Source organism: Ischnura elegans, chromosome 2 (assembly GCF_921293095.1).
Source record: "Ischnura elegans chromosome 2, ioIscEleg1.1, whole genome shotgun sequence".
Lineage (NCBI taxonomy): Eukaryota > Metazoa > Arthropoda > Insecta > Odonata > Coenagrionidae > Ischnura > Ischnura elegans.
In genome coordinates this window covers 63,513,551-63,635,446 of record NC_060247.1, presented here as the reverse complement: position 1 = coordinate 63,635,446, position 121,896 = coordinate 63,513,551, and the positions used below count along the sequence as shown (strand labels likewise).

General features: G+C 37.5%; 2 protein-coding genes across 4 annotated transcripts; one reads left to right on the top strand and one right to left on the bottom strand.

The window, feature by feature from the left end:
- Positions 1-265: 265 nt before the first annotated feature.
- On the bottom strand, positions 266-108,953 carry LOC124153846 (P protein-like). Of its 3 annotated transcripts, none has more exons than XM_046527225.1 (19): positions 108,717-108,953; positions 11,284-11,415; positions 9,455-9,598; positions 8,934-9,155; positions 7,556-7,715; positions 7,289-7,361; positions 5,385-5,752; positions 4,882-4,988; positions 4,575-4,731; positions 4,418-4,489; positions 4,165-4,296; positions 3,882-3,997; positions 3,502-3,640; positions 3,261-3,399; positions 2,948-3,092; positions 2,432-2,480; positions 2,026-2,259; positions 585-843; positions 266-504 (listed from the first exon to the last, which is right to left on the bottom strand). In XM_046527225.1, exons 2-19 carry the CDS (start codon positions 11,406-11,408, stop codon positions 326-328), a joined length of 2,820 nt encoding a protein of 939 aa, XP_046383181.1. In that variant the 5' UTR covers positions 11,409-11,415; positions 108,717-108,953; the 3' UTR covers positions 266-325. The 3 variants fall into 3 exon arrangements, with proteins under 3 accessions (XP_046383181.1, XP_046383179.1, XP_046383180.1); XM_046527223.1 differs by lacking the exon at positions 108,717-108,953 and adding an exon at positions 13,462-13,747; XM_046527224.1 differs by lacking the exon at positions 108,717-108,953 and adding an exon at positions 13,462-13,747 and having other exon boundaries at positions 8,934-9,149.
- LOC124153845 lies at positions 15,830-96,593 on the top strand. The gene is made up of 10 exons (XM_046527222.1): positions 15,830-17,580; positions 17,775-17,957; positions 78,037-78,555; positions 84,375-84,680; positions 86,822-87,117; positions 88,650-88,827; positions 89,714-90,001; positions 91,386-91,509; positions 95,040-95,147; positions 96,374-96,593. Exons 1-10 carry the CDS (start codon positions 16,105-16,107, stop codon positions 96,406-96,408), a joined length of 3,513 nt encoding a protein of 1,170 aa, XP_046383178.1. The 5' UTR covers positions 15,830-16,104; the 3' UTR covers positions 96,409-96,593.
- Positions 108,954-121,896: the final 12,943 nt, after the last annotated feature.

Below are 121,896 nucleotides of genomic sequence, written 5' to 3'. Positions count from 1 at the left end.
TTCCATAACAGATTAAGAGATCAGGAAAATTAGTTGGCCATATTATAATAAATAGGTATCAAAAATATGCTCATTCAAGCTTACAAGAAATTTCAATAGTAGGTATGGTAGCCTTCAAGGTTAATTCTAAAAATCACATTGAAATATTAAAACACCTTAAAAGCAGCTCTATACTTTTAGGGTATCTTCTTCCCTTGATAAAAGTAAATGACAAAATCTATGCAACAACAACAAAGCAGCATTTGCTAACAATATCTTTCTTAAAACAATTTTCCCTATAGTGCATATAGTTCATGAAATTCTAAGTAATTAGCAAAGAATTACATTAATTCCAATCTAAAGCAACATGACACACTAATAAATACATGGTAACAACAATAACACTTGCAATCGTTATTGGAAAACCTACTTTAAAAAATTGTATGAAAGTAAACCGATATCCATGCTGTTCTGCAACACCAGCACATACAACATTGGCTGATGATCCTATTAGAGTCCCATTACCTGTAAAAGCAAATATTTTGCTCAGTTATACCATGTTTAGTCAAAGTAATTACTCATTAGTCATCAGTTTTAATAATTACCTCCGAGGCATGCACCAAAAGCAAGGGCCCATACCAACGGTGGCAAGGGTAGATTTAGCTCTCTGTTAGCTGATAAAGATGTGATTATCCGCACCATTACAGTTGTTAACGGGATATTATCAACAAATGCTGAAGCAACTGCTGATACCCACAATATGAGCAATATTGCCACTGCCAGCCTATGCTCGGGACCCACACTGTGAATTATAGCTTCAGTTTGAACGCCAACCCACTCTATTAAGCCTAGGCGTGACAAGGCCTGCAAGAGAAGATTTCATAATTATATGTAAAGTGAATTCTGCTGGTTTTTCCGGGTATTCTTCCGCGTTTATCCATTTGTAGGACGATATTTCGCCAACGTTCCAGTTGGCTTCCTCAGGTCCACTGAAGTGTTGATGCAGAAATTTGTTCATCTTATATACACCCCGTTTGCCGCCTTTTTTCTCGAGGTGTGCCCTGATTGGTCAGGATCTTTGAAGACCCTTTTCCACGCGCTGGCGAGATTGTAGCCGTCTTCACGGTTGAAGTTCTTTGTCGTTTTGGCGATTTCAATTGCCTTTCAATTTCAATTCAACCGTGAAGACGGCTACAATCTCGCCAGCGCGTGGAAAAGGGTCTTCAAAGATCCTGACCAATCAGGGCACACCTCGAGAAAAAAAAAAGGCGGCAAACGGGGTGTATATAAGATGAACAAATTTCTGCATCAACACTTCAGTGGACCTGAGGAAGCCAACTGGAATGTTGGCGAAATATCGTCCTACAAATGGATAAACGCGGAAGAATACCCGGAAAAACCAGCAGAATTCATCATAATCTCCGCGGAAGCCTACTTGGAAACTTATATGTAAAGTGTTTGTGTTTTCCAAGCTATATACAATATAGGTGGGGATCTCTTGTGTTTTGCACAGGGTTAAAATCCTCACGCCTTCTTCCAACATTTCGAAGAGCAACATGATCAGGAATCCAAGAGCTGGATTATGTATGGGACTGAGGCACCTCCAATTTGGACGAAAAGAAAAACTAGCAGTAGCAAAGCTCAATATGCACGAGAACAGTATGAAACAATGTGGGGACGTGAAGCTTTATTGCCAATCCCATGGGTTCTGGGATAAAGAACCCATCCAGTCTCGGGTGCTCAACAATATCAAATTAATATGGACTCTGCTATAGTAAGAAAGGATGTAGGATGTCACCCAGAAAATCAGAGGTGACAGCATACTAATCAGGAGTATGATAACATAAGTAAGTGTACAAAAACCAGCAATATGAACAAAACACTTGGGCTCTGACATCCTTGATGATGGAGTCGCTCCTCGAAATGTTGTAAGACGACCTGGAGAATCACATTCTTAACCCTGAGATATCTTCATTTATGTGATAAACAAGCTTGTTATAAAATTCATGAACATTTTATCTTGCTTTTTCTGTAGTTTTTGCTTACCTCCATCAGAATAAACAGGGCTGCAAAAAACAGTAGTGTTCCCCACTCTATCCGAGCCAGAACTCCTTCAAGATCTTCCTGATCTGCTAGGATGAGGAGGAGCATAGCTCCCAAAAATGCTGTCCAGCCCAGAGAGAGTTGTAGCTCAGGAAGTGAATGCACGAAGAATATAGATATAACAAATGTTAGAACTACTGTGCTCTTAATCAATAATGGCCAGTCCCTAATTGGATACTGCAAAGGAAAATCATTTAGTATCACTAAATATTGTGAGAGAAGAATGACTACGCGAAGTAAGCTTATGAGTGAAAATATTGCTGTGGCATAGATTAAGAAAAGGAGTGTCTTTTGACTCCAACATTTCATCATTAATTCAAATACAATTCTAAATTAGAAATATCCATACCTTCTCTTGAAGCTCTTCAAGATTTGCTCGGTAATGTTCCTCTGCAAAGCTAAAAAGATATAATGTAACTTATTAATATTTAATTCATAAAGCTCTTCTACAATGCTTAAAAAACTTCAAACTCACTACTAATAATATTTTCCGGGGCAAGATCCCCGGTTTGGGCCCCCCCAATATTTTTTGCAAGTTGGCACCCCTGACTTACAGCATATTAAAGGTGTATAAGAAAAAAATAAGTGTTTAACATTGAAAATGTCTTTCCATGTACGTAATCACGGCTGCATTAATGGTCTCTAGTTGTCTGTACAATTTGCGGTGGTAGTTAGGCAGTCTCAGGGGTATCTCCTCGGTATGATAAGTGGAGGTTTTACAAGATAAAGAGGTTCACTACAAAGAGGTTTGCCTATAAATTTTCATCTAAAATCAGATGGGACTGTTGGGAGGGTATGAAGTATGGAGGTTTATGATGTTAAGAGGTTCACATCATAGACGTTTTACTGTAATGGAATACATTACCTTCCTGTGCTGTTCTTCAACTTGAGCTCTGAGAGAAGTCTCTTCACCTTTTCAAGTAAACTATCCCTTAGTACTTCTTCATCTTTGGAATAAGATGACAGAGAAGCTGCAGCTCGTTGACATATGGCTATCTCATGGCGTAATTCTATGGATAAAGGAAAATGAGTAAAAAAAGTTAATTTGCATTAGCAAAAAGGGCCCATTAAGAATACTGCAAGTAAAAGTACTTGTCTGTGTATTAACACTAATAGAGTGATGACTAACTATGAGTGATGTATGTATATGTATTTGCAGCTAGATATGAAAACCTTACCTTGAACATCTTGAGGTTCATTGTTATATTTCAGATCCATAATGTTGCGAAACATGAACCTTAGAAGTACATTCACTGTTATCATTACTAAAATTACACCAGTGCCCATATGCAATGAAAACTTTGTGAAGTCAATTCCCTATGGAACAGAAGTTGAAAAAGAAGAAATTTTATTAGTTTCTATAAATCTATGAGTGCTCATGTTTCACACTTATATGAAGAGTCAAATGAAAAAACTCACCGCATCTATCACATTTCTGTTAGAGGCTAAAATCACATTTGGAGGATCACCAACAGCTGTCGCAGTTCCACCAATGTTTGAGTAGATAACCATTGAGAGGAGGATTGGAATTGGATTCATTTTCATTTCTTCACAGAGTCTGCAAAATAGAAAGTTTAAGCTGTGGTTTTACCAATCATAAGGGAAAAGAATCTCATTGCATTCATAGCTTTTCCTGAACAAAGTTTATACTAATTGTGTAATCTTTTCTTGAGCACTTTTTAGGGCTAGTAATTACTATGTAACTCTTTAACTTGCTTTCAGACTCTTCATAAAGATGTTATTCATCAACTGTCTTGTTAAAGATTTAGTAGATACGTATTCATTTAGGCAGCACTTACCGAATAGTAACTGGGGTCATCAGGAGAGTGGTTGTCACATTGTCCAAGAATGCTGATAAAAGTGCAGTGAACAGGCATAGTGTGTTTATCAAAGGCCATATCCTTCCTCCTGTGATCTGTAAAATTTTAGGTGGAGAATTATTCAAAAATGTCAAAATATAAATACTTGCACACAGAGAGCAGAATAATAGGTAATAGCAAAATTCACATAACTCAATGCAGCTTCATAGAGAAATTTTCTTAGGATTCATATTTTTTTTTAATCTTGCATTTTTCTACTCACTTTATATGCATAGACAGCTAAGTAGTCAAAAATGCCTGTTTCTGACAGTACAGCTACAAGAGTCATCATGGAAAAAAGTAGTAATAATGTTTCGATATCTATCCATGAAATAAGCTCTGGCATCGTTGGCCTCTGGAATGTGCAGAATTTATAAAGTTAAAAATGAAGAAAGTCCCTAAAAAACAATTTGTGTTACATAACACCAGCTTCTAAGTTAATCTACCACCCACTCATTTAATCCAGGATCGCTCACCTCATTCAGTGCCGCAAGTATTGCAATTGACATTGTAGATGCTAGCAGAGCAGCTAATGTTCGGTGTACAATCTGAAAAGAATACATTAGTCAGTGTTAATGATATAAATTTTGTATAAAATGAATCCTAGCTATTTTGATATACACTCAAACTTACATCAAATATGATCAACACATACAATCCCATGAGAACAAGTGTAGCATACACAATACCATCTTCCACATTTATTGGTGATGGATCATATCGTATGGATACAGGAAAACTCTCTTGCAGATTAGTTTCTAGTCTAAGCCTTAATAATCCTTTAGGTGGTCTGTAATAGCAAAATATTAAATTTTTATTTGAACCAGAGATTACTTATAACATGCCGAAGGCCAAAAAAATAGTTTTATTTCTACTTATTTTGAACTAAATTGAGGCAATGAATCAATTGGTTGAAATACGTGCTTGGAAATTCACTTACCCAACTTCAAAATCGGTTAAATGAAAGACATTCTGCTGCTCCACCTCTGGCACAAAATCAACCAAAGCCTCTGACACTAATGGAACAGACCAAATATCACTGATGCGCTGAAAAAAAAGAGACTGTTCAAAAAAATGATAAATCAAGTTATTTCATCGTGGTCAACTACAGTTATTCTGTTTTGTTGATCAACAAATTATGCAATATTTTGCCAGTGATCCTATGAACATCTACAGGTTCCCGTTGGCACGTTATATCATCATCATATTTAGTTATGAAGTGTCGCTATGCATCTAAGGAATCCCAAATTACAGCTGGAAGAATATTAATCAGAATACAGAAACACATGCCTGAATCAAAGAAATTTAGTGAACCTTAATTGTAGCTGTGTAGATATCTCATAATACATACTAAAATTATTTCATTTTCTAGATGTGTATTTTCATTTAAAGTTGGAACTAAGATAAAGACCCAAAAAAAATCCTTAGATCATACATATTCACCTCTGAAAATTTAAACTTTGCATTTTCACTGCCATTATCATCTACTTCTTGGTAAGATGACTCATCAGAACTGCCACGGACAATTGAAGCATTTGAATCAATAGTGGTGTGCAAATATGACACTGCTGCCACAGCAACTGCACCATCAGGATCGCTGTCTAGTATGGTTGATGTATTTGAAGGAAATGAAGAGGAGGAAGCCAATGCCAGCAGAACAGCACCTTTTGGAGGTACCCATGGCATATCAGTCTGCTCTATCCAAGCCTTGAGCCAATAGCGGGAAAGGTTGGCATATGCTGGTGGGAGAAGAGAGCCTATCAAAATGATGGACATATCAGGGGTGGCAGGTGGTTCCAACACCCAGAAATCTGAACAGGAATTAAGGAGGTATCTTCAGTAAAAAGGACGTGATGTGGCTATAACATGTTATTGTAAATATGTGCGCAGTAAACAGTACTCAAGTCAGCTCTAGTGTGCAAGAATCCAGCCGGTAATCTTAATCACCACATGTGGATTCAAATTAAGATACTACTGCATGGCATCTCTCTCCTTGGGAAGTTGATGTAATAAAGAAAATGACAGTGACAGTTGTGGGCCAATATGCAGCCCTGTAGGGGGTGACGAGTGCTAGGTGAGGCATCTGGATGCTTGAGAAATCTCAAGTTTTATGTACTAGAGCTATGTCTTGAGTGTTCCATCCATTCACTTGATTCTAATGAAACCATTGAAACTAAACCCCTCACTTGTTCCCTTGCTGCATCTTCCCTTACCAATTTCCATTAGAGTGAGGTTGATGTTATTTCTCACCCTTGTATCATGAAAGGCCCCATAATAGGGTGGTTTCCTATTATTTTTTTATTGCCTTAATCGGAAGATTATTACTCCTGGAGTACGTATTTCACGCTTTTAGATTTTTAAATGACGATATCTATTTTTCGCGATTAAATGAAAAGTGAATACCTATTTTCAAGGGCGCGAAAACGAGACGTAAGTATGAATGCCGGGAAATCTCTCCGTGTGGCATATTTCTGGTTCCCGCTACCGCCCTGTGAGGTGACCTTGAGGCGAGTTGAGCGCTGATACGACGCAGGCTGCTAGCGGGTAGCTAAGTACCCTGCTGGCTGGTAGCGCTTGGTTTAAAAAAGGTTTATTAATACCTTATCAAATGAAGAAAACTTTCCGACCTTAGCCAGTTTTAATAAGTGATTATTAAGGCATGTTTCCCTGAGCTCTGCGCCTCATGCATGCATTGGTAACCTCAGACGATGTATAACTCCTATCTTCTCGTATAGACACTAGGTCCCTGTGACGTCACGTGGAGTGGCATCGCATGGGCGCCAATCTGGCCCTTTTCAAATGAGGATAAAAATGGACCATTGCCATTCGTCTAAACCGGTACTTCTAAAACGAAATAATTTGTATATTATGAATACAGTAATGGCGGTTAACGAATCGCAATCAATGCCTTTCGTTTTATTTGATGAAGGAAACTACCCTATTGTGCTCAACTGACTTATAAAAGCAACACCACTGCATGGAACACACAGCTTCTTCATGCCTTCTGAGAGTTTGGTATGTATTTTACTGTGGAAGTTTCATATCAAAATCTTCTTGTTAAATTATTTTAAACCCTTTTATGACAAGGAGCTAGGCAGAGTTGGCAAGAAAAAAATTCTAATTATTATGTATTATAATGGATATAAAATACTGAAATAGTCAATGATTTCCAGATAAATTTTGAGAAATTCCAAAAGAATTGCAAAATGAAATTAAATAAAAATGTTTGTGAAAAAATTATCGATTGAACAAAATCTTATATTTCCACGGGAACGAAAGTGGTATATAGATCATAAAGAGTCATGTGAATGTTTAGGTCATGATTTACCCCAGGATGAAAAGGATACTTATCACTCTTGCTGGAGGAATTGATGTTTGATGAGTGTACTTCACTTTTTCACTCTTTGTCATTAATATAATCTGAAAAGAAAAAATATTTTCCTCTTATAGCAAACATTGTCAACCAGTATGAAAAAATTGCTAGGGTTATACTTATTCTTTATAATTAGAAAATTTCACCTATTTGATGAAACATTTCAATATGTTTGTCAAAACATGCAAAATTTTTTCAAATTATTTCTTGCATGAATAATAATGGAAACCATATGACTTACTGTGAATAGAAGCCAGAGAGCAAAAAGAGCAGTCATTCTGGCATAGCGAAACACCCTCCTCATAATTCTTCCTTTCATAACACTCTGTGAGACATCATCGTCGTCATCATCATCATCATTGCAAAATGCTGAAGGAGGAGGAATGGGATGGAATTTTCGTCTGCAATGAAATTCAATAATGATGCTGACTTATTTGCGAATGCTATAGCTGCTATTGATGCTATTGATCTATTTATATTCAAGAAATTATGGATGCTCGAAAGGCAATTTGAACTATAGTTAATGTTACCCTTTTATTCTGCATTAGAACAAGAGAGGCAAATGAATCACCTGAATAGTAAACTAGGTATCGCATTTACTCATGCAAGCCGCACCCTTGTGTATCCCATGCACCCCCATTTTTAGGCCAGCTCATGAGGAAAAAAAACTTCCTAATGCTTTTTTGGTGTGGTATAATATTGGAACTCGTGATTTGTTGCTAAATAAATCGATAATCGTTCGCCAGCCTCGGTGGCGGCGGGGTAACGTTCTCGCCTGCCAAACAAGAGGTCGCGGGTTCGAGTCCCGCCTGGGTAGGTTTCCCCGGTCCAGGGCATGGTCATTTGTGTACGTTTACTTGTTACATTTGTTGAACACCCCGGTGTAAAATGGCCTATAAGAGCTGTATCTGGTGGTTTGAGAATAAAATAAAAATAAATAAATTTAATTTTCCATAATTAATAACGTTAAATAGTATTAGAAATGTAATTCCTGCGAAGGTTTCCTAGTTTCAATGCTAAACTCTGGAGAAATAAACGATAAAAATTTGAGGGAATATGGATTGTGGCTTATATTAAAATTTAGAGGATTCGTGTAAGCCACGCCACCCTCATATTTTCACTGACGTTTCCGGAAAAAAGGTGCACAGCTTCTACGGGTAAATACGGTATTAGTTACTGAAAGCCCTTATTTGTCAAAGTAAAATCACTCTTACTAACCAACCTGTATGAAATCTAATAACTTTATTCATGAACTCAAAAGTTGAGCACCTCCAAGGATCCGTCAGTCTCAATTTTATATAAATTTCTATTGATAAGTATGAATACAGATATACAATTTAAGCTCTATGAGTGTATAGGGAATAGCATGTTTTCTAAGAAAAAAATAGGGTAAGGTCTGGAGCAAGAAACAAAACTTCACCCTAGATGCAATACAAGGAGGATACCTCCATTCAAGGAAGCTTAAACTTTTGAGCATAGTCAAATTTTACCCGGCTGCTATACTCAGGTTGCAGTCTTAACTTTGGTTGACTACAGCCAGCCTTATTTGAAACATGATTAGTGTCATCTGACTGCCTGACTTAGTGTCATCTGAAAAGCTGATCAGGGGCTTTTCATACCTCTTTGCTGATGAGCTGCTGCATGATGGCTTCACATGGGTCGGCGAAGGTGAAAGTGTGCATGGTGTTGTATAAGCGGACCTTGGCTTCTTCAGTGATTGAGCAGAGGCAGCAACAGCTTTCACGAGGTCCAGAATGGAGCTTGACCGTGAGGAACTAGATAGTGCAGCACCACTACTTCCTTCTCCATCACTTGAGCTATATCTTCTTTTTTTGCTAAAACTCATTTAAGAAAGTCAATTAAATAGTAGCTAAAGATTTTTCTGTAATTTTAAAAGACATAGCATGCACATTAAGGGAAATAATAAAGTCTCAAACTTCCCCATTTAATAAATTGCCATGGCTGTAAAGAATCCCAATGACTACTTAATTAACATGTATGTGAAAGCAGGGTCTCTGATATTGTGCCACGACAAATTTAAACAATTTTCTCATTTTATACCCTTCTGTTACTTTTTTTGTAAAGAGGTGTTAATAATAACAATGTAAGCGCTCTGTAATAGTTATCCCGGGAAACTAACCTTGTAGGCAGCAGAGATTCACGCTGCTCATATCCTTGCCTAAAAGTTTGCATGCTTGGATCATTCCTAATTCCTTCTGGTAAATCATTCCAAACATCATGAGCATCTCTGGACCCTTCCTGGCTTGGCCCAGGTATTGCCTCCCTGAAGTTGAAGAAAAGCATTCTTTTAATGTCCACTGATCTTGGTGCATATGGCACAATTTTGAGGATGACTGCTGCCTGCTTGGGAATGACTGACTAAATGAGTACACATTCACGGTGGCTCTCACATTTGAGCCATCTTATAACAAGTTAAAGTTCAGTTACTCTTTCTTTTGTACTGAAATGGGTTCATATTTTGGTAGAACAGTCAAATACAAGAGCATTTATCCAATCACAAAACTGGGTATTTAATTGCATGGACATGGGGAGGATTTTGTTTGGCTAGATACTTTCCATTACTTTAATTCTGCCTCCATATGAACCTAATTTCCCGACTAAGTATGTATCCCCTTTTTTTCAGAAATGGATTTGCCTTCCGTTCCTCCCTTCACCAAGCTTGCAATCACCTGTAGTAACTCACTGCCAAAATAACTCCTCAAACAATTAGGAACACCAAATCAACTGATCCTGGGGCGTTGTATATCTAACACCATTCATAATGGGGTTTAGAGAGGCTTGCTATTCATTCCTGCTCCCACTCAATTAACTTGAAATTTAAGGAGTGATTACTCAGCAGCACACCCTGATAAATTCAGGGGTGTGGGGCAGAATACTCCATTGGGCTAGATGTGTAGGTATTTGAAGGAGGTGATCAACATTTAAGGTCACCAGTATCAAAAGGTGAGGAAAAAAGGAAGGGTGGAGAGAAACCCAGCATCAATACAAGACTGCTTAAAATCAAAGGGACCACAGCTTAAGGTTCTGTCCAACAGAGACTGATGTGCTTGCTCTAAGCACTAGATTGAACTAGAAATCAAGCACTTTCCAACATTGGACATTCTTTGGCATTGCTGGGATTTGAACCAGGGTTTGAAGGCAACTCTGGCTACCACACAGACCAGATCCCCGAGGGGCTCTTTCTTGCACCTACATAGAAAATTGAGAAAGATTAAAGAAGCCTCCAAAAATTTTAGGCACAGCAACAATTTCCCTCCCCCAACCATTTGTGTGTAGCCCTGCAGGCTAGATGTAAATTTTGGGAGCAACTTCTATAGCGATCGAATGATCCATTAACTTTTGAGAGACTTCCTAAGCCAGAAATATGAAATAAAATACAGGTTTATAGGGGCTACATCAGTGAATACTTTCACTTACAAAAAGGGCATCTGGAGAACATTGGGCTGTCTGTTTTTATTTGTTGGCCTTTGCTGAAAATTTTAAGGCCATACATTATAGAGCGGAAATCTTAAGTGAATTATTTATCACCTAAGCGAAGGGTGTCAAGTTTGAATCTTGGATGAAACCTGTAAACACCCCTAAAAAATGCTCCGTGTTGGCAAGGTACTCTAGAGAGCATCTGCTCCCTCCCTAAGCCCATCGTGGGTGGTATTCACACAGCTGTGGTGAGCTCTACCATCACCTATCAAGTCCAACCTCTGAAGCTTTGGGTGATGGAAACAAATTTTATTTGTTTACTACTAGGGCGGAGGCAGCTCTTTGGTATGTATGTATTTCCATCGGGGCCCTATTCGTAATCACCTAGGGGTGGTGCGGCTGCCCTTGGAGCTGATTGCCGAAAAGCCAACCTTGCCATGCAGCCCCTGGTCAAAATTTGGTATTTTCTGCCAAAAAAATTAGATAACCAAATTCACAGGGAGGTGCACTATGATAAACAAGTTAGCTCACCCTTCTTGAGTATCTCGGGATCTGCCTGCATCGGTGTTTTCCACTTTTATCGCAGGAATATAGGACACAGCTTCGGGGTCTTTCTTCGGAGGAGAATCGGACGAGAACCATTTTCTGAAGTCCATGCCAACACTAAAATAGAAGATACAAAACAATAATATTAATATAACATATTGTATTGAACAGTGGTGCATTGAGGGGGGGATTTGGGGGATAAAACTGGGCTCAGAGAAATTTTTAAGTTTCATCCATTTTAGTCAATTGGATCAGTATTACTTGTAGAATAGTGTTAGGATTAATGAAATATCCTCCCGAAAGCCGTAAAACTCACCACTTTGAACCATTAATCTTAAAAATTTTCTGGAGGAGGGCCCCCGCACCTCCCGCTCACCCTGGCGGGTATGCAATACCCCACACACCCCGAAGTATTACTTGCGCCTAAAACCCCCCCCCCCTAGCCTTAATTCTTAGCTGCGCACCTGGTATTGAAATACTATATCCCAAAAGTTAAACATTCCTAGGAATAATGCGGGCTCTTAGTTTTCGTGGCTGTCTGGATTCAAGGATCTCTCCATCTTCCGGGTTATCGCCGCGTTGGTTGTCAGGGATTGGTGACAATTTCGCAGGGATTCCACCAGGTTCTTCAGGTTGAAATGCTTCTTCGACGGAAGCAGCACTTCAACAAGACGCCTGGTGCAGGGGCGCAGCTAGGAATTAAGGATAGGGGGGGTTTTAGGCGCAACTAATACTTAGGGTTGTGGGTTATTGTATACCCTCCAGGGTGAGCGGGAGGTGCGGGGGCCCTCCTCCAGAAAATTTTTAGGATTAATGGTTCAAAGTGGTGAGTTTTACGGCTTTCGGGAGGATATTTCATTAATCACAACACTATTCTACAAGTAATACTAATCCAATTAAGTAAAACGGAGTAAACTTAAAATATTTTCTGAAAACTAAAAATTTTCGCTGCGCCACTGGCCTGATGGAACATTGGCGAAACTGTCGACCCCCGACTACAAACGCAACGAAAACCCGGAAGACAGATCCTCGAATTTCATAGAAAATCTTCAGAATTCCTTAAACGCGACCTTCTTTCCGAAGTTTTTGTCAGAAAATATTTCGCAGACGTTATAAAGGGTGTACGTTCTTTTAAGGGGAAAAAAGAGAGGAGGAGGGTCCTCCATATTTAGAGGGAGGGGCGCGAGAGGGTTACGGTTTGAAACTACAGACTACCCCCGGCTCGCTACGGCCTTGACTCTTCCATTTCTATGATACAGAATTGCTCGACCCTCTCAAGGCCAAACCATTGTTGAATTCCAATTGGGGTGATTGGCAAATATAGTTGACAAAATCGCATGGTATGCAACCAGAAAACCCCATTCCTCCTCCACTTCATGTCTCCTTTCTCATTATTATCCCCATACAACTGTGTACGCCCAGCCGGCCTTAAAAACTTCCTCCTCGCCCTAACTCCGCGAACGACCTTCCCTTACGCATGAGTAATGCACCCTTATAACACCACGCTCAAATACTTTGGAGCATTGTAGATGTCTTTAAAACACGCCTGCCAATTTTGAAACGCGATTGACGACTGCAGAGAAAATGTGAACTCACTTATATGAAGGTAATTCTTGGAAGTATGATGAAAATTTTAAAGTAATACCACCTTCGTAGGATCGATCAACTAGCAAGCAGTAAAATATATGACTCGCAACCTGATGACCACATCACAGCTCACATGTCGGGATTATGATACACTTGGGAATAAAAATTTCACCTATTGAATTAAAACTCGCACACCCTGAAAGTGAGACCAATTCTCTTCCGCTGTCGTTAGCGATCCAAAAATACAATAATGCTTGAAATTGAATCAATGTTCTATTACCATTATTATAACCTTTCAGGAATTTGCTATGAATCTTGTGACAAAGATTGACTATCGCCATTATATGTCAAACTAATTTAACTGCACGTGGAGGCGTATGTGCTTCATGCAAGAGGCAATTCCATGATCACAATTATTACAGGTTTCCGTGTCTGCCACCTGCTGTTACGCGATAAGTTTTTGAACGGACTCGCGTTTCTAAATGACGAAATCCCGATCGTACTGATAAAAACCAGGTATTTCAAAATGGATCGATGATATCCTAATCATTACATGTGGTGGGAGTTTTCGCTTACCTTATGGAAGAGTTGGCAAGGGTAATTATTTTTTCACCTCTACGCTGTAAATTATCCTTAGAAGTAATGACGAGCAGATGGAAACACCACAAAGCAAGCCTAAAGGAGCACTTCCGACAACTAGGAACCCCTGCAACTGAAGTACCCCACCGATCCCGTTTCACTGGTTGTACGAGCACACGTCCGCACAGATAGCCTTCGCAAAAGAGACTCCGCGGAATGCAGCTCAAATCTCCAATTAGAAAAAAATCGACTTGTTCGAAAGAATGCATCGACCTCGAGTGCCGATGGGTTGAAATAAATAAATTTCATTCACGAATAAACTACAACTATTTGGGTTACTTTGTGAATATTTTAAATTTAAAATAAAAATTAATCGCGTTCTTTTGGCTGCAAACTAAAAAAAGAACCTGTTTTTATGAAGACGAATAGGGAAAACGATATATATCGATACGATCGAAGAAATACATATTTTTAAGGGTAATAATTATAAAAAGAACATTATTAATTATATTAACCAAACATCATCATGGAATTATTTTCGCCTTAAAGTTATAAAACTGAATACCATGCTCTACGTTTTTTCATTGATAGAGTTATGCCAAGCAGCATATATCGAACTTGGAAAAAATTGAATGACTTTGTAGCCGCAAGAAAAATATTAGTGGGTCGATTCTGCATCTTCAGACCACTAGGTTGCGACAATTCAATGCAGATTCGATTTTTATTACTAGACGCTGGTTTTTCCCGTCTATTGGATTTCAGAACAGAAAAATAATCATGCAAAAACCAATTCTAGATTATAACCAAAGTGGATGCAATCATAACCCAAAATCTTTATGAGCCTTTTTCGCGGCGCAGTGCACCTTCAATTTGAAACTCACTTTCGGCGCTCATAATTGTAATTACAACCAGTATTGATGCGGAATAATCTTTTTCGACATGAGTTTTAGAAGATTTATCAATGCCACTGGAGTGGAGAAAAATTAAAATTGTAGAAATAATTCATCATATTTGAACTATAAGAAAATTACTGCCGTTATAAAGACTTCAGAGCCGATGGTACATTAACTCATCAGTACGGAAACAATTGAAGTTTGGAATAGGGTGGTTTCCTATTATTTTTTTATTGCCTAAATCGAAAGATTATTACTCCTGGGAGTACGCATTTCACGCTCTTAGATTTTGGATGACGATATCTATTTTTCGCGATTAAACGAAAAGTGAAAAATTTCAAGCGCGCGAAAACGCGACGGCTAATGTAAGTAGGAATAATGGGAAAAAGTCCGTGTGACATTTTTATGGTTCCCGCTGCCGCCCTGTGAGGTGACCTTGAGGCGAGGCTTGAGCGCTGATACGACGCAGGCTGCTAGCAGGTAGCGCTTGGCTTAAATATGGATTATTACTACCTTATCAAACGAAGGAAACTTTCCGACCTTAGACAGTTAGGCGATGTAAAACTCCTATCCTCACGTGTAGAAACTATAGGTCCCTGTGACGTCACGTGGAGTGGAATCTCATGGGCGCCAATCTGGCCTTTTTCATATGAGGTTAAAATTGACCATTGCCATTCGTTTAAAATGGTATTTCTAAAACCAAATAATTTGTATATTATGAAAACCCTAATCGTGGGTAACGAATAGCAATCAATCCATTTCATTTTCTTTGATGAAGGAAACTACCCTATAAGTGATATGTAAATCTTTTTCCTTAAATTGAAGTTTTCAATTAAATATTTCAATGCTGAACTATTTTTTATGGAGTCCGGAATATAGGGAAACAAAGAAATATTTACTTAGCTCCCGTCCCCTATGAAAAAATTGTATAAACCTGTTTCAAAATTTTATACAATCTTATACATTGCCATGGCAATTGTATAAATTGTATAAAATTTTGAAACAGGTTTATACAATTTTTTCATAGGGGATCGATCAAGGACCCAAGTTACGAAGGACCCAGCCTACGTCTAGATACTCAGTCCTCGTGCTGAGTTATAAAATAAAAAATTATTGAAGGCATAAGTAATTTTATAAGTTATAATGTTAAAATGTCTACTTAGTAATATTTATTTCATATGAAATAATAATTTTTAAAATGAAAAGCAAAAGGACCGAAAAGTAAACCAATACAGGGATAATTTTATCCTGTAAGTCTGAACAAAATGCGTATCTTATTAAATAAATATGTAAAGTCCGGTCCCAACCGCTATGGTAGTACATACAAATTACATGCGCCAATGTTGCACTCTTATAGGCATTCGTCTATCCCTCCTTTTTAGAGAGATGCATCGTGGGATTAAGCCGGCCGAACGCAAGTGGGACAAGTGAGTATCGTGTTTGGTCGCTAGGTGTGCTACTTTCGTTTCTCCTGGAGTTTTCCTGGCAAGTGGTGGTGGTGGTTGCCTCCGGAAGTTGTTATGAATTGGTTGTTTTCAGTTGTTCTTGAGAGGTGAACTCTCTCACGGTGTTTTAGCGATTGTTTATCTAGTTATTGGCTGTATTTGTGTTCTGCTTCAGTTTGGGAATGTCATTTGAAATCCTTTGGAGAAGATAACCCATGAAAATTCGTCTGAGATTCAAATTCGGCAGTTGCATCCCCGAAAATGTGAATAGAATTGGTTGAAATGCTTCGTAATTCCTTAAGATGATAGTGATGATGCCCCAAGTTCATTGTGCTGAAGGTAGCCGAGTGAAAAATATCAAAAAACAGTTCGAGGTTTTAAGCAATGACCCACCAAAAGAGGCTCATGTTAATGGCGCTTTTGGTTTAACATATTCCAGCGAGTGCGAAGTGTCGGAGAAACCACCGTACAATAATCTCAACAGTTTACTTCCTAGCCATCATGAAGTTGCTAGGATCAGTAAGAGCACTGGCAATTTAAGGACGTCTGGTTTGAAGCATGAAAAGTGTAATATTAAGAGAAGTCCAGCATTTAGGTGTGACAGGATAGTCAAAGGCAAGAATGTAAGTGGCCAAGTGAGAGAAAAACCTGTATCTGTGGAAGACAAGGTGAAGTTATTTGAAGATGGAAAAGCTAACCGTAGTGACAACTTATCTACAAAAGAACCACGAATCTCTGAACGACTGAACAGCACGGGTATGAAGGACGTTTGCCATGAAAACAAAGATCCTGTCCCAATTGGAGGCTCTCTATCTTCAAAGACTGTATCGCAACTCGATAATTTCGGGAATAAAGTTGCCCGGAGTAATGATGTGAGGTATCCTTTAAATGTAAACGCTCAAGCTCTCATTCATAAAACTGAAGTACCTGCCCGGTTTTCGAATAAGCCCCTGAATTCTTTATCGGGTGATAGAATGGTTTCACAAAAAAGCATGCTCAACAATGGATATCATCATGCCCAAGGAGATATGCCATCATCGAACAATCAGTCTGGTGAATTGTGTTCCTTAAATCTAATTTTAAGTAGCCCTTTACCTCGAGGACCCCCGCCAAGAAAACCTCCTAGAACATTTGCTCATCTTTCGAAGCCCGGAGCCAATAATCCAGTACCAAAGCCCCCTCACAGTATTAAATCTGAAGCTGCTGTATGTGTAACCCCTTCGACTACCTCCATTCCTCCCTTAATTAGATCTAAAACCGAATCCCAAATCCAGCTTCGAAGTAAGTTGGAGACTGCTCTCTCTAAGACTCCATCAAGCAGCTTAGCTCCAAATCGAACGTCGATGGTAGAAACAAAACAGCACATCAAAAACCGTCCAATTCCAGTCAAGCCTCCTACTAAACCTGACCTCTCCCCTTCATCACTTTTAGTCGGTTGTCTTAGTCTTGGTTGTGTGAATAGCAATCCATATGAAGAAGTTGGGACTCAGCGTAAATCGAATACTCGAACAGGGGACCGACGGGAAAGTTTGGATCTGAGGCTGTCTTCGTCAGATGTTGTGGAGGCCAAAAATAATCTCGTGTCTTTAGTTCGATCCCATAGTGAAGACCACATTTATGCTGTTCCATTTGGAGACTCGAAGTCTCCTGGAAAAGTTAACATGAGGCCTCAAAGTTTGATTCACAACAATTTGGATTTGAGGAAAAATGGAAACCTTGAAACTTTTAAAGGAGCCACAACCAGTACTCCTCCCGAGCCTAATGGTTTACATTACATGGTGAGCATGCAATGACCACTTTTTTATGCCTAAATAGTTTAGCCTAAATAGTTTTATGCCTAAATGTTAATCTTTGGTATCTTTGTATTTGCATGATAGACTTTAACGAGGGTGGGTGTAATAAAATCTGTTTTAATAATTTAATTGCTTCCTTCGTTTTGTAATTTAATGTTGAACCTTGTGTCATTTTTCAGTGCACCCCTATTCTTAATCAGGGGAAGCTATATAGCATTGATGAAGACATTCCTCGTGCAGACATTGGGATGCGACTTACCTCTCCAGCATTTGTCAACAAAGTACAGAAGTGCAGCCCTCATCTTACCTTGTCCGACTTCATTAAGGTGCCTGAGGAGTCATCATTCATAGATTACAAACAGGTAAGACTTTAATGTATTTCTGAGCTCTTCTTTGATCAATCTACAAGAAACTGTACTTGTGTTGATTGAAATTGTAGTGGAGTATGAAGTGCTTTTGCATCATGAAGTCAGCATTGCTTCCAGTAATTTATGAAAGGAAACATACTATTCCACTTGACAGTATGGTTGTGTACATGCACTATAGCCCGTGGGCTACAACGAGAGACCTTTGAACACTCCTATAGCTCTACATTCTGTCTCTCAGTCATGCATCCATCACTGAATGGAAGTTAGATAGAGCCTGATGGTTGAAGAATCATTTCCCTTCCATTACCATATGACAATCAATATCATAAGTGAACAATCCTAAAATTTGTTTGTCGTTTCTCACCATTCTGTTCTCCTATCCATTCGCCTTTTCATAGCGACACATTTCTTCTCTTTTACATCCTTTGTAATCTATCGAAGGTACCCATTTGGGGCTGTTCCTTGCCCTTCTTCCTTTACATCTGTACTTTATGATTGTTTTTATCAGTCCACCATGACTTGTAATGTGGCCAACTAAGTGGTCCCATCTTTTCCTCAAGGCTTTTTGAGCACTTCTCTTTTCTTCCACTCTTCTTAGCACTTCCTCTTTATGTACTTGGTCAATTCATTTAATCTTCAATCATTTGTCAGTAGCACAACATTTCGAATGTCTCCACTCTTGACTTCTCCCTTCCGGTCAACATCCAAGTCTCGCTCCTGTAGAGAAACATGCTTCGTGTATAGTATTTGGTGGATTGTTCCCGTACTTCTATGCTTGTATTCTTAGCTTTAAGAGGATTCTTCTTTTTGTAGATAGCTCTCCTTGCCTCTGCCATTTCTTTCTTGCTTCATCCATCGTTGGTAATTGGGCTTCCGAATTTTGCAGAACTCTTTCTCCTAATTTAATGTTTGTCCTAGTCTCCTCTCTTATACTAATATCATAGTCTTCTTTTTATTGATTTTAAGCTGATATCTGACCATATATGTCACAGTCTCCTTCAAATCATTTTCTTTCTCATCTGTGACTGTTATGTAGTCAGCTAATTACAGCATACTATTTATTTCTCTATGGGTCTTGAAACCAAAAGCCTTCTTTTTGATTTCATGATTGGCTTTCTCAATTTAAGCATTACTAATTATGGGAAAGTACAAACCCTTGTTTCAGTCCTATTCCTATTCTTGCTTCTGCTCAGTTGCGCCTGAATTTTATCTCAGCTACATACTTGGTTATTATATGAGCTGTGCACAATTGTATGATCATTGCAAAGCACTCCGATTTCTCTCAGAATGCTAAGCATGGAATTCCATACTGTCAAAGGCCTTTTCCAAGTCAACAAATGCTATACAAGTCAGTTATTTCTTCATCATTCTGTTCTATGTGAGAAACATAGAGCCAAAATTAATTCTCTTGTGCTTTTTTCCCTAAACCAAAAGGGTCCTCATCCAGAAATTCATCTGCTTTTAGTTACATTCTCCTGTAGATGATTCTCGTCAGTATCTTTGATGCATGTATCCTCAAGCTTATGGTCCTAAACTCTTCACACTTCTCTGTTTTCATTTTTTTGGAATTTTCTGTAAATTTTCTATGTAATTAATATTAGTCTACCTTGCATAAGCTATTTGCACTAATGAATGCATTTTCCATAGAAATATGTTGCATTATCTCTTGAGTCTTTCTTTGATTTCCTGTTATTCAAGGGATTTTTTTTTGGAAAAAGAAACTCCTAGGTTTGTTGCTAGCTTCGCTGTCCATTTTTTGGTGGTAATTCTACGGTAATATCAAAGAGCAGATTTGCTGTTATTGTAATTTCTCTTTTGCCTTACGGTGACTCCAGCATTTTTAATCCAAAGTGTTTGGTTGTGTGGGGGATTGCAAAGGAGGTAGAATAGTGGATTTTTTCTGTAACCCATCATAACGCAATGTTGCTTCTTAGTAACATCAAAAATGTAGGCATTATCAGCTATATTCAAAAAGATTTAAGCTATGTATTCTTTAATGCTGTAACATTTAATGAAAAAATGTGTAGCTGCCACAATAATAATTATTGAGTAGAAAATTTTCACATTTTTATAGTGTGAAGTCTTGAATTTTAATTTCTCCCTCAAGCAGCTCTGGGTAAAGCCCCTCTCTCCATCCTGTGCCATTTTGGCTTGTCCAAGCTTCTTTGTTGTTTAGGTTGCCTTGTTAAAGAGTGATAATATTGGGTATAAGAGCGGAAGAAGTGTGTTTAGGACTATTTAGGGTAATTTTTGTTTAGGGTAGGGTTTATTAAAGGGAAGTGTGAGGTCTTGGTTTGAGCTGTGGGAAGAGGGTTTGGTTTAGAATCTTTGGTAAGAGTTCTGGGATGAGAAGAGTTTTTTCAATCCCTATATCAGTATTTTCTGCGATGCTGTATGTGAGGTACTTTCACTACCAAATTTATCAGCTCTGTTTAAAGGTATAAATAACCTTGGCCGTCAGTTATCTCTTCCTGAGAATAAACAGCCCAACCAAGTATTCCTTAGAATCGGCACCTATAAAAGCCTAGCTAGTAATGGGTGAAGGGGTTCAAATTTCCACCTTGAAACCTAAGGGACATAGTCATAAGTATACCATCTCTAGATTATTCTTTCTAGAATTGCGCCCAATCTCTGAAAGAACCTCCCCACAAAATACTTTTTCCTGCTTTACAGTTGTTGCCAGCATGATTTCCTTTGTCACTTTTTATACACCTACCTGGAAAAGGAGAGTCAGTAGGGAAAGATTAGTTTAGCGTCCCCTGGTCTATCTATACTATAAATATTTAAAAAAAAACTTGCCTCTTGAGCATGGCAATTATTTGCTGAAAAATGCTGTAGATGACTAATTTGTGGAAAACTATCAACGTTTCTTTGTATGCTTTGGAAAAGTTCCACCCATCAGGCAAGCCCCTCAACGATCAATGTGGAAGAAGTTTGTTCAGGTTTGGTTCATATATGATTTTCCTCTGTAGCAGCTCAATTACTTCTTGTTTTTAAATGAACAAACTATCGTTTTAGTTGTTATGTTTCAAAAAAATGTCATATGCTGTAGATAGTGCTATATGTACTCACAACTTGTTCTGACAGGAAGTCCCTTGTTTGCATCTTAATCATCCTAAATGGCATGCTTCTTTCTTCTCATACAGGAAGTGCATAGGGATAGATTACACAAGGTCAGTCAGATATCAAAGTTTATTATTCATGTGCCCAAACTAATATACTTATTTTACGGGGAATATCATTGATCATATACCGGAAGTTAGCTTCCGATGAAAAATCGGCATTCATGTTTAAAAAATGTATTGGAATAGATAGGTTTCTTCTTTCTCTGCTTGTGGAGTGGAGTTCAAGTTTCAAGTACTTCCGTAGTATACCAACCTTGATTTTCTGGTCTAAAGCATTTTAAATTTTAAATAACGCATGATAAATATCGCAGCTAGATTTGAGGGATTTTTTTCCGAAAGCGTCGGTATCTCTGATACTCTCAGGGCGCGTGCGACCACTGCCTAGCTATCCGTAATTCGAGCATGTAGTGTTCGGTTAATCGCTGAAAGTTTTCTATTTCATAACCGCATTAGTTACGGCTTCGAATTTACTGTTTAGCATTGCACCCGAAACGCATACCAAAATTACTATGCGAAATGTCGGATGGCTGAACTAACGAAATAATCCGTGCCCGTTTTACGTGTTCGGGTGACAGCCGTAGAGTGCACGAACGTTCGTTGTTTTCAAGTGTGCCTCAGTATCGGTTGTCTGATCCGAGTAAATATTTGCTGCGTGTCGAGCTTCTTGAACTTAAAATCCGAACGCTCTAGTAATCTCTGTTCGTTTCGAATAGGCATCATTTTCTTTTGGTAAGTTTTAAATTAAGTTATATCAATGGTGTATGTGCTTGTGGATATTTTATCAGACGGTGCAATCGAGGGCCTTTTTTATTTTGTTTAGGAGGTTAAAAATTCTATCATAATTTCAGTGATACTTATCCAACACCCAGTCATAGCCTCGTTACCGTGAGATTGGGATCGTTTTTTTACACCTTAATGCGTTTGGGCGGGGGATATATCTACATAGGTTAGGTTTAGTAATTTTACTTGGCACCCTATAATATTTCTCATTTGAAATAAACGTGAAATAAAAATGGAATTACGGTGGTACTAGTATATGGACAGGAAAACCTACGTGGGTTCTACGCGGCGGGCGGTAGCAACCCTAAAAATTCTCCTCATTTCGGAGGGATCCTGCCCCCCTCCTTCATTAGCTTGTGACAGTGATAATGAACTGTTCACGAAATTATTGATAGCTGGAGGTCTCTTGACTTGTGATTCGTGATCGGTGTCAGTTGAATTGTGATTACCAATTGCAAATATACTGCAAGTTCGATGATAGGGTACGAATTGATTATCTTTTAGGAAAAATTCCTTTGACTGGGAATACAGCTTCGGATTTTCTAGCCAATGTGCAGGCCACTGTCGAATATTTTTTAGGTTAATACTGCTAACAATAGAAGTAAGTGAATTGCATAAGCCCGACTTACTGCCTCGAGCGCCGGTTTTGAAGAGGTACTTAATTGCTTTACCCATGCTAGGTACTCTATTTTTATAACTATCTTATATGTAATGCGTTGCGTGCATTTATAATCTTTCTTGAGCCATATCGATCGCTTCTGGACTCATCGCTCAGGTTTTGGCTGCCTTAATCATTTGCTTCGCGATCTTTGAAATGGGTCCGCAAGGGAAACATTATTTTTTTTTACTTAATTTGGTTGGGAGTCGCTTGAGACTCGGAGGCTACGGAGGCTGTAGAGTGTAGATTCCTTTCAGACAGAAAATCGCCTCCAAATTAAAGCTGCACTGCAATACCGGATCCGACATAAACGATAAAGGCCGTTTTACACGGGGCATGTAACTGCGCAATCTGACGTTTGTACGAAGGTGTAGTCAAAATTGCTTCGTGTAAAGCGGTGAATTGCTAGAACGCATGCGAGAATGCGTGGATACGAGACAGCTAAATAGCCCGTGCTAATTTGTTTCGTGCATTTGTACAGTTTCACGAAATAGTGAGAAATTAATGCAGTTCTAACCCACACAATTATGTTCCCCGTGTAAAACGGCCTTAAAATAAGAGATATTTTGCCGAACGGATGGATAGGAATAGGGTTCTCCCTCGAATTATATAGGAATTATGTAAATGCTCGGCCGATTTCAAAGCGTCCTATCAGTGCACCCTTATATTTCTTTAGTTTTAGTAGCAGTAGTAGATGGTGTCCTACCTCCTCCCGTCACTCGCCTTGGGATACTATGAAGACAGGCGCGCAGCTATAGGAATTAAGGCTAGGGGGGTTTTTGGGAGCAACTAAAGGCCGTTTTACACGGTACACGGAATTGCGCAGGTTAGAGCTGCATTAATTTCTAAAATGGCGTGGAATTGCGCGAATGCATGAACGAAATTAGAACAGGGGCTATTTTGCCGTCTCGCTTCCCACGCAATTCACCGCTTTACACGACGCAATTTTGATTGCGCCTTCACACGTACGTCAGACTGCGCAATTCCGTGTACCGTGTAAAACGGCCTTAATATTAGGAGGTATGGAATACGGAGGTGCGGGTGCCTTCCCTCAGAAAAGTTTTTAGATAAATGGTTCAAAATGGTGAGTTTTACGGCTTTCTGAGTGATATTTTATCGATCCTTACACTCATTTGTAATTAATATTTATCCAATTAAGTAAAATGGATTAAGTTTTCAAATTTCTCTGAGTTCTTGGAGGGTTTCATCCCCCAAAACCCCCCCTCGCTACGCCACTGTATGAAGGTATAGATATATTTTACGACAACTCTTTGTGGATTGATTATGTGGGGGTAAAATTTTCTGTATCGTTTTCGGTGTCAGCCGAGTCATACTTCAGGAAATATTCGTTCTCATTATGTCCTTAAGTTCCTTTCTTGCAGCCTCTTCCTCCGCTTCGATATCACTCATCCTTCTTCAGATCCCGTGGTATATCGAGTCCTCGAATTGAAATCCCAATTCGTTCTTAGTTATGGCCCATGATTCAAAAAGCTATTATCTGATACCACAGAGTAGATACTCTACTACTCTGTGCAAGTGGCGGGTACAGATGGGGGGCGCAGGGGGCGCCCCCCCCTTGCGGGTCCGCCTGTATTGCCGAACATTGCAAAACCACAATTGTAACTTTTTATATCATAAGATGGCATTGTCTTTTACATGTTTATAATCACTTTAAATAAAATTTTCATATACTTTGCCTGTGACTTGATCATCTTTTATTACGATAAAAGTAAAGACGACTCAAGATATGTTGCGCCCCCCCTTGAGTTTTTTCTGTATCCGCCACTGCTCTGTGCTGATACTATGACTGCAATGTAGCGACGTGTGTTGCTAAGATTGTGCTTTCTTATGTTTATCATTGTTCATTCTCGGAGTCAAGGTTTATATTTTGAAGGTTTAGGTTCTTCCTTATACTTTTTTGTTTGTTCTCTCATTCATCCTCACAATCCATCTTTAATTCCTAATAAGGATCTATCAGTATTTCTTATGTACTCTGTATTTTTTGTAGAAGTGTCACTTCCGTGTGTAAGTGTGATGGTGTATTTGTGATAAAGCATCATAGATTTCGAAACTTATAGTAGCTGGTTATCAGGAGGTATCTGTTGGAGACGTAGTTTGCCTAACATTCGTAAATGATAAGGATATACAGATTACTAATTTTTTAGGAAATATCAGATTTCTGAAGTCTTATCGAACGACATCGAAGACTGCAAGACTCATGATTTCATTTGGGAATCATCAATGAAACCAGGAAACTGGGTTAACATGCCCACCTGGGTTAACTTTTGTCATTAAGGATCCTCGCAGTTAAAATATTTTCAGCCTGGCAGTGATAATGATGCTTTTGTTTCGACCGAAATAACAGTTTCTCCGAGAATACAGACTTAATGGTTACGTTTATGCATCGTGAAGTACATACGCCTTGGAGGACTTGCAAGCAGCTCATATGGTAGAGTTAGCTCACGGTGTGCTGACTAGTCGAGAGACAGGATTTTATTCCTCGTCCAGTGAAATATTTTCTCGAGGCAGTCCTAATATCCTCGAGTTGTTTATCTTCTTGCGGTACATCGTGCACGAATTCTCCGCCTTTGCTTTGGCACGATTGATTTAAATGACTCAAGTGTTGTTCCTTTCATGGTGGGAATCTTCACCTAGAGGAGAGGTGCGTCTTCTTTTTCGAAAATAAGCACGCAGCCAATCCCGAATCGAACGCATGCAATGAAATAAGCTGAAATAATCCTGCTGCCACAAATGTTTTCTGAAGTTTGCGAAAGACTTTCTGGCGTCACTTTGTGTAATGATTGTGCATGTGCATTCATTTGAAACCAATACTAGTGATACTCCACACGCATTTATTACCAATATCTATACGGGTTTTGACTACGCTGTTCAATTTTCCATGTTTCAATTTTATCTCATAAATAATGGAATTTACCGAGGGAAGGATCGATTTTGTGCTGACAAATGAGGAATATTTACGACTTTTCTTTCGATAGGAATGATTTTCAAGTGATGGAGCATTTAAAAAAATTTTAATCTTGGACAACCTCTAGTAAGAGTAATGTTAATATTCGCAGGCATTGCAGCTTTTTAAATGGCTGGGGGTTTTCTTTTCTTTTTTTTCGTACCACGCACCCCCGGGTTCGCGTGATCGGTCAACGTTGCTGAACATGGTGAACTCGTGATTATCGATCGCCGTCTACAGAAGAGCCTCCTGGCGGTATTCCGGAATTCCCTAGGAATTGTTAATTTTAAACGCTCAAACGTTGGTAGTCGACAGAAGATGCTACCGGTGGGTGCGCAGTACTGGCGTTGTGTGTCCGCGATTCTCCGTCTTTACCGCACCTTTAAAGAGAGATCGTGTATCTTGAAAAGCGTGACGCAAATTTCGTAGATGTTTTGGAAAATTTCCCAGTTGTCATGCCCGAGGTAGGCTACTTTGGTGAGTGAAATTTGCAGTCCTTTCTTCTCTTTGTGAGATTTAATAGTTGACTTTATTTCTCGTGACGCGTTTTATCAGAACCCTCTTTTCTGAACTATGAACTTTTACCTTTCGGTATCGGCTTTGGTTTGTTCCTCAGTTTCTTTTTAACATTTGATAAAGACATGAAGATGTAGTATGTATGTACTAGCAAATTTTCAATTCCTTTCTTTAAAGGTATTACTTCCTCCACATTTTGCTCTCGCCAATACTCGGTACGCCAAGACGGTTAATGTTGCTGAATTTTTATCTTAGTTTTTTTGACACTTATTTTATCCATTCTCTTCCTCTTGTGCTCATATGAGAGTGTTAAAGATACCACGTACTTGTAAAAAGTCTCTCATGAAAGATGCTCCTCGAAATGTTCTTTTTATTTCCTTTAATATGTAGTGCTCTAGTTTCGCGTATCACCACGAAATTGCGCTGATTTTCGAGGGTATCGTTTCAGTTCCTTCGTAGGAGTGACTGTCTGTTGGATTTTTTTGTTTGTATGGACTGCAAAATGACGAGCGATACGAAGGACGAAGCTTGAAAAACAGGCGTCTAGAATAAGAGAGATCATACTGGCCCGTTCCGTCGTGATTCACCCGAAGTGGTCTACGACGAATCAGCCCACCACTTGAGGCATTTCTTTAGCTCTCTTTCCAGACCAGGGGTCACCCTCCCACAACTCGCTTGGTATAAGAGATAAATAGTCAGGTTCTCTCGACTCATGTGTAGTTTTCGTAAACATCATAATGAGTATACCATCGCAACGCAACCTCCATTTCGTAGCTGGCGAGATAATCTACGTTGCGTTATGGATATTGATAGACCCTCTGTAAAAGCAACTTAGTTATGGCTATAGAAAATGCTCCTGATATGATGGAAGGAACTGAGAGTTAGAAGTGAAGAGTAGTTGAAATACATAAGTTAAATTGAAATTATGTCTTGCTTACATCCTTGCGCTGGAAATGTACAAAGTAATATATTTAAGCGAGTATAATTATAATTTTATCTAAAAAAAAGCTTAGCCCTAAAATTAGAAAAAAATACTTCAACCACTAGCTTGGTTTGAATCATCGACTATCTGATCCAGTATTTGTGATTAATCGGTGAGGTTTCTTGATGGAATACATCAATCATATTTTCCTGCATAATTAGTAAAAATGCAGGAACAACTTTATATGGTTAGTATAAAACCAACTTGGTATCGCACTAATACAATTTTAACGGTAGCAAATCAGCTTATATTTATTTAGCATAAGTATATTCTGAATAACGTGTTTGTCACTAAAGTCCGACTAGTTAACATTGAAATTTACAACTTATTAGAATCATTCAATTACCAATTTAACTATTACTTGAGAAATGTAACACTTTTTTTACACTGTCAATGTTATTCATAATTTTCATCTGTCTAAAGAGGTCTGTTTGCATGTAGTCTTTGAGGAATTGATTCTGCATTAAAGCAAAGCGACAATAACTATTCGGTTGTGTCCGTATTTTTCTGCGAAGTAATATTTTACTAAAACGATCCCTTACTTAGGCATCTATCTGGATCTTTCATGCATGGGAATTTTTCCCTGCCGTATGTATTCATGGATTAGTTTTTTGTATTTGTCTATTTCTGCGAGCTAGTTTACAAAATCGACGGGAATTATTATCATAAAATATTTTTTATTAATACCAATGTATTTCCCTTCGATTCCTGATTGTTGGCATCAGTTATTGAAATACTTAAAGGTTAATATTATCTAAATATTTCCAGATTTTTTATGCGTTCAAATTTTGACGTAAATTACGTCTGTGCTTTCTAGATCGTACGGTGTAAATGAAATAGTCCCAATTGGATCTTATGTGTTGACGGCTCGATCCCCATTTTCCTAGCTTGGGTTCTTCGGGTACGGTGATGTTGTCATTCTTACTTTCACGCTGTGTCATTCCAGTCGTTTGACTCTAAAGGAGTGATCTACTTACATTTATGGTTTTTAAGGCATTTATGTTATCCCAGCTCCGCTTGTCGTGAGAATTCACCTTACAGAGGGCACTCACCGTTTTAGATGGTGGTCTAGTTTATTTTGTGCTTCAATATCGTTGCTACCGCTCAGTTTTCAGAGCGAAATATGAAAAAAATTGATCGCAATACACACAGATATTTTCCTATCGCTTACTCATAAAAATCCTCTCAATATTAAAGCATCTAGCACATTTCCGTGATCTTGAGCGTTTAAAATATGTATAACATGTAATTAGAGCGTAAAAACAAATTCGAATATTAGTGTTTATTAAAATAATTTGCGAAGTGGATTGATTTTTCAAGTTGATGTAGAAAGACCTGTCTCAAATGAGTGTTTCATGAAAATTATCTGTTATTCGTTACTGCAGTGATTCAATACCTTACCCATCGGATCAACCTGCCTCCTTTACTTCTGGTGCATTACCCTTTAATGTCTCGATGATGATGATCTTCAACTTTTTTAGAACCTTGCCTTAATTGTCGTCATGAGGGAGTTAAAAGGAAGAACACGTTTTTCAAGCGTGCGCTTGACCATAACCTTGGCGTGATGGGTTTGGGCTGCTCAATGACCCACAGGCCCTAGAGGATCGGAAGAAAAATTATTCCCAGTCTAGCTGCTCCAACCCTTCGACCTGCCCCTCGACCAGGTCGAAGGGATGGAGCTTGGAAAAAAAGGTTGCCTCTGGGTAGGCCACACAGCGTCTCTTCCCCTGTGATTGAGGCGCAAAAAATGGCCTCTTGACTTCAATGGAGCGGCCTCTTTAATGAATACCGTCACGCTAGAAACTCAGTGGAGGAGAGCTAGGAGGAGCTACATCAATTATTTTCCCATGATGGTATTGTGGTCTGGAGGAGCGGAGAAAGGATATGCTGTTCATGTGGAACAGTGGATAGAAGAGAGTATACTTCGACCGGGGGACCAAAATAATGGTCTGGCAATTTCAAATGTACATTGAGCGTACCGTTGATTTATGATAAACGACTATTTTTCTCTTTATTCAGGGAATTGTATGATCCATGTAGTATTCGTATTTCATATTCTTATGAAGTTTTTCATCTAGAAACATGCATTCTGTGTTCTGTTTCTCAACGAAATAACAAGCCTCTCCTGTAAGGAATAATTTTTGGTGACCAATTTTTAAAATGTCGAACCTACAACGCTAGAGTAGAGTGTAGTAAATGGAAGTTTACATTTTTATTAGTAGTTAGACAATGGATCGTGATCGTGGAACACATGTAGTTTGTATGTGGTTAGAGCCATATATTTGCCGTAATCTTTAAAAGTATAGGATGTAAGGCGTAGAGAATAGGGTTTGGACTAAGGTCACGGAAAGGGGAACAAAAAAGTTATTGATAGAAAGTGATCTGTGAAGTTGCTAATTATTTTGAAATTCATTTTTGTCGCAATACCCATAGCAGTTTAATGTAAATGAGCCATTGAGGTTTTTTCCAAGTATTTTCTTTATTTCCTCTCGTCGCTTCGGTGAGCTTACGTTTGAGACGCTCGTCTCTTCATGCATTTTTAAGGATGTTACGCACGACTGGCCTCTTCATATGGGGAGTGCTTCCAGAGTGGGAGGAGCCTGGCGACGGTATATGTCGAAAGATGCCTTCTAGACCGAAGCCTCATCTAGAGGATGGAATAATGTGTTCAAAATACTCTCATTTTTGCGGCCATTTGAGGATCGAGTTTCAAGTGACTCATTTCCGCCGTCGCCATGAACGTTCGCCGACGGCGTTAATCCTAGGGTCCTTATTTTGCGTTGTCGACTTCCTTACAATAAACAGGACTTAATTTCTTAGGAATTACGGTTAAAAGCCTAATATTTTCTCCCATTGCTCTATCAACAATGCTTGTCTATATGTTGGAAAGGTCGTTTTGAAAAAATAGAAGTTACGTCATAAAGTCGAAATTGTTTCAAAAATAAAATACAGCCATCTCACTACACTGCATTCTGAGTTATTGGAAATTGTTTTCCGGAAGTGAGGTCAAAATTACGTCAGTTGAATAAAAACGAGAGTGATTTGAAATTATATCGTTTGACTAATTGCTCGCATCCTATTTTTTCACTAACTAAGATTGCTTTTTTTGCTTTATTGAATAGGGTGTTAAGTGCCACCATATAATGTCGCATCCCATATTACCCTGTATTCTATAAGAAGAAGTCTTTCTCGTTTGCATAAGAATATGTGCGTTTGATACAGCACATGAGATATTTTCCTCTAGGTCTATACCGATATTTGAGCATTTACTACAGGAGACCCCTTAAAGTAACTAAGACAATAATTCGCCATGGCTAGGGTTATTTGTAATTTTGATCGCCCACCCCGCATCCTGGGTTTCATTTAGCGGCAATGAATTTTGGCCTGCCCAGTTAAAGGGAAGAATTTGGTGTGTAGGTACGCAGCCAGAAATATGTTTCGGGGAGTGCTTATGTGGTATGCGGGTTGCATACACCGGTAATTTGCTTTCAGTTAGCACGCATCAGAAAGCTATACATTTATTTTACCTACTGCTGAGTTAAACTCATATTTTACCACTGACATGGCCGTAGTTATTATAGCTTGGTCGCCATATGCGTTTCTTCCTATATCCGCCTTTTGAAAAAATTAGATAAGCTTTTGAACTTTTTGTCAAATTTTCCGCCACTACACTACTTACCTACAGACTAAGCAGTCAGTCTAATCATAAACCGGGTATATGATGAAGGTGGTATTATTCTCTGTGATTTTTATTTCACTGTTCCATTTTCTGAAAATATCCGTGGATTTATCACTAAAAGTAGTCAATTTTGTTGGTATTTTATTGGAAAGCACTGGTAGTTGTAAATGAATTAAATGCAATAACTCTTCATATTTTAAAAGTTTTAGTAGTACCGTATTTTAACTTCACACACATAAGGATTGTTAACAAATACAGATCAATAAACAATCTTGGTAACCAACCAACAGAGACAAAACACAACTGAAAATTACAAATGTCAACACCCCCCCGTAATTGAAGATGTGCTGAAACAGCTCTTTAGCATTTCCATCAAATGAATTACCATTTTTTTTTTTTAAATTATTTTTTAAACCATGCCTAAACCTCTCATACATTTTTCATGTTTTATACGATTTAAGCCCTTGGTAAGTATGTCAGCTGTCATTTCCTCAGTGGAGAGAAAATCTACGTTTATATTACCGTTTTCTACTTGTTCTCTAACAAAATGGTATTTCACATCTACATGCTTCATTCTATCATGGAAAACAGGATTTTCTGCTAACTTGAGAGCGCTCTGATTGTCCTCAAAAATAGTAATAATTTCTTGTTCCTGAAATAATTCGGAAATAAGATGTTTTAGATGAATAGCCTCTCTAGTAGCCTCGGAAAGAGCAATATATTCTGCCTCACAAGACGATTGGGCAACACATTTTTGTTTTCTACTACTCCAGGAGACTGGTCCACCTGCACAAGTGAAAACATATCCAGAGTATGAATGCCTATTATTTAGATCATTTGCAAAATCTGCATCAGAAAAACCAAAAATAGGCTTCCCAGTGCATTTGTATGTGAGTCCCATTTCCATAGTACCTTTTAGATAACGAAGTACCCGCTTGGCCATCTTCCAGTGTATATCTGTATGCTTCTTATTAAACTGGGAGAGATAGCTAGTAATGAAGGAAATATCTGGCCGCGTGTTGACGGAGAGATACATGAGAGTTCCAATTAATGACTGGTACGGGACATCTATGATATCCTTACCCTTCTCTTTCATTTGACTAACGTCAACTGGGGTCGAAACAATCTTACAATCTTCCATGCCAAAACTCTTTAAAGCATCTTTAATGTATTGTTTCTGGTCTATCTTGAATACTCCCCTCTTCTCATCTCTTGTAAAATTCATTCCCAGGGCATGTTTGATCTTGCCAAGATCCTTAATGACAAATCTCTTCTTCAATTCTTCCTTCAATTTCTTCTTTTCTTTCTCATCATTGGAGAATATAAAGAAATCATCAACATATAATGTAATAATAACTATTTTAGTTCCAATATGTTTAAAGTAGACACAGGGTTCATGTTTTGATTTAATATACCCTATCTCATACAATAACTTGTGAACTGTTTTGTTCCAAGCACGACTAGCCTGCTTGAGTCCATAAATAGACTTCTGTAATAGACAAACCTTCTTCTCTTCACCTACAGCTATGAAACCTTCTGGTTGTGTCATATAGATGGTTTCATCTAAAGTGGCATTTAAAAAAGCAGTTTCGACATCCAGATGTTCAACATCAAGATTCAGTTCTGCTGCCATAGCCAACAGCAAACGGATAGTTGAACCTCTGACTACCGGAGAAAAAGTTTCTTCAAAGTCTATACCATGAGTTTGAGCAAAACCTTTAGCAACTAAACGAGCTTTGTACTTGATGATCTTACCACCATTGTCTCTTTTCAATTTGTAAACCCATTTACATGGTATTACACTTTTATTTGCAACTCGCACTAGCTTCCAAGTTTCATTTTTTCTAAGACACTCTAATTCCTCCATCATTGCTTTCATCCAATGCTCTTTGTCTTCACTTTGCATAGCCTCTTCAAATGTGGTAGGTTCTTTGTCAAAGAAATTTTTTGCTTGTAAAACAACATGATCAGGAAATTGTTTCTTGTTACGTACCCTTTGAGGATATCTAGGACTCTTAGCAGTTTCTTGAACATTAGTCCCAGCTTTATCTTCTGTTGAGTCTGCATTTTCACAAGGAGAATCCAAAAGAATTTTAACAGCAGCCGCAGCTTCATCTTTTGTTGAATCTGCATTTTCATTGTAAGAATCCAAAGGAATTTGAGCATCAGTACTGCTCTCACCGGAAAAATTATTTTCTAAAAACACAACATCTCTAGCATGGACTACCTTCATATAATTAGAAAGATCCCTAAATTTGTAAGCTTTCTTATTCTCACTATATCCTACAAATATATGTTCCTTGCTTTTGCTATCCCACTTCTTGCGTTCCTCCTTTGGAATATGTACAAAAGCTCGGCAGCCAAATACTCTTAAGTGTGTCAAGTTGGGACGCTCACCTGTCCATTTTTCTTCTGGAGTCATTCCTGTAACGGATCTATGAGGTGATTTATTCTTGAGATACGTAGCAGTTCTCACAGCTTCTTCCCAAAATGACTTAGGTAGTCTGGCACTATGCAACATGGAACGAGCCTTCTCCACAATGCTTCTGTTTCCCCTTTCAGCAACACCATTTTGCTGAGGAGTACGGGGTATGGAAGTCTGGTGAATAATTCCTTCTGACTTAAGATAATCTGAGAATTCCCTATTAACATACTCAGAACCATTATCTGATCGTAAAATTTTAATTTTCTGGCCAGTTTGCTTTTCCATGAGGTTTTTAAACTCTTGAAACTTTACTCTAACTTGATCTTTTGTTTTAATGAAATAGGTAAATATCATTCTAGAGTAATCGTCTATAAATACAAGTAAATACTTATTTCCTTCTAATGATTTTACACTGAATGGTCCACAGAGGTCAGAATGAATCAACTCTAGGCATTTAGTCGCCCTTTTACTTTTGATTTTAAGAAAAGGTTCTCGACTCTGTTTCCCTTCTAGACATGCAGTACATACAGTTCTATTTTCCTCAGGGGCGTAATCAACTCCATCAGCTAATCCATTTCTCAGTAGATTCATACCATAGCGGCAGAGATGTCCCAACCTCCAATGCCAAAGAGTTTGCTGAGAAGGGTTAGTTGTAGCAGCCAGGGACTTTTCTGATACCTGTGACTCTATCTTATATAACCCGTTACTGGGAAGAGCAGTCATTAAAACATTCCCTGAAATACTACAATCATTATCATGAAAAAATTTAGCACCTTCTTTCGTAAATACTACAACAAAACCTTTTGAAACACATTTTGACACAGATATAAGATTTGTAGCAAGATTAGGCACATGAACAACTTCAGAAATACTACTAATACTGTTGTTGTTATTACTTTTGTGAATCATGACATCACCTATACTGTCACTCTGCAACTTACGTTTATCAGCACACACAATCTCCAAACCAGAGTTACTTTTAACATTGAACAGAATATCTTTATGAGGAGTCATATGGGCAGTTGCCCCGGAATCCACAAACCAATCATTTTTATTGCTTTGAGCACAACCACCAACACCTAAATCCGAGAATAAAGTGTATTGTTTCTTGTGTAGCTGCTTGTGGGTTGAACTCGATGTCTGTGCCGTTTTCTTGGTCTTGTTTGGACAGTCTGGTTTTTTATGGCCGGGTTGGTTGCATCCATAGCAGACGATACCAGGGTAATTCCATGTCAGTTCAACCAGGCCATCTCACCCGCCATCTCAGATTTTGATGAAACTTGGCTTGTTTGTTTTACCCATGAAGATGAGTCACCATGCCAAATTTTAACACTCTACCTCTTACCGTTTCCTTTTTATGGCCTTTTAAAGTTTTGCATTTCCGAAAATTCTAACCTATGGATATCGCAAAATGGAGGACGCTTACGTTTCGAAAATTATTTGTAACTTTTTTATTTACCATTAAATCTCCATGAAAATTTATAGGCTTATTCTTAAAACAATAAAGAATATAGAAAAAATACCTCAAACCTCTAAGTTAATCTAATAGGGCTGAAAAAAAATATTTTGTTTGCATCTTTGTATTTTTTTTAAACGAAGACATAGTTTAGCGTAAAATTAAATATCATCGAAAGGGTATGTAATAATCACAAAAACTTTTTTTCCTAAATAATCCTTACTAAATGGGCTATCAAATGATGAAAAAATATTAATGGGGTTTTGACACCTTTGTTGTGTTTTATTATGTTGAATATAAGTTGTAACATTTCGGTTTTACCGATTTTACCATGTCCTAGAAGTATATATTTTTATACTAGAATTTGATAAATAGCCAGACATTCTATTAAAGCAAGCTTTAACTTTATAACAGTACAAGATTTGATAATAACAAATTTAATTGGGTTTTTTTATTGTTTTTAATATTCCAAACTATCCATGGGTATCTCAACAGGGCTCTTCTGTAACAGATAGCGGCTCCGCTATCACGACGAAGATGCTATTTCTGGCGCAATATTACTTTTACTTACTAGTATTACTTTATATTTTGTGTAAAACAGAAGTGTATTTTATTTACAGATACCTTCGTCAAGTGTATGAGTGATGGCTAATTATTATTATGCAATGGAAGTGACAAACAAGATTTGAACAGTTTCCAGTTACTGTAAATATTTTATATAATAGCGCATAGAAACTTGTAGGAGTTATTTGCTAAGTTTAGTGCACATTATTGATCTACCGATTTTTGCTAAGTTTTTTTTACATATTTATTTATTTTTTAATTATCGTACTATCTTATTAAATGGAAGCTAAATGCAGCATAGGGGATTTAACATTAACTGACTGCAACCAAACTTGTTTCATAAAATATAAAGGTACCGAAAATGTAATTAATTTATCCGAAGAAGAAATCAATCTAATTAAACTAAGGAATGGGAAAGAGGATGATGGGGGGACAATTTGTTTTCACCATAAATATTATTACTTGAATAAATATGAATTTTTACAAAAGAAATGCTGTGATCCATACAAGAAACATAGAAACCAATAACAAAAACACTGAGAGTAGTCACTGTACAGCAAAGCAAAGTATCAATTTCAAAGGGGTTCAAAATAAAACCAGGAGAAAAACTATGTGCCTCCTGTCGTAAAACCTTGTTTAAAACCCAACTCACTGATGATGGAAATGATAGTGACAGTGAACATTGCGAAGAGAATGACAAACCTTATCTTGATTTGCAAAAAGAAGAGGCAATTTCTTCTTTAAATACGTCATTAACAGAAGTAGGTTGCTCGCCCTTGAAATTTCATGCACTATATGAGCACAGTAAACCAAATTACGCCAAAGTCAAACTTGAAAATTTGCAGAAAAATGTGAGGAAGAAAATTGAGTTAGTTCTTGATGTTGAAGTGCCTTTAGATAAAAAAATTTAGAAAAGACTGTAGAAGAAAAGGCTGCAGACATGGACAAGCTAATTAATAACAAAAAGGACAATCTACATTTAACAACAAAGAAAAAACAGATTCATCTACTGACTATAACAACATCACTAGACTGGTCTAGGCAAAAAATTAAAGACACTTTTCAGGTTTCAGATTATTCGGTACGTCAAGCACAGAAACTTTTAAAGGAAAAAGGCTTGTTAGCAGAACCAGACTCAAAAAGAGGGAAACAACTTAAACCTGAAGTTGTTGAGTTGGTAAAACAATATTTTCAAAGTGATGAGCAGTCTAGAGTTTTGCCTGGGATGAAAGATGTTGTGAGCATAGGGAAAAAACAATATGAAAGAAAACGGTTGGTTTTAGGCAACCTACGTGAACTTTATTCACATTTTAAAAAAGAGCATCCAGCAATTAAAGTTGGTTTTTCTAAGTTCTGCTCTCTTCACCCAAAATGGTGTGTTTTAGCAGGTGCCAGTGGCACCCACTCAGTATGTGTCTGCACTATTCATCAGAACATAATATTATTAATTCATGCAGCACACTTTGAAGAAAACTACAAAGACCTGACAAAAATGTTGGTATGTGAAAACCCAAGTCGAGAATGTATGTTAAGGCACTGTAGCCTATGCCCACCAAAGGAAAATCTAACAAGTTTTTTACTTACAAAATTTGAAGATTATGACGAAGACGACACAATTGAATTTAATCAGTGGTTATCAACTGACAGAACTCAAATGATTACTCAAACAGCAAAAATTGAAGACTATATTGAAGACCTAACATCCAAATTGGAAAAACTTGTTTCCCACTCCTTCATTGCTAAGTCGCAATCAAAGTTTTTCAAAACACTAAAGGAATCTTCCAATGGAAACATTGCTGTAGTGTCATTGGACTTCAGTGAAAATTACTCGTTCACTATCCAGGATGAAGCCCAGGGATACCACTGGACATCTCACTCCTGCACTGTACACCCTATTATAGTTAACCTAAGCAGTGTTGTAAATGAAAGGTTAGTCTTGTCTCTTTGTATAATATCCGATGACATGAAACATGATGTTTGTATGGTCTACAAAATGCAAGAAATTGTGACAGAGTACGTTAAAGAAAATTATTCACATGTAACAGAGATGGCAGAACGTACTTCAGTGATGGCTGTGCAGGCCAATATAAAAATAAATTTAATTTTATAAACCTCTGCTTGCATGAACAAGATTTTAAGATCAAGGCACAGTGGTCGTTTTTTGCAACTAGCCATGGGAAGACTGAATGCGATGGAATTGGAGGTACCGTGAAAAGGTTGGCAAGAAAGGAAAGTCTTCAGAGACCTCTTGGAAATCAGATTCTGTCTCCATCACATTTGTACGAGTTTTGTAAATCAAACATTACAAAAGTTAATTTTTATTATATTTCTAAAGATGATATGCTTAAGACACGTTCTGACTTAGAAAAACGATTTGAGGACATACAAACAGTCCCTGGAACCAGAAGCTTCCATAACTTTAAGCCGATAGACAGTTCAGGGAACTTGGAAGCAAGGAGGATCAGTTCCGATGAGAAACCTGCCCTCACGTTTAACTTGAGGAATAAATCAACATCATTCGTGACAGAAGAAAATTTGAATCCATCATGCTACGTGGCTTGTAAATATGATAATCTATGGTACTTTGGAATCATAACTGAAGTGAATAAAGAAGAAGGTGATGTGACTGTTCAATCTATGCATCCTGCAGGGCCATCACCATCATTTCAATGGCCAAAGCGAGAGGACATTTGCACCGTGCCGATACCTCATGTACTTGCAATTGTTGATCCTTCTTACACTTCGACCGGAAGGACCTATAGGTTTCCAGAAAAATGTGTCAGCTAAATTGAAGGGAAATTATCAAAACTCCATTAAATGTTTCCTGTAAAATTTGGAATGTAATTAAGATGTTTGAAATATTAAATAGTTTATATAGGTAAGTTAACACTAATTGTTTATTTTTAATTTTTGAGTTTGTTTGAAATTAAGTTCTTTGATTAAGATGATACGGGTTAAAATATGATGTTATGAATTGAATAATAAAATATACCTTCAGATATCCTTAATAATAGTGCAAGCCTAAAGATCATTATAATCCCTGGAAATCCTTATTGTTCAGTAAAATTGGACGGAAAAAATAAATTGGAAACCTAATATATAATGCAATGAAACTCAGCAAAGGAATCAAAACCCCATGAATTTTTTAAAAGCATTTGATAGCCCATTTAGTAAGGATTTATTAGAAAAAAACGTTTTTGTGATTATTACATACCCTTTCGATGATATTTAATTTTACGCTAAACTATGTCTTCGTTTAAAAAAAATACAAAGATGCAAACAAAGAATTTTTTTTCAGCCCTATTAGGTTAACTTAGAGGTTTGAGGTATTTTTTTCTATATTCTTCATTGTTTTAAGAATAAGCCTATAAATTTTCATGGAGATTTAATGGTAAATAAAAAAGTTACAAATAATTTTCGAAACGTAAGCGTCCTCCATTTTGCGATATCCATAGGTTAGAATTTTCGGAAATGCAAAACTTTAAAAGGCTATAAAAAGGAAACGGTAAGAGGTAGAGTGTTAAAATTTGGCATGGTGCCTCATCTTCATGGGTAAAACAAACAAGCCAAGTTTCATCAAAATCTGAGATGAAGGGTGAGAAAGTGATTTTTCTTTGGTTGAATTGATGTGGAATGACCCACCATCTTGAGAGTTGTCGCGTTTCGGGAACTTCTTTTTCTTCGGAATAGTTCGAGACGCATTGGATGCAAATGCAGTCTCAGTTGCACCATCATTTTTGGACATTTCATTTAAGAGTTTAGTTTTCACCATGTTCACCGTTACTTCAACTCCTGAATTCTCGAGTGCCATTACTAGGGGGTCGTAATGTGAAGGAAGACCTCCAAGCAAAATAGCAACTAAATCCTCATCAGGAATCTCCTTCCCAATATCAGCAAGCTTCTGAGCGGTATCCATTACGGCAGTTAGGTACTCTTCAATGGACGTATAATCTCCGAGGGATAACCGGTACAAAGTCTTTTGAAGGTTAAGTCTCCGGGCAAAACCCTTATCTTCATATGCATCGGCAAGAACTTTCCATGCTTCAGCAGCTGTTTTGCATCTTCTTACATGTATGATAGCGGAATCGTCCACGCACAAACAAATCTTAGCTAGGGCACGCTCATCCTTCCTGGACTTTGAAGCAGCATCAGTATGATCATCATTTGGGTATCCATCAACAGCATGCCACAAGTTTTGATCTATTAAATACGCCTTCAGCTTAAATTTCCAAGTTGGATATCCTTCACGCCCACACAACGGCTTAATGTGAGACGATATACCGGATGCGTCAGACGACATTATGAAGACTTCACTTACTTCTTATAATTTACCAGTGCTGGGCCCATAACCTCTGTTGGTATTTTATTGGAAAGCACTGGTAGTTGTAAATGAATTAAATGCAATAACTCTTCATATTTTAAAAGTTTTAGTAGTACCGTATTTTAACTTCACACACATAAGGATTGTTAACAAATACAGATCAATAAACAATCTTGGTAACCAACCAACAGAGACAAAACACAACTGAAAATTACAAATGTCAACAAATTTACGGAGGAGATGATGTTATGGATTTGCTCTCTTAAGTGATTCGGTGGCAGACATTGTGACATTTAACTATGTATATCGAAAAATGGAGTGTCTTACGATAGGTGCCTCTGGAGTTGTGGCCTCCTCAGCGGATATATCGTGGACAGCTGCTACTAGGGAAAAATTTCGGGGGGGCCTCCAACCCTCCCCCCAGGAGGATGTGAGTCTTGCTGGGAAAAGGGGAGAATTTGGGGTTAGCACGACCGCCGAACGCACAGGGGTCATGACCTCCCCCCAAATTTTATCAAAATGTATTATATTCATTAATTTAATAGTTTTTGTATCCTTGTAAAGGATTAAAGGGAAATTGCATGCAAATGCATGGCTACAAGTCCCAAACGTGAGGAGTGTGAGTTATATTTATCGTAGAGCGTAGCGCTCCCTACTGTAAAAACGACCATCTCTCTCTCTCTTTAAGTACTCCCTGGACCCAGGTCATGACTCCCCTTCCCCGAAATTTGTTGCTGAATCCGCCCCTGACTGGGATTTGAATGGGGTTTTTGGGGGATCAGAGACGGGGTGGAGTGATTCGCAACGTGCTCCGTGTAAACCTACCTTAACCGGTAGGTACCTTTAATAATGCGGGGTGATCCGTTGCGGGTGTGGGTCTTATGTCATGGAATTTCTGTCCATTCCTCCCTCCGCGTATTTCTCCCTCTCTTTTTCCACCCTCGTTACGGGGCAACGAGCTCGGTTCTCTCATTAGCACACCCCCCTCCTCCGGGTCCCACGCCCCCGGCCCGGCTTCTCTTTTCTCACGGCGATTGTCTTGCACGCCGTGCACCGCAAGGCAACGCCCACCCGGCCGGCGCCCTCCCTCCCCCGCGCGGGACACCGTCCTCCTCCCGCGTCGCATTCCTCCTCCCCATCTGTTGTGTTCGACTGCCACTGGTCTTACGGGACGTGTGAGGCGGCCAGACCGTAAACAGCAATTCGGCCGTGTCCTGCCTTTTGATTCGGTTTTATTGAACCCATCCCGACTCCCTCCATATACCCACCCAGAAGAATGGTCCAAGTCCTGTCACCAGGAGTGTGCTGAAGGTACTCGGTTGCTGACGAGGACGTATTCAGGGTGGCCAGTCCCTTTACAGTCTCTTGGCCAGCTAATTGAGTACCTACCCATGTATTAACAATTTGAAGCCCGTGGTATTTTCATGTGTAGGTTGTATGTTTTTTTTTATGAAATCCAGAAGTGTATTTAGAAGCTACTAAATGACAGCAATTCCCCTACAAAAAGAAACCGAAGAAACAGGCTAAATAGTTGGGACCCGAAGAAATGAACGGAATATTGTTCCACGGTATCAAATACGACTGCCCGAGTTTTACTTGAGCTCAATTCCCTGGGAGGAAATATACATCCCAAAGCTTATCGAATATCCTTGTATTTGTGGGTGGGTTTGTGTCTTTTCAGTCCAAAATAAATACTTTAGTTATCAATAAAGTGTCGACAACATACACCATATCTGATGAGGCTAAAAAGCGAAGGAAGGGTAAAAAGACTGTTGACAATTCAACCCTTATATTTTTGTAAGATAAAGCCTTTTCCGGCTAATCGAGATGACCATATCTCCATGTTCATATAGCTAACGTAATTTGACTTCATTTACGGCATTAATCGGCTAATTGCTCAACAAGAGTATTTTTATCAGGATCTGTCCGTAGTTTATGAATTTAAACCTGCTATTTTTCTACATGACAAGTTTTCTCTTAATTAATGAGAGAGTAACATGGTTACCGTAGTTTAAGAACGTACATATCACTACGATACTCTTCTTCTGTGCATTGATAAATTTAAAATTTATCTTAACGTTCGGTTTAGTTAACGCATAACTTTATATATACATAGCGATACTATTTCAGGTCAAAACGACAAAACTTTGTGTTTAAATGTATGTGAATATATTTGTATTCTAGAATTAATAAACATTTTTCGTATGCTTTGGCAAGTATCTTCGTAAAAGTGAGTATAATAATTTGGTTATTCAAATGCAATATCCAGACAAGCTATATCGGACTGCCTAATTTTTTTAGGGCCTCAGTCGAAGCTTTTCGAGTACGTGTCTTCATTGAGATTCGCTTTCGTTTCGATTCACGGCAGCGATATGCTCCAATACGCCCTCACGGCCACCGATGTCTGCCTCGTCCCCTTCTTATGGCGCATCGCTCTCCCCTGTACTACGTCCTGCCCCGAGGTTCTTCGCCTTGTGCCCTGGTGCGGTCGGGTTTAATCGTCTGCGTCGGGGGTGTGGTTTACGGCGTAGGCCGCCTGGAATGGCCCCCCGGCCTTCTTGATTGCCGAGTCCACTTGTAGGGCTTGGGTCAAGACGGCCACAGCTAGGAGCTCGAAAATGGTTGTTCTGAACACCCTTCACTCCCACACGATCAGCATCCTGTCCGTATTAACGAGTTACCTGTATGAGGAATACAAGATTAAACAATCTAAATGCAGTAGAATTATTGTTGCGGTATCCTATGTGGTTATTTTTAATGGTGAGCAACTTCAAAGCACATCTGACTGATTGTTGCATTTAGTTAATTACCTACTTTGATAAATGGTCTTTGAAATGTTGATATCTCGTGCATCTAAAGCAGGAGTCTTCAACCTTTTTTTTTAATGGAAGGGCCTAAAATCGATTTCACTATCGTCTGGAGGGCCACAATGTTTCATGTCACTTTACCACCACATCAATAACATAGAAAAAACGTGTAATTTCGTAATTATATGAAGTGCAATACTCTTTATTAGTGAAAAAGTTCAATCAATGCGATTTTTCACATCGTGTATCTTTGACAATTGTGTTGATATATATTTTATATTGTGTGGCGCGATACAATATTTTCTTTGGCCTCTAGGGGCCGCAAGAAATTAGCTGGCGAGCCCCATGCTGCCTGGGGGCCGCAGGTATAAGATCCTTGATCGAAAGTATCGGACTATCGGAAGTTGTCGGAGGCTTTCGGGAGCAGCAGCGTATTGCGCATCGGGCGATGAATGAAAGTTGGAAGGGTAATCACCTTTTATTCATCACCTGATGATGCACCCTGTAATGTCCGCGAAAGCTAGATTGACAAAGCTTACTACGAATTTTCACCCGAAAGCCTCCGGTGCAAATGAATCTCGCAGTGGAAGCCTTAATTTCAAGTAATCGGACTAATTTTTTAGCTAGTAAAAATGATATAAACTCTGAAAAAATCACCATAGGCTTGAATAATACTTGCAGGTTCCAATTTTGGGAGGTCTACGGTAATTTAAGCACCAGGAAAAGGCCTTGGGAAAGGAAACCCTCTTGTTTCATTATCATTTTAGCAGAAACTTTGAATTTTATAATGTAAACAATACGTAAAATTTTATAGCGTGCACAAAATTTTATTTGTTAGTCCGAATGCAGTTGTAAATGAGACGGCGTACATCTCTTTTGTTCTTTTCTCATCACTGATATTAAGACTACATTGCCTCGTAGCTGCTTAGTATTATATGCGATCTATTTTTCTTCTTCCTACTTGTAAGGTCAATGGCATTATTTTTCCCGAGTAACCATTTTGACCTCTTTCCCCTCTGGGTCTTCTAAACATGGATCTGTCCCCCAACCTGTTAAAATTGTCAAAGCCTTCAATAAAATGGAATCCGATAATATGTATATATCTTATTTTCAAGTTAATAACGAATTATTGATGATTTTTTAATACTAATTTCTGCGGTTAATGCGACTGGAGAAATAAATTCTCAGGAAGTATCTGGTGGAGTTCCATTTCATCCTACTTCATCGAGGCTACCCAAAGAAAATCATTAACAAAGAAGGGATTCGATGAAAAATGTTGATTAAGATTGAATAATGCGTCTGCCGTCGTACACTGTTGTTAAATACAAGGACTGGTAAACGTAATTGAGGTAGATCGCCAATTAGGGGTGCAAATACGATATGACGGACTTGGATTTGGCATTGTTTGAGGAACAATTCAGAGTGCTTTTTTGTGCTCAATGATGGTTCTCACGGATTTTTTTGTAGGAAACGTTGGTATAATTTGCGCGTCATTTACAGCGGAACTTCAATGCTTTTTTTAACTGAGAAGGGAACCCTTTCGGATTTTCCAGTTGTCCTGATTTTTTGATAAAATACGAAATTTAACAGTAGACGCCATCGGTGTAGAATAATTTGATATAAATCTGTCATAATTTAATTGATGCTTTCTGAAATTTAGCGGAGGAGTAACATACTTAGATGAAGTAAAATTTTTGATGTTGTTTCTACTGAAGAAAATCTTCACATTGTGCCTTACTACATACTTTATACGTTAAGTACTTAATTTCGTAGTACAGTCTATTCTCCGCAATCAAGTATAAATTATCGATAGTCTGGATTTATGCGGCTTTAGATATCGATATTTTACTGTAATACATCTGGATATACGACAAAAAGTAGATGGTGGGTTAGTCTAATTAGATGCTATGATCTATTATCCGCCATAATTTCCTTTACCATTCATTTATTACGTGATGAGATTTACTGTAATGGTATATAAATATATGAGAGATCTGATTTATTCAAGGTATACGAGGAAAATGTGTGAAAATTTGGTTTAAAAAATCTTGTAATTCAACCGTAGCCAGCGTCTGCTGTAGTTATAGAAGAGTCTTCATTAAAAGGTTTTAACTTTGGTGTGCTTACTACAGATTTTCTCTCAGTTCTCTGTTTTTCTCCGCGTAACTCTCAGCTGACTCCTCACCAGAGAACTTGCACATTTCCTTATTCCGCTCAACTGACCATGAAAAGTATGTGGAATGACTCGGGGATAAAAAATGCTCCTGGTTGGAATTAAAAATCGAGATCTTCATTCCGGATCGCAATGCGCTTTTCGGGGTCAGTGGCGATTCTAGCAGTCGAAAGGGTTGAAGTTTCTCATGTGAAGTCTTGGGCTATAATCTCACCTCTGTTTTTTTAGTATGAATATCAAGCTATGTTTTTACGTTTTAGTCGTTAAGCGTTTCAAAACGTACAAGTGTCCTTTATTTGCAAAGTTTTGTGGCCTAGTCCAGTGCAGGGAACCTTTTCATCGTCTAATTTAATTTATCTTCTTAGTTTATCATTTCTTCGAGCCATAAAAGTATCGCGTGGTGCAGAAATGGCATATTCCCGCCACACTGAAAGACATTTGTTGTAAAGTTCTGAGGAAGTATCATAAAAGCCCTGGGTGACATGCGAGTGTTTTGCGGTTTCCTAAATAAGCCCTTTACAGGCGGTGAAACACTATTCGCTCGGATTAGTATTATTCGACGTACATTCGTATCGTAAAAGTGACATAGGGTACGGTGTCGCACGGTGTTTTTCTTCATAAATCTATCGGTGAATATTTATTCCGAATTTTTTTTAATAGCCTGGGATTAGAAATTTGACTGCCAGTGGTCGTAATAAATTCTTCTTAAGCCTCGTTGACCACATTTTGACTCGTGGCAACGAGGTTCAACTGGACTCGACTTAGGAGTAGAGACCTTGAGAGAGCGTTCACGAATTCTTGGTGACATGAAGTGGCGTATCTTGTCCTGACATAGCTTTGATATAAGAGAATTCCCACTCACTGATGATTTTCAAGAAATGAAGATAGCGTCGATACAGCTTCGTAGAGTTGAAATGCAGTGAAGGAGTCTTATGCTTAAACTCGCTTTCGCTCACTGGAGGGGCTCTTCCTTCCAGACCTCTCCGCCACACACTATGACGCAACGGTGTATTTTAGTTCGGTGATGAGGTAATAATCCGCGAAATAGTGAGTGAAATTGGGCTATTTGGTCAAAATTAAAAGTGCTTCAATTGGTCTGTATATTTGTTTCTCAATGTATCACGTGGTCTAGATTCGAAAGATGATACTTTAGAAAAATTTATCATTTTACCCAAATAAGTACACACATCGAGGTTGTTGTCGAGAAAAAGTTGGCAATTCCATTCCAGCATTTCCCATTTAACACTCAAATAAATGAAAAATAGTGTTACAGCAATATTTCGTAGGGTTTCAGACGAGTTTAGAGGGGGTCGACTCAATGACTTATTGCCGTATCTATGTTTGTCGTGTCTCGTTCACCTCAAACCTTTGTATGAGTGAGTGGTCGAAAATAAGTGGTTTTAAAGTATGTAATAAAACATGCTTCGGAATGACTGTACCTTTAACTGAATATTCAAATGCTCTAAAAAACTATCTGTACTCTTTTGCTATGTTGAGTTTAGCTTGATAGAATGATTTTTCTCTCTCGGTGGAAGCCCTCCATAGTTTCTAGCAATGGGAGGTATGTGGTCGACCACCAGAATGTCCTACTTCCCGTAAGTGACCTATGAGGTCGTGCTAGTGATTCCCGCGACAGCTGCTTACCAGTTGAAGGAAAGCGGAAAGAAGGGCCGTAGACCACGGGGTCGAGACATTTCCCAACTCACCACGAACTAATTCTCGTACTCATTTCAGATCCAAGAGGCGACTGTTGGAATACGACTTCTTACCCCCACCCAGTGCCCTCATCACGGGTACTGTAGAACGGAGGGATTTTAAAAGGAAATCTCGGTCGAAGTTCTCCATTATTTTTCTTTTTTTACAACTTCCCCTCATGGCCATCTTTGATCTATTTCTCTTTTTTCACGCGGACTATCATGTGATTTACTGCTCTCCCGTGGTCATTTTAGTTTATAAAAAGGAACTGCGTGCGTACTTAGTGGTTTGTGATGCGTTCCGAAGATACGATGCGATGATTTAGCTAATTTGAAATAATTTCCTTCATCTTTGACTGGTTATTCTGGGAGGAAGGACGAGTAATTATAGGCAAATACGTAGAGTTACCAAGAATTTTCTCACATCCTTGGTTGCAATTATGAAGGGGGAGCGACGTAAAAATTAGGTCATATTCGTTTTAAATGAGATGCATTGATTGGTCAAGGTGGGAGCAACTGAAAGCAATGTTCACGATACATTTGGCTCGTTTTGATCCTGCAGTAAAAGCGATGGTTGACGGGGTTATTCGTGAATATGTATTACGAGCAACACTTGCGACTGGAAAAGCCTGTGATTATTAAGATACCACAGATTAAGCTGTCTCGTCGACAGTGGTGTTGAGAGGAAAATTTACGTTCTCTTGCTCTACATATTCTGAAGTAAAAACTACGAAGAAAAAAGTACTCAATAGGACGTGAGTAGACTCTGTCGTCCCTAGAAAAAAATATTCTCAGATAACCCGAATACGAAGGAAATAAATAGTGCACTCTAAGAACTCGCCTTGTGATTGGGTCTTACGATAAAACCATGTTTTTTCAAATAGCTTAAAAACCCTTATCTTTTACGGTTCTATTCCATCTCTGAAATCCTCTGGCGAGTCATCTACCGTTGCGTGCCTCGGAATAGGTGACAGCGGTATGTGCGACCTTGCTCTCGGCTGAATAAACTCCCGCTGAGTTTAAGGTTATTGAGAAGAGATGCAGGAAGGCGGTTTTCTGAAATCATAAAATGCCTTTATTCCGGAGCCTCTCTTGACTTTCAGGCTTCTTTTCTCCTTTACTTATCGCCACGTTGATTTTTCTGTGCGGTCTCCTTCATATACTCCCAGAGTCTGGCATTCTTCTACTCCAGCTTGCATGAAAGGGATATTTTCCAGTGGGATATAGGTACTGGGAGGCTCAAGATTTCCCTCTGAATGAAGGTCACGGCTTGAATCAGTCGTAAAGACCTCCTCTCCCCGCATGTAACGTGAAGGATGCAGTTGATTGGATTATGAACGCTAATTTATGGCAATTGATACGAGAGTGGATATTTAAAAAAAATGCATTCTCTCCCCTATGTTTTAAAATCGCTTCAAAAAATACCATAACGTCAAATATTCCTTTTGTCACACATTGTAGGCATTTAGCTCATTCATACCGAGTGATTACATTATAATGTGGCTATTATAACCATTAACTACTGCTACTTTAGAACTCATTGTGAATTTACGATGGGATTTAACTCCTATCAGTTACAAATCTTCTAAAATTATGATTTAAGCAGCGAAGATATTTTTGGGCATTAAAAATTATCTTTTGACAGATACCAATGCCTTGCGGGATACTATGTGGCCAAGTATGTTGAATGTTCGGGTTTTTTGGAAAACTTATCCAGTAATAGTGGAAATGTAATACTCCATAAAACGAAACGACGATGTGCGGGCGTAGTATATTTTCGCTATCAAATTTATACGACCACACATTTTACAAAAAATATAGCTGGCTGCCCACGTAAAATGAAATCAGTCGCAGTGTCTTGTTTACTGTGTGAAAATAGAATTAACTCTAAATAAATTTATAGAGTGACTTTATTATTAATAGAACTATAGGGTGAATTAACTGTCGCGGTTGTAATTACAGATCTAATAATTGAAAGATATATCATATTTTGCTGGGGGGTGACCATCTGGTTAATAAATACAAAAAAATTAAAATATATACATTTTATTCCGTAGATGATTTTACAGAAAGACCGAGGCATTTGAGATCAAATCAGTCCTTTCTCTGGTATCACTTGATTGCTTGTCAGATTTCAGTTGGTTGTAAACAGTCGCCAAATGTTAGATGCCCGCAGCTGTCGTGCATTTCTTTCACGGGTCCATGTGCTATACAAAAAACTCCGCGTCTCAACCCCTTTTTTGTTTCGAGATGAGAAGATAGCGAAGTGACTGCATTTTACCGCAGACCTGCCTTGCCTGAGGTCCTGAACAACGGTCGACCGAGGTCGTTCTCACATTCATCTCCATGTTGTGTCGTGACTATAAGATTCTAGAGTTCGGGATGGTATGCATGTATTATTTTTTTGGCTGTAATGATCCGCATCCTTCCCTGGTTTTCTCTTAAACAGTCCTTTGCACAGATTACAAAAAGAACTTTTGACTTGGGTTTCACTGTCGTATAATGATCCTTGATGGCCTAATTCATGTGTGTAGTTTATTTTGGCCTTAGTTATGACCTTAGACCTTTGTTATTGTTAGACCTTTATCAATCCATTAATAATTAGCTCATTTCCTCAATTTACTTTACATAGCCACTATTGACCCTTATCACCACTAAATTAGCTTTGCTTCGAGTATGCTTCGTGAAAATTGTCTGTAAACTTAAGACTTCATCAAATTTGTATAAATATTTTCGGTCACATTTCCAAATTTTTATACAGTTGTTGCTCCAAAAAGTATAATTGTATTTCTTTAATACAGCTCATTCAAAAGTTCTTTATTAAGTATTAGCACACAAGTTGTTTAGTTAAGTTACATCATAGTACAACTTCCATATGTGCCAATGAAAATTAGTCTTCCTCTTTTTGGCTAATCGGTTTAGCATAAGGAAAAAAATCAAATTCTTTTTTAAAGCTACGGACGGTCGCCTTTGAGGTTAAAAAAATCGGAAAAATGTGTAATATTACCTTGTGAACCCATAGTTAATTCTGCAGTTAATATGCAGTGCTGGGTAATTAACTTAACACTGAAAAATTAGCATCACATGGTTTCTGGTGAGATTTTACACGATTATAACCAGCGGCCAAATGTTGAAAGCCCACAGGCGTCACTCATTTCCCTCGAGTGCCCTTGAGTTCTACAAAGAAATACCACGTGTGTTTACCATTCTCTGGGTGGTAAGACAGTGAAGTGACATCATTTTTACCAACGAACGGCCTTGACTGAGGTCCTGAACAACGGTTTGCCGAGGTTCTCACCTTTACCTCTATATGATATCGGGAATATTCTTGTATAGGTAAAATTAATGAGAAGCCTGGTCGACAGCGCGAATGATATCTTTGCCCCTTGAATTATGTGTCTTAAATAATGAGAAAATAGGCTAAATGCAATGTGTGTGCTTCAAAGTAAAATAGCAGCTTTTATATGTGCTTGATGTACGTATAGGAGATTACTTTAAATTTACTAATCCCTACGTCGTTTATGCGAAGTGTAATGTGGAAATTAGCCACAAAAAATATTACGCCGCGCTGTTTCTTTCTGTGCAAGTGAGAGAACATTAAAACAACTACGATAAGGTTATTTTCCGGTGCATGATTCTTCGATAATGAAATCCTAAAGGGTTTTTGCCACGTTATTTGTGGCCGTTTCTATTGTTTACGTTAGCATCATTTCCTCGGAATCAGAAATGTCATAGAGGGAGCTTTCGAAACGTTGATCAACAAATACCTAACCGAATTATAGTTCTAGTAATTCTAATTCTAGTTTTTTATACACATTACTGCAAGAACTTTAATTCTATAGCCATCTCCTAAGTATAACTCGATTCGAAGGGAATGGTGAGCATATGAATTTATGTCGCTAAAATTTGAGATACTTCGCCTATGAGTGAAGGCAGTGTTATCAGCACTTGATGAATCAGCTATGGAATATCTGCCCTCAAGTCTCCGCTCTGTTCGCCTCTGGCAGTCACGGATCACGGGCGTCCATATAATTTTCATGGCAGATGTTTTGACTTACGACGCTCGCGGTGTATGCGAAAATTCGGATCAGCTCCGGCAATCGTAAAAACATCGGATGATCGCACGGTCGTAAATAAAGTCGTCAATGATTGAAAATATATTGGGTGATATCGCTAAAATGGGAAATGGAACGGTATTTGTAACAACATCAAAGAAACAAGGTTAAATGTGGCTTATTGAAAACACACATAATTTTGCTTTATGCTCTTGTCTAGCTTCCCAATGAAATTTATCGGCACTTGGATATCATGTCGCCCTAAATATTTAAAGTGAGCGAGTCATTTTTAGGTCTTGTGATTTGATAGAAAGGATAATTCAGTGCTATATTCATTGGTAGTGTTTTTTCTTGGTCTGCAGTTATGCTGCTGTTAAATATGGATTTCAATTACAGTAGTTAACCATGTCACTATTTGTATCCAACTTGGTCACTAGTGATGAAATGCATACGAATATTTTCAAATGGGAAACGTCAAGGGCAGGACAAACATTATTTTTCGTGATTCTATGTCAGGCTGGTAATTCAGGGGTTCACTGCGAGCGGTTTACGTAATGCAGCTATGAAATTGAAACAAAGAATTATTTAATCCGTCTGGCCGCGGATGAGTTTACTTCACAAGTTTCCTTTTCGTGTCCGATTTTCTCGTGATCTGAAGCGTGTGAGCTTTCTAAAGAAATCCATGGTGAACTTAAGGTTGAGATCTTTATGATGACGGAATTATAATGAAACCATTCAACTATCAAAGTGGGAGATTTATGTCAATGAATGAAGACTGGAGAATAATAATTTATTTTCAACTGCAAAATATTTACCGCATTTCATGTTTAATGAATTTTCATTACAACCACACTCTTCAAATAAAATATTTATACCCATAGTTATGTATTTAGTTTTATTATTTAAAAGGTCTTGTTAGCATAAATGAAGTCTTTCAATGTTTATAAGCGAAATTAGGATTCGGGCTGCTTAAGTCAATAAATGCATATTTTAATTATCTCTTTTCAATCGGTTTGACCATGATTGAGCTCCATTTTCTATATGTTTTTGAATTATTGATACAGCTTCCTCATATACGTGCTAATAAATATATCTTCCTTTATTTGGTTAACATTACCATGAAGACATTCATGGTTGCTAAGTGCGACTACCTAAATATTGTTTGAAACCCTATTTATCCTAATGAATGAAAGATGATGAAGTGCATAAAATGAGAATGGTTAAATAAAAACTTATGGACTATGTCGCCGCGTCAATTTTTTGGGTGGCCCCAACGTTTCCCGACCGATGCTGGTCGCTTTCTCAAGGGATTCTGATGAGGTGGGAATTTATATCCATAAATATAGGTATCGTGCATGGATATAAATTCCCACCTCATCAGAATCCCTTGATAAAGCAACTAGTATCGGTCGGGAAACGTTGGGGCCACCCAAAAAATTGACGCGGCGACATAGCCCAAAAGTTTTTACTTAACGTGACGAGTACCCACGAAAGTTTTAACGAAGAATAATGAGAATGGTGTAGCTTAAATTTTCGTTGAAATTAATTAAATTCTATCTTTACTATGTTTAACATTTTCTCGTCGAAACTTCCTTAAGTCCATCATAGTTTGTTGGCCGAAATTCAGATAAAGGCTCAATAAAGTGGAAGAGTAAGTAAGTTTAATTGGCTTTTAAATTGTGTTTTCGGCTACGTCGTAGTATCTAGTAAGCTTGCTACTCGAAAGTTTTTCCTCTGCGGTCGAGTATCTTTAACTTTTTCCCCGTTCCCTCCGTTTGGCGCTCTGTAGACTCAAAAGGCGTGGAGGAAAGGGAGTTATCGTAGGAAGATCAGTGCTCAAGCGGAAATCGTGATTCCGGTAAAAGTCGGCAGCCTGCTGGATGAGCGTAGTAGGTTTTGGGTGTTCAACGGGAGCCGGCTATCGCCCGAATCTGACAGAGGTGAGTCGTTTGGGAATTTTCGGCTTGACGTTGTTGAAAAGCACACTGTAGAGAGTGTTGGGAGGAAGTCATCCCGCTGAATCCCCAAGTTTCTTGAAATCGTTTCCTCAAGTCGCTGACTGATTGTTTTTGCGCGTCTTGTAAGTGGTTGATAATTGTCGTAATGAATCTATTTTTGGGAGATCAATTTCTTCTGCGGATTTTAACTTTCTTTACGATTTTTATCATTATTCATTTTTAATGCAATATTACTCATAGTTATTGCTTCTCTCTGTTTGATGTTAGCACCTAGGCCATCATTGATCAATTGGTTTCTCTGATACTTACGTTCATACGATTTTTATTTGTTTAGAGATAGGGTGAATGGAAATGGAATAATATTAATTTTTGGTTGGCCTCTAAACATCCTAGAGCCCGGTATGTATTGGTGTATTTTATATATTCGTACAGCGTCAACCTATTCTTAAAGGAGGACACCTAGGATGCACGAATTTAAATTTTAGAGGTGGCGTATCAGCGTAAGAACTTAAAAGAGCACTTACAATTATGGGCGGCCATCCTATACACTTTCCCACCCGTCTGAATCTTTCTATCTTAAGTGCTTCAAATTCTCGTCTATTAAGGTTAATCTTGCTCTCTACCCCCACGTTTCCTGATTCCTGGCGAACCCTCAGAGAAAACAGAAGCAAGAATGATCCTCAGCTTCAGCATACGCGACCAAGATTGCAATGGTAAAAGATGGGGGTCACGTGATGGCTCGGATAGGCTAATTCCGATCAGGGCGTTTGTTTTCATGTTGTTTATTTCTATTGAAAATTGTATTCCTATTGAAGTTAATTTGCACGGAGAATGAGATGCACAAGGATTTTTATGAGTTCCATATAAGAATTCCCTTTTTCTGTATTTTTCCATTTCCCCTTATGCTGTTGAATTTGTTTCTTTCGATGTTGGCCTCTGATTTTGGTTACTGCGCAGCCTCCTTGAGCGTTCTTGTGTATATTTACTCAGGTCGAGCCTCGGACGGAAAATTTAGATAGTAGCTTCCCTCGTTCGCTTTTTGCGCGATTCGAAAGGTCATCACTGGATTCTTCCTTTCACCAATTTTTCCTCGGCCACTGCTAGAATCTTTATTTTTTCTATATTTAGCAGCTTTACTCTCTCTTAAATTTTCTTTTTCTTCATTTCCAGTTTTATACTCCTGGAAGACTTATTCTTTTTAATTGGTGTCAATTGAGAGTTTTTATTATTTTCCGCAGAGAAATGTATTTTAATCAAATGGTGGAATTAAAATTAATTTATCACCTGATTCTTGCCTTTTTTGGCCATTTTGATTGGAGAATTGCATTATAAAACCCGTATTTTTTATAGTCTCATTATTTCATTAGGAATTGTATGACTTGCATAGCTAAATTAAGAGTATGCGTGATAGAAATATGCGCATTTACTGTTTTGAAACTTTTGGAAAATGAGACAACTTATTAACATTAAAAACATCAGAGGAACCATTAAGGGTTGGAGGATGGATTGGAAAGGAAAGTATTAATGGTAATATTTAATTGGTTAGTTGATAGATACAGATAATCTGTATTTCAGAGATCTTGCTCTTCAGCAGATTGATTACATCACTCCACTTTCTTCATAGCTAAACTGCTTATAGAGATGACCAAATTGAGTCTTGAATTTACACTCCATGTCCAGTATAGTTACAAGGTAGTGCTTTATAATTTCGTTTGAACCCTTTTTGGAAACCATTTCATCCTTGGCTTCGATTCATGGTTCTGTGTTGCTGACTCATCTTCCTAAACTGTGTGACTTTGATGGATCATCCTCACTGAGAAAAAGGCGGGCCCTGTTATCTTCTGGACTGGACTTGAAAGGAGTTGAGCATCTCGAATTTGCTTTTATCTGCTCGAAACGTGACCAATCTGCAACCCTGTAGCTTCGATATCGAAATGGGCACAGCATTTCGTTCACTTTCTCGCGACGACCGGAACGCCTGCGGAAGGTAAACTGATTCTGCTGCGGTCGGAAGTTGGCGATTTCACTAGTGTCTGTCTGTCTTCATGGGGCCCCCAAATGATTCTGTAAGAGGTCTCCGGTCAAACCGGATGGCCAGCCGTGAATCGGAAAGCTCACGAAAGTCTCTCTTTCCGGTGCTACTTGTTCTTCGCCCCTGATTCTTATAAGGTGAAAAAAAACTTGTCCAATACCTTCATTTAAAGTTTTTCTTAGAAAGTTTTTTCTATGAATGATTATAATCCTATTAAATAAAATTGCAATCAAAAATTTTAATTTATGGCTTCTATACAGTCGACGTTTAAATATTACTCTGGAGATTTTGCCTGAAATTACAAATCCAGAGGGGTAGTATACTTACCCGATTATCCTGTTGTTATTGCTGTAGTATATGAATGTCAACTATCATTATCCAGACAATTATATTTTTGTGGATTTCCATTTCAGCCCTGTACAACAAAGGCTATGTGGCACAAAAGAGAACGCGTCCGACTACAGAGTAGACGATTGCGTGATCGAATATTGTGGGCGCCTTACTTTTTCCTTATATTTCAACTATGTTTTATTTTGTATGTGCCATGACATTAGTTTTCACTCAGTAGGTTTTCACAGTTTTTTCACGCCCCCCTTCTTGTGTGGGTGTTTTCCTGCAGTGCGTTTTTTTGCTGAAGAATACTACTCCCTTATCCTCATGTTTTTCTCTCCCACAGAAATCTTTTTATTTTACAAAATTTCCACATATACTTGTTTATCTTGTTTGACATTTCACCAATAGTGTATATTATATACTTTTGTATTGTAAACGTTAATTTACCGTTTTAAATATTTTCCATTGACGCTAATGAGGGGTTCGGTGGAAGAGGGGACTTATCAGTATCAATCTCGCCCGAATAAAGGAATCCAAAATTATTATTATTATTATTATATTTTCAAATGTTTTTTTACCCGTCGGTTTCTTGCGTCTTCGATTACTTTACAGTTTGTGCTACTGCGTAGGTCTTTATGGAGAAGATTTTGGTAGCCTTATAAACCTCACTTTTATAAAATAAAATTCAGAAAAAATATGATGAAGAATTCAATATAAAAACCCACTTTTAATTGGAACTAAAAAGAGAAAAATAGACTACCCTTCCTTGGCTGACGATCCTACGTTTAAATTTCACAAATATAGGACTACACGGTCAAAACCAAAAATTTGGATCAATTTTAACATCTCAAATAAATTTTTTTCTCTGTAAATATTCATTACAATTACGATACGTCAACTAAATTCTTAAATATATGTTGATGAATTTATGTCACTCCAGTGTCAGTTGTAAAGCGAATGTTCTCCACTTTTTTGTTCTGAACGTGTAGTTTTTTTATGTGTAAAATTAAACGTGGGACCTTGGACCGAGGGAGGTTGGTTTATTTTCTTCCTTTTAGTTCGAATGAAATATGAGTTTTGGAATTAATGTGTGAATATATTGTTACATTTTTGACGCTTACGGGGAAAATGATAGAGATTTCTGGAAAAGTTATCAAGGATACAAAAGAGATTACATAGTGTTACATGAAAAGATTAAGCGATGTTAGCGTTGAATGGAAGCTGCGTCAAACCAATGCGCGGATTACTGACTTAGGATAATTTATCGGTGACATGTTTTTTCAAATATTTTTACATTATTTGTCCCGCTGACCCATCGTATCGTAAATGCATTCTGGAAGATATTGTGTGAGAGGTTGTTCCTCATATTTTGAGCTCTTTTGCGTCGCCATTTCAGATCATGGCTAAAACATGCTCTTTGTTAAGCCTTAGTAGATGAAATGCTACAAACTTTTTATGCTCAACCCACAAATTGTTTTGGGAGACTTTAATTTTACTGTAAGGCTCGTAGTATAAGAATCATTGGTGGAGGTACGGGAATAACTAATCGTTAAGCTCTGATGAAGATGCCTTCACTTCAATTTCACGGTGTGAATTTTACCCCTGGCGTAACATAGTATTTCTTTTGATTGACTGCTCTCTTGCGATGGTAACGTTCAATATTTTCTGACGCGATTACATAATTGAAACATATTCCAAATTTTTTCTCGTTATCTACAAAGGTGCGCCTTAGGAGATGGTAACTGCTAGAGGTGAGAAGAAAAATAAACATGCATATAACGTTAGGAATTTAATTTAATCCAAAATTATTATATTCGTGCCTAATGCAGCACGATTTAAATTTGTTTGGTGCATTTTGATTTCAATTTCGGTGTTTAGTTAGTGATTCCTTAAAAATAAATCTGGTGAGGCCAATTTTTTTATTTTTATCTTGATGTTGAATCAAATATTCTTGTAAAATTCTTATAAATAATTTTAATATCGACCAGTTTCCTCTATTGGTTGACGAAATTGATCTATATTAAAATTATGAGAAGTCTACAAGTTTATCAATTCAACGTGAAGAATATCACGAAGTCACGCCTCAAACTATCAATTTCATCTTGATTCTTAACACATTCATTGCATAGGAAGGCATTGGTATAGGAGCATTTGGAAAATTTCATGTTTTTAAAGGGTGTATAGCGAGGGAAACCCCCATTACTAATGGCAGTCTTAGGTGAATAATCATAAGGGAATATATTACGTGATTTTCACCAAAATATTATTTATTTCATTTCGGGTTGACTCCTCCGTAATGTAGTGCCGCATTTCTCGTCAAGTTCCCTTCGCGTTGTGGGGGCTTCCCGAAGACAGGTGTAGTGGGACTGCCTCAAGATATGCACACAGGCAGGCACCTCCGTTGTGGATCTTCCAGTGAATTGCGTGCAGGAGACACGAGGAGGAGACAGCTGCGCTTCGGCGGTCTCCTTTCCGGTTCTGACGGGCTCACGTCATCTTTCTCCGCTTTATAAGGCGCTCTACGCCAGCCAGGGAGGAAGTTCGCGAAAACAATGAGCCAGCATGAGAGGCAGAGCGCGGGTGGAAAACTGATCCGGACAGTTTGCCAAAATGCTTTCAGACCAGACGCGAAAGACGTGAACGATATATGTACATGCTGGTCCCTCATGATGGCTTCTGGATTTCTATTCTTAAATTTTTATTAACTTACTTGTTAGTGTACTAAAACCACTGCAAGAAAAGTCGATATCATGGGCTCAATATGTAAAGTAGTGAAAATAATATTGAGAGTAAATCTGATTATTAATCCGAATGCTGTAATTGTCCGCATTACTTAAATTGTACAGCCGCATCACATTTCAGTTTGTCCATTGGTTTCGTAGTTTCTTGAGGTTTGTAATTTTTTGCCACAATTTCGTCAAATTTGGACTTATTCAGAATATGTGACTCGTGGGTTCTGAAAGTAAAAATTAAACTATGGGTGGATGGTTCTTGAAGCATTTAATGTAAGGAATAGATAAATTCTCTGTCATGATTTTTGCTGCAATGGAATTCTTCGTTTGAACGATTCAGCGCCTCATAACTCGGTTTCTTGTTTTTTTTTGTTTGCTTCTCGCTTTTGTTAAGTATCGGTCCCAACGTTGTTTTCAGTAGCTCTCAGCTTTTCCACGTTTTAGCCATTCTAATTAGAGATTATTCCAAAGTCTTTAGCATTTGTTCTGTACATAGAAAAAATTTCAGAGAAGAACTCTCAGAAAGCTTGCCACCAGGAGGCATCGTGAAAGGAACCGACTACTGCTGCTGTATTATCGAAATAAAAAAACCTTGGAAAGGTAGCCACTAGGAAGTAGCGTCGAAAAGGGTTTTGACTGATAGTTTGTATCTGATATTTTTAGTATCTGAAGTAGTGTATTTGAAGTATTTGATATTTTTTGGGTGTTTTTGATGCGAGTTTTTAATATCCTTATGCACGTATTATTTGGTAATTTATGCTCAAGTCTCGATTTTTGAGCAGAAAATTTATATTCTTCCGATGATAAAGAAGGGTATGATCATGGAATGTTCCGGTGATATCATGATGCGGTGAAATCATATCAGCTTTTAGACGGACCAATCAGAAAATGGACTCGAAAGAGTTCTTAGATCAGAATTTTACTGATCCTGTGTCATTTATACCATTATTGCACTGTGCTACATTTCATGGGAAATGATACATGCGTATTGTTTTAGGGAACGTATATTCTACTTCACTGTTTCTTCATTCTTGCCAGTTACGTCCGTGCTCCTTTTCCATGTGTCAGAGTCAGAATTCTTTCATTAATGCTTACATCTACGTACTACCCCGCAAGCCGCCACATTAGGCGTGTGACGGGGATGTAAGAACTCCAGACGATACGAAATAAAAATAAAATTCTCGCGCGAAATTACGCTCAGCATTTATGAAAACCCTATTTTTTTCGGGGGATTTGTCGGGGGAAATCGAATTCACATACCTATCCGTTCGAAAATAGATCTCTTCATTTATAGTTTCAGTGGGCGTGAAAATATGATGAGGCTTTAATGTTCTCCATGTCGCTTTGAAATATATCCATTCTCAATTGCTTTTGCAATCTAACCATAGCTCGCAGCCTCCGAGTCTCCAGAGGTTCACAGCTTATTTCGTTTAACCTTTGTGTAACTCTTTCTGCACCCTGTACCAGTTGTTGATGAATCGGGTAGCTTTCCTTTGTATTTTATTAATTTCACGGATTTAGTCTTTCTGCGCTGGATCCCATATACTCGCTGCGTATTCAAGCTGTTTCCGGACGAGAAATAGCACCTCTCTTTTAATTTTTTATTCGAAAGTCTACCTACAGCACACAAAATTCTTTGTGCTTAATTGCTCTTAGAACTGAAATGTATTTAAAATTCAGAGCATTACCGCGTGATTAGCTTCCTGAAGTTGATTAAAGATTCAGTAGCCTATAAAATTGAAGAAATAAGTGGAAGAGCTATTGAATATTGACATCGTATTGGTTACTTGAAGAAAAATAAACTTAGTGGAGAATGCATCGCTGTAAGGCGGATGTTAAGGATTCGAAACGTTGAGTGTGTTCTTTACGGTTTTGCAAAAGAATAGATTCGACCCGGCTGCATCCGCGTTTTCTTGCGTTGTCATTATGGCTGGTACTCATCGAGATCGAGGTGAATCTTATAAGGACTGTCCGCGGATGACCTACTTGAGGGCCTCGGTGCAGTGAAAGGTGGAAAAAATGAAGAAATTGAATTTCATCCGCTGGGAGTCGTACAGTGTGGATGCTTTCCCGCGTTATGTTTTTTTATGCCGTCCTCTTTTTTTATCCCCTGTCGTTCGAGAGCTGGAACTCCGAGGACTACCCAGGCGTTCGGTGCACCCATTGCTCGTCCAGATAACACTGGAAAATGAAATGTATCGAGGGCAGGTTTCCGTCGCCAGCTGGCGCGCTCTATCCTCTCATCTCCGTCCTGGAAAGTGATGTGAATCTACAATTTTTGACAAAGTCCTCATCCTTAACTTTCATCCCTAAATTCTTAAGTAAAACGCGCGCGTCATGCATATTTTTTAAAAGTATAAGATGCGCGTTACATATTAGGTGAACATGCAAAAAGGGATGCATTCCCCTACGTTATTGTATTTTCCTCTGCCTTTTTGAAATAATCGATTTTCAGTGATTCCGACTGTATGAATGCGAGTAGTCAAGGGTCTTTTATTTTTTTTCAAATGTTAAGCATTCAATGACGTCATTACTTTAAATTTTTCTTTTGTCTTATTGAATAAAGCGATTTTCATTGATTCCGACCGTAAAAATTTCAGTTTTCAAGGTTCTTTAGGTGTCCTGCGGAGTATTTGATTGCTCGTTATACTTGAAAATTTGGAGACAATCAGATGAAAGCAAATGGTGAACCAAGGCCTCATGCCTGAGTGCGCGTTATACTTAGGAATTTAGGGTAATTACACCCAATTCGCACCGAATGTGGGGTACTTGAAATTAGGGTTAAAGGCGCCGAGGGTGATACTTATTTTGGGGTTTTACCTTAAACAATGTTTGGTGAGTTACATAAATAAAGATTACTCATTAAAGTAGTTAAAGTCGTTGAGAAATAATTATTTAATTCTTTAAATTAATTACTTTGTCGTAATATAGAACGCTTACAATTAGAGTTCGACTTAGGCTGAAGGATGTACTTAAGGATTATCTATTCCCAACAATTGAATTCAACAGTGTGCATTATATTTATTGAATAGCTAATAAAGTTGATTAATGAATGAATCGTATCCGAATGAAAGCATTTCAGAAACTTTAACGATGTCAATTATAAAGGAGTGTCACTTTAAAAGTATCGGTTTCTTGGTAATATGATTCAAAAAGTAACTTTGCTCTTAGAAAATTAGTAATTTTTGAGTATCAAAGTTTTGTGTCGCTGTCGAATCGAATTGTGCCCGAGTCTAGTAAACAATCGTTTCCGAAGCATTCCTGCTGCTGTACTAAAGATACACCGCTGATTACAACTTTTTATGGAAACTTCGTGAAATAAGGGCCGATTATAGCTATGTGTAGACTCGCTGGAGGAACTTAGTCGTTGAAGATAGTCGGATCATCGGACGCATAAGAAAATTGGCTGAAGAGTAGTTTATCCAAAGCATATTATTCGATCGGTCAGAATGGGAGCATGAAGTTGAATAATAGCCGCATAAAATACAATAAAAATAATATAAGCGATGATATTACAGTCGAGGTAAGGAATTCATTAAAACGTTCATGTGGAACTAGTCATTCCACCTGCTGAACAATGGGTACTGCAATCATGCATTAAGCATTCTTCATTGAAGGATGAGAAAGGTTTAGTGTATGGGGAGAATTGTCAATGAGGAAGCCCCGCATGGAGTTAAAACGAAATGTGCTCGATGAAAACCAGTCGGTGGAAGAGACTAACTAACTGCTCGTATTTTATTTTGTGGGGGTTTCATGACGGCCCTTTTTCATAAAAATCTCAGCCATATTCGTTCGAATTCCCCTTTGAACTTATCTCAGAAAAAAATTCTCTGCCTCGTGGTTTTTTGTTTAAATTATTGAATACTATGTATCACTTCATTATGAGGCACGAGGGTCTGATGTAAAATCATTGTCGAAGAACCTGTGGAAGGGAAGAATGGCCGAGGTGGGTCAAGGATGAGTTACGTAAGGGATGTAAAGCAGAAACATTAAGTAGGCGTTCAAAGATTAGCCGATAGGGAGAGTGAGAGGAAAGCTGCGTCAAACCAATCTTAGGGTTATTGACTGTTGATGTTTCACTATAAAATGTTTGGACTTAAGAGAATTCTCGATCTTTAGTCATTTTATGGCCGATTTTATGTGGTCTCGTCAACGTTTTGGGGAGCAAGAATACCGAAGTAAACAAATTCATTAATTTGAGGTCACTTGAATAACGACCGTTATTCAGGACTATTTTGCTTTGGTGACGTTTTTAAAAATCTATTTATTTATCCCTGCAACACCGAAAACAGCACAATCCACAATCGACTTTTAACATCGGGGTTTTTCCCTTAACAACTGTACATTCGCGAACATTCATCCCCTGGATTGGGGCAACCTACCCAGGACAGACTCATTCCCACGATCTCTTGTGTGGCAGGCAAGGGCTTTACCCCGCTGCCGTCAAGGCCGGCGAAATTGTTGGCCGGCAACCAATTTCTAGATTTGAAAGCAATCCTAAGTTAATGCTACTGCTTTTACCGTGTCATGGTTAACACTAGACTGGCATAATGATACCGGTTCCTTGAGTAGTGGAGTGTGAATATACTGGAGCTTTCAATCCTGAAGTCTCTGGCAAAGGTGCGGCCTGTAGCCACCTCCCAGCTGTTCGCCATTACTATAGCCACAGCTCTTTAAATGATCTCCGTATTAATTGAAATACTGATATAGATGATATTTTATGTCTATTCGTTTCGCTTTGATGAATTCACTTTTTTCGCATAATTTTACCCTCTGCTAATTACCTGTTCACCTTCATCATAGCCACATAGTGACTGGTCCCCCAATTTTACGCTTCGCTGAGAGATCAAACCTGCCATGTTTATTGTGATGTGAAGCATGTGAATAATTCGATCGCCCTTCCCTTTCAAATTTTAAACTTACCGACTGAAAATACTTTTGATTGAGGAAAACATGGATTTTTGGTCTTCATAGCTGATAAATACGTAATGCTCGGGTAAATGTGTATTGCCGGCGTTGTATAAAATGTATTTTTTAGCATAATATATTTTTCTGGTATGTTGGTTGTGGAAGCCGGAGTATATAATTATGGGTTATATATCTTTCAAGAAAATCTGTGACCATTATATTGGACGGTGGATATGAAATCGAAATAAACGTGGCGAGCTTACTATAGGTTGTTGTTATAGTTTTCGTATTATAAATCGAACTTTATCGAGTATCAAAATCGTATTTGTATAAATATGCGATACGCCAGAAAGGAGTCTCAGGATAAAAATATACCTTGCTCTATTTCATCAAAGAACAGCCACATGTGGCGTAAAAGGATTTTAGGATAGGGGGACCCTATTTCAATAAACATTTATTCGAAGCGGGAAAAGTATTTTTAGATTGTTTGCAAGAGGTATGTTCGGCTTTGGTCCAATGGAACCCGGTATGGGGGTCGCGATTGGTTCTTTGATTTCATTTTTACGTCCATCGGAGAGTTTCTTGGGAGTTCAAGTCACACAAACACAATCCCAGTTCTCACTAGGCCGTCCAGACTGGTACGACCTCGCATGGATCATACGGAATTAGGCATCGGCGAGCGATGACCATAACTGGTAAATGCTGGATGGCTTTTGCGCTTTTAGGGCGAGTCCATGTATCGTCGTAGAAGGCCGTCACGTTCCCCTCGAATATCTGTGAGTTTTTTATGCTCGGATATTCCGTTAAGCTGCTCTGCAGAATTGAAATTTATTCTTATTTTGGGAAGAAAAAATGAATGAGGAATTTCATGTGGTACACATTAGATTGTTAGGTATCGATATAGGTTTTAATTACTCTGCCGTCACTGTTTTTGTCCAAATCAACTCGGAGTTGACATAAATAGTCCGTCTGTTGGTAATAAAGTTTACGACTTGAACCAAGAGAAACATTTATTTGATATTTCAAGCGTGTATTTAATATTTCCTTTTTATTCATCTTTGATAAATGCATGAACATCTCTGGCTTTGAAGATAATTTTGATGACAACGTTTTGCAAATTGCCTACGCATTAGTTCTGGGTGAGGGGTCTAAGTGAGGATCAATTTATTTTTCATTTCGGTAGTGACGTCTCAGGGGTTCATTGAAACCCCCGAAGCCAAAGTAAGTTTTCGATTTCGGTTTTAACGAGAATAACATGTATCATCCGATCACATTTAAAAAAATAATTAAATCACTTAATTTAATTCTGCTTTATTTTTGCATAAATAATTTTCCTTTTGATCTCAGCGATCATGATACTCTCTCAATATATCCCAGAGGAGTTATTTTCTTGTTACGACTCAGATTACGAACCGATTCACCGTTAAATATACAATCTCATTCTCACTTTCACACTGTGGCAGGAGTACATTTTACACAGCCTTTTACTTATGTAAATATTAGAGACCATCGAGACTCACGTTGTTGAGGAAGTCGAGATATCACGGGATAATCAGACAAGGCGAAAGAACCCAAGGAGTGTTGTTGGCGACCCTGCCTGTCTATCTCGCTACGGCTGGTTACGTTGATGGCTGGCCTTTTAAGTACCGAGGCACAAACCCTGAGTCCATTTGAGGTACTTATGGCGAAGATGTTGGAGCAACTTCCATAATGAGCGACGGGAATATTTCCGTAAAAGGCAGACGTGGTTCAATATGAATACTTTTCTCTCCTGTCTCGTGACCGCTGTTTTTGCCAAAGATCAATTTTCGGTTAAAAATGGTTGAGTCATGTATACTAGCTAACCGAAAGCATTGCTTTTTTCATTCTTTCTTTCGTCAAATAAGATTTCTGCCCAATATTAAACAACCTCATGTGAACTATCATTCAATAATGATTTTGGAGAATTTTGATCAAAATTGAAATTATAATTGATTTAGTTATATAAATAAATCTATGATAAAATTTAGGTGGCTGTATTTTTCTCTGATATTAACTTGTGTGGACTTGGGAGGATAATCCAATCAAGTTCACTCCCATTAGTCCTACTGGTCCCGATATCAAATCGCATGATTAGTGTAAAATATTTTACTCCAGCTGAACTTAGCTATTACTCTATTAATTAATGATTGTCAAATCATTTTCACAACGTTGAGGACTTCGTCGAGGGAGGAATGAATGGCAAGAACGGAAAAGGAAGACTTCGGATAAAAGGGATGGACCATGTAATGAAGGATCTGAAGGGGAAAAAATTTCTCAGTGTGAAAAGATAAGCTAATGAAGAATTGAGTGGAGAGCTGCGTCAAACCAATCATAGGATTGTGGATCAGTGATGATGATGATGGTGGTGGTGAAGGCTGCTTGGATGCCCCACCGGGTAATCTTCTCCATGGCTGCCGACGTTTCGGGGTACGAGTCGTACTCCATCCTCAGGGCTGAATGATTTTCTTGGAAACGCCTGCAGCCATGGAGGAGAGTACCCAGTGGAGTATCCGAGCAGCCTTCACCGCCAGAAAATCATCAGATCTTCATTCGATGACGATGGTGATTATAACTGCAGAAAGAGAATCGAATAAGATTACGTTCTAGCTACTTTCTCAGCACTATTTTAGCACTTAGCACTACTGGGTTTAGAAAACCTATACTTCAATTTATTTGTCGAACTTTTTATAATCGCTATCCGAGAAATATGCGTTTCAAATGGGAAGAAATTCACTTCTAAACGAAATGGAAAATGTGACCTTGCTAATTCCGTAGTATTTCGCCTCAAAGCCTCCCCTGCCTTGCCGCAGGGCTTATTTCGTTCGAAAAATTACGCCTGCGTTATGCCATGAAGTGTTAATTATTGCTTCGTGTAGTCGTCATTCTCTCATGCGACTCCATTGTCTCATCTTGTTCCACATTTCGAAAATATATATTCCTCACCAGGATGTAAAATTGTGCCAGTCACGCCGCTCACTGGTCGTTCGTCACCAATCCACTTGAAACTCGCGACTTCCTACGTACCTACTTAAGTTTGATGCGACCATTTCCTGGTACCAGTTGGCTGCGTGTAACATGCTTTTGAAACCTTCATCTTGTAAAAATTAATAATTCGGGGCGTGTGTTACTCAAATTTATTTGTATTAATTGAATGGAGAACTATCGTTGAAGTGACTAAAGTAACTAAAATCGTGTCACTTTCTATGGGTATGCACCGGCTACTTAAGCCAAATTTCCTAAACGAGTCAGGCCATGCCGAGGTAAGCACGAATAATTTCAAATGAATTTCATTCAATGGCAATTAATATCAATCCGTATTATTTTGTTGAACGAAATGGAATTGCATTTAAATACTTATGGTGAGTAATGCATCTACAAAGTAATTATTGTCATGCTGCTGGTAGAAACAGTGGGCGGTAGCTTTGGAATTTTCCTATTTTTTATTCTCGAGAGGATGGCTGAATGGGGGATTTTTGTCGTCGTAAGTTTATTTTCCCACCATCTACTGATTTGTATAAGTGAATTTTGTGTCTGAGTGAACGACCCCATTTAGAAACGGATGCATCGCATTTAGGGGCGAGAGTTGTCATAGTGTTTCCTTGTGCGTTGGTCGTCGAGGGTGGGCAGCGTGCATACGACTAACAGGCATGTGGGAGAAGATGAGTCGTGTCGTGGATTACATATCTTCTGGAGAAAATGGAGTCATCGGATTCATTCCTAGAAGTGAGACAGAGCTTCTTGTAAAACAAATTGGAAGGCATTTTGCGGGTACAATAAATATAAATGTTTCCTTGGGAAAGTTTTGAGCGATATAAGTAGGTTTAGCATGTAATGAAAGATTCTTAAGAAAGATCAAAATCCTCATTTAAGTGCAGTGGGAAATTTATCTCACAACGGAAGTAACTTTCAAAAGAGAGATAGCAGGGCAGCACTTAAGTTCAGACGCGCCACAGTGATGCTCTTCTGTTTTCTCTACTCAAATTCTTCGAAATAATCATTCGAGGGAAATGAATGCATGAAAAGATTACTTATTCTCGCATTAAGTATGAAGAAATCCCGTAACAAGTATGAAGCTTGTTGGTTAAGCGGCGCAGCTAAGAATTTAGGCTATGGGGGTTTTAGGTGCAACTAATACTTTGGGGTGTGGGGATATTGCATACCCGCCAGGGTAAGTGGGAGTTGCGGGGGCCCTCCTCCAGAAAATTTTAAGATTAATGGTTCAAAATGACTAGTTTTACCGCTTTATGAGAGATATTTGATTAATCCTAACACTGTTCTATAAGTAATGCTAATCCATTAAGTAAAATGGATTCAAATTAAAAATTTCTCTGAGCTCGGGGGGGGGCTAGCTGCCCTCGTTTTATGAGTTGGTGGCGTCATTAGGTTTCCTGATCGTTTACTCGTTCCGGGAGGAATCACTCAAAATATTGCTAACGTTAGCATACTTCGCGGGGCTAATATGCGAGGCAAGGTAGCTGAGAAGCGGGAGCTGCTCGGCATAAGTTACTGACGTCATTCACTTCTGTGGGAAAGAGTTAAGACCCTCGATTTTTTAGCCGCGAATAACACGGAGTGGGCGACTGATCGAGAAACGGAAAAATACGGGTCTCCTTATCTTTCAAACTATCACGATCGCTAATGAAAAAAAAATTGAGAAAAAGCCCATTGCTACCTTCCTCGTGAAGGGTCCGTACCAAACTACCTATTCAACCTTTTTGAATGTATCTGTAAAGAAAGGTGCCGTCAATTATGGCGTCCTTATCTTTGATACCCTTCTAAATAGCAGAATAAGGTTACTTGGCACGTAGGTCTGTCAATCAACTAATTTTGCTATGAAAATTTTCCAGCCGTTGGAGCCCACCTGATGGCCGTTCCCAGTCAGCGTATTTTAAACTCAGTTTCCTCGTCATTAATTTTCTGTCAACTCAGAATGTAGTATGGTCAGGTCGATTCTTATGCTATAACTTTTAATTTCTAACCTATTTTTTTTCAAAGTGACGCGCCCCTGTGATTATTTTTTTCTAAGCATAGGTAGACGGGTGCCTATTGTTACAAATAATTTTATATTACACAAAAAAAGGGTTTCAAGCAATAGCATGGCAAGGTTTCTTTAGGTTGCAGCATCATTTAATCCAGCCTGAATAATGTATTCACGATTGAATGAGTAAACTTTGCAATCTTCACAGGTTAAAATTTTTACTTATTTTCATCATGAATATCTAATATTTCCATCATGTTACACTTGAAGCAACTAATTTATTCTGAATCAGAATGTTCGTTTTAACAGATGTGTTCATAGAGAGCAGCAATGTCAGATTTCTGACAGCGACATTTTAAGGGATATTGACAACGATTGCAATGATCCATTTCAACCATTTTATATTGTCATATGCACGTTTTACGTGCCAAAAAAAGTTCAGAAACGTGTAATCGCTTCAGCGAATCTATGTAGAGGAAAGGTGTTTTAATTCTGTTGCCTCCTGCTATTGAAGGTATTAAGAATTTTGTATCACAATTCCGAATTTATGGATCCACTTGATACGGAGAGTGAAGATTTAAGATGGCGTATCCTTCCCGCTTAACTGGCCGTAATTAAAAAAAAATAACTAATTGCTTGTTGTATGCTTTCGCTTTTATATTTAAAATTTCAAGGTTCAGTTCAAATTCAGTAGCAGTTTTTTATCATTTGTCTCTATCTCAAATATTAAAAAAAATTCTCGTGAGAAAAATAAACTGATGTGGATACACTTATCAGATATGTTTAACAGGCAAATTTTGGCAATGGTGTTCTCTGCCTTTCCTGAAAATTTTAAAATGATAGTGTTAGTTATCAACTAAGTGACGAGGAAAGACCAGACGAGAGGGAGCGATGCTTTCTTTAGTTTTACTTTGTCTGTCACCATTTTCATCTACATTCAACAATCCTGGAAATAAGCCTACGCAGCTCCCCTTTCAGTTCTTCTATCCCCCAATCGTTTTACACTTCCCTACTTCTTTTCCTTGAATCCATCATCTCCCGTTCAATGTATCGCATCTGAGTTCTTCCTTTACCATTCTTCGCGTCCACTTTTGTCTCGAAGATTTTCCCTATTATGGCCATAATGTCATCCATTTCTCCATAGCAGAAAAGCGTTAACTCAATGACCCGTAGATTTGTGAAAGGTTGTTGCGAGTTGAGGGAGTCAAGGGGTTATACACTACCCCAATAGTTTGTAATTTACGGCCTTGTCCCCTCCGAATGAACCACCCCAAGTAATCAAGAAGAGAAAGGAATTTAAGCACTTTAAATTATTGCTGCAAAATGTTTTGAAAAGGCTATGATTTTAGCCTTTTAAAGATTATGATGTTACCCCTCTCCATATGTGCTACCCTCGAAAATATTCGTTGTTTACGGGCTTGGCTATGTAAAATAACCCTGCGTTTCAGGCGGTTTGGATCATAGTGTTGTGGAATCGACGCTTCTCTGTCGGGGGAACTTAATGAAATCCGACCGTTAGACTATTAAGGAAAATGTGACGTGTTACGGTTTCCTATTTGGCTTCGATCGTGTGCCTAGCGGATGAACACGGAAAGCCCTCTCCTCCTGATGACTTTTTTCCACTACGATAGCCCGATGGTGGTTAGAGAATGATGGGCCACCCGATTAGCGTTCAGTGCGATTGAAAATTAATCCGCTCAACAAGACCGTATTTTGGAGAAATGTAACTGAAATGAACATAAATTTATTAAACTGATGACCTTGAATCAATGGATCACTGGTCATGATCATCGGCCTCTCCTGTCCCACACTTCCGACACCTCTGATGCCACGAAATATTACCATTTTCAGCGCTTACCAGCGTTAAAGGAACGTTGTGGATACTGTTCATAGAAGTATATTTTCACCTCACGTGTTCATGTGATAATTTAAATGTGGAAATACGTGACCGTCATAATAAAAAAAACAAATTTTAAAGATCGTAACTATGCCAATCATCAAATTACTGCTAGCAACAAACCAATAAACTACTGTTAATCATCAAAGTGGCTATCCAATGCAAGTTTTTATTTCACCAGCCCAACTAACCTTCCGTTTTTTCAGTTTTCGATGAAGTACTGGAAGTGTATACGTACATAAAATGTCCGATTTTGAGGCTTGGATTCAACACTATACTGATCATCACTGGTTTTTACTCGATAGTCGATAACTATTGTGCTCTTCCATTGAATTAGCATATGTCCATGGTGAAATCTGTGCCACGATTTAAAAAAAACAGAGCATTGATCATGACAAGGTATAATTTTTGCTGTCCACAGTTTTCGCTAACAATCTTTTACCATGATATGAGATAACTTGTCCTGAATTTCACCCAGCTGCGTGGCGAATCATAATGTGTACCCTCCCCTAAAACACCCCCCTCCCTAAAATTGTTCCTGGCCTCCTGCACATTTCACTCCCTATGTCCTGCGCATATCGTATGCAGAACAAGGGCTTGGGGGGGGGGGGGGGGGGAATTGAACCTCTGTAATAGGGTAGTTTCCTTCATCAAAGAAAACGAAAGGCATTGATTCCAATTCGTTACCCACCATTAGTGTATTCATAATATGCAAATTATTTGGTTTTAGAAATACCGGTTTAGACGAATGGCAAGGGTCAATTTTATCCTCATTTGAAAAATGCCAGAATGGCGCCCATGCGATGCCACTCAACGTGACGTCACAGGGACCTAGTTTCTATACGAGTAGATAGGAGTTTTACATCGTCTGAGATTACCAATGCATGCATGAGGCACAGAGCTCAGGGAAACATGTCTTAATAATCACCTATTAAAACTGGCTAAGGTCGGAAAGTTTTCTTCATTTGATAAGGTATTAATAATCCTAATTTAAGCCAAGCGCTACCAGCTAGCATGGTACTCTGCTACCTGCTAGCATCCTGCGTCGTATCAGCGCACAAAGCTTCGCCCCAAGGTCACCTCACTTGCGGCAGCGGGAACCATAACGACGTCACACGGAGTTTTCCCGGCATTTATACTTAGCCGTCGCGTTTTCGCGCGCTTGAAAATTTTCACTTTTCATTTAATCGCGAAAAATAGATATCGTCATTTAAAAATCTAAAAGCGTGAACTACGTACTCCAGGAGCAATAATCTTTGGATTTAGGCAATTAAAAAATAATAGGAAACCACCCTATTCTTGTAATAATGGGAAAGATGGTAATCATCAAAGTGGCTCTCCAACGTCAGCTTTTATTTCATCAGCCCAACTAACCATGTTTAAAGATTATTGGTGAAAATCTAAAAGCTACTTTTCAATGTAAGCAGTTGCATTAACGCTGAAAGGCGTTGCGTACCACAATGGCGCTGCGAAGATTAGTGAAACCCCCCAGACAACGACAATAATCCGCCACTGATACATTTGAAGGCTCTAAATTTCGCGAGGACAGATGAGTAAAAGTTTGAGATAACCAGGGTAAGGGGAACATTATCGAAGTGGGTCGTAAGTAGGGCGCCTTGAATTTGCTAGTAAAAATGTGCGTGGCGTCATATTTTGGCTTTTTTACGCGATTTTTAGTATTTCCGACCCTAATCACATTTTTTAAAAAGGTCTTCAGTCCCTACTACTGCCTTCAAAAACTGGAAGCATTAATGTGACCGCAAAAATTGGAATTCGTGAAAATCAAGGAACCTTAAGAATTAGAACAGCGGTTCCCGACATTTTTTTTTCCTCCCGTACCCCTCCATATGTATGTATCTAATGTTGTACCCCTAAAAATATAACGTGCACATTTTATTACGTAATTTCACTGCGGGTTGGTAAAACCTTTTTATATTATATGAATATGTTGTAAATAATTTTATGTTTATGTAATTTATGTTATAAATAATTGTATAAATAGAAACTTTATTTTAAATACCCTATATTAAATGTATATATATTTCCTGGTTAATTAATTTAAGTTCAACGCCTAGTGAAAAATTAGCTTCACTGCTTAGGAGCGTGTATAGAATAAATTTACTCTTTCGAAGCCATCAACCAGTGGCGTAGCTAGTAATTTCGTTGGGGGGGGGGGGTTCAAAACCAGGGGGAAAATTTTTGAAAAACAGGGTACTAAGTAGAGGGTTTTAAACTAATTTTAACACTTTTCATAATCGAAAAAACTTCTTCGTTTAAAAACTCTTCTAAATTCATGATTTTTCAATATTTTAATTTCTTTTATGGAGAAAATAATTGTGCTTTTATATTTCGGGGGGGTCCGGACCCCCCGGAACACCCCTTCGCTGCGCCGCTCCAATCTACAATTCTTCTGCAGATCTTACGGCAAACTTCCGTGCAAAAGGTATTGGTTGAAATTGAGTTGAGTTGTTTCTTAGCAGTATCGAAGTTTTTTGTTGAGTTTCCTCATCAATTCCATATTCTGTATACCCATGTTATTTTTCGTTCCTAGATGTCGTCCTCTATGATTCACGGCTTGAGCTAACAAAACACGGATGAAATGCGCTTGAAGAAAAGGACTACGACACTGCGAGTTCTTAAGTTTCACGCTGATTTCCCCCTTAATTAATCGACCTTAATCTTAGGAGCTCCTTGGCATGATGCCGACTGACATATCCGAAGAAATATTAAACTCGACCCCATTTTAACGGCAATGAAAAGTGCACTCAATAAATTCGAAAATACCTTTGCAGGAACAGAAAACAAATCTTGACTATTCAATTCCTGATAATCTAAAAAATAGAATCCTAAATGTGTCCTAATCCCTTCCCATTTTCCCACTCCCAATTAACCCATACACCTAATGCAATGCCATGACACTAATTACCACAAAAAGTGACCAAAATATAATATTGAATCCAAATTCTCCAGCAACACCTAGGAGGCAGTCATCTGGCTGAAAATTACTGATCAACAATACAAAATAATTGAAAAAAGAAACCGCTTGCTCTTTTAGGTATCGGAGATCATCTTCCCCCACCCCTTAGTGGTCCTCTCACTTAATTTTTCGGCTAGGCCAGCCGTGGACTCCTTATCGAGAGTTAATTTTAACTCGATCCGCCTCTCGACAGTGGGTTTTTGAATATAATTCCCCCTTTCCCCCTCTTGCTGCGAGCTGCTTGTTATCTTCTGCAGTCCGTTCGCTTCCTCGCCCCAAATATTTCTTTTTTTCCCGTTCCCCTCATTTCTTCCCCTCTTATCCCATCCCACCTTCCTTCCGCCGGAATGGCCCTGGCCGCATCAATTGCTCCCTTTCTTCATCCTTCGTCCTTCCCCGGTTTGTTATCGTATCGGCGCTCACAGCCGCATCCACGGGGCGGGGCCGCGAACGGCCGCCGCGGCTCCAGGCCCCAGCATCGCCCGTCACACTCTGCCAGTCGTCACCGTGTAATCCAAGTCCGTTCGTTACGTATCTGCGCCCGTAAGTCTGGAAGGGAAGGTTCTTGGTTGGTTGGGGTTTGTGTTGGTGTGTGGGGAAAGAGTGGAGCTGGTAGGAGGAGGCTAACCAGCCTCTGTCGGTGACTATGACAACAAGGTTTACGCCTTTGTACGGATTTTAGAGTACTTAATGAAGGGTTGAAGACGTTGAAAAAGTTACTGCGTAGCAATTGTCGCATTACCGTCAATTAAGACGTCAAACGATGGGTTGACACCTGGGACAAGTGTTTGAGAAGTCCTTGGCTTTTAATCACTCTGTATTAGGCCGAATTACGGCTATGGGACTTTAGTCTTACTTTATATCTGACAGGGACGTCGCTTTTCCTGAATTTTTCTCATTATTATTCTGATGGAATAGAAAAATTATTCGATTAGTTTTTTTTTTAAGAATTCATACTCGAGCTTTAGGAAGCCACGATTATTGTGCGAGTGGTAATGAAGTGCTGCAAGGAATCAATGCATTAGCCTCTGCTGTCAGTGCCAGGAAAGGTATGATTTCGTGTAATTTTATTTTATTAAAGTATGAAAATAGTGTGAGCTACATTGTTAGAGTGGATAGGCAATAGACGTTTCTTGATCCTCGCTACAGTTGTGAACTTAAGGTTGAGGTTCCATCCGTCTTCTGGAAGTAGTGTTTTGATTAATTGTAAGGATATTCTGACTACAGTGGGGCTCGAGAGATAGGATCCTTCCGATTGGGAATCCAATACACCAGGTGCTCCTGTTGAAACAGCGACACGCTGGATGCAACCAATCCAAGAATCCATCTTTACTTGAAACGGTGGTGTTCTCAATACCGTTCGGATGAAAATAGATTCGACTTTGTGTGGTCCTCGACCTCGACGGTACTCAAACCGAAGCCCTCTCGTGGGAATCCTGTGTTGGAGGAGTACATGTGAAGCTAATGGCTTCGCTGTCCACAAAGGAGTGCTTGATTGGACTAGAGAGGTCCTCTGATTAGTTAGCGAACTAAGAGTAGCATCAGTCTTGAGGAATTCATGACCGCAGCGAAAAGAACGGAGCTCGAACGCGAGTCTGCCTGATAGAATGGGAAGGTAAGCAGCGGCTTAGATGTGGGGATCCTAGTCCTCCTAATCGGTTAGAAACTTTAAACTAAGTAAATCTTTGGAGGGCACCACTTAGTACCAATACTTTGTTATATTTAATAAAAATAATAAAACCTAGAGCATATTTTGCGCGCTTTTTGGCACGTTAAGGTGAGGGATTATTCCGCCATATCCCGCTGGGTCATTGATCTAGGTTCGCCCTTCTTTTAGGTATAAACATAGGTAGGCTTGTGTAATTACGGAGGAATTATTGTGGAAACAGCGACGCAAAGAGCGCTGGAATTTGCTTGAACTTGAGGCTCTGAGTTGCTCGTATTAATTTCACGCGGCAGCGAGGAATTCGCGGCACAGACGTGCACCCTTCACGTATGAATCCAATACTGAAGGCGCCATTGTGAAGGCATTAACTCACTGGGCGCGGCCTACCGGAGAATCCGTCATTAGCGGTGCACTCTGATCTGGGCGTGGGTGGACGTGACTGCGTGTTCCGAAGCCGTGTTCGTCGTTACGTGTCACTCAATGCGCCAGCTGTCCCTCTCATTGTTGTGCAAGGTTGTCAATTTTTTGTAGAAAACAACTCGGGGTCAGGGACTCCACAGAATTTTACTAGAAAACGCTTCGTTTTAATGGAAAATACGGCGCTACGATACGCCCTATAGACTTAGGAAGGACTTAAACACCGTAAATGACAGAAATTGACTGCATGAAAGGTGCTCGCGTAACTGGTAAAGTAAAAAAATAATTTGCGAATACTATAGCCCCCGGAATAAACGGAAGGGCTGGCAACTCTATTCGTGAAGTGTGGTGCTGTTCGTTCGATCGTCGAAGGAAGTTTACGCTGGCAAGAGAAGGAGCGTGTGTTGTTGTTGGATGATGGGAGATATTTCAGGATACCACTCTGAAACGGCGAGAAAATAATTTCACGAATACGGGAGGTGCAGGAAAATACGGGAGGGTTGGCAACGTGAACTCTTTACGTGCCGTGCTTTCGACGTTCGAAGAAATTTCACGCTGGTGTGTGTGTGTGTTGTTGGATGGTATGATGTCGTTTGGCCGCGAGTGAAGTCTTCTCTCGTCCGGCGACGGTCAAACGGGCGACTCGGTGAAAGGGAAGTGCCCTCCTCAGCCACGACAAGTGTGGTTTTTGGCGCGGGAAGGAGTTGGCGGTCCGCCCCCTCCACGCGGACCTTCATTTGGCATGCATTTGACTCCCGTCCATTTCCGCGTCGAACCTTATGGAATCCCTTGCCTCCTCCACTTAAAGTGTCGTCTGGAAGAAGTCCTCCGCACGCCTTGCCACTCAAATAGTGGACTTACGTCATCGCCCGCAACGGGACGAGACGAAGTTTGTTTTACCGTTCGAGCCGAGCATGAAAATGCTTTGCAAGTGTTAAGCTGAATTCTAATGACGCGAGAATGGTGAGATTCATTGAATAGACGATTTTTAGTATGCAAAAGTTCATGTTTGGGAGGCTTATTTCTGAAATACTATTCCTATTCTTGAAAATCGAATGGGGAGTTATGATGAAGTCTACATCCTTTCTGTTAATAATATCTCTCTGTCTAATACGTGCAACTAATGAGCCCATTAAGATGGCGCAAACCTCCCTCTTGACCTATCCATTGTTTGTGACGGATGACTGGCTTAAAAGTAAACCCTTTGTCTTGAAATTATCATGTTGTATAACGTAGACTCTGGTCAATATTTGCATGCATCTTAGATTTGAAAGTTTTACTTCAGTATTTTCTCATTATAAATGCATTTTTTATATTTAAAAAATCATTAAATGTTGAATAAAGCCAAATATCTACTTGTGGAACTCAAAAAGATTGTGTTTACATGTCATGTAAATGCCTTAACATAGTATATTTAAACAGTAGATAGTTACAGCAACTGAACAGCTCGCTACTAGTTTCTCTTAATTTAGTGACACGGGGACAAAATTCAATATTTTAGTTTTTGCTGATGATGTAGTTTTAATATCTGAAGATTATGACAGCTTGAAAAAATCTGGCACGAATGTTTATAAAACAGGCAGAAAAGTTGGTCTAAGAGTCCGTGAAAAGAAAACCAAATATTTTTAGAAATTCTATGAAAGTTCCCTCCTCCTTTAGAGAGATACCTTCCTAATATGTGACAAAAGTTCAACTACTTAGGTGTCGCAATGGATGAGAGTAACAATTAAGGGACAGAATTTAAAATTACAGTCATGCAGGGAAATCGGTGTTATTAGTCACTACCAAAACTGTTAAGGAGTAATTCCTCTCAAAAATCACTAAGTAAGGCTCTATAAGAATGGTAATACCTACTGTATTGGTATGAGATCTGGACACCAAACAAAAAATCAGAAAAGAAGGTATCAGTCTTTGAAAACAAAATTCTGAAATACAATCTTGGACCAGTGTGTGACCAAGGCACCTGTAGGATATGGACCATCAAAGTCCTCTACCAAGACCATGACATCATTACCCAAATTAAAAGCAGAAGATTAATATGGGCTTGCCACATGAACAGGTGGAAGCTGGACTCCACACTGGGTATGGTGTGTGGCGTATGATCTTCCATGAGGCAGACAACTACTTGGATGTCCAAGACAATAGTGGGGAAATAGAGTACAGAAAGATATGTAAAGGCTCATCTGAATACTGGAGCTGAATCAGGACCGAGATGGATGGCAATCAGCTGTTGACGAGGCCAAAAAACCTTCTGTAGTTTGAGTGATCACATAGATAGATTGATAGATAGCAAATGTTGTCAAATGCCTACTCTTTGTATTCAGAAAATTTCAAGATCTTGGGATAAATAAAACTGGAGTTAAATGCCACCATAAAAGAGCAAATATTTTGAAGCAAATTATGGGGATGAGATCTCTCTTGCACTCTGCTATTTGTTTTCAAATGTGGGAGACCTACTGATTTTGCTGCGCTTTTTAGAGGTTTAAGAAAATCAAATATTTAATTATTATTTATTTTTTGTTTCATATCTCTCTTTTTTAATTTTTTTAAATTCATAACTTCCTAATTCCATTTATTTTATTGCAGTTTTCAATTTCAGTAGTTTTTATGTCTCTCATTATAGAATTTCAGTTATTCATTTTGGGCTTTTCTTTGGTTTTCACATGTTTCTGTTGGCCAGTGTACCCTAGAAACCCTAGAAGTCAAAGGGCATGTTTAGGTTTTCTGGGAATAGATCAGTACAACTTCAAAAACACAGTAGTGAAAACCCACTCTCATAAGACTTGCACCTGTGACACTGGGATTAGCAGGCTAGGAATTTACCTCACTGCTATTATAGCAGGCTTGAATTTCATTTTTATCTTGTATTTTGTGTGATCACCTGCATTTGATTGTAAAAATATTTAACCCTTGCTTATTAATTCATATAGGGGTGTAGAAAGATTCATTTTCCATAAAGAATTGGAGGTACATATTGATGTTTTGAAAAATACTTCAAGCATTAGTTAAGACAATGACTTAGGAAACCATAAAAATGAAAGCTGCCGGATAAAATTTTTGATCACGCCTGCATCAAATTCCTTCTAATAACAATATCTGTACTGTTGTGGAGATTTACTCAGTACAGGAAGCAGTTACAGTTAAGGCAGATTTTATTTGTTAATGTTACAGTATCAATAATGTGACCACTATATCCAGGTAATCTTGTTTGCTAAAAGTAGTTGGTACTATACTCTATGCAACTGTGCCAATGATAATATGTTGACAATTTCATTAAAATGCATGGGGTTATTTATAGTGTTATCATATTCTTTCTTCAGGTAGTTTAAGGTAACTGTATTCATTATTTGTCCATGGTAAATTGGGTCAGTTAAATTCCATTGTAAAAAGCAGTGTGCAGAATATTCTAGTTAGACTGTTTCCCTACTTGTAACTGTAGGTAATGTTAAAAATTTTAAGTGTAACTTGCTAATGATTACATATTCAAAAATGAACTGTTAATAATCCCAGTTATTCTTTGTTGTTAATTTACCCAATTCGGCCTATGTAGAAAACTGCAAGGAAGAATAGCAGTTAGTTAAATTCATGTTTTAAATGAAAAAGCAAAAATTAATCATCTCCCGTTATCATATATCTTTTGATGCAAACACACCTATTTTAGTGTATAGAAAAGCTATCAACCATTTGTAACATCTTCATTAAACCTGTAAATGCTTAATTTGGACTGCTTCATTATTGAGTGGCTAAAATAATTTCAAATTTGAGTGAAAATGCAAACTGGGCAATGCAGATAACTTGCAAATATTTGCTCTAACATAAGGCAATGTTTTCCCTCTACCTGATATAAAAGGGCATATTTTGTTTCTTTGGCTAGAACAGTTTTTACTTAAATATTTTATCAGAAGAATATCAATACATCTAGTGTATTATAAATTGTTTCATTTATTTTTTCAGAATCATTCCCTTGTTGGCCAAAATTTTGATGGTTCGCCACACTCGGTGACTTTGGAGAGTCCACTTGATGACTTCAAGGATTCCAGTCTTTCTCACTCCGTCGGGAAGGACGGCTTCAACAAAGGTTCAAAAACATCTTTGTGCAGTCCCTCAACGGAGACAGAGGAGGAAAATGGGGAGGAGGACAATGATCCTATGACGAAGGAGATGCTGGAGAAGAGGAAAGGCTACGTGAGGAGAGTTTGTAGTATGTTCCAGAAAATGCAGCTGGAGAATTCGAGCTATATCCATGGTGTTACGGCGACTGGGTACCTGAGCAAAATGACTCAAAACCCACGGACATCTCTTGATCCCTCATCAAATCAGTCTGTCCCTTCAACAGCTCAGCCCTACCAAACACAAGCCAATCCATTTCCTCATCTTTTTGAATGTGTTCTACTCGTAGGGTTGACTCTTAGTTCTAACCAAGACCAGGGGAAGACCTACGAGCCGTACATCAAGAGCAAATTTCCTCCAGATGTAAGTAAAATATAATCCATAAAAATTATTTTATAAAGGCATGGTATTCATTATGGGCTTATGAACTTTAATTGAAGCTAACTGTTAGGAGAAAAACTTTAAATACTTGCCTTACCAAGTATGGCAATTAATGTTAGTTTTCATGGCTAATTTTCATTTATATTATTCTGATAATTGTCTTTTTGTTTCAATTTCCTAGTAAATATCCTCTCATGGGATGAATATCAATTGCTTGGTATTTATATTTGTACATGTGTGTCAGTACAGCCAACATTTAAATTGTGACGTTGTATTCTCGGAAATGGTGGTTTTGTGTGCAATAACTCCATTTCAGGATGTATTGAAATAACTTTTTTACATGTATGTATAAAGTTATCTATATTTACGGTAGCGTGAAAATTAATCATTGTGTCCCTGAAATTGGAAGAACTTTGGAAGAAGAAAAAATAAACAGCATACTGAAAACTATTTTATGAATGGTGATTTTAATTTGGGTGTACAAGCAAATGGTGCTTTCAAGCCATGTAAAGCCTTGTGATAGAAAAATACTGTCTCAATCAATGGTATGCATTATGTATACCCTAAATACATTGCTATATAATTGGGCACGATGTAGAAACAAATTCTTGGATGTAAGGCACTGTCACATTTTATTTTATAGGGGTTTAGTTCTCTATTTTTTATTTAGTATTCTTTGATGTGTACTGAACAAAAGCCAGATTACATTTTTTGAACTTATATATTTGAATTTAAATTATCTACTTTTTGTTAAAAATATTTAACTGACAAACTAATGAATTCAATATATCTATTTTATCTCCACTCTTTCCATTCTCTAAGACCAACTCCCTACCCGTAATGCTCCTTAATCCTGCTTTTTGCTGGTTGAGACTCTTTTTCCCCTTTGATTTCTTCTTATCTTTTTTATTGTTTTATGCCCTTTTCCTTTTTCCCAACTCAGCCAGCCGAGACCCTTTATTGTCACTTTTTTATCCTTTCTTCACTTCACCTTCCACCTATTTTTTCCCAGTTCCTCAACAGAGTGGAATGTAGGTGTTGTCACTAAAAAGGCGCCACTCACCTGAATTGCATTTGGGTATGTGCTTTTTCATTTTTAGGCTGTTGCATGGAGATCTCCGTGGATGTACAATGAATGTTTGTCCTCTCTATGTTCCATTTATGTATTCAAGCCTGTGTCTCATCCATAGTGTTGGCATTACTGTTTTGTTCGATGTTTTTATTGCATCGTGAATTTGTGGTTATCCATTTATTCCTTTTGCTTAAGTTTCTCTGTAGTCTTTGTATTTCAATCTCTTTTTTTACTTTATTATAGTAATTTTATAATTTAAGTAGTGATAGGCTGTTTTAGCTCTCCATTGTTGTGTTTATTTATGACTAAATTAACTTGTGTGTATTATTTGGCTGAAAAGGTTCACTGAATTGATATCATCATCAAAGCTAACGTATGTGCAAATTGCAAAACAATTCTGTTATATGTATCTTTCTGAATCTACTCCAGGTCTATCTGATTAGGCAAACTCAGTTGTTATGTATTCATTGAAATCTGAGGAACTGGACCTTGTGTTACATATTTTACTATTATCATAATTTTTCAAAGATAGAGGAAAATATTTATCATTTTACCAAATATCGTGGACTCTACAAAAAACTAATTTTCCTAGATTTTCCAAACTAGTTACAGCCGAAAAATGTCTCTCCATGCATAAATTCCAGGATCAGAAGTTAGAACTTTATGATTTAATATTTCAATTATGGTAAATATCCAAAATGATGTTAATGCTCATGAAAATATGAATTTCTGCATCTTATTATGTATGTATGTAGTACATACCTATTATACCATTAAGGGGAAGTAAAATATTCTACATCGGTCATAGTGAATCACGCTAGCTCTAATTTCAAGTTAAAGTTTATTTGTCATGCAGTTGTGGCCTATCTTTCACACAATGGCAATGCACATTTATTCCAGAGAAGCTAAAGAATTACCCAATGTCATGTGATTTTAACTGCCCTTCAAGCCCACTTTGGTGATGGAAGACTCAGAAGTAAACATAGTTTCTTTTGTGAAATTGGTTTTTAGTAAAAGGTGGATTAATGCTAAATAAAATGCCTCGCTTATTTGAAATGAGACTATTTTTGTGATCAAAAGTAGCACTTTGATGTAAAACCCAAATGACTGAGTCCATGTGTATCAAGTGACTAATCAGTTTTAAGAATACCACCTCAATAAATCATTTTCTGCCTTGTGACTCTGTCCAATCAGAAAAGATTGCAAGCCTACAAGATTACATCTGGCTCGTTGATGTTAGCTGCCCCTCCCTTCTGTATTCATATGAGTTGAGGCATTCTAAATTTGTGGCAAATATAAAAGGAAGTGTGGGCAGGGGATCCAGGATTGTTTTCTGAGGTGCACAAGGCAAACGATCTTCACTTACTTGAGATTAAAAGCAAAAAACAACAATTACTGTTCGAATGTTCTATTTATTTTTACATGGAAGATATGAAATCAAATTATCGAGGCTCTGTAATACACGAAAACAATATGAATGTAATTATAGCAGTTTAAAAAATTCTGTCTAATATCTAGGTGTATGATTTGGGGGCACGTGCCCCTCGCCCCCCCCCTAAATCTGCCTCTGACTGTGGGCAGCCTAGCTTTAGTATTTTTTGATGATGAACGATTTGGATTTGAAGACCTCATTGTCATCTTGTTGAATAATGAGCCTGAAATTTTTAAATCTTAGTTTTTGTGATCTGTGTATGTCAGAGAGGCTGCAGAACTATGCCAACATCTTTTTTGAGATCATTTGCTGCCGATGAAGGTAGAAGTGACTGTTGAATTGGAAGCATAAATAGTGCGCATAATTTTTACTGGGTATTGCATCATTATTCAGTTAACAGTTATAACTGCAATATACATATGTATGCTCGCAAGATATGCAACGTGCTTAATGTACCTAATATTGTTTGAAAATGATGGGTAATAATAGGTGGATTTAATGATGAAATTTGTTTTAACCTTTTGTTAACATTTGTCAAAATACATTAAGCTATTCACTTTTCAGTTAGCGTTGAATCAAGTTATGTAGATAATTTTATTGCTTGCTTTGCAGTGATCCTTTTATCTAGTGGAATTTTTATGTAAAACTTGTAATGTATCTTTCAGAAGCTTTTGAATTTCATCTTATTATAATAATGTTATAATAATAATAATTTGTTAGTGAATTTAATTATTGAAGAATGCCATTTGTCTCCATTAGTTGGAATAGAAACCCTGAAAGCATTTTTTATTGAATAATTAAGTTACTTTGGTTGTAGTTTTTGAAAACTATCTATTCATGAGCATGGATTTTTGAGCATAATGTTAGTTCAGTAGTCAGGATGAATTAAACAGATCCTATTAATTTTTTAAATTTATGTGTGGTAAATGGAAATTTATTTCCACCTTCTCTAGTGTAATATTTTATAAACTTGAATGAAATCTTTGTAAAAGGTGGGTTTAGGGGTTTCAAGATCTGGGCTAGTATCAAATGTATTTTACAGAAAGCAAGTCTAGTTTATTGATTTGGTTGAATGATGCATCCATGAATGTTTTTAATTGATAGAAAATGTCTTTTCAAACTGCATATTAGTATATTTTTTAAGGTTAAATTGGAGTGATATTCTTGTCTGTTATTTGAAATTATGTAAAGGATACGAAGTTTCTCTTGCTCTTCACAATTCTAGCATTAATGATGGATATCAGGTAATTGATGGAAACTTGGAATGCCCTCTCTTATGCTCTGGATTTTCCTTGTTATTAAACAGATGTTAACTTGGATGGAGGAGCTTGTAAAAGGCAAATGGGCTTTCTGTCTGGGCAGTTAATATTCAGTTTGAGGACTCCTTTGAGGGAATTTGAGTTCATGTCCTCCAAAAATTGACAATTGACTAAATTTTTAGTCAAGTAGGCTTTTAAATTACTCATTTAAATGTGCTTTTTATTTCTGAGCAGTGAATCAGGAACTATGCATTCTGATCAATGAGGTCTTTTTCTTCATTATTATGAATAAGTATCTAATTCCCTTTCCTGCTACTTGCTATTGTGATGTGCTTTCATATCTGCTAGCATTAAATGTCATCTTCATGCTGTTGAAAATTGTTAAGAGTAAGGTCTTGTTTTTCTGTATGTTAGTTGTCTTGTGATTTTTTGTGTGCAAATTTTTAATGAATACGATTGTTGATGTGCAAGTGTAATTTGATTGTTATTACACTGTGTGAGCTTCATCTAAATTTGATGAATCCCTGGTTTTTAATCAAGGACTCATACTTTGGATTCCTGTTTTATTGGTGTGCAAGTTTATTGGTGTTAGAATTGAAATGATTACTGATTCATGTGATATATTTAATGCTTTCATTACGATTGTTGTATGTTGTAAGTTTTTACTATGGAGTTTAGTGCAATATGGTTGATTAATTAACTATGGGTACAGCATTAATAATTATTAGTTTCTGAAGTTATTTAATTATTTATTTTCTAAAAAAGGAGGCAATTAATATGCTTGAGAAAATATTATAAGGCAACACAAAAATACACCAGAAAGAATGACGAGACTAAAAAAATCAAAAATAAGGCACTAGGAACAATTATTGAAACTATGTTTTTTCATGGCAAACTCAATATATCACAGCATTATGTGTGAATTCTTTGTATATTTGCTTTCATTCCCCCTTGGAAATGCCTGTCATTAAATTTCTCCCAGGACTCTTCTTGTGACATATTTTATTCTAAGTTGGTTCCGCTTATTTAGTGGTTATCTGCTTTCAGAGGAGTAGACCCCTTGCATTTGTATTCCTCTTGCTTAAGACTAGACTTCAGTATTTGACCTTTGAACGCTGAAAGCAGTTGTGCCAATCAAGCTCAAATTAGTCAGATGCAATGTTTTCAATGGATGCACCCTAAGAAGATAGTTGTTGGACCTTGAATAATCATTTAACTTCATATTGATTTATTTTTTATTTTTAAATTTTATTTGTCAGTTTTTCATAGGTTAGTTATTAGTTAGTGTATGGGTATTTTGAAGCTTCGTTAGCCCTTCTCTGCTAAAAAGGAAAAAAAATGTTGCTATTCTGTAAAGAATATAATTTTTCAAGTACATATGCCAGTTTTTCATGAGATTGTCCTGATAGTAAGGAGAGATTGTCTTTTTGTGAAGAAATTATAAAATGAAATAGTATATCATTCTTGAAGATTACTTTGAATCGGCTGCCTTATATGGTAGAGTAATTTTAAATTAATCCATATTTTACTTGATTAATATTTACGTTTTACTTTTTTTGCATAATATTGTGAAAGTAGAGAATTGTGGGGAGATAAAATCAATCATTTCATTCAAATAAAATCATTTAAAAAATAAATCATTGAGAGTATAATTTTGTGGCGAAAGTGTTACCTATTTATTTCCTTGAGCATCAAAAGCACACATGTGAGTCAAAATGCTCTACTGTTGCTTTGTTGATTTTAAGTAAAATTTTAAATGATTTATCAATGGGGAGAGTCTTTTCTCAATGCCCATTCTCAAGTTCTCTTCTTTAGATATCTTCAACTTATAGCGTAAAGTCTTCAACCAATATTTGGTATAGCACGGAGCACTCCGTAAATACTCTCATTTTTCATTTTTGTTTTGAATTCAGACTAAACATTAATAATATTTTTGGTGAAAATGTGGAAGCTATAATGAATTGAATTGTAGCTTTAGTTAAAGCTGTGAAAATATCATGACCTTCTCTAATCAATGATTTATTCATATTTTATGCAGGTTTTAGTCCCTCCATGGATCGAACACCTCTGTTTCCCTGATGCTACCGATTGGCCTGCAGCCAATGCTCTATCAAGTTCAAAAGGGAACATTGCCGATGATCTGAAGAAGAAGGATTCTAAGGGGGATGATGAAATGACGGACTCAGTTTGCAGGGGATGCACTTATTCATTGGTCATCACGGGAGCTGATGGCAACCGGAGATTTGGCTATTGTCGGCGTGTTTTGCCGGAAGGGGGTAGTCTATGTCTCCCACTCAACTATTGCCTCATCAGCCCATTTCGAGCCAATGGTTTCTATTTTAAGGTGTGCATTGAGTGAGGATAATGAGGAGATAAAGTGAGATTAACATTTAGATTGGTTTGGGAATATTAATCTTTTCTGTTGTTACATATTTATTTTTCCTTATCATTTGCCATTTTGATTTTCAAGTACTCGAGTTGATATATGTATTTCTTAATGCTTTTTTATGCAAGGCTAGGAGGTAATTAAATAACATAAAGCACTTTTGTAAATGTATTTCAAAATTCATCGCGTATATCAGTGAATTGTTTTGAATCATGAGGGAATGCATGATTCAATTCAGTTCTCCATTAGCGCCTGCTGTGATTATAAAATTATTGCATGCCTGATTGAAAATAAAGAGATGCAGCTTGTAGATGTGCTAATTTATGCTATGAGCAGAATTGGCTTTAAGGCTGTTTTACATGGTACACGGTATTGCGCAATCTGACGTAAGTGCGAAGGCGCAATCAAAATTGCGTCATGTAAAGAGGTGAATTGCTAGAACACATGCGAGAATGTGTGGATGGGAGACAGAAAAATAGCCTGTTCTAATTTGGTTCATGCATTCATGCTATTCCACGCCATTTAAGAAATTAATGCAGCTCTAACCTGCGCAATTCTGTGCCCCATGTGAAACGGCCTTTAGAAACAGCATGCTTGCATTCTTTGGTTGCATCTTATTTTAAGGAATCATTTCTTACTTTGGTATAAAGGATTTGGCATTGAAATTCATTTAAATTTCATCCTCAAGGTGTTTATCAATCTGGCAAAATTGAAAATCCTTTTTACCTCAATACATATCTACCTTCTATACCCCTCTATTCTTTCCGATGATACAGTTTCTATCTAGGTTTACTCCATAGTTAATCTGGTATTTTTCCAGTGGATGGTGGAAATTAAAGATTTTTGGGGTTATATGTGGTTGAATATTTGATTACTGTTGCCAAAGAGATATAAACATTAAAATTCACTAAATCTGCTGCCATCAGTATCTTTGACACCAAATCATTTCTTGTTTCTACAGTATGCTGATTTCTCATGGCACCATTTTAGTTTGTTTCTTGGTGTTCTTTACATAATTTCTGGCTTCCAGAAGCCCGTACCCGAGGAAACCAAGAAGCATGTTCTTGTGTGAAAGCCTTGATATTTCTGAATGAATTAGCCAGTTATAGCAGCCATTGGAAAAAAAGATACTATGGAAATCCCTGGAAGATTTGATTTTTTTATTATTTATAGACTACTATGTCTTTGGTTCTATATAATTATTGCATACATAAATCTTCCCTGGGACATTAAATAAGGGTTTTGAGTTTTAGGGACTACATATATTAATCATAGTTTGAGGGTCCAAGAAAATTTCAGACCAACTTTTTGATACAGCTCGGGCTATAGATCTATCTTTCCAGCACAGTTCATCAAAATAACTAAATTATGTATCTAGCAGCTTATGGTCATACCAGAAATTCTTTACTATGTTGTAGAGCCTCAATTATCTGTTGTTTGATTAACTGTACCTTGGATTTTCCTCCAATCAATTCCCTAGCCAACTTCCCTGCACTCTCCCCTATTCTTCCTTTCATATCCTCATGTATTCTCCATCATCTGCCCTTCTTCACCTGAAAACAGCTATTTTATAAACGGAAAGGGTGAAAAAGATGCAGAGAAAGCATAACAATTAAACCTCAAAGTAAAATATGCTGCAAAAATGATCAAGAATTAACTATCCATACCTTTTGATTATACATTCAGGATTTCCTTTTCTATTGTGATGAATGATTAAAGCTCTGTTGTACTTAACGTGCATGGTGAATGAAGTAGTTACATAGTTTTTTAAAAGAAATTTACATGAAAATTTACTTTATGGTTATAAAATTTTTATCAGTATCCAATTTTGGTTCCAAAAGGGAAAAGGCTATAATTTTCAATTTCTTGTGCATTTCATTTGACTCACAATTCTGAGTAGCAAGGCACTAGAATTTGGAAACAATAATGAACAATGAAATAGAGACTTAGAAACGGTACCTTACTTTGGTGGTTAATTGATGTGTTTTACATAAATTATTCCTATTATTTGTAAAATTCCATAATGAAGTCATTTTTTCCATAAAAGTAATAATTTTCCAAGTTGATAAAGTTTTGTAATGTAAACTCTATATTTAAAGGTCTTAGCTGAGTTGGAGTCACGGCATGGTTTACCGGAGGCAGAGAAGACAGCTTTTTTGCAAGAGTTGTACTCTTGTCCCTTGCCGGGGCCTGGTCAGATTCCATGCCCATCAGTGTCGTCATCACCCTCTCCACCATCAGCATTTTTAGCATCACTTAGGAGGCCGTTTGATACGCGCCTAGAAGAAAGAGATGTCATGGAGCTTTTCTGCTCTTTGGAGGTTGCAGTATTTCTTGATCTATTTGCATCACTTTTGTTGGAAAGGAAGGTGATTTTAACCAGCTCATCACTGAGGTATGTTTTTCTTCGTATCCATTCAACTTTTTCCTTGGATGTCAAAGGGAATATGTACTCTCTTGGGTGATTGTTTCCAGTGGTTCATTATTGATTTGGGTATTCTGCTGGTTAAGGTTGGTTTTGATTAGTGTTTTGCAAATCTCTCCATACTCTCCCCCCTCCTCTAATTAAACATTCCTTTTATATTCCTGGTAAGTCCTCTTTAATTCTATCTATAAATCATATTCTGGTCTTCCACCTTACCCACGTACTTAACAGTCTTCCCTCCAATTCTGCTTTTATCACTTGGTGCTTGCTCTATCAAGCCCTATCTCGCTCCAAACCCACATCTCGAATGCCTTCAGCAGTAAATCTATAAATTTTTCCATTGGTGCTTCAAGAAGCTATGAATCTGATTTTTTTTTTAATATGAATTATGTCTAGTAATTGTGCTATAAATTCCATAACACATTGTGCACATGCACAATACCTATTTAGCGGCAGAGCTTTCCCTTGGAAATTTTTATCATGTCAAATGGGAAATTAGGTATGTGAATGCTTTTGAGAACGTCTGAATTTGTGAACATGAAATTTAATATGCTTTTATTCTATTCAGTCAGTATGCTTTTTCTAATTTTTATGCTTTAAATTCATCAAGTATTGTAGCCATATGATGTATTCAGTGAATTCCTATGTTCCAATGTGATGACAAGTTTATACTATGTACCACTTCTAAAGTTTTTAATATGTGGTATATAAATGCATTTTTATGGTATTATCTTATTTTAATTGTTTGTGAATAACATAAGCTTTTAATTACATTCATTTTTACTATTTTTTTATTAGTTTATTACTTTGGAATGATGACATCATTCAGTTATACTTCATCTTCTTTTAAGTTATGTAATTCATCGGTGGGTTCTTGAAAATTGAACTGAGTAATATTTTAAGACATATTCTAAGCTAAAGAAATTATGTTGAACAGAAAACTATAGGTAATTTTTCAACATTTGCCTTAACTTCAATATTGTCATCATCAATGTTCGGTTTCTAAGGTTCATGTGTGAGAATTGTTGTGTCATATACTGGTGAATGAAATGCAGTTTTAAACTTAAATAATTTAATGTGACAACTAGATTTCATACACTATAATTTTGAGTCTGGTAAGCTCAGTACTATTCACTCAATTGTTACTCTTCCATCCCTCACCACAAAAATACCCATTCCTTTCTAAAAGTTTTCTCCATCTCACCCCACTGGTCCCTTCTGTAGTACATATTGCAATGCATAAAACAGCTTACAGGGCACAACAAAGTTACAGTGTGTCAAAACTAGTTACCTCATTAAATTGTTATAAAAATAGCTAAATTTTATTTCATTATCAAATCAAGGAATGCCATAATAAACTAAATGTATATTAAGTATGTTTTCTGAAATCATTGTTTGCTTACTGGCATTGTAAATTGAAATCAGTCTCTTCATGTTAGCTATTACACTGTCTTCTGGCTTTCGTTGAATTACAATTTAAGGTTTAACATTTTATTTTACAGCAAGCTGTCATCATGCATTGAAGCCTTGCAATCTGTCCTGTATCCATTCTCCTGGCAGCACACTTTTATTCCTGTTTTGCCGGCTCCTATGCTGGACATATGCCATGCACCTACACCTTACATAATTGGTGTTCTGAAAGGATGTAATGGACAAATCCCAAGTATTACTCTTGATGAGGTTAGTACATTGGAGTAATTAATAGAGTTTGGCATGTGTTGAGATTGAGCATCGTGATTTCTTGCCAGCATTTACAGGATTCAAGTTGGCAGCCATTTGATGTTCCCTATTGAATGCTACTCAAAATCAAAATGTGTATTTTCAGCTCATTTTAAAAAGATGCCAACCATTGTCATTACCTTTTTGCCTGTATTAGTGGTTGGTTAGATTGAACGTATGTTGTATTTGGTATTCAGTGAAACAAGAGGGAATATTTATGTTTATGAAAAGAAACTTTTTCAGCTCTCAGTATTCGTTGAGGAGTGACTTATGTGCAGAATATGGCTCATATATTTAGAACAGTAGAGTGCTGTTTGTTTTCCAATGTTATATAAAAATATTATCTATTACATACATATTTTTGTGAGATGTGCTATTATTTCTTTTGTGAACAATGCAAAATATTCTTGTGCATTTACACAGATTTTATCACCCAATTTATCCTGGTATTATTTAATTAATCAGCTTAATGTTATATCAGAAAATGTTATAGCCAACTAGGAATGTTGAATTTAATCTACACATTAAAGTTGTCTGCTAATGAACTGCCATTTTAAGATTTTCAGCCATACATGTTAAGAAAGTTATTGTAATGAAATATTGGTTAGCTTTTGATGGCTGTTTATTTTTTGGTGGTGTTTTCTGATTTAGTATCTTAGACTTGAAATTGAGAAAGCCTATGAGGTAAACTACAAAATATTGTTCTAAATTGAACCAAGTGTACAGAAAACCCATGAAGAAGAGTCAATTTTTTATCATTGGACTTTTTGTTAGTGTCTACTGTGTCCTTTTTATGAATAAGTTTTTGATCTAACTCTTCAGAGTGATATTTTTTATTTGATTTCAGGGGATTATGGTGGATTTGGATACATCACATTGCATTCAAAGAGTTGGCGATGAGGGAAGCATTCTTCCAGCACGAATTAAAAGGGTCTTGCAGGCAGCTCTCCGATTGGTTACTGGATTAACGCCCCTACCTGAATCTAATGCCGGCAAAAATAGCTCTGGTTCAGATGGAGCATCCCCTGTTCGGAATGTCCTCGTAGCGGAAGCATTCTTAAGGATGTTTCTGATGGTCGTCGGCCACTATCCCAACCACATATCTGTTCAACAGGATGGTCGGAAGGTTTTTATGGTAAATAATTTAATACCATTATACTTTGGTAGCATAATTATTTTCTTTCATTATCTAAGTATTATTGGATAGTATGTGTGAGTGAGTGATGGAAATTTGTGTGTAATTGACTACAGTGAGTCCTCGTTCTACGTCACCCCATTTAACGTCATTTCGCGATAACGTCACGAAAATTTTGAGATAGTCATTTGTTTATCGTACCTTTGCTTCGCGATAACGTCAAATCTTTTAAATTTTGTGCAAGAAAAAAGATGAAGCGGCAGGCATTGCAGGTTGTTCGTTTATACAAAGTGTAAAACAGTGTGTTTATTGTTAATTGCGATTACGGTTTTAGCAAATTTTCTGGAAAATGAATTCTTAGGTAGGTGCGCAAGGTTTTACTTGACATAATGGTTTTCAGGAACCTAAAAAGTGATTTTGAGGCATTTTTCCGTGTAGAACTCAGAGTTTTTTATTGTCACTTTTTTCACCGTGTTCACAATAATTTTGGTTCCTGTAACTGCAACGATGTTTCAGCGATGATGATGCCCAGGCGATGCTTGCCCGGGCAACCACAGTAGTGAAGCCGAAAAGCAAATGCAGGAAGATACAAAAATGGAAAAGGATTTATGTCACTGCTACTATTGTCGTCGATGAAGACAGAAACTCTTATTTATGCCATAGTTTGGCATTCCCATCGTAAAAAATGCCCCAGTTATTATATGCTAAAATTTTTTCGCGTAGGAATTGTGAAGTCTAGGAGCCTATATTCACTTTTTACATTGTTTCTTATGGGATATTATGTTTTGATTGACGTCATTTTGTTTATCGTCACATTTTTCAGGAACGGTAAGTGACGTTAAAAGAGGACTCACTGCATTTAGATTGTATAAGGTTATCCATTAAATGACTAATTGAAGATAAGATTTTACAGCCAGTAAGCTAGTTGTGGTCTGAGTTTAATTTTTTGAATACAAATGTTTTGTTACATGAAAAATTAGCAATCATCTTTATGTAATGGTTTTTTATTCTGTTATTTTATGCGTATTGGTCAAAATTTTAGTTTATCTGCTTTTTTAAATAGTTACTTTAACTTTAGACTGAAAGATTCCTCATGAGTGGACGATCTCTGGAAGGATCCACTAAAAAACTATGAAAGGCATGATTGCGTTTTGACATTGTTGCATTGTTACATTTGACAATGATGTAACAATAATCGAAACCCATTACATTTTTAACAATTTTTATGGAAACCAGCTAAGGATCTTTCACTCATGGTGATTCAGTTTCACCATATCTCCTCTAAAACAACAACTTTTACCATGAATTTCTATGTAACAATGATTATAGAGTAACTAATGGTAAACATAATCCGATTATTTGCTGATTTCCATCTTGTTTTCAGAGGGAATCATTCATTAAAGCAATGCCATTCCATGGGGTCCAAATGTTTCTGGAGTGGTTTACAGAAACAGCCATGTTTTCAGCATTCATTCATTCTCGTTTAGAGGGACGCCCTGAATCAGGAGGTAATTATATTATGTTTAAAACTGCATGTGGAGCTGTTACTACGATTTTAATATTTTAATTAATGAATCTTTATTGAGCCTCAGATGGCTGCTTAAACTATGTGCATGTGTACTCAAATACAGTAAACTTTTGATTATACGAAGCAGGATATTACAAAATTTTCAATAATACGCAGTGAAATTGTGGTCCGGGTGAAAAGCCAGTGGTAAATGCATGGCACTTTTTGATAATGCGAAGTTTTGAAAATATGAAATGTTTTGAAATTACAAACATCGAGCTCATTCCCCAGGACCAAGTGGAATTTGTTTATATGAACGTTGGCGAAAATTTGTCAACAGAACTGGTTATGCCTGCGTAAGTAGCTAAAAAATCAGCGCTTCCAACTGTGGTCCATCAAAAGTGTGAATTTGTAAATGATTGTACAACTTTGGAGGGAAAGGGATTGCCTAAAAACTTACTGTGGGAATCATGGAGAAGTAGGAGTTCTGTAAAAATATTATGGCTGATGCAATACCCTTATTTACGTCCCTATCCGTAAACATTGTGTCGACAATACTTTGTGCATAGTTTAACATCTGAAGAAGGTGCGGGGTATTTCTTACACTCCTACTTCAACCCTACGTAATTAAATCATACCAAAAAAATATTTCAAGTCCACAAAATTGCTCAAATTTCAACATTCTTGTGGTTAAATAAGCGACCTCACGATTCCACTGATCAACAGTTGGAAATATGAGGAAGGAAGAGTATTAAGCCACTCAGTCAGAGAGGAAATATTCTTCATTTTAAAGTTTCTTTTTAGAGACAATGTTACATATTGGATGGGGAAAGGTTGGGGAAAATACTGCAGTTGTCAACGGCGAGAGGTGGGGAGTGGTAGTAAGGATATCACCGATGGTATAATACTTAATACATGAGCCCATATTGAGGGTAAAATGGCTCCTCTATTGCCAATTTGAACGGGGATTTGATGATTCCATGCTTTAGGTTTTTGTGTTCGCACCTTGCTATCTATCCACGAGGGAGGCGGCGCCTGGCTATCTTTTGTCGTGGTAGCACTGAATCGTATGGTATAGGGTTGAACTAAATTCATGAGAAATTATGCGAAGGGTTTCAGTTGGTGCCTAGCGAGTGTCTAAGCGACAAATAGTGGAGAAGAAGCAGTGGCCGGGACTAGACATGACAGCAGTGACAACAAAGATGAAAGTGTAGAGGAGTATCTTAAATATTGGGCTCTATATTCCACCAAATTATTTTGCAGGCTACTCGTGATGAAGAGGCACTTCCAACTCTAACCATGAAATTTCTTCTAGCACTCCGCACCATTCCCCCATTCCGAGAGATCGTTCTTTCCAAAACCTTTGTTTACTCTCTCCTATGGCCTTTTGCTGATTTTCCTGGCACCCAACTTACGTATCACATGCTCCCCTTCCCTAGCATTTCTCCCCCTCCCTCCGGCGATGGAGTTTGTGTGCCTTGTAAAAAAAAAGGCCCCCAAATGGAGTCTCAGGCAAGGCTGAGGGCCCTTTACCCACCCCTCTTCCTTTCCGCCTTTCTTCTGCACCTCTCATTATCATCCCCCCACTTCCTCGACCAGGTAATACTAATCCCACTCCCTTTGAATGTTTTGTGGCTTTGGAGAAGGACATGGATCATCTCTCTGGCAACACAGACATGTTTCCAACTGGAGATAGGCTGGAGAAGTATTTTCCATCATCGGGGAAATGAAGAAGATTAACTTCACTATTCATATTCATTTTATACTGTCTACGACATGTGTTCAATCATTTCTTGGCATACTTTTCGGCTGTCTTAGGTCCTGTAGGACTTGGTAGATTACCATTCCCTCCCATTCCTTTCATCTGTTGTCGTTTAGGCCGCCTGCCGTTAAAATTTCGTAGGTGTTGGAAACAAATATCTATTTGTGCATTGATAATAGTTGCTATTTGCTGCCTACCACAATTTTCTAAGTAAGATTAAATTTGTATACAAAAATTTACAATTCACTATTTGATTATGTTTTCTAAAATGGACAGGAATTTCTTTGCTGCTAAGATCGCTAATATTAACTATAAAGAATGGGAAGTTTAAGGTTGTATGATTTGTTAACGATCTTTCACAGCATTTAATCATTAATGAGAAGCATTTTTTTCAATTCTAGCATAAATAACCACCAAATATATTAAAAGAGGCCATTAAAGACAAAAAATTGTGGTGGGAACAAAAGCAAATATTTTCTGCGACTTATTAAAAAGGTTTGAAATTATGAAATTCGATATTACTACGTGTCAATTTCCCAGTCTTGCTGACTTTTTATAATCTAGAGTTTACTGTACTATTTTCACTTCGCATTATGATAATTTATTTTAATATATGGTGGATAGGCTTTACTATGGATTCTTATTTAAGTCTTCATTTTAGGAATTGTGATGGATATTTGTAAATTTAAAATTTTGCCAATTTTTGGCAAACTCAGATTGTCTGTCATTGAGCATGATAGTAGATTCACTTTATGGAGTGATGTCATTGTGGAATGGCATGATTCGGTAAGATTCCACTAAGGATGTGTGTGATTTTCCTCACTGTTAATTTTTTAAATGGATTACATCTGTGCTATTTAAGTTTGTTTTGTATTTTTGCATAGATTAAGGATATATTGGGGTTTTTGATTGTATATGTAGTTGTATGTTTCAACGCCAGTTAAATGCTCTCCTTTCTACTACCCCCCATATCTTCCTAGGAAGCTTTTAACTAGAAAATATATAGATCTTTCATGATTTATCTGCTCTTCCTGAAGATGGTCTCTGATGTAACACAAATGGCCTGCTTGTAGTCTTACATGTTTTTATTATTGTCTACTTTTAAAGTATACCGGGACTAGCCGCGGTGATAACTTTTACGGGAGTCACCCGCAATGCACAATCGTGCGAAAGATCCACAGAGAAAAAAATCATTCGCCTTGACCGGGATTCGAACCCGGATCCCCCGGTCGAGTGCTTTAGCCAGTTAAGCTACAGAGGCTAAAAATATCCACAGGGAAGAATGATGCCTCGGTAGCTTAATTGGCTAAAGCACTCGACCGGAAATCGGGGGATCCGGGTTCGAATCCCGATCAAGGTGAATGATTTTTTCTCTGTGGATCTTTCGCACGATTTATTATTGTCAATTATCCAACAATTCAGTCTAAATAATTGCAGCTACATATAATTTTAAATCGAATTTGTTCATGAGGAAGAGATTTTGAAATGTGATCAAATGCGCCAAAGAAAAGAAAAAAATGATTGCACAACCTGGTTGCAGGATGAAGATGAGTGTTGCAGAAAGATAAGTTTACGTAAATACATTACGTATTATTGCTAAAATGACCGCGAGGACAAAAGGTGTTTTATTTAAATTTCTATCATTTGGAAAGGAATTATATACGGGCAATGGGAATTTCTCAATCTCTTCATGTGTGTTTTCATTATTGTGATGTATTTTTTCAGAGGATAGGTATTTATCATATCTGCATATATTTATTGAATTTCAGATGGTATATTTGAACAACGAGCGCATAAATTCTGTGAAGAGCTGGAGAAGGATGCACTTCTCTTCCTGAAAAATTACAAAGCAATCACAAAGAAAAACAAAAAGTTTGGTAAGTTAAGGCAAAGCCTCAATTAAAAGAAAGTTTTTATTTCTTGCCTTTTATGTTATCTGTAGCAGGTAAAATGGGTGCAATCAGGGGGATTGAGCACGTAAAGAATTATAGCAGTAGGTGTTGAATCTTCCCTTAAATGTGACTGCAACGTATCAGCTCAGTATGAGAACTCGGTCATTTCTTGGAGCAGTCTTTTTGTCTGCTACTTGCCTGAGCACTCATTGATAAATGGTGGCAGCTCAAACATAAGTTCTTGGTGGCCAATGGTGTGTTGCTAGATGGTTCAGAAAGCCTATATGTAGTCCTTTTGAGGAGCAATTTTTTTGGTTGCTACTTGCCTGAGCACTCATCACTAATTTGCAGGAGCTCAAATATTAGTTCTTGTTTGCCTACAGTGTTGCTAAATGGTTCAAGAAGTGCCTATGCAGGGCTTACTCTAACTTTCCATTCAGAGGGACAGAGAATATGTCATGTTGCAGCCCTCCCTCTTGTTGAGCGAGGGCTCTTTAAGTGCTCACTCCCCCTGAATGGGCCTAGTATTTAATGAAATGATAGTAAAACTCATTAATTTTTAATCTAAAGAATTTTCTGTCATCTTTGTTCAAAATGATCAAATTCTCTAGAAATTAAAATATTTGTTTTTTTACTACCACTTCATTTTATTTTTTTAAAGCAAAAATATTGGCTAAAATTCTAAGAGGAACTCTTTGCTGTAACATATTGGAATTGCATCTGTAATAACATTGAAACAGCTGCTTAATTTTCCTCCATAATTTATTAACACAACCAGTTTCAACATGTACTCATCATTTTCAAGAGCTGTGTGAGGCTAAACATTGAAACCAGTTGATTTAATGCAGAAGTATGAAAAATTACTACGGCTTTTTATATTTATCTTATTACAATCAAGTTTAATAGGTTTATGCTTCTCAGTCCTGTTAAAAAGTGTCAATACTGTTCAGAATCTAATGGGATAGTTTACTTCCTTCCTGCAGTTATAAAGGAAAGAAATGTTTATTAAAGAGGTGTTTATTGTCCAGTGAGATAGTAAAGAAAACATTCATTTAAAAGTACAACATACATACATAGTTACAAAATGACAGTACCAACCATATTTGATTGTCACCTCCCATCTGAGAAGTTGATATGTGGGAGAAAAGTTGCTGCTTGTAGGCCGTCTATAATCATAGTTAAATTGATGAGCTCTTATAATTTTATTTCAGGTGACCGTTTGAAGGATTGGGCCTCATTCTCATGATTGGAAAGCAGCCATCAGGATATTTGCCGTGGTGGTGTATTTAATACTCAATTTGTGTATGTGAGCTAGATGTATATACTTGACTACAGTATTCTCTGTTGAATTGCAGCCAAATATATTCAGTTTGTTAAGTTGCCTCCCCTTATTTAAATAAAATATTTTTATAGAAAAAGTGGGATTTTTTTAACAACTTGTGGAAGTTATTTCAATCCTGTTTGCATATTCTATTCTCTCATATTATCTTAATTTTTGTATTGTTATACAGTGGCGCCGACTCCATTGGGCCTGAGGGGGCCTGAGACCCCTCAAAAATTCTTTATAGGTGTGAGGAAAAAATGTGTCAGGCTTGTTGATTTTCCCCGGAGTGTCCAGATATCGAGATACGAGTTATCAGGGTTCTAATGTTGATCATATGACCCTTCTAAAATGCTTAAAAAACTTAAAACTCACTACTTACAAAATTTCCCGGGGCAAGATCCCGGTTTGGGCCCCCCCAATATTTTTTGTAAGTCGGCGTCCCTGTTGTAATACATATATGATTATCTGTTGTGGTATTAGGGTGTTCGGTATAACTTGAAAGCAGGGGAATTTCATTGTGTCTGGAAAGTTATGTAATGTCAAAGACAATAGAGAAATTATGAGGATGGGATTTGATAGCTGCCGATTCCTTAATACCACCGTATGCAAGGTGGCATCAAAAGCATTGAGTATCGGATTAATTCCATGATACTGGTAATTCAATATTCACCTAAACATGTAATGAAATTAATGACGGAGGAGTTAGGAGGAAAAAATTAAGATGAGTGAAATGAGGATTTTCCCTCCTCTGTCTTACATTTGCTCTAATTTTACAAACAATTTTTAAACTACTTGGTTGCAACTTGAAATTGTAGACAAGTTTCCACCATAATACATTTAAGTATTACATTGCTGCAGCTCAATTTTCTCATGAGCATCTCTGCATTTTATTTTTTTTAAAGTAAAAAGATGTGCTTAATTAAGTAGTTCTTAATTTATTTTTTTTCGTAGTTGAATATTCAATGTATCTTGATATCTCTATGTGCTCATGATATGATTGAGTAAACTAGAAAGATGGGAGAGGTATTTCGATCCATTTTTAGGAGTCCAATTAATTTTTCTCTAGCCAAAATATTTTTCAATATTTTGAAGCTTCTTTACTTTATTCATTTCTATCTGAAATTTTATGATTTGTCTTATAAATACCTCCAGTATTTTTATTATATCTTAAAAGAGATTATACCTACTAGGGTGTATTGAAAAGTAAGGTCTCTAACGACGGCATTTCTGAACGCTAGTTGCTAGGCAAAATTTGACTATAGCACTGCATTCCTTGGTTCATTCGCCTAAGTGCAGAACCACCCACGTGACCTTAGGCCACTCAGTTGCTGTGTAGTAGTAGTTTAGGATTTAACTCCCGCCAGGTGCGAACTATGCTTGGTTATTTGATTTATGAAGGCAAAAAAATGTTTCTCGGATAGAAATTCATCATCAGTTAGTATAAGTATAGTTGAGAAGTGTATGGGAATAAAAAATCTGGGGAAATGGTGCTAGGAGTTTTTTGATGAATGGGAAAACTTCCATGATGAGCAGCGGTCAGGTACGCCAAGTTTTTTGGAATGAACAGCAGCTCGAATTGATGAGATGGTGCGCAATAGCTGGGAAGTAACCCTTCATGGGATAAAAGAAGGTCTTAATTAAGAGTGTTGCTACTTCTTTGTGCGGAATAGGCAACTTCTCAAGTTGCCTTAAAATGGTGCTGACTGTGATTTGTCAACGTCGCTGGTATTTTCCCAGCATAACCGGCAGTGGTAACAATGGGCTGCTAGCAAAATCTTTTTCCTCAACCAGGTTTGAAAGTAAGGGGCCCAAGGATCTTACAGGCAAATGATCTTTTAAAGATGCAACAATTACTGTACGAAATATTCTCTTTGTTTTAATATGGAAGTTATTAATGTGAAATTATGTGATTGAGGTTCAGTAATACACAAAATAAAACGAACCTACTGATAATCATTTTAAAATTTTTTTAGATTTTTTAAAGCGTGTGGGGATGTGCTCCTGTGTCCCCCCCTAAATGCAGATGAATGATTTGAGGGGTTAAAAATAACTTGAGGTGAAAAAAGTTTTCTCATATCATGGTTCGTATCAATAAAAGATTTTTGATTCCTCTATTGACCTGACCTGACTATTAGATGGGGTCCCTCAAAGTAGGCAGCCTGCCAAATAAAATTAATGCTCTCTGTCGCTGGCACTGGAGGCCCATTAGTGGCTAAATATTTAGGGGTGCCAAACATCACCAAATGGTTGAGACAGATAAAATTTATGATGGGGGTAAAATAGTTTTACCATTGGTTATTTTGGACCTATCTAGAGAAAGATGCATTGTTGCTGTACTTTGTAGTAATGGTTGTGTGAAACTGAAACAATAATGAACAAAAATTATGGGGGCTATCAAGTTATATCAGTCGAAAATTGCTGTAAACAAATTTCTTAAGTTTTTGAAATTTATAGCGGTCTTCCAAAATAAATTTGGAAATTGTATGGATTCTAGGTTATATGTATGGCTACTATGGGTGCCTTATTGGACTCTTCAGTGGTGGGATTAGGTCAATCTAGGTGTCAAAAATCTTGTATTGGAATCAGGGGCGCCGACTTATAAAAAATATTGGGGGGGCCCATATCCGAGATCTTGCCCCGGGAAGAGGTTAAATTCAAAGTGTGTCGCAGCACCGAAACACTATCATGATTCACACCACCTGATTCAGTCAACCTGCTTCACCTTATAATTATTTGTTTTAACGCATTGTTGAATTTATTTTAAAAGGTAACTATCGTCAAACATGGGAAATAAAAATTACCAATATATTTTTGTGATTTCACAAAGCATAATATAACTTAATTATTTTCTTGAAACATTGAGGGGGCTCCGCCCCCCCGAATCTTTGAGGGGGCTCGAGCCCCCTCAGGCCCCATGGAGTCGGCGCCACTGATTGGAATGTAGTACAGGATGAAAAACATCACCTTGAGAAGGGTCCTTACTTTTCGAATTCACCTTAACAGGCTCATGCCCTCTTACAGTAGGGACCAATATAATGTGAGATAACATGATAAATACATATTGGAATAGACTTACACTTAAAGAGTAGGTACTGCAGTTTTCACAAGTTAAGATAGGAAACCTTTCCTTACTCGCAGATGGAATGTCCTTATTGGCATGGCTATGTGGGACGTGTAAGTAAAAGATTTTTTTGGAGATAATTTCACAGCTAAATTGATGAAGCGAGTTAGGTATATATAACCTGGTGTGTGGAGGAGGGCTATTTTGATTTCTTTGTTTCATTTTGGAACTCACATCAGGTTCCATGTTGCCTTCAGCCCTGAGGATGGAACTGGACTGGAGTTCTGAAATGTTGGCAAATTTGTTACCCCTGAGTTTCCCACCATATAAATGGAAGGAAACATCATCCATGACGAATTTAAGTTACAATTTCCCTAAATAGCAAATGTGCATTCACAACTCTGAATGAAAAAATTTCATAAGTCTTAAAAACTCATCCACATTTGTGAATGCATGCTATAAATATTATGCATTGATTGGGTTAAGGTGCTAAAATAATTTAAAGCTATTTTGAGCTAGTAACCAGTCAACATGGATCAAATGCATCCCATAAGCTATCAGCTATTGACTGTTTGTGTAAATAAATGTACGGTTATGAGCTATTTATTGTGCAGACCACTTACCAAGTACATATATATATCCTGCAGACTACCAAGGTGTGCGTAGAAGACAGATGAAAGGAAATTTAAGATCCTTTGAACTATAAATTATCAAACTAGTTAAACAATTTTTACTATAACTATTTATTTTGTTAGGTATCATTTTGGGTGGCATGACACAATGTCATGTGCAATTCGCCACGAACGCCATCTTCATGAATTAAGTGTATTAACGTGTTGTTTCCTCCTTAAATGGGAAGAATATGATCTTGATTCCTTCCAAAATCATTTGGAAACTTTAACCATTAATTATTGTTTAATTTACTGTTGTACTGAATAGCAATGCATGCAAAGCAGTTTTTATTCTCAAAGCCATGGCCATCCATTATGGGAGTGAAAGGGGGGGTTGGAAGGGAACGAATGCCGAAGTTACTTATCATTCAAAGTTACAATGCATGTGATATTCTGTTAGGTGGATGAATAAACCATCAGCATTAAAGAAAGAGCACCTATTCTCAAAGGTTACAAAATTCAATTCATATGACTTTATTATTGCAAAATTATTCCTGTAGGGCTAGTAATTTTGCAAATAAATTTATTTAATCAGGTTCGTTATGAGAAAAAATGGTGAAAAATAGCTTCTTCTGGAGAGCCGTGTCTTATTCTATGCATGTCATTTTGGCCTCAAACTATGGGCTATGTAATTTTTCATAAATATTGCTACGGGACATAGTTCATAAAATTCATGGTTCGGAGGGAATAAGCAAAAATAACAAAAACGCGCAAATTTCCTTTCGATCTCTCTCTAGCTCTCGCTCTCTAGATCGTGAAGAATGGGATGAGAAAAAGGATGGAAATAATCGCTTCGTCTTGCGTGGAAACGTTGACCCTCGGGGAGTAAGATTGGTATAGGCTTCAAGCTTTCGGGGGTTGGGTTCGGAGGATACCGGCGTTGGTATTAGAGTGGGAACGTGCTTTAATGCTCAACAGTTGGCCCCCACTTTACGAAGGGCTCGGCCGTATAGGGTTCGCCTTGCATTTGACGCGGCATGCGAAATATGCTGATTTTAGCAAGCGCTTTTTCACATGTTAAATTTCGCCCTTTTTTGTTTCCACTCGCGCAATGTGTTATCGATCATTTATTTCTACGCCTTAGGTTTATAATTTTTAAAAAATGTATAAGACTTTACACGTGCTGATTTTCAACCGAATCTGGAAATAATGCCGATTCAACGTATGATGGAATTCGCATTACGATCGGTCCTCCGGAACGGATAAATATTGTCCGGCGAGGGTCTACTGCAGTGTATTAATATTAAATCGATTTTATTAGCACGAATATATAGTGGATCGAAGTCCTTGGTGGGTTTACCCTTTTGACGCCGGGTCTATGAGCCACTGGCATTTTTACCTTGCGTTCTGACAAAATACTGTCTTTTGGTAAGGATTAAAGGATGCTTTTTAAATGTCTTTTTTTTTGAATGTATGTCTGTTTGACTGAATATCTTATAGGGATGAGCTCGTCGTCTCTCCAGGGGTCGGATAGTCTCGTAAGGTTTGCAAAGGGGAAATCTCTCCCCGTAATTGAGGCGGCTCGAGATACCTGTAGTGAAATCTAACTGTATAAGCTGCTCCTCATTGGAGAAAGAGAGAACCACCCTATGAGAGGTGACGTTGCACTGATTTTTCTCGAGTAAAGACCCAATATAAGACAAGGTATATGGGGCTGTACTGATCAGTCGGCAAGTTATGGGTAATTGACCGTATTGGATTTTCTGCCAAAAAATCGGTCTTGGCGATACACCGATAATTCGGCTTTGATTAACCAATTTTATTTTACTTTCGATTGCGATAGAGTTTGAAAAATAAAGAGGCCCGTATTTTTTTCGTTTCTCGTATCTTTGATACATGGGCGGATTTAGGGGAAAGGGGGACACGGGAGCACGGTCCCCCCAGACGATTAAAAAAATCGAAAACATTTTTAAAATGGTTATCATTAAGTTCGTTTTGTTTTGTGTATTAAGGAGTCTCAGTCATATTATTTCACGTTAATAACTTTCATATTAAAATAAATAGAATATTTTGTACAGTTACAGGGTAGTTTCCTTCATCAAAGAAAACGAAAGGCATTGATTGCGATTAGTTACCTACCATTAGTGTAATCATAATATACAAATTATTTGGTTTAAAAAATCCCAATTTAGACGAATGTAAATGGTCAATTTTAACCTCATTTGAAAAAGGCCAGATTGGCGCCTATGCGATGCCACTCCACGTGACGTCACAGGGACCTAGTTTCTATACGAGTAGATAGGAGTTTTACATCGTCTGAGACTACCAATGCATGCATGAGGCACAGAGCTCAGGGAAAAATTTCTTAAAACTTATCACCTATTAAAACTGCCTATGGTCAGAAAGTTTCCTTCGTTTGATAGGGTGTTAATAATCCTTACTAAAGCCAAGCGCTACCTGCTAGCAGGGTACTCTGCTACCATCTAGCAGCCTGCATCGTAGCGGCGCTCATAGCCTCGCACCAAGGTGACCTCACACGGAGGCAGCTGGAACCAAAATGAGGTCACATGGACTTTTCCCAGCATTCATACTTAGCCGTCGCATTTTTGCGTGCTCGAAAATTTTCACTTTTCATTTAATCGTGAAAAATGGATATCGTAATTTAAAAATCTAAAAGCGTGAAATAAGTACTCCAGGAGTAACATAATCTTTCGATTTAGGCAATAAAAAATAGTAGGAAACCACCCTATTGCTGTATCTTTTTTTAATCGCAAGTATTGGAGGATCATTTGTCTTTAAGACACTTGTGCTACTCCAGAAAAAAATCCTGAATCCGCCTTTGCTTTCATGCCTGCCCCTATGAAAAAATTGTATAAAACTGTTTCAAATTTTTATACATTCTTATACATTACCATGGCAATGTATAAAAAATTGAAACAGTTTTATACAATTTTTTCATAGGGGTGGTCGAGGAAAAAGATTTTTCTCGCAGCCCATTGTTATCACCCAGTATTATGCCGGGAAAATACCAGCAACGTTGGCAAATCACAGTCAGCACCATTTTAAGGTAGCTTGAGAAGTCGAATTGTAGACCCTTTGAAGACATGCATATGTTAATGTTCTTACCAGAGAACCGGAATCATTCCTAAAATGCGTGTTTCCGAATGCAAATATTCGCGCGAAAGATAAATGTAGTCTCTCGCGAGGCTCTTTTTCCCTAAGAACTCCCCACGGAGTTAACACGCGATGCGAGTGAAGAAAACTGCTGGATTGCAGTCGATGAAAAATTCACTCAATATTCAAATGAGAATCGTTTGAGCCTTAGATATGGACTTGTCGCGGTTGAGGTCCGCAGCAGGTGTTGCCTTTGTGCTTAAGTGCAAGCATTTCAGAGAACTGAAGTGCGGTAGAGACGTGCATAGGCGGATTTAGGGGGGGGGGGCACGTGACCCCCGGACGAATGAATAATAGACAGGATTTTTAATACGGTTATCATTAAAATCGTTTTGTTTTGTGTGTTCCGGAGCCTCAATCATTTAATTTCATTTTAATAACTTTCATGCTGAAATATGGAGAATATTTCGTATAGTAATTGTTGTTTTAAATCTCAATAATGAGAGGACCGTATGCCTGTCAAATTCTTGTGCCAGCCCCAGAAAAAATCCTGGGTCCGCCCTTGGAGACGTGTGATATGGGTTATTCACGAGTTTTCATCTAAAAAAAGCCGCATTATTTCAATTTTGTGGAGATCACATAAATCAAAGGTCAAATTTTCAAATTGAAAGTGATGCCGGTAATCTATTGCAATAAAAAAAAATGTTTTACGATTTTATTTATAATCATCTACGGAACTAAATTGGATGCATTTACGAATGAAGCTGGTAAGTACTTAAAATCTAACGCTAACTTACTTGGATTGATATTCTTATCGTAAGGGTTGATTTATCGGTAATGATGTAGTTCACACCGCACAAATCCAGATGGCTGTATGAAATAAATCCAGAGATCGACCAGTTCCTTTAGGATATCCATTATTCTCCACAAGGTTACATCCTATTTTTTAAACTTATGGTTTTGTAATAGGGGAAGGTAGAGCTCATCCCGAACTAAGAATTTATGTTTGAAATAAAATCAAGGTTATGGGTGCCGGTTTCTTTCCATGTGCCACCTGATACTTTCCGGAGTTGAAGCAATGAGATAATACGAGTGCCAAGCTGTTTCAGGTGACCTGTAATACCATATTAAAGGGATAGTAACTTCGCTCACTGGAGGTGGCTTAGGGAACTTAGGGACGAAAATAATTGGCCGCAGAAATAGTCAGAGGAGGACGCATGGCGTAGAAATCAATTGCACGCTTTCCAATGTGATATCGTTAATGTAGTGAGTGGCCAAAGGTGAAAAATGAACTGTGGTGCCGACTTCCGTGCAATGATGCCGATGTTTTTCTTAAAAGATATATTAAAACTGAGGAGCAAAGAGTCCGCTTGAGCGGTCTTCCATAAGTTATTTTATCTGACCAGCATCTTTAAGGGGACGTGTTACTAGCGTCCTAGCGGTGTTTTTTTCTCACGTTCTACTTGTTTAAAACTAAGACTACCATCGGGACCAGATTTTCCTATAGGCTAACTAGGCTTCAGCGTACGGCCTTACGATCAAGAGCGGTCCACATTCAAATTGTTAGCAGAATTTAAATTACTTTTCTGTAAAAAAATGTTTCACTTGCCATTTTTGTTTACATCACAGTAATGATGTATTTCTCTCATATAATTGTTAGGTATAGGCCCACTTTTAATCTAAATCCGGGCGTGGCCATGTTGAAATTTTCAGGGCACGTAGAGTGAGTCCTCCTCAATATTTATGTAAAACATGTCAATTTTGTCTCAGGATTTCTTTACAGTTAGTATTTTTTAAATTTTAGATTCTTAGAAAATACTGAGGCAAAATTTTCATTATGAGATACAGGCAAATGTGGAAAAAGTTTTACTCTATATTACCTGAAAATTTCAAGGTGATAGCCTAAGTTTTAAATAACTCAAACCTGTGGACATAAGATAAAAATACAACCAGTTGGTAAATGGTTCAAATTTATGCTTTCAATAATTTTGACGGAATTTTACAACCAAACGTAATTACCCTACGCTGCTCGTTGAAAGGGTTGATATCGCTGAAAAAATTTTTGGAAACAAAACACGCCGCAGTTCGCTAGGATCAAATGCTTTTCTTGGCCGCTTGGATCGAGTACCTATCATTTTTATTATTAAATACTACCTATCTGATTATATTAGAGCTGTCAATGGTTATGTACACATAACGAAGCATCCATGCATAAATGTAAATAAAATTAAATATGTCTTCAGCAACACTTATTTTTCGTACTCTTTATGGTATCCGTCAAAAATAAAATATCCTCACGTTTTCCTGCATCGGAAAAAATGATCAAAAAGGGTATGAGATGTTAAAAAACAACATGATTAGAAAAAAAAACGGAGAAATGGACTCCTATGCCGAGGATGAAAACCTCATGTCTGTTTCAAAGAACGTTGTACATTAAAGGGATTCCTAGCGTTTAAAAAGAAAGATCCCTGCCACTAAAATAAATGCCAAAGGCCATTTTGATGCAAGAGTCAAGGCACTTCATGGAAGGACCACGGGAAACGAATACACTAGTTGGACTTTTTTCTATTCACCTAGTGATCAAATATTGATGAGACCTTTAAAAATAACGTGGGCATCTTTTCCTGGCCATATTGTGGACTGACACGTGGGAACAGAAGATTATTTGTTTTCCCTGTGTTCACGCTGAGTCTTTGAACGAAAATGTTTTATATTTCGACGAATTATACCCGTTACCATGTGCAAGTCTCTGTGTTATTAAGATGTAAGGGCAGTCGTAAGAGCTGTATACTACTGGCTGGGAAAACACAATGGCTGATGAACTGTAAAAATAAGCCCAAGTGGCTGACGAGGCACGTTTGATTTCGCTTGCAACACGTACGCGACGCAAAATTGAAAATGGAGATTTAAAATGATGGTATCGTCACCAACTTAACAAAAATTTAATGAAGTTCAAAGGGGCAATTCGAATTGAAATCCATGGTAAAGGTTATCGGGATCAGTTATTATTTCCCGTAGACTATGGTGTTGAAAGATGTGGGAATGGTAAAATAAATGGAAATGTGGTAATGGAAAAAAATAAATATATGCTAGACGCGGTGCGCTGTGAGGTTAACCGCAATGAATTTCACTCCTGAGTTGAAAGAAGAAAGGACAAAAGATGTGAAAACGCGTTACCATCAGTCAGAATGGGCCATCGGCTTCCATTAATATGCAGAGTATAACAGTCGAAAAATTCAACAGTGGAAGGGTTATTTATTTTAAAAATTGGTGCAGTTGTTGATGAGAAAGGAAAATATTTTTACATCAGGACGCTGAAAATATAAGGGCTTATTTACCACCCTAGTTATACGGAGATTTTTCATCAGGTACTTCTTTGATGACCCATTATTTCTCGCAGCCGATATGTTAATCTAGAGGGAGGAAGAAATCACCGCGGTAGATTTGCTCTGATAATGATGCGAACTAGTGATTGCTATTTACTTCATGAGTCTTTTGTTCCATCACCAACCAAATTTTTTTGATTTTCCGCTTTCTAACCGGCCGATGTACGGTATACAACTATGAAAGAATCTAGTTATATTATTATACTTTTAAGCCAAATGAGCCGAGGATTTGAAGTCTGGTATTTATCTCGTAACTGCTGTAAAGTTGACCAAGTCCCGATAATTTGACGAAATTCAAAGACAAGTAGTAGATGACTCGAAATCTATGAAATTCCTAAAAAAATAATAGGATCATCGTTATTGAAAATGGGATATATAATTGAATATTGTTTAGCATTAAGCCGTAGTTCTGGTAAATGTGCCATCTTAAATGAAGAACTCCGTAGTGTCTAGAACGGCAACTATAGCGTATTAACGACATATGCATTGAATTTTCACGGTCGTGAACTAGTGATGCAGAATAAATTGCATCGTGCTAAAACTTTAAAGTGTATCATCTACCTGAAAGTTTTGCAATCTATTTTATTTATTCTAACCCAGGTCTGGCTGACCGCATATTGAGATGGGAACGTAGGAAGCTAATAATGGTATTTTTATAAGATATTTTTGTAATTTAAGTGTTAACAAACTATACTCTATATTTAATTATTCGCATCGCATTAGTTACAATAATCCGTGGTATATTCGGGCCGCATGAACCGCTAAGGAGCTAAGTGCGGCCCGCGAGCCGTGGGGTCGTTGTCTTCTAAAGTATTCCTTTTGATTGCGTAAGATATGGCTGATAGAGGGGTATTCTTCAACGAAGGTCGTTATTCCGCATTGCTCCATAACCATGGGATATTCGATCCTCTCAACTTGGAATGCTTTACGATGCAATGAAACCCTGCCATAAGTCTTCATTGATTATACTCCTCCCTCAGCATTCATTTCGTATAAGTTTGGAAGGTTACAGCCAACTGTTTCAAAACTTGATGTCGGCAGTAAACGTCCCAGTCTGTATTGATCCAAACATTTATAGAGGAATGAAGCTAGTCTTTCAGGTGTGGGCTTAAAACAGTAGAATTCCTGACGAATCAGCACGAGAGATTATAAGGCTAGAGCACGTGCGTTGCTCAAATATGCTTATTACCAAAGCCAGCCGCGAGCTCGGAATCCGCTTATATGTGCTAGAGGTTTGCGCGACCTCGCTGAACACTGTTACCACTGGAAGGGAACTCTTCTGTTATGATGAATGGTCGGGGGTGTGTTAATATATTCACCAGCGTTATCGAGAAGGCGACATTTTTGGATTTTTTAAAAATCCCGTGAGATCAATAGAAAAATCAGCACTAAAAATTGTTCATAATAAAAGGTATAAAAGTTTTGTGTCTGATGAAGACCATCGTCGAGGGACAAGTGAACGGCAAGATCTGAAATGGAAGACCTCGAATAAAATATATGGAAAGTGTGAAGAAGGATGTGAAAGAGAAGAAATACGTAGGTGAGAAAAGATTAGCTGATAGGAGAATTGAGTGGAGAGCTGTGTCAAATCAATCATAGGATTGTTGGCCAGTGATGATGATGATGATGAAAGAAAATGTGTTTTAGAGGCTGGGTGAATGAACTTAGTAAAAATTATACCAAAGCCATTCTTAGGATTATGATTCGGTGAGATACACGTTACATGTACTGGACATTAAAGTCCGCTTTTTATTTATTTATTGTATTTATTTATTATCATCACCCCGAAAACAGCTCATTTAAGGCCTTTTACATCGGCGGAAATAACATGAAACAACGGCTATCACATGCAACCATTCCCTGGGTAGGGCAACCTACCCAGGCGGGACTCGAATCCGTGACCTTCGGTTTGGCAGGCGAGGACTTAACTCCGCCGCCACCGAGGCCGGCGTTACTATACAGTGTTGACATTTTGGGAAGCAATAGTTACATCTTTGAGGGAAAGTCTAATTTTTCTCGTCATACACTTCAAATAGCGTCAAAAAGTAAGCAGCTTACCTTCACTGCAAATCCATCCCTGGATAGCTGTCGCCGTCATCCTTGCGTTAAAAATGTCTCCTTCGCAAACCGTTGAGATTTCCTGAAATCGCCTAGTTGCGATGAACCCGGTGATAAAATCCATCGAGTACGAAATGCACCTGAGTGGCCAGTTAATGATGAGGTGTATCAAAAGTTGAGGGAGAGATGATTAACGTGACATGTATGACAGCACAATTGTCGGAGTCGGTGGCTAATGTTGGAGGTGCATACATCTCACTTCTTCTCACGCGTCTCTCTTTAAAGTTTTGCGCGGCAGTTCCATGTAGTGAGGGTGACTTGCTTAACAAAGCAGGACGAAGTGCTTCGAGAAAGCGGAAGTGATGACGCGGTAGACGGTGACGCGAGAACTATACGGCAAAAAAAGCACAATTCTCGGTGAAGATGATATAATGGTATGGTTGTACGTTACATGCCCTCGAGCTTAGGGAGCGCTCATTGAGAAAAGACTTATTAAGGTTTAATGAACACAGTATACAACAATAAGAGCGAAGGAAATAAAAAAAGGAGATAGTAATGATAATGGATAAAATAATTAAGTAACCTCCTGCTTTATTTAAAACGACCGGTTTTGCAGTTAGAAGATCTTCGAATGATTATGGATTCCTTCCATCTCGAGAGAGATTCAAGTCAAGGAATTAATAAGTTCGATGCTACTAGTGCGCATGGCGAGGAATTCTTTAAATGTAGTTTGCATGGGATTTTCACCAGATTAGTTTACAGTCGATGTATTTCAATGAATCTTTTTAAGACGATATTTCAATAACATCCTTTGTAATACTCCTCAGGGCTGCGATTTCTTAGTTATAAATTGTGGTAAGTGACATACCGTTACATATGATTATAGTTGGTTCGGACTGATTGCCAGGGCCTGTAGGTTATTACTCTGAAATACTGAGGTCTTAGTGGAATGATTTTTGTGAAAAACTTTCTTACATGAATTAAGACCTCATGGCTTAATAATGAAACTACCGAGTAAAGACCAGATTACTGGTTTATGTAATGATTTTTAAATTTCGATTTAATACTCATTAGATTTCCAAGATCGCAAACAATATTTCTGTGGTGAAAAAAAGGATATTCATGATGATGTCTTTAAAATGCAAAGTAGATGTTGTCATAAATCTAATTTCAAGGTTTTTAATTGGATAGGTGAATGTTTTATGAATGACCCGCCCCAAAATTTGGGAGAAGCTTGAGAACTTGACGTGATAAATTTTGATCAGGTGATTTTAAAGCCCAGAAGAAGTATATTTCAACTGGATATGGAAAATAGGAAGATGAAAGGGGCTTCTCGTATGGGACTTATATGTTCCTACAAGACTGTCTTGCATGCTACTACAAGACTATGTTGCAATGACTAATCACTTCATATATATCCTTTATTTACCATGGTGAAAAAAACAGCAAATAACTCTGAAAATTAGTACACACTCCCTGAAATAGTAGTAGATATTTACGAGGAACTCATATTTTTTGTAGGAAAGTGATAGATCGTTGAGGTAATTGCATAGAATGGAGTCTTGAAAAAGTAAATCGCATTGTCAGCTGTAATTAACTTCCATATTAGATGGGGAAGTAACAAAGTATCATGGTGTGCATTCAAGAAGGAATAGAGCGCGCAAAAAGGGAGGGAAGGGCGACATAATTCAAAATTTGGCCTGGGGCGCGAGAAAATATGCATTATCGTTGTGCCTCACTGTGCGGAACAGAAAGAAACGTAAAAATTTTTGAAAAGGCGAAATAGTTGAGGAAGCTAGGATGATAACTTTTAACTTTCCATCTACTTTTCGTTAAGTTAAAGGTAACGAAGAGAAAATAAGAAATACGGTAATAATAAGAGAGTTTTTATCAAAATATAAAAATGGTTTTTAATCGCTAGTATATTTACGACATAATTATTAAACGACGCTTAACCCATCTACCGGTACTTTAAGTAATAACTCTGACCAGAATATTAAGCATTAATTTTTTTTTAAGATTAGCATGTTCAAGTCAGAATTAAGGGCAAATCCTCTTTAATTAAATCTTAATTTAATTCTTAATTTAGATTTATTTAACAAATTAAATAAAGATAAATTAAGCTAATCAATTCATTACTTCATTTAGCTTTATTTAAAAAATTAAATAAAGCTAAATTAAGTAATGAATTGAGGGCTAAAAAGGAAATTACTGACTCACTTGCAATGTGCAAAATCTACTTTAGCAAAACATACTGTGGTGAAGTGTGAGGAAAATGAGCATAGCTTGTTCCGTATAAGTAACCATACGGGTGGAAATAAATTTATCAGTATTTCTTATCACTGTTCATATAAATTAATGCTTTTTAGCATAGTTATTGAACGTTAATTACTATTCAACCTTTGAAAATTAAGTAAAAAAAGTAGAGAAAGTTAATTGAAATTGAGATTCGTTTGACAAAGATAGTATATAAGATATTGATTCTTATTCGGGTTTAATACGGGGAAAATGAACGAGTCTTTTAGCTGTTCACCGTAAAGATCAGAAAATATAGGGTAGAGATGTGCTGAATAGGCGAAATAGTCAATGTAAAGGAAAATTTAGCTTTAATTTTACTCCTCTACCCGTCAAAAACATGATGTCGAATGTATTGCCGAACAACTTTCTTATTGCATAGGTATATCGGCTATCGCGTCCATGGATATGAATGATCTGTGAATTAAAATAAACCTCTTATAATGATGACGACTATTCTTCACCTTGATCTATCAAACTGAATTCACCATCAGATCCAAATCAGTGCTCTTAGGTTAAAAGCAACATATCGTATTTTTCAGTAAAGCTTTTTACGGTGATGGAGTGAATGAAGTTTTTTAACCGAATTTAATTTTTGAGTTTGAAATGGAAATGAATGGGCAAGAGTTGACGAAGCTATAAATATTTACTGGGTTATTATTTTTAAATAAAAAATAAAAATGGTGACTTAATAGGAGCAAAAAAACACGGTCTAAATCTGATTCTCATTTGAGCGCAAGACGCGGTAAAATGAAAGAAAATATTGTCTCCCTAGCGTCTCACTGTACGTACGTGCAAGAGAGACAGAAGAGAGACGCTGAGGAGGATTCGATACTTGATGGGGCATGGTGAGAAGGAGGCTAATACCCTCCTCTCTTCGAGGAGCGAACTCGTCGTATTTCCGGGAAGTTATGCTGCACCCGCCTGAGGATCAAGGCGGGAGTGCAAGCGGGATTTCGAGGCGTGAAACAAAACAAAAAAGAAGCGATGCGGGTGAGATGTTGGAAATTTCGGGGAGTCGCTGCTCATTTGTCAGTGGAAAAAAAGAGGACGGAGTGGGGAGGTTTGAGGGTTCCCATGGCGAAAAGGGAAGGCTGATCAGGGTCACAAAAGGAGGGAACAAGTCTACTGGGATAGGGAATTGGCCGGATTGTGTCGCTGCAAGGGCGAAAAAAGAAAATAAAAGAAGTCGAAGCTGCGCACGTGCCTTTTTGACGCTCTTTGAGCTAGGTATTTTTTTGTAATGAGCTGACATTTCACCTGCTATTCACTGTGACATTGCTGTTTTCGACCTTGGTGATGGTAGTGGGTAATATTAAAAGTGCAGGTGATCAATTGCGCTTTGCGGTGCGTATATCAACGATTCAGCGTTCGCTCTGTTGTGCAAAATTTCACTTGCCACGTGCCGTCCATTTCTGACGGGCTATTACCTCGTATTTTTTCCTCCGCGCGCATAGTGTAAAGAATTGAAATTCATGGTCTTCATACGCTAATAAAAAGGTGCACCAACGGCTGAGTGAGCTAAAAATGTCAACAACTTTTAAAGTGGAGGAAATATGATTTATCAGAGCCAACGTTTGATTTCAAATCGTTTCCTTTTGCATTTCAATGGGTTTGACTTGAGCAGCCGTCAATTCCTTCATTCTGAAATAAACTATCCAAAGATTTTTGAAAACCTTGAACATTTTTATCCAAGAGCTGCTGTCGGGATTCCTGCTGGGTAAATAACTCTATGGTTAAATTTTCGCGATTTTATCGAATAATATGTTTCAAGTGTTACTGAAAATTACGGTAACTGTGGGAGTTGAATTGGTATTGTCTGCACTAGTCTGAAAACCTCTTATATTGAGTTGTTTGTGATTTATAAAAATAATTGTATCTGGTAAATAACGGAAGTGAGAGAATTTTTTAGTCTAAAGATATTTATGTTAGTTGTTTTTTAATTTCCTAAGACTCTCAGATGACCAGTTTGAAATAATATCTTTTTAAAGCTCATGACCACCCTGCCTGGTAGTCCACTTTTATTACTCACGGTTTCCAATTGACATTAACGATTTTGGAATTTACCGATTCCCTGCATTTGGTTTCCAGGAAGAGGTAAAAACTCTTTCATTGATAATTTTAAAATTGATAATGGATTTAACTAATAGAAAATCACAGGAACATTTATGAATAAAAAAATCGAAGTATGGTTAAGCTTATTATGGTCAAGTATTATTGGAGAAAATAGTAAATGTCGGAGTTCAAATGGTACAATCTATACACATGAAAAGGAGTCTATGTTAGGATATGAATAACTTCCGGCATCATTTAAATAAAATACATATAGCAATAAATGAAGTAATCCTTGGAAACCTACCTTAATCGGTAGAATATTAAGTCCCTAAATAGCAGGAAACTAATTCACTGATTGGGTGATTGATACAAATTAGCAGCCCAAACTGTGATATGTGTGAGGATTTGGAGTATTGGACGAAAAAGTAAAAAAAAATCATCGGAGGAAAAATCGGAAAACATGAAAAATTCGATTAGTTTTCGAGATATATCGACTTGAATTAACATGAGAGCCTTATGGGACTAAAACTTTTTAGTTTTTTTTTCGGTATTTATAAATGCGTCAGGAACATGAAAATCCTTTGACATAAACTAGATTTTTTGGTTGATTTTGAAATGTGGTTGTAATTGCGATGAAATAATATTTAGTCTTTTTTATGATTTTGATTAATGCTTTTCTCATGGCACTAACTTTTGAATTTTTTTGACCAACTTGCAATAATTGCAGGACCAATTCCTTGAAACACAAGGTACTAGATTTTTTGGTTGATTTTTTGGCTATCTTAGAATTGTCATAAATTGAATCAATTCCGAGGAATAAACGATTTCGATTGTCCATTGTAGAGGTGGTCGAATTTTCAATCTCGGATTTCTGCCTTGAGACATATGTCATGTGAAAATTTGGAATCTCCTGAAAAAACCGTTTAGGGTGCTTCGCACTCTAACGTTTCACCCTACATTCCCCGTAACCCTCTTAGTTAATTCATAATTAAATTCCGAAAAATATCCTGCACGCGAAAAATCATTGTCGCCATTTTTTTGTCGAGCATACAATCTTCAATATCTTAGCAACCGTTTGAGCTAGAGGAATGAAATTTTCAGGGTAATACTATTATCAAAAAAGCCAACTTTTGCAATGGTGCCGATTCCGCTCGATCGATTCATGTGCGAGTTACATCGATTCAAATCTCCTTGGATACGCTTTAATCGCTAATAACTTTTTTGTTAATCAAGTTTTGAATATGAAAGCCATGCACAATACAACTAATGTGTTACATCCGATAAAAGTTAAATCAAGCGGATCGATTGATTAGAGTCGAAGTTATGATCGATACAAGGTTGGATTCGATGGAGCCCTTTTTCAAACCTATTTACATAGTAACGGGGATAAAAATTTTAATAATATGTTAGGAAAGGAATGAATTATGCATACACATAAATTATTTAGATGAGTAATGTTTCCTTATGAAGATATATCGATATGAATTTATATCGATAGGTCTCATTTTCTCCTTTGCTATTGACCGTTCATGTCCCAAATTTTCTTGGTATTACCATATTGGTAATATAAATTTTTAATTATATTTAAAACGCCATGGCAACCATAGTTCTCATTTTGTATCGACAGATATTTTCAAGGTACAGTAAATAGGATATACTCAAATCATTTTATACAAGTCTCCTCTTTTGCGAGATAGACAAAATTTTAAGGATATAATCCTTATCGAAGAGGTCATATTTAACAATGATGGCTATTTCGCTTCCTCTATTACCCAGGGAGAAAAATTAAATCTAAAATCCTGAAACTCGATTTTTCCCTGATATATTTTTTATTTAATAAGGCAAGGGACAAAACTATTGCTGAAAGTTAAAGTTAAGGTACAATATAAGATTAAAGTTAAAGAATAATAATGCAGTAATTAATTACATTCGATGTAATAATCGATACAAGTGTGCATTCGATATATCCCTTTTGCAGACAAGTTTTAATAGTTATTTGTATAACAGATTTAGTAGTGTGTTAAAAAAGCGATGTACTATTCACGCATATAAATTATTTTGATTATATTCGTTTCCTTATGAAGATATATCGATTTGAAGTTGTATCGATCGGTTCCATTTTCTTCTATGATTTTGACCGTAACTGTCCGAAAATTTCAGCGTAGCACCTGATTGACAATATGCTTATTTAGTTATAAATTAATTTCCATGCCAACCATCGTTTTCAATTTGTATCGATATCTAATATCAATGCAAAGTAAAGGGGAAAAAAACTCAAATCCTTCTCCGTACGATTCTAATAATGCGAGATGATTGAAAATTTAAGGATATAATCCTTATCTAGGAGGTCACATTTGGAAATGATGGGCGCTCCAAATGGTCAATTTAACAGTAATTTCATTTGAAATATTCACCGTTATCGACTTTGACGAAATATTAGGTCACACAAGGCCATGATTCTCTCCGCCGTATAAATATCGTTTTCTCATATACGCCATTTATTTCACAGAAATCCTTTTCCCTTCCATATTTGAGATTGAAAATTACGACGGTGCATTAAAGTCGTAACGAGTCAACCGGAAAAAGGCACGACCACCGAGAGACAAGGCCTGAGCGCTGATGCCTTCTAATTGTCTGACGTCACGAGCCGTAGGTTATCAACCACGCCTTCCGACAATGCTTGCAGTTGTTTATATTTATAAGCTATTGCGGTGAAAATGGTGATTGGGTTGTTGAACGCTAAGTTATTTGGAGTTTTAAAGCTTTTGCGATGGTTTTGTGGGCAACAGTATTGAATATAAGTGTTCAACAAATAGTGTACTAATGTTGTCTGCCTCTGTGCAGAGGAAAATACACGGAGGTAACGAAAGTGTGCGTTTTCAAATTTCCTAAGGACGAAGAGGAAATGGATACTTACCATTCCAAGAAAAGACTTCCAGCCGACGAAATATTCAAAGGTGAGTTACTATCTTTTTCTTTCGATTTGGACGGCGTGATTACTCAGGGAAATGTTAGTATAATGTAAATGTTGATCGTCATTAAAAGTGAATTAAAAAGATATTTGATATAAGCATTGACCGGTAGACGAATTGTTATGGTTTCTTGACACAATTCTACTCTCGAGTGTATTTGCAGGTTGATTTCAATATTATTTGGGTTATCGCGGCTTGAATAATTAATGGTTTTAATTATTTCATTGTACTTAAATGTCTTTGATATTCTCGAATATCAACGCTAAATAGAATACGGCGCTTATCCTCGTGTTCTAAGGTGTTGTTATTAAGAAGAACTTGATTTTTTGAGGGTGTTATGAATAGTTTTGTTATTAGTAAATTGTGGAAACATGTGAAACACTCGGGATGAATAAATGAGATACCTACTTGTGTAATAAATATGACCCATTCCTACGATGGCATTTTACATTATTTGTATGTTTACGCATGCATAGGGTAGTATTACTGTTTTAGAAAAGATTTTTTTGCATTAAGTAGTTCTTACATAGATGATATGTACTAACTAATCGTGCTAATCTGAGAACGATTGTTTGGAGAGCGAAATCTAAAAGTCTTCGAGGGTATTAATTCAGCTATTCTTCAGTAGTTAATAAATTATGGAAACATGTGAAACGCTCGGGATGAATAAATGGGCTACCTACAAACGAGATAAATATGGCCCATGTCTAAGTTTGCATTTTAGATCAAATATTGTTAATCTAACTACCATTGTGTGCACAGCGCATTATTTAAGTCGACTTAAGATCTTGTTTACTACACCCTTATCAGGCGAAGGTATTCTTCACTTGAAATACAGTTGATTTTCCGTCTACCAATAATATTATCTCTATTTTTAAGGTGTGTATCCGGCATTTTCTGTGTGAAGATGTGCTTCATTAAAGCTCCTACTTCGATGAGAAGTCAGGAAAACTGCTGGCTGTACCATTGAACAGCCCAAAACTGAGGGATGGTGCCATGCCAAGGATCTTCCCTGATTACCCTGGGTACCTCACCACTTCAGAGCAGTCCAGGGATGCGCCATCAATGAGGGAACAGCGTCTTGAAAGTGCTACTGTGGAAGCTGCTTTAGCTGAGAGTTTGAAAACTCAGGAAGCATATAGGGCTTAGAAAAAGCTAGACTCTTTCGGAAACGTAAATTCTCTGGTGAAGATGAATAAGCATTCAGCATTTTGGGATGTGGTCGTGAAGCCGTGAGCTATAATATTAAAGTATTTGGAAGAGTGTGCACCACCTCTTATTACTTACTCATTAATAGTATACATTCATAATAATATCAAATTATACCACTGAAAAAGGGAATTAAAAGCAATAGGCAAATTCACTCCACTTTTTCAAGCATATTTTTTTGTATGAGAAGTACCTATGATGTGTTGGATAGGATTTAAAAACTCCATAAATAATATAAATATTTATAGCGATATTGTAGCTCTACTGGAAGAATGAAAAATTAAAGACTATGCAAATCAATCTTTGAATAACTTTATCAAATCACAAATGTCTTTTGTTCCAGAAAAAAGGTAAGTAGGTTCAAGAAAAGAAAGTAAGTAAGGTTCATCTGTGACATATTTGTATTTGCTGCAATGTTTTTTTAATATCTCCTGAAGTTCATATATTTGCTCGCAATTCTGGTCATTTGGTTTTCGCACATCCAGTTACTATCAAACGGCTCTGCTCTTCTTTTAAAATTGGTCCAATTAATGAGCAAAATGAGCATGGGTTTCTATTTTACGTGAGGCACCGAGTATCTCATTACAGAGTCACGAGCGTTATATCACCCTTATGATGGATGAAGTTCATTTGAAACCCTTTCTTGACTACAAGGGCAGATGTATAGAAGAACCTGCATATAACTCCAGCAGTTTAGCTTCTAGTGCTCATGTGTTCGCGGTAGAGAACTTACCATATTCATTTAAAGATATTGTCCATATTTTGCCAGTGAGTACTCTGTCAGCCTGTGCTCTAAAAGATATTCTGAAGAAAGTCATCATTGGTCTGGATGAGGTTTGTATTATAAGTGAAAACAAATCCATCAACAGGAAGGCAGTATCTCTCTTCACCAATCCACCAAGGCTGAGTATAGTTTATCCACATCCTTCTCATCATTCTTGACCATTATTCTAAAGGCTTGACTTTGTCCATATGTTTAAATGTATTAGCAACAACTGGATCAATAAGAAAAACTATAATTTTCCCAACTGAATGCATTATATGCTACATTTCTGTGTTATCAGGTAAGGCATGGTATTTTTCCATTCAAAACAATTTCCCCAGGTACTTTAAAACAGCAAATCCTAGTTCACCGTTTCTTAAAAGGCTACAATTAAGTGATTAAATTGCCATGAAATTATAGTTTGCAGATAGGTCTAATCAAAACAATCCCTATATAATTTAACAGAAGCACAATCTAGTTTTATCCTAATCTTGCGCATGTGCAAGAACATAACTTTTTATTTCATCATCGTTTAATGCAGCGATGCTGAAAAAATAGAAGCCCCGTGAAGGATGTAAATATCCTATGACTTCTATGTTATAAGAACTACTGATGTGTAAAAAATGTTTTACTGAATATAAGACTTTTAATGATATTCTCGAGGTTTCGAATGCATTTGGAAGCAAGCTGTTTCTCTTCAAAGAAGATTTTTCTGCGAAGGCGTTGGTCCAGTCGAAACAATTATGTTTCCCTAGGTAGGGATTTACTGTTATAATCATTTGAATGTAATTACATATGATATTATATGAGGAAAATTGTAGCCGGAGAAATGTCTGTTCACATATCTTTTGGTTTTCTTACGTATTCCCCACCAATCGGCGCTATCAATGGCAATCTTTGCTACTCCCTCCGTCCGCCTACGACTCGTGACGTCACGATTCAGCGCTCAGGCCTTGTCTCTCGGTGGTCGTGAAAAAGGTGGCATTAGCAAACTTAAATCTACTTCAAGATCACAGCTGTACGACCACCATCGCACACGTGAATGCTCCCGCATGAAATCGTAGTACTCCATGGCAATACATGATTTCGACAACAACAGGGTGTGCGCCCGTAAACAAGCGGTAAATTGATTCCAACTCGAAAGGAAGACTTTCGCCATGTATATAAACTCCACACATTCACAAATCATATCATATCAGCTGAAAAATATATATGCCGCCGCCCTGTCTCAAACTTGCGTCCATCGGTTCCACGTCCATCCACCGCAGCCACTACGTCACAGTATTCTACTAAGAAAGGGGAGTTCTCAGGCATTAATCTACGTATACCTCGATGTACCTTCTTCAATGGTGTATTATCGCTTGAGAAACGGAGTACCCAAGATCGAAAATAGCGGCGGGCAAGCCGAGGTCGTTCAAATTGCAACAAAGAAAAGGTTATGGGAACAAAAATTTCAAAATATTATAACAGCGCTTTATTGGTTTTAAAAATTATTTGTTTGGAAAAATATTTTTATTTTAATTACATGTTTTACACTAATATAACTTTTCTGAGGTTTAAAGCAAATCTTTTCCCAACTTCCGACTTGAAATACATTTACTTTTGCTTCTAGGGGGGGCAGCTGCTCCCTCCTGCCCCCCGCTGGGTACGCCCATGCGCTGGAGTATGTCAGTCATTTAATTCAAACGATCTCCTTTCCACCAATGAATAGACGGCATTATTCAGTGATTCAACAGCGAAGAGAAATAAAATAATCAAATCACTTATGAGAAAGAAATTATAGAATGTTTAGTAACAAATAGCATCCGCATTACCATTTACTTATTACTTTTCCCGCAGTTAATTTTTAGTATCTTGAACTTAGGAACGTTAATTAATAAGACAGGATAAGGCGAAGAATTCAAAACTTCAATTCAAGAAACAGTGTCAAGACCAATTCCATGGCTAATAAACACGTGATAAAAATATTCTCCAGTAGTTTTTATTCAGTATTATATGAGATGAACATAGTCCATCCATAGCTCTGATGTAATCTCAAAGTTTTTCCCTTTGACTATGGATTTCACTACATCGCAGTCGCTCTTCAATAAATTATTATCATGAGAGAAAGTTCAAATATTCAATGTGCTGGGGTACTTCAAATTTATTAATTCACCAAGGACCAATTGAAATCTATGTATATAAAAGAAAGTCGAAAATCGTGTTAGCTAGAACACTTACAACTCGAGAGCGGCTGCACCGATTTTAATGATATTAGGTTCTTTGGATTTGTCTCAGCCCCGGATGACTTATAGAACATTAAAAAATAGGAAAAGTTCCAAAATAAAATCACCTTTTTCTTAGGGATATGTTTTTAGGAGTTATTAACACTACAACAATTGATAAGTTGGTCAAAACTACAAATTAAATTATTTGTTTTGTTTCTATCAATTTAATAACAGAACTTCGTTACAATATAATATTTTAATTACTAAATATATTCAAAATATTGAAACTGTATTTTTTAAATTTAATGGGGTGCTCTCATAAAATTAAAAAGGTAATTTTTTCTACATGTCTAGATAACTAAGTTAAATTTATTAACGTATGTGAAATATGACTTCAAAATTCTCAATATTCTTTTTGCTAGAGAGCTTCAAAGTTCGCAAAAATACTAAATTCTTTTCCGCTAAAAGGACGCCCTGTGGCGTCAGAATGCGAGTAAGCAGACTCGCTCCATGGTAATAACAAAACAGTAACGACGATAACAAACATCTACGATGATACTGATTCATAACTTGAAGGGTGTGTGAAAACAGTTGTGAATAGTTTAATCGTTTTACGGTGCGTGTATTGCGCAATGGTTGACTCCGACTTCGAAAAGACGCTTTCTGGGAACATTCTGAAGGTAGATTAATTTAGTAATTTTCTAATACTGTGGAAATCACCTTAGATAAGGATGACGAAAAATTAATAAGCGCTATTTGTCAATACTGTGCTGCATCTTCCAGCATGCATACGTTCTTGAAATCTGTCAATTATTCAGGATAAATATTTCACATGACTGATTATGAAATTAACATATTAAAAAAAGTAAATTGTACAGAGAGATACATAGTTTTTTCGAAAACTGGGTCAAATAGTTTTCTCTCTACTTGCACCACGTAAACGTATTGTTTACTGGACTCTGACGTCACGATCAGCCAACATGGCGATGGGTCGTTTGGAGCGCAACATTCAAAGACAATTTTCAAATTGGAATTTTACGAATAATACGCAGGTTAGAGAAGAACTGCTTTCACTGTAATTTTCAGCATGAAGGATGTTTTATTATCACATAATCATCCATTTTCAGTGGAATTCCCCATTCTAGCTAATTATAAGCCCAACTCGAGTTGACTCTTCACTATCGTGTTTGTAAACAAATCTCCAAGCAATTGTTGACAAACGGTAATGTCCGTGTTCCTGTGGAGGAATCGAGCTTTTTGATAGCACTTCCTCGGAAGGGAGCTCATCAACAAAGTGTCCCGGAATATGATTAATCACAACAGAAATCACAAATGGTTGATTGAGTGAGCAATTTTGATGGCCTAGAACGAAGATGTGGAGGATTCAAGTAAATCAGGATCATATAGTTAGCACTCTACATGAATTCAAATCTTTTAATTGTGTAACAAACGAAGACGAAGTCACCAACTATCTACTTGAATATTTAAAGTCCTTGGGCGTACCTGGCTTGCACCAGCACGATTTACAGCTAAAGGTAGGCTTTGTGTTCATGATATATTCCTGTGATCCCGAGGATTATCCTTTGACTTCTGACTGGATAAAATCATTCGCAGTAGCCAATTGGTGATTCTCAATAGTACCCGTCTGATTGAGAATGGGGAATTTTCACATTTTTTGA

Coding starts and splice junctions, on each gene's coding strand:
- LOC124153846 (XM_046527223.1), bottom strand. CDS start 13,733: ATGCATTCTTTCGAACAAGTCGATTTTTTTCTAATTGGAGATTTGAGC. Junction 3,093..3,260: donor TGAACCTCAAGATGTTCAAG/GTAAGGTTTTCA, acceptor CTTTATCCATAG/AATTACGCCATGAGATAGCC. Junction 2,481..2,947: donor TTGAAGAACAGCACAGGAAG/GTAATGTATTCC, acceptor ATATCTTTTTAG/CTTTGCAGAGGAACATTACC.
- LOC124153845 (XM_046527222.1), top strand. CDS start 16,105: ATGATAGTGATGATGCCCCAAGTTCATTGTGCTGAAGGTAGCCGAGTG. Junction 17,958..78,036: donor CATTCATAGATTACAAACAG/GTAAGACTTTAA, acceptor TTATTTTTTCAG/AATCATTCCCTTGTTGGCCA. Junction 88,828..89,713: donor CAAGTATTACTCTTGATGAG/GTTAGTACATTG, acceptor ATTTGATTTCAG/GGGATTATGGTGGATTTGGA.